The following is a 144179-nucleotide window of genomic DNA, read 5'->3' on the forward strand; positions in this document are numbered from 1 at the left end:
CACAGGGCTCTTGTAGAGAGAAACATGGAACACTCATGAAACAATTGCTTAAAGGAGGTAATTTTCTTCCTGTAACAATTACCTACAGAGTGGTCTCTGTTTTGATATATATTTGGCACCACTAGTGGGAAGTTTGGGGATGAATATCTGCAAAGTGTTGCTGTCTCCATAGGTAGAGCGTGTACTTTCGTCCTTAGCAAAGGGGCATATCAAATTGTTTTGGGGAAAGAATGTGAGATTCCCAAGAAATAGAAGAGCACATTGTCATCATCATGGGAGAAATCAGAGCTTTGTGGACTTCTTTTAACTTTTATTTTACAGAATGTTTGTATTTTGAATACCTTTTGGGGTGAGTAAGGATCTTGACCTGCTCAGTGCTTAGCCCCTAGGACGGTCTTAATTGGGCCTCAGAGCAACACTGAGACTTAAGCCTCAACTGAGAAAACTGACTCTTAGAACTAGTAACTTGACAAATGCTACTTTAGCTTGTGAGGAGCAAAGCTAGTATGATTCTCAACTGGGGAGACTAGACAACCTCTGGGAAAACGGCATCCAGTGTTACCGAGCAGGTAAAACAAGAATATGAAAGTCAGGTCTATTGCAGAGACGGTACTCAACATCCACCGTCACGAGTCTTGTCCTCATGCAGCAGTGCAGTTTATTTCCTCTGGTTGCCTGACTGTTGCAACCAGCAGGCACATGTGCTTTCTTTGGGGTGGGGCAAGGAGTGGGGTTACAAGGGAATTGACCTCGCAGAAGAGGAAATAAACTGCACTGGTGCGTGAGGGCAAGACTCCTTAGGATGGATGTTCCTGCCTTTCAGCCTGACCTTTGTTCTGGTTACCAGATTCAAAGGGGGCTAAGATTTCTATTTGGCCTAGAGCAGAGATTGGCTGCTAGAGATGGTTGCTTTAGAGCTGAGGTTCTTCCCCAAGTGTGAGCTGATCAAGACCGGGGGTGTGATGGAGCTAAGGATCTGATAAGGCTGTTGCTAAAACCAGAAACCACTTTAGGGCCAGAAAATATGAACATTTTCCTACTTGTTTTCCTGACTATCAGTTGTGTGACCCAAGGATGAAAGAGCAGATAAAACCAAGGAGGGTCTTGAAATGCAGGGATGGGAAAACCAGACCCTTATTGTCCTTCCCTCCCCCATGTTGTAACTATTAATGGAACAGTATAACCTGTCTGCCCTCCTACCCGGTAGGGAGAAGGTATTTGCCCTGCTCTTCCCCCATCTAGTATACATGCCTCATCCAATCAGCAAATGACCCGCAAGGCCTGATCCCACTCCTTGTACCCTGGGTATAAAAGTGGACTAAGGACCCCTGTTCAACGCTGGTTCTCCCTGAGCTGGCCTGCTGTTCTAACAAACAGCAGAGCCCTGAGGCTCTTCTCACTCTAATAAACTTTACTTCCCTCTCATTCTGTCTCATGTCTGGAAATTGTTTTCCAACCTGTGCCTGGACCACGACATAACTCTCAGGCAGAGGTCCCCCAGGAAAGAGACTGTACCTAGAAGAGGAGAGGTTAAAAGAATAGCCTTATTTTTAATGATGGAGATATCAAATAGACACTCTGGGAATTCAAGGGAGATACACAGTGGGGAAGTGAGCTTGACTTTCCTCTCCCATCCCTGGATCTTGCTTAGGAGTCTGTCTGTAAGGATAATGTGTAGAAAAGAGGCCATAAAAATATGTAAACAAAATAGAAAAAGGACTTCCTCAATTTACAAAGTGAAAACTCAGATGCTCTGTTTTAGGTCGATTTTGTGTATCAAATTCAATAACTATTCAATCCAGACAACGGCCACATCCAAATTGGACCCGTGGAACACAAAGCGTGACCCTCTAGGCTTTGGTTAGGGAGGTTCATGTTTGTGTTCTGCTCCCTTAGGTCTCTTCCAGTCTACAGACGCAGACAATTTCCACCTGGCCTTTCCCTTGATCCTTACCCTGCTAGCCCTTCATGTCCGCTCTCTTAACCACAAACATCGTAGATTAGTTTATGCTCGCTGCCAGAAATTGTTGCAGAGGAGAAGCCAATTCTGACTCCATGCTTCTTTGACTTGCTTTTCGTTACTTTTGTTATTACAATCGTACAGGATGGCTCGCCTCAGAGAATCCTGCCCCTCTGCCCGCCTGTTGCACTAAAGTGCCTTTGTCAGAAGCCTGTCCAGCTGTAGAAGGCAGGAAGGGTGAAATTAACACATCCCCTGCCTGAGGCTTCCATTCTAGATGCTTGCAAAGTTAAAGGCCTTTTTACTTTGCTTCCTCACCTCCCCCCATCTCTGATCTATAAAAGAACCTGGCATCCAGACCCCCAGAAGATGGTTATTTCAAGGCGCTAGCCTGCCATCTTCTGGGTCAGCCAGCTCACCTATTAAAGTCTCTTCTTGCCTCAACCCCTTGTCTGTCGGATTCATTGGCTTGTTGTGTGGTGAGCAGAGCAAGCTTGGACCCGGTAACAAAAATCTCACATCTGCTAGGCCAGCTTTTGTGGTCTCTCCTCTCTCCCAAACCACTTTATTGAGCTATTCTCAGATATCACCCTTCCTTGATTTTCTTCCCCTGGGACCCCAATGAAGCACTGGACACTGTCGAACGCTGATTCTTCTTTTCTTGAAACCTCTTCTTGCCTTGACAGCACTCATGGGTTTTGACGTTGTCCCTTCTCCTCTGTAAGTCTCTCCTCTGCAACATTCTCTTCCAAGCCTACTTCTCCCCTCTCCCTTGCCCTTCCCCTTGACACACTCATTCAAAGGCGTAGCCTTCACCATCACCTCCGTTAGCAGCATCCAAAACTTTACCTTCAGATTAACTGATATCAAGTCTGTATCTACAAAATTCTCATATTCTTGGATATCACTCAAACTCCACAGGCTGGAAACTTGAATTAATTACCTTCCTGGCAAAGCAATGACTTCTCCTTATCCAATTTGAACATTACTGTGCTCCTCAGCATTTAAGCATGAAACTACAAATTCCTTATCCGTCATCACTTCTACCATAAACTTGATCATTTGCTCTACTTTAACAATTCCACCTCTTGTAATCTTTCATTTCTAAAATCCCAGACTTCTCAAAATTGCAATTGTATAATTGGACACCCAAACAACTCTTGCAGTTTTGTGGGAGCCTGCCCGCCTCTGTACACAGAGGGGAAGGAGACAGCAAAGGAAGAGGCAGGCCACTCCGGACAGGTGGGTGGCAAGTTTACTAAGTAAAGAAACTTACATAGAAGGCTTGTCTTGGGTGGCTGCAATACAAGTGAATCTCTGCACCCGTCCACCAGGACCTTCAAAGGTTTTTTTTTTTTTTTTTTTGGCCATGCAGCTTGTGTGATCTTAGTTCCCTGACCAGGGAATGACTCTGGAACCATGGCAGCGAAAGCACTGAGTCCTAACCACTAGATCACCACGGAATTCCCTTAAAAGGTTAGATAGAGGCTTTAATTGGGTTCATTAATGCACTGTCCAGATGATCTCAACACCATCTTGCTCTCTCAAGGCTGTATTCTTGAAAACAGCCCCCACTGTGGGAAGAATGGGCAGAATGTATCTTCCAAGGACAGGTGAGGGGGTGAGGGGCCTCTGATTCCCCTAGTCCACCTCTCTGGTCAACTAGTTGTTATGACCTCTCCACAACCTCCTCCAACACCTACATACACTACAAACAGGATGGGCCACCATTCCTGCAAACTTATCTCCTGCTTTCCCATCCCTGTGCTGCGGCCCCTACTACTTCCTCCTTGTAGGTCACTCTCATCCAGGACAGGAGCTGTAATTCCCAGGGCTCACTGCAAAGTGAAAATGTCCTTTCTTCAAGAGCAAGGGAAAAGTGCCTCTCAAGCTACTACAATTCAAACTTGCCACGTTCGTCTCTGCGAATCGCCTCTGCTCACACCCATGCTCTATCGTCCTAAATGACTTCACCTACAAAACTGAAAGATTATCAAGATGGTGACTGCAGAGCATGAAGCAAAGTGGAGGGCCACGTGTGACTGCAGAGGTCTTGGGCCCACAAAGCCGCCCTGTCCTCCTCCATCCGGGCCTTTCTCCACCCTACCCACCCACCCTACCCATTTTTTATTTGTCTTTTAATCTATTAGGTTCTAAGTTTATTAAGAGCAAGAGCTAATCTTCATTCATCCTGGAATCTACCACATGAGTTACATGTGTGCTGTGCTGTGCTGAGTCGTTCCAGTTGAGCCTGACTCTATGCAATCCAATGGACTGTAGCCTGCCAGGCTCCTTCTGTCCACTTAATTTCCCGGGCAAGAATACCAGAGTGGGTTGCCATGCCCTCCTCCAGCGGATCGTCCCAACTCAGGAATTGAATCTGTGGTCTCCTGTATCTCCTGCGCTGCGAACAGGTTCTTCACCCAGGTGAGCCCCGTGGGAAGCCCCAGATTACATATTAATAGTTGCTTAATAGATGTTTGCTGACAATGGATGAAGAGAACACAGAGAAAACGCACTGCGATTCTGAACTCATGGGCAGCCTTTCTGCAAGAGGTGTTCTTTTTTCTCATCAGAGCAAGAACCACGACTAATGCAAAAGTCCAGTTCTCAAGTTGGCTGGCCAGTGCCTCCCTGACTTCCTTTTCAGTTCCTAAATTAATCTCTATGTTGATCTAAGGACATTTCCTGTAGAAATTATAATTAAGATGTGCCAATGGAGATACCTTATGGTTTCTAAAAATGGATGGATCCACTAATTCTCTCAAATACTGAGATAGATGCCTATGTTTCAACTGCTTTTGGTTAAAAACCCTATTCTGATGAAGAAAAATAAGTCTGGAAGCGCTTTAAACATGGGGTTGCCTTGCACAGTGACTTTTGGAAAAGTCTGTGTATTGAAATAATTTATCAAAGATCTTCATGGAACTGATTTGATAACGAGTTGAATCACTTGATGAGAAACCCGAACTCCCCACACTAGCTGTATACCTACATAACCCGAAGAGCAGAGATCCAATTCACATTCTCCCTCCCCGCAAAATACAAATACCCTGGCTTTTGAGTATTTTGAGTTGAAGACAAGAAAGCTCACTTGCGCTTGTGGGAAAAGCTGCTTTAAGAAAACAAGAGAAAGTGGAATACATTTCAACAGCAAAACATTAAAAAAAAATGCACCACAGACGCTGCATCACTAAGAAAGCCAGTAACTTTACTGAATTGTCTGCAAAATACAAATTATACCTTATTTCCAGCAGGAGAAACTTTTGAAAATTCCCCACTTTTATTCACTACAGACAGCTGAATTAAGTCCCTTGAGATACACAGATGTAGTTTAACTTAGTTATAACATCTTGTCATCTAGTGGCGACAAAGTCCAGCTTATGCCGCTGTGAGCCTCTATTTGAGTATTTGTTGCAAATGCTTGTATGCCCTCATTTACAAGCTATTTTAATCACTGTCATTTAATGGAAACAAGTCCCCAGAAAAAGAAAAAGAAGAAAAATGATACAGCAAACCATCTGAAGCAATCCAAGTCCTATGCCTACAGTGACCCAGGGCGGCTTCGTTCAAAGAGAACACTGGTTCTGCATTCAAACCACAACGGGATCCGTCTCTTAGCTGACCTCTCTGAATTAAACTGAGGTATGGATCAATTTGAGGTATGAACAGGGAAGGCAAAATGCAATACTCGATTATGGAAATAACCAAAATGGACAAATTTAATGTAGAAGATATGTGGCCTGGATTGCTCCACATCTTTGGTTAAAACATATTAAGGAAAGCCTTTAATTACATCTTGTAGTCTGAAGCATTCTAACAGACACCAGTATTCCATCAATCTTCAAAAGATCTGGAGTGGCAGGAAATTAACGCCATATAAGTGACGACATCACAGCAGATGGCACGAACGGGAACAGATGAAGTATGCCATGCTTAGGCAACAGCCTTTATTGAGGGTTCAAGTGGCTGCTTCTTTAAAAAGAAAAAAACACCCTTTTTTTTTGAAAGAAAGAAATACAAAGCATTTACTCTCTGGAAAAACAAACACAAGGATAAAGCGGGTGAAAAAAATGCTATCTCTAAATTAAAAGATGGGTATGTAGGAAAAATAAATACATAAAAGTGTGAGAGGGCAGACATTCTTTTAAAAAGTGTATTGGAATTTTTAAAAATCTTCACTTTAGTTAACTTTAAAATGATCTGAGGATGACAGGTATTTTTATATTCATTATAAAATGCTAAATTCCACCTTTGGGAAAAAATAAGCCATTTTACTAAAAAACACAATTTTAAAAAAGGTTGAAATGAACAGCCCTCCATGCACCAATGCATACAGGTTGTGCAGCTCGCAGATATTGCGTCAGTGTTACCAGTATTTCCGCTTAATATTACCAAAAAATCTGCTAAAATAGGATTAGATATAACAATACTTGTAAGCTGTGTAAAATGCCACTTAGGGTTCTTTTACTTGCAGTGAAGAATGTTGCCTAAAACGTTGCTCTAGGATGGGTTATGTAAAATAATACTCCCTCAGGGCTCTGCCCTAAACTCCTGAATACAAAGGATTTACCATGATAAAAACCCAAAACCATACTAGCTTTGCAAATACAACAAATGGTAAATTACAGATAAGGTATAAGGGCAGAGATAGTGATGTTTACACAAAGTGACTCATCACAATCAAAATTGTGCTTCTTCTCATTCAATCACCTTTAAAATATTCTCAGATTATCCCTTTGCTGTCTTTCCACCACTTTCTATGAATTCAGTGGTGGGAACAAGAGATGACTGGCATCCATTCTCCAGTGATTCTGTTCTTTCCATGTTCTTATAAAACTATTGTCAGACCTGCTATGACTAGCCAAGGCTTCTGCTGGTCCTTTAGCTTACTTTATCTTCAGCATTTAGAAAATCACTTTTTCTTTGTTGCTGAGGCAAATTGCAGGTAAAAAAGATTAATATGGCTATTTTTTCATATTTTCACATAATGACCCTTTCCCACCCAGTGGTAAGTTATTGATAAAGTGTTCTGAAATGACAAAGAACATTTGTGACGTTTGCATATTTGATACACATCAAGCTGTAAGGATAGATTGTTAAGAATGGGGTCAAGTCTATGGTGAGGAAAATGATTTTCCTTAGTTTTTCCCCTGTGTGTGAATGTGTGTGTTTTTAGGGATGACTTTCTGTTTTTCCCCTGCATAAATGCTTTTCTCTTGTGTTTCATGGATACCTTGAGGAGTGGGATAGATGAAATGGTTGATCGAGTTTTTCTTGTTTGATTTAGTACATAAAAACGTTAGTACAAGGCAGGCTAGCATCCTATATGGATACAACCAAAGGTGCATTGCAGTCTAATTGTGGATTTCAGATCAAGTTAAGAAAAATATAGCCTCGTTAGTAAGGTCTCTTGGCTTTTGCCACCCAGTGGCAGCCTCTTACAAGGAGAAACACATAGCAACTATGCAAGAAAAAGAAAAAACTGGATCAGAAATGTCCTACACCTGATACAGCAGTGTCGATCTTACTGTCTTATCTTCTTTGCTGTGTATGTCAATGTGTACGATTGGAAATGAATCGACAGATCTTCACATTCCAAGAGAAGGAAAAATCATTCCTAGACTGAAATCTCTTTTAAACAATATATATCAACTTTTTTTTTTAATGGCACTCACTTTTTAAAGGGTCTGAAAATTAATCCCTTATAGACGAGTATTAGACAAGAGTCATCATTATTTTTTTTAAAAAAAAGGGACATAGAGAGGTTCTTTAATGGGATTTCTTGAAATGGCTATTAAATCTCTTTATTGAAGAAAAAATAGATGACATACATGCTTTATGCAGAAGTGACATTTGGGGGTCCTGACACATCGGGATTGTTCAACAGTCCTATATTGCTGACAAGATTATGGAGGGTCAGTTAAAATAATTAAAAACGGATGACGAAGCAACTATCCCTTTTCCTGCTTCCTTCTTATCTAGCACCCAGTCCTTCACATTTTTCTTCTGTGGGAATTTATAACTCATGCATCAAGCAAACTCCATATCACTTGTTTCTAGGGCTATACTGGCAGGACATGTGCCCCAACACAGCTCTCTATTCTGGGCATATTTCTTAAAAGCATTATCAAATTCTAGGCTGAAAACCAACCAGAAAATTTAGGATATGGGCAAGTTTAGGGTATTTATTCACTTACTGAATTCCAAGATGCTTGGTGAAATGGTGAGATCAGAAAGGGGCCCTGCATTTGATAAAAATGCAAAAACAAAAACAAAAAATAGCATGAAAGAAACTAATTAGTATATACAATGGAAGTCAGTTGACCCAATAGATTGCTAATGGATTAAAAACAATTTAGGGTGTTGCAATGTGATATGTTCTAATCCCACAGGTTATCCTTTTGACAGCTGACCTTGAACTTATAAAATGTATGCAGAGTCAAAGAAAACAGAAAGAAAATAGTTACTCAAATGTGCAACTGCACAAATATACCCCCCTCCCGCTATTAAGATAACAAAACTTCTGCTATTACCATAATATTATATATATTAGAAAGCTATACACAAGCATGTTAATTTCACAGATTTTTTAAAAGATTCTTAATATTTTATATAATTAGAAATACACATTTCAAAAACAAAACTTCTACAAAGAGAAAACAGTTATCTTGGTTAGCAAAGCATGGAGTTCCTCATGGCTTGGGTAGGGTAGTGCTTTCTATACAAAAAGTCCTTTTTGGTTTTTTTACAGGACTGTTTAAAATATTAGCGAAGCTATCAAGGGGGAAAAAAACACATTTTGGCTTAAGTAAACTACAAAAAGCCACAAATGCTTTGCAAACTCTGTCTTACCTTTTATATGAAAATAAGCAAAATGTAATGTACATATTTTTATATTTTTATTTAATAAGAGATGCAGACCCAGATTTATTTATTTATTTAATTAAATACGTTAGCCCTCAAACTCCACATTTTTTAAAAATAGGTATGGTCCTCTTTTAATGGTCATCGATCCTTTTTTCATGAGTGCCATACATCAAGGATGTGCCTGCAGGTTTGTGAGCGTTCTCGGGGTGGGTATTAGGTGACCTGGTGTGTTCCTAACGTTTAACCGTGGCCACCCTTTGCCGGGTCTGTCCAAAAACATCTATACACTTTTCTATATGTTGCATAACAGCTGCTCTCTCTTTCAGTAAAGATCTGCCGCTTTTGGCAAATGTTTCCTTTTGTCTATTTACATGTAAATAACGTTGAACCTGCAACATGACACTATCTATTGTAACATACATTTTGCAAAGGAGCACAACAGTGAAAAGAAGTTAGCCTTAAAATCTATTTTGTACAAGTGTTCTGTTGTACAACTCAAGTGCTAAGCTTATCTCAGCATTTCTGTTTATCTTTATACTGTATCACTGAGGCAATTTAAAAGTACTTTTACAAAACAGAGTACCTGACTTTTTTTTTTTCCACACACAGCACATATAATGCATATCGACCCCCCTTCCCCATTAAGGTATAGCACACACACACACTGCAAGAAAAAAAAAAAAACTATTAAGTAATAATCTGATCATGTTGCCCATCCTTCAGAGAGTCGCATGCGCTTGACTGAGGGACTTTCCCTTTCGTCCGGCGAAGGTCTGGTGAGTCCAATGGGGGAGTGGAATTCGTTCCGGTGATCCTCTCGGTCGCTGCCGTCGTAGGAACTGCTACAGCTGCTCAAGCTGTCAACAGGAGATCTCCCCGCCTCGTGGCGCGTGTGTTGTGGGTATCTCGAAGGGGTGGTGGTACGGTCTCTAGGAGGAGAAACAGGTTCTGACTTGATGTTGAGGCTTTGAGTAGAAGGCAGGGAGAGATTTGAACTCTGAGATAAATGAGTGCTAGTGCAAGCTCTGTAGGAGGAAAGGAAACCCAGTTACAGATTGAGGAGGCCTGGAGCCCCCAGGAACTCACAATTACATAAAACATCAGCTTAAAGATTTGCAGCGACATCAGAGCATGCCCAGGGGAGGAGAGCCAGCGTGCTTGAAAGCACTTGGGGGCATCGCCTTCTCCGAGCGATTGGGATGCTTCTGTTGATTTGCCCGGTGATAATGACCACGTTTAACTGGTCCAGGCCTCTGAATGATACCTCTAGTCTCCCTATATGTACAGGTTACAGCTTCAGGAAGCTTTTAACAAGACACCTTGGAAAAAGCATTTTCTATGTCCCTGGAATTTCTCCCCAGACTAGTTCCAAAATATCATCCAAGAGTTAACGATACAGCGTTTAGGTTCTGAATTAAGACTTCTTTGATTTACTAATGCCTGTGTTTGAAAATTACTGTAAATTGCTTACTAGGGATATAAATGTTTCCCTCATTTTAATACATACATTAAGTTGCCTAGTCTTCAGAAAACGTAAAGAGAATCCAAATTTCAAATAAATAGAACCCATAAAATGCTACCCATAACCATTTCTGATGAAAAGCTTGGGAGGGGGAAAAATGGGGAAGGAAATTTTCAGTACTGGCTTAAAAACACTCAAGACTTCCTACCCCACTAAAACTGGTAAGAGAATCTGACTTTCCTCATGTTTTCTCAGTTACATGGGATGAAAATACCACACACAACTACCTGAATAAAACTACTGCTAGTCTCTCCCTGCTAAAGATGCTAAGGAGACCACGCCTCAATTTATTATTGTCATTAGTTGATGCACGTTGTAAAGAAGGATTTACTGTGGTTTTATTGTGTTTATAACCCTCAATCCCCATTAATTTCAGGACAGCATAACTTGCTCTTATTCCAAAACGTGGGAGAATTTGATACTTGAGGTTGTGAAGGGAAAAGCATTAAGCCTTTAGGTATAGACTAGCAATCACAATGGCTTTGCTCAGTATAAACCATAGTACTATTGCTGACATCAATTTTAAGATGCTTGTATTGTTCTTATGTTCTAAGTGGACTGACATTCACAGCTAGAGTCAGTGTTAGTAGCCCATGTTGTCAACAGGGAGCAGAAATCTCTTTTTCTGAGGTGAGTTGAGGTAAAAAATAATCCATACTGACACACCTATTTAAAACAAAGGAGAGCAAACCCACCTATGCACGCAGGTGACTATGTCACTTCCCAATGAACAGAATCAGATGGTACTCAATACTAAAACTGTCATTGTAAGCAGGGAGAACATGGGTATATATTTCAGAGGAAAAAGAGGAATAACTTGGGGCTTGGTTTTTCGGAGATGCAATTCAGATTCAAGATATAAAGAGATACAAAATTAGAAAGGAATTTATCTTTGAGTGATGTTTTATACAAAAGCACCACCTACTGGCAAAGAATTACTTTCCTTCTCTTATTAATAGATGAGCTAATGTTGAGAATAACATAAAGGAGAATTGTTTGTTTCCTTAATAAGGCTTGCTTTCCTTTGCTTTTATAATATTACAGAATCAAAGCAGTCTTAGCATTTGTATCAAGATACCACATGGAGTGTCATTTTCAATCACCTGTTTATACTTTTATTTATTTATTGCTTTTATTTTATAGTGTCTTTTTTTTCTTTTTATTTATTTTTAATTGAAGGATAATTGCTTTACAGTATCAACTGCCTTCTATTAAAGCAGATAGTGAAGTAGTATACTAATTCTCTAAGGGTTTTAATTAAATAATCTTTAAATAAAGAAGATATTGAAATGAGGGGGGGGGAAGCACCTGTATTTCAAAAGGATCCATAATGGTGGACTATTTTATCTTGGTTCAGAGTTACTTAATGATTCATTTTGATGTGAGAGGAAATCATCTTTTGATTTCTGGAATAAAGAATTTTATTGGCTCTGGATGAGAAAGACTATTTCACTAAAATTTAATTAAATGCTTCTACTATGAGTCACACACCTGTTTAATGATGAATGTCAATTAAGTGTCTGAAAATAAAGTGGCATATCAATAAATACTTTTGTCTGCCCTCTGACATTTAGATTGTGTCTTCACAAGCAGGGTGACATGAAAAATTAGAAAACAATATTTGGTAAGTTGAACCAGTATAAGCAGTTAATCTCAATAAACTGAGCAAAACATAATTGAAATGATATTTCTTTAATACAGCTTTTGGAAGCTGCTTTTTCTACTTATTCACTCTTCTCCTAAAGTCAGCTGGCTTGTAGAGATTTTGCTATTTCTCTTCCTCATAAAAGATACAATACTTATTGTTTATCCTTTCCTTCAAACAAACAGGCTAGTTCCCAAGATAAGATAAACTTAGTTGGTGGCATTTCATTTGACACTGAAAGCATTTATGAAGCATTTTGAGTAGTTCTGGGGACACTGAATTCACAGTAATGAATTCTAAGTGATATCTTAGGTTCAGCTTCATTATACTGTGCAATGGGATTTAGAACAGAATGATTTTTAATTGCCTAGTCTCCATTATCAAAGAAGTATGTTCTTGAAAAGAAAAAGGAACATTAACACTACTTAATGAGTACATCAAGGCTGTATATTGTCACCTTGCTTATTTAACTTATATGCAGAGTACATCATGTGAAATGCCAGGCTGGATGAAGCACAAGCTGGAATCAAGATTGCTTGGAGAAATGTCAATAACCTCAGATATGCAGATGACACCACCCTTATGGCAGAAAGTGAAGAGGAACTAAAGAGCCTCTTAATAAAGGTGAAAGAGGAGAGTGAAAATGTTGGCTTAAAACTCAACATTCAGAAAACTAAGATCATGGCATGTGGTCCCATCACTTCATGGCAAATAGATGCGGAAATAATGGAAACAGTGAGAGACTTTATTTTTTGGGGCTCCAAAATCACTGCAGATGGTGATTGCAGCCATGAAATTAAAAGATGCTTGTTCCTTGGAAGAAAAGCTATGACCAACCTAGACAGCATATTAAAAAGCAGAGACATTACTTTGTCAACAAAAGTCCATCTAGTCAAAGCTATGGCTTTTCCAGTAGTCATGTATGGATGTGAGAGTTGGACTATAAAGAAAGCTGAGCACCAAAGAATTGATGCTTTTGGACTGTGGTGTTGGAGAAGACTCTTGAGAGTCCCCAACCAGTCCATCCTAAAGGAAATCAGTCCTGAATATTCACTGGAAGGATTGATGCTGAAGCTGAAACTCCAATACTTTGGCCACCTGATGCGAAGAACTGACTCACTGGAAAAGACCCTGATGCTGGGAAAGACTGAAGGTGAGAGGAGAAGGAGATGACAGAGGATGAGATGGTTGGATGGCATCACTGACTTGATGGACATGAGTCCGGGAGTTGGTGATGGACAGGGAAGCCTGGAGTGCTACAGTCCATGGGGTCACAAAGAGTCGGACACGACCGAGTGAGTGAACTGAATTGAACATCACTTAGCTATACTAGACTCAGAGATAAGCATGTTGGTCTACTTGTTCTTGAGAATGCAGTTTTGATAGATATAGATAACTGTGAGATACTTCCTATGTGTGGGTGATGAGGAGGTGCGTGGGAGACAGAAGCCAGATACGCAAGTTCCCACATCCCACATCCCCTGCTGTAGGATTCCAGCTACTGCAGAGGCCTTCCTTCCAGCTGGGAAAACACCTACCTTCCCCATGGTGTTCAGAAATGAAACATGACTGGAGAGCTTTGTTCAAATTTCTTACTGCCTCCGCCTGGAAATTAGACTATCCAACTGTATTTAACCTAACCTTTTAAAAATCATCTTAAAGTCATCTCTCAGTGTGTACTGAATACCCACATTGTTAAGCATGATGATGGACATGCTTCTAGAAGATAGGTTGTCTTTTTTTTAGATGGTAGGAGAAAAACACCAAAACATTTGAGGGTCACTTTCTCAAATATTAGTATGCGAATGACTTGTGCTAACCCTTGATGGCAAGTTCCTTCTAGTCTGCTCTATCCCCTGTATCTGGTCAGTTTATGCTGTTTTTCTAACTTGCTTAGATAAAATCAGATACTAGAGAGTGCTAACAGTATAGTTTTGAGGATTTAAAGGTATTTCCATGAGCGAAATATGAAGATCTCTTTCATAGTTTAATTCTGAGAAAGAACCATGGTGACCCTCTTGGCTATGGGGAATATTTGCTTTGGTGGGCTGAAAGATATTTTACTCTGCTTTGAACACTGTATCTACTGGAAAGAATGTGAATCCACCATACAAGTACTTGAGACTAGTTTGGCTTGGGAAAATATCAATTTTTCAACAAGTGACTGACATTGTAAGGAATAAAGATAGATCATATAATTTATTTTACATAAGTATTATAACGTGATTTTTTTGTTCTTGAGTTTAAGATTTAATCGTGTGAGCATAGGCTAATCCATCTGAAGGAATCTCCTTCTGAAAACTACTGTGTGTGTGTGTGTGTGTGTGTGTGTGTGTGCGTGCGTGCGTGTGTGTGTGTGTGTGTGTGTGGTGGGGGGTTTGAGGAAGGAAGGAAGGAAGGAAGGAAGGGAGGAGAGAAGAAAGGCAGGCAGGCCAAAATTAGAAGGCCTGGAAGGGGTATCTATTTGAGGGATAAGGGAAGTGATTAAGTGCAATAAAAACACATAGACTAAATTCAGAGTCAACTCGTGCACCATGAGGACTGGTGTTGAAAGCAACCGGAACTAAACAAAATGCTTCATCCTCGACTGTTGCAATTCAGTTCCTCACTAGTCCAGGGCTGTCCCCTCTTTCTCATTTACTGAAGCTGCTGTTAAGGGCAGCAGAGAATTAGATTCTTCCCATATAGAATAAAATAAAATTCTCTTCCCAGAAGCGAATTAAAAAATTGTAGGGTAGTTAAAATACATAAATCCATGTATTTTCTATGTAAAAATGCAAATTGTCAGGTGTTACTGCAAACAAAAGAAAGCCATATCAGAGAAAATAATATGACTTTTGACACTGATCATCTCTAAGGAGAGCTAGTCCTATAATGGATGAATTTTGGGAAAAGTCAGAACGGGGACCCTTACTTTTGACAAAAAGCAATAAACGGTGGATTTACTGCTGAACCACGGAAGTACAATGCCGTGTGTATGATTTTAAGAATGCCTGTGGGTACAATGTACTTAGTGGTAACTACCTGAAAAAGGTATTGCAATACACGTCTATTTGGATAGTTAAACATTTCTAGCAAAATTTAAATGTTATCCTAAAAAGAGATATTGTGTTGCTGATCAATATGTGCTATATCTTCAAAGTTAATCTTTCAAGGAAGCAGAGCAACAGTGTCAAGAGAATTTATTTTATTTTTAGGTTAGAGTTTCAACAATAGTGATTAGTGAGGAAAATGCACGTAAGCAAATAGTAGCTGGGTATAAACTCCACAACCAGAGCACTAATCTATGTGAACTCAATTCCACGTGAAAGCTAGTGGGGCTGGAGAGGGGTAAGAGAAGCTCTGATATCAATCAGTAATTTTTATTCTAATTAGGATTTTATTCTCATTGTCTCCTTAGAATATGAACATAGAGCTAGCTAACTATTTTAACCAAATGGCTCAGCAGAAGGGTAAAAGCGGAGTAAACAAATAGCATTTTTCTAACATATAAAAATGGGTTATCTTTAAATATTTTATATCCTCCTTGCATTTTCTTTTGAAGATTAACTGAAGTTTTGGAGTTCTTAAACTGAAAGTCAAGTCTTTGGTTCATGTTTTAAACTTAAAAATAAAACTAATGGTTTTACAAGCAGTATTATTTGTGAATTTAGGGCTTTTTAAGATTTGAACCTTTCCATTGAGAAATGACAGGAGTTATTTCTATAATATAGACATATCTCAAAAGTACCACAAGGGGGCGGAAAACAGACACCTTCTGACTTCAGAAAACAACCCAAACTATTTTTATACCCAAATTTAAATAATTAGTGTGTGTGTACATATACATATATGTATATTCATACAATATCTACAAATACACAACTATATTATGAGTATATTATAAATATATGAGGTCTGTATATCAGTGGAATAGGTGACCCTCTGAGTAACAGGCTAACTATGCTAATCACATTAAGAACTATGCGGTTTATGCGAAGCGAAAAAGACTCTGAAATAGTGCAAAAATTCAAAGAACTAATAACTGTAAATGTTTTCTTCTGTCCCATGTTAACTATGTGAAAGCTTAACTGAAGAGAACTTAATCACTGAGAGCAGTGGAAACAAATACAGCCTAAAACAACAGGAGAATAAAATGCCCTATTATCACAGAGCTCCCCGTCCTCATAAAGAAGGAAAGTGATATTTCAGCCACGTGAAAGATATTAACCTGATAATTACTTTCAGATTTTGATCCGGCAGAAACTCACATCCTCTAAAGGGACATCAGAGCACAAACTCAGAGGTTGCCATCTGTCACTTTAAAAACGCGTTTACGGAAGTGTGTTATGGAAGAAGTAACACTGCTTACCCCAGCTGGCTGAGGGCGGACGGTGGCATGCTGTGCAGGTGCTGCTGTTGCCAGCCAGTTACTGACCCAAGATGAAGAGCGCTGGCGGTGTTAAAGCCAGAGAGAGATGACAGGTCTGCACTACTCAGAGAGTACTCTAGAGCAAAGACGAGAGAAGAAGGCAAAAGATTTACTTTGGAAATTACCAAATGGAGAACAGGATAATCATTTTCAATTTTTAAAATATTCTGTTATTGAATGATATGCTTAAAAAAATTTGGGCAGGGAGGGAGATAAAACATTAGGGACAATTTTAATTCAAAAGAGATATATATACTATGCACCAAAAATTAAGTATTCCATGAAAACTTCAACATAGTACAGCAAGCAATTTCAGTTTATTAGAACTACAATCTGGCATCACAGGCAGGTATCTAGTATTTGATGATCTAGAAACGTTTTTTAAACAATCCTGAGAAAGTGAGCTTTCTATTGTTCAGTCAGTAAGTTGTGTCTGACTCTGTGATCCCATGGATTGAAACATGCCAGGCTTCCCTGTCCTTCACTATCTACTGTAGTTTGCTCAAACTCATGTCCATTGAATTGGTGATGCCATCCAATCATCTCATCCTCTGTTCCCCCTTTCTCCTCCAAGCCCTCCATCTTTCCCAGCATCAGGGTCTTTTCCAATGAGTTTAGCTCTGGCCGAAGTATTGGAGCTTCAGCTTCAGTATTACATCAAAAAAAAAAAATTAACAGCTCATTTTCCTTGAAATTGTTCTTCTATGTTGAATTCAGGTTGGGTTAACAAAACTTTTGGTCACTAAGAAAGAATCATGTGGATATTCACTTTGTCTTAGTAATGAATAGGTAATGGTATAATGATCTGAACACCACAGGTATTAAATAAAGCTTCCTAACAGACTAATAGGTAATATCATTTTCATTTTGCTTTTTAATAGAAAGTATTTAATATATTATTTGAACATGGCAAAACTACTCACCGGTACCATATGTTGTTGAAATGGCTGATGGATATCCTCCCATCCCTTGTCCTGGTAAAGTAGGAGTTGCTACGGAAACCACTGGGGTAGCCAATGACTGAGCAGACTGGGAGTTATTTATCCTTTGATTCTTTTAAAGTAAATAAAAAGATATTATGGAATAGATTTTTTTTAAACTTAAAAACACTAGATTTCAGTATTAGTTTTGCACATAAAGCGATAACTTGGTACAAATCTCATGAAATTAATCATTTAACATGTGTCTCTATGAACTCTGCCAACCCTATCATTTACAATCCTTCAAGAGACCAGCTGTTGCCATAGTAACCCATTACATCAGTATCTCCTAGGCAACTGAACTAGTAACAAGTACCATAGCTTTATTATGGGTAAAAACAGACTATGTTGAAAACTGATGAAATATGTATACTGTACTTCCATTGTTTCAGTTTTTATTCAAATGCAAATTGAAAAAAAATTAAAATCAACCACGGTGGTTTTTATGTTCAGTTGTATATATAGCAAAGCAGATGGGTAGAGGGTTCATGCCATGTTTTGACCAGCAGGTGGTGCTCTGACCACTTTTTTTCAGATTCTTCTAAAACTTCCCTCAAACTAGATGGTAAAACAGCTAATGTGTATATTTAATTCCTTAGAGCAAGGAGATTAAAAATTCATATACACTTAAATATCGTGAGAATTTAATTCTTAGAAAAATAAGTATCTTTGTGGCTTTAAATAACTGAGGACATTTGTTTGTTACAATTGTACTATAAATTAAATCCAAAAATACACTGAAAACATGGGCCTTCACTTACAGAGGGTAAAACAGAAAAATAGATAACCTGGTATTTCACCTGTAAGTGATACTTGAAATGATTTCTAAATAATCAGTGTTGACACACACTAACTCCCCAAATCTCTCCATGTTACTGCTGCCACCTCTCGCCTAACGGCGGCTTTGGGTTTTTCCTGGCACGTAGCACTGAAGGGATGTGCCCTCACCACTTACCAAGAGCAGGTCGACATCCTCAGACTGAGAGCATGGGGAAGGAGTTTTATTAATTAGTGTCTGTAAATATTTATACTTGGGCAAAATCTTTTCAACAAAAGGAAAAGCATCTTCTGACAGGCATGACAGTTTAAACAGCTTTAAAACCCAGACTCTAAAGACAACTCCTTACAAAGATATTCTTTGTTTCCTTTAATGAGCGGTTTGTCTCCAACCTGAAGACAATCTATCCAGTTTTCAGCACAGGTCAGGGTTTCAACCTTCATTATTTCACCACCACATTTTGAGAAAAAAAAAAAAAAAAAAAGATGGTACTTTGAAAGTGCACTTGCTGGAGGAAGGGGCAACTGCACGTAGCTAGCACTGACAGAGACCTGACCCACAGCTCATGGGATCCCTGGGAAAGCATCAGTTTTAAGGCACTTGGAATCAATCTGCTGATAGAGACAGCCTGCCATGCGTGGCCCAAACTGCTTGGTGATGGCCTGTGGGAGGTTTTATTTATTAGCCCCAGCCTTTTCCAAAGAGAATGTTGCATATTATGTGAATTTTGGGGGGTTGATATTCAAAATTAATCTGCACTGTGCCATAATAAACTAATCAGCTTGCAGGACCGTTTTACCCTGAAGCTTGCCACAGAGCAGAGAAAGAAAAAAAAAATGTGTTTGCAGAATGATCTAAATTTGTCTACTGAATCTTGGTTTTAAATGTTCTCTCGCTCTTAAGCAAAGCTAATTTGGAGAACATGGATGTGAGTCTCTTTGTTGTTGAATTTGGGCCCACAGATTTATCTTCACCTTAGTCCTTCAGACCCAGGAGAAGGAAAAATGATAGCTTCCAGGGATATTATTTATATTTCATATTTATTCTTATAAGTGTCACAACTTTTTTTTTTGATGGAAAATATAACCTTTGTTCTCAATTGCCTAGAATTTTAAGACAATTTGTTTTTGAGAGGTAATTACTGGCATTAAACACATATTTGGAAAGGAGAACTGAGGCACTGCACAGGCATGTGATGTATTATATCACTGCAATATACCTAAGAGAAGAAATGCCAATTAACGGGAGAGAGTTCATTTAGAAATTATGAAAAAGATTTTTCACTGTCAGCACCTTAAGAACATACTTATTTAGTTCATTCCTGTAAAAATCTTATGAAATACCTCACTCTGTGAGTTTGGTTCTACCATTGGTCAAATCATACATCCCATAAGCAGAGTACTAGGTAATGATTTTTTTTCTAATTATAAATTGGGGGCCTTAAAAGGAAATGTTTTCTTTGCCCCAGAACACCAGCCCGATAATGGAGTTTATTAGATGTTGGTTCTTTTTTTTTTTTTTCCCATGGAAAAGGGAAATGCAAACCAGTTACCAGAAATAAGAGCTAAATCCAAACAGGGCTGCAGCAACAGCACTGACATGTTGATTTTCTGGGAACATGCAAGTAACCCATCAAGTCAGACAAATACAAAAACAGCAAAACGTATACAAAACATTATCAACATTTATTTAACATGGAATTTCACATTACCACGGATGGCATTGTATTCTTGCTGCCTGGTGGAATAAGAACTCGGAGGTCTGGTTTACGGTTATTCATCCCTAAATTCATGGGGGGAGGAGATTTCGCTTGCATATTCTTGTTCAAGTTACCAGGTGAGACCAGCAGACCTGGTGAGTTTCGGGGATTGCCATACCCGTTCCCTGTTAAAAGAAAACAATGAGAGCACTCAGGAAAAAAAAAATCCGGACTCACGAAATGTTTCTAGAGCATACACTACATGAGACGATGAAGAAAGCATTAACAGGGTGAGACAATAACGTACATGCAAAGTTCACAGGATGACTGACAACCTCCTCAGGAGTAACCCAATCAGTTCTTTAAAATGCCGCTGAAGGAAGATTAAAAACTCCTAATGAGAAGAAACCTAAGAGACATCAACTTGTCCGGAAGCCAGCATATACTTTTATTTATTTTTTTTCTATTAGAAAAAAGTTGGGACGAAAGTCAAGACAGTCTTTCAGGGCCTAAGAAAAGCACCGAATTGGTCTTGAACTTTAATTGACTAGCTCAGCGGAGGCCTGGCTGGCATGACTCACTCTTTCGGTTCAACGATTTGGGTTTTATTTTGTGTGTCTGTGTGTCCTTAAGTAAAGAAAGGACACACCAGCGAGGCTATAGTTTCTAGGACATGCGGGAGGCGTAGCAGCCTCTCACACCCTTTGCTCTTCAGTTCCCCTTTTCTCTGAGCGATTTCTCCCTATGGCTTTTTTCTCTCTGGTCTGCTTCCCTCACGAGGCTCAGTGGACGAACCTGAAGCCCTGCTCTCTTGCTCACGGAGAACTTCAGAAAGCAGGCCTCCTCCTCAGGAGCTGAAAGGAGGGAGTGAGGCCTCCACTAAAGGGCTGATGCCCCGGGCACAGGAGTAGCCAGCGAGTTGGGAACTGTCCTGAAAGGTTTTTCTTGGGTCTCTGATGTTTAGTTCTTCCCCTCCCATTAGCAGACAAACGGCTATCTGAAGGTGTCCATTTCTCAGAACTCAAAATACACTGGCCCGTGACCGGCAGAGGTGCAGAGGCAGCTGATGCAACCTGAGCTGAACCGGAAGTCCCTGTTTCCTCCACCGTCTCTGACTGGAGAATCGGAGAAACCACCCAGGCCAATTCAACAACCCTTGCTGGAAACCCAGACAGCTGTTTTCTGGGGCTCTCTAAAGGAGACAGTCAAACCTCATCGTTGCTGTCATCATTATCATTACGGCAAAACCCCAGCACCTATGACCCCAGGACGAATGATAACTGTGTGCTACTCTGTGGGGCAGCAGAGACAAGGCCCCGGGCCTCCAAGGCCCTTGCAGTCCTTTGTGGCAATCCGATACGGACGTGTACGGTACGTACACACCAAGATGGGGCAGCCTGGGGTGAGGTGCCACAGAGGAATCCAGATTAAGGGCCACTCGTTTCCCAGCAGGGAAGAGATTATCCGAACGAGATTCACGGAAGAGGCAAGAACTGATGTGGGTCCTGAAAAAACAGAGGAGACAAAAAGATCTCTGGTCTTGTGACCGGGCACTAGGAAAGGGCCACTGTGGCGATTTACAGAGGACGGCCAGAGACTCTGTGAGGATCCCGGTGAGAAGGGAACCCATGAGAGAAGAGGCAGAGATTCTGAAGGAATATGGAGGGCTGGGCTGTGGAGCCCACTGGAGGTTAGCCTGTGAATTCCAGGCTTGTGTGTCTTGGTTTTAAATGGTGGAAATGCAGACCCCTGAAGGCTGCAGAGCAGAGGGAACACAGGCCCTTAAGGGGACAGAGAGTTCTACTAGCATTGGAATATTTCAGGAAGGCCTGATAGTGTGATCCAGTCTGGAAATTTCTGTGATGACCCGAGATACAGTGAGGAATTAGGAAGGCAAAGCCCCAGTATATTTCAGGAGATATTTTGGGGCACATCTTTTGAATTAGAATCTATTTGAGGTACACTGTTTTGGCTTCCCAAGTAGCGCAGTGGTAAAGAATCTGCCCGCCAATGTAGGAGATGCAGGAGAGGTTTCAATCCCTGGGTCAGGAAGATCCCCTGGAGGAGGGCATGGCACCCCACTCCAGTATTCTTGCTTGGGAAATCCTATGGACAGAGGAGCCTGGCAGGCTACAGTTCATGGGGTTGCCAAGAGTCAGACATGACTGAGCATGCACACACACAACTTTAATAATGTTTAGAGCATACTGATTCTTCATATCCCTTTCATTTTACTTGTCTTATTTTATGCATGAATAAACAGGCTGAATGTATAAAAAATAACTACAAGATTAAATCTGTCAATTGGATTATGCATAACATTCTCCACCTTACTGGAGGAAAAAACCCACAAAATAAAACAAACAATCCCCTCCTGGCAAAACGTATCAAGTATAAAGTAGCTGCTTAAGAAATGTTGGTTGAATTTGTATATAAGCTGCTCTTCTGTAATAAAACTTCCAGAAAATTAGCTATATTCTCTGAAGCCAACTAATGATGCCAAAAGCCGAGAAGAAATTTGCACAGTTAATTTGGACAGTTTTCTGTGGCAAAAGTGATTACAAGGAACAAACACATTTACCTTTTTTGGCTAGAAATACAGAGGGTATGTTCATGTAGAAAGACACTTGATAAGACAGAATGCTCAGAGGACTTTTATATTTAATGTGTCTTACTGAATCATTATTGTGACTATGCTAGGGCTTTCGCTTTAATTAATAGATTCCATGGGATAAAAACAGAGTGAGAAAACCGAGACAAAGTTTGCACTCTTCTTTCCTGTCAGCCGAAGCTCAGACTGACAGATATGCTGAATGCCTATGTCACTTATCTATTAAGCCTGTGTGAGATCTGGTTTAAATAAACAATCAAATGGAAAATTAGCTGGGTAATTTCAAAAGAAAGGGGGGAAAAAAAAGTCAGTTAAGCAGTGCAATGAAGCTTGAACAGATCAGAAGAAACTAAAACCCAGGCTTGGTAGATGCCGATACTGGTTTGCATGGAGGAGTTATTTTGCTAAAAGGAAGTAAAACCACTTTATGAAATGTGTTGTCCTGTGATATGACGAGCACTGGGCCAGTGTGCGAAAATGGAAATGCTGCATGAAGGCTCTGAGAAAAGCTTTTTTTTTATTAAGAAAAAAAATTTTTTTTCTAGAGTGAGTTCTGAGAAATTCCAACAAAGCCTTTTGCCCACATTTTAAACAATGATTTGGGGCAGCAGTAGGTGGGGGGAGGGGGGAGTAGATAAAAAGCAAACATATATTTTAGGTTTTCACCTAATAAATGCCTTAAAACTTAAAAAAAAAAAGATTTGAAAAGCATTCTATTTTTCCTCTTGGAATATTTCCTCTTGTTTGGAAATTATGCCATTTTAGAAGATTAGTCACATATTTTAAGGTGTTTACATACTGAAGGTAAAATATTTTGAACCACGATGACACTTCTTAAATTCATATTTTTAGAGCATAAAAGTTATTTTTGAGAACAAATAAATTCTGCCTTTTACCGGTGAATTTCTGCTGTTTTTAGCATATTGTGCCAGCTAGCATTTTGGAGCCATATAATAACCATTTCTGTTTCCAGCCACCAAGTTGTTATTCTTTTGGCATAATATAGATTCAGGAATGCGAGGCTGTGGATCCTAAACCAGTGATATAGAAACCTATCATTTGAAAATCAATGATGAATACATTCGTGCGGTTTACTGCTAAGAAGAGCCTGCATTTAAACCGGCTCGGAAACTGTGGCCTCCTCCTCACTCCGGGCGCTGTGGCCTTCTGTTGAGGCTGCTGTCTTACCTTAAGATAAATTCACCCAACGGAATGGTCTCTTTCAAAGTCAGGGTCGGGAGGTGGGAAATGCTACCCTTCAATAAACTTCTGAGATATAGATTCCACCTCTCTTCATGCTACGTTTGAAAATTACCCTCTGCCTGGGACGATGATCAATTTGGATGGGGCTGCATGCAGATGTCACATTCCCCTGACCACTTAAAAGCACAAAAATTATAAAGCACGAGTGAATGGATTTCCTGATTACAGATTATAAGAAAATGAAGAGCAGACCAACTTTAGAGTTCGCCTGTTTTATAGTTTCATTTGATGAAAAATATTGTTTCACATAAAACAATTTGAGCATTCACAATGTAATCTATATCAAGGATAATAGAAGCCACCTCGCTGGGTTACAAATTTCTAAACACTCATATTAAAACTAGTGTAAATATACAGAACTTCAAATGTAGTGTTAGCAGAAAAATTTTTTTTTCTGTCCAGTTAACTTGAAAACACTTGCTCTACTTATTTTTTTTTTTTTAATTGACTCCTATTTTAAGAAGTTGTAAATTCAAAGAACATATTTCTGGCTGATGATGTTGCGAGGAGGACACTTTGCCTTGTTTCAAAGAGCTCAGCTGAATGTGGAGCTCTCTTTGAGCCCGAAGTTCTGAAACTTTCTATTTGGATGTTTAGACATTATGAGTCTTTTCACTTCATTTTTTTCCTCCTAGACTTTAAATTATAAATACAAGCATATAAAACTAATCAGCACAAAACAGAAACTAGTTCCAATGGACCAAGGTTAACCTTTTTCATCGGCACCATTTTTTCTGTAGTCTCTCAAGTTGTCATCTTTTGACTGTTCCCCCCTGCCTCTTTCAACTCCATATCTAATTAGTTACCAAATCTTGTCAATTTTTCTTCAAAAAGGCCTCTTTCCATTTTCACTGCCACCATCCTACATTAAGGTTTCACTGCCATCTGCCTCGGTCTTTCCATAACCTGCTGTTTGGGTTCCTGGTCTCTAGTTGAAGGGTTTTTCAGCAGGCCTTACAATGATGGGCTGCAGGAAGATTGCTCCTTGAAGCTGTATGCAAACTTCCGTGCATATGTGTGATAATAAAGCTAATGTACACTCCCAAGATGTTCTATATAAAAAAATCTTTCTCCAATGCTGCTTCTCTCATGTTCCTTTTTATTTTATTTTTTATTTTTAAAAAAATTTTATTTTTAAACTTTACAATATTGTATTGGTTTTGCCAAATATCAAAATGAATCCGCCACAGGTATACATGTGTTCCCCTCATGTTCCTTTTTCAGATCATACTTAACTCTAGTGGGTCAGTGCCCTGGCTTGGCTCTCAGAGCTGGACACAGTTTGACCTGCTCTGTGTATCTAACCTAACTTCCAATGGCCATGGCCAAACTCACTATCCTCTGAATACATCTGAGTCTTTGCTCTAGCAGGTCAGTAACTGGCAGTGTATGACTTCCTGTTCAACTCAAAATTCATTTTTAAGGATCAGCTAAGGCCCAGGGCTCTCATGATACCTTTCAGACAACCTTAATCCACCTTGAACTCACTCTCCCCCCAAATGCTGCGCAATTAGAGGCTAATACTACACAGAGCACTCATCTATTACGTGTTTCAAATGCTCACAAAACACATAGACGATTATGCTGGAAAAATTAAAATTATTCAGAAATGGCACTACAAGTCATGAGGGAACATGGGATAAGAACTGAAAATGTAATGTGTAACTCGGTAATTTCAAACATCAAGGTGATGACCAAGTATACCGCTGAGACAAACTGCTTACCAACCACATAAGATAAAAATCAGAAAATCATGCAAGTGCCCACCTACTAAATTTGTTAATAGAGAGCTAACTGAAGCTTCTTTTTTCATCTGCTGCACCTGTTAATCATTTCCTAGCACATTACCTTAGTTAAATGTAAGCAGCAGAATCAAATAAAGTAGAACTTCCCCCTAATGAAGAAGAAAACTCGGAGATGCTGGATCTTTTCTTCCACACTGACAAATGTCTACTGCCATGGGTTGTCTCTATGTCAAGATGAATTTCAGTAACAATTTACTCACACAGAACTTTCTACCAAAAGTTGGGCTGCATGCTTTCCTAGGAAAAAGAATGGTAGAAGGGTGGCAATTAAGAGTGCACTGGATTTTACTAGATGGTTCGGAGGGAGGCTTCCTGGAGGGAGGGAATTCATGATAGATCTCAGAGTCATGACTGTGTTTGAGAAGGATGAGGATTCCTGTGAAGGCGAAATATAGGTCATTTCAGGGGATGCAGTTTTCAGAAGCTGGGGAAGTAGGCTTGGCTAACACAAGCCTCTTGGGTCATGTTAACTTTAATACTGGAGACTTGATACTAAACTTTTACTAAACTTTATACCATAGATAAAGAACAGCCAAAGTTGTTTGTGAGTAGGAAGCGGCATCGTTAGCTGTGTGTCGAAAGAAAAGAGTGGCAGCAGAAAGGAGGCATTAAAGGGTGAGACTGTTGTGAGGGAGCTAGTTAGGACGCATCTGCCAGGGAGCACATGAGGAATGAGGTCTGAGTGAAGCGGCAGCCTTGCAAGATTTACAAGGCAGATGGGCGATGAGGACAAAGGCGGATTAAGCAGATAAATGCAGTTCCTCGTCATGAGGTCTCCATTAGAGTTTCTTCAACTATACTGCACCTTGGTTTTTCACACGCTAAGCAATGATTTCATTAGTGTGAGAGAAGCATAAAAGTCATCTGAATCAGAGACTCCCACGTACTCTCCCGAGGCAGCCATCACCAACACGACCACGCAGTATTAACAACGGCAAGCATTTTATATCGTATGAATGACCAAGCGCATTAACATCATGCAGCCACAGTACGTACCCAGAACAGTACATGCGCCTATGCAGTGTGCTGGCTATTACACACGGATATAAAGCACCTTTCATCCTCACAACAACAACCCGGTGAGGTGCTAAGAGTATCCTTGGGTTACATAAATAGAAAGCTGAAGAACAGAAAGATCCCGTAACTTGCCCAACGGCAAACAGCTATCAATTGGTTAAGCCATGGTTTGAACCCAGCAGTATGTCCAGAGCCCACGCTCTGAAGCACAGCACAGACCTGCTCCTCCGAATGGGGGTGTATTCAGAGACTCTGAAAACCCTTCTCTATCCAATCTCATCCTAAAATTCCAGGAACACGAAGAGAGGAAACAAAGTGGGAGACCAGGGACGTGAGACTCAAAGGGGCCCCTAAGGGTCTTCCCTGCTGGTCCAGAGGTTAACATGTCATGCTCCCAACGCAGGGGGCCCGGGTCCGATCCCTGGTTGGAGAACTCGATCCCACACGCTGGAACCAAGAGTTCGCCCGCCGAAACAAAGATTCTGCGGGCCACAACGAAGACCCGGCAGAGTCAAAATAAAACAAATATTTTTAAAAAAGGGGCCTCCTAAGTCAGAGGTAATGTGGAACATGGTCAATTTGGGCGTCAAAAATAGCAATTCTGGTTCAAAAGACACTGGACTTACATAAGGGGCAACGTTCCAAACCATGTTTCTAGTCTCCTTCTGGATAAATAAATATTTACAAATAGGAAATATTGGGTTTAGCTACACTAAATGCCAGAGAAGCTGTTTAACTTTCAGTGTGCTATTTTGAGCGGATGATTAAGTATGCTTTTAAAGGTAGATTCTGAAATATTTTAGTCAATAATCTTTTCCCCTGTAATACAGGGTAAAGATGTTTACCTACCGACCATCTATTTCAGAGACCAACTTCATCATCAAAACCACTCAACATGATAGGAAAATGCCCAGTATCTTATAGTATCCACTATTAGGTATCTAAAAAAGAATTTCTAACATATAGCTTATAGAAATTACTTTGTTTAGTACTTTGTTAATGGTATTTTATTTTTGGGAATTTGGAGCAAATTGCCACAGGAAAACATTAAGTTGAACATAGAGCTAAACCTCTGATGTATTGATTTTCTGTTTTTACTTCAGCCAAATGTTTTTCCCACTTAGGTTTTTTTTTTTTTTTTTTTCTTTCAACAGAACAATTCTGAAAACATTTACAGCATACAATCTTGTTAAACTAAAGATGTTACATATATAATAATGTTCACTGAAGTGAAAGTTGCTCAGTCGTGTCTGACTCTTTGTGACCCCATGGAATTATCCACGCCAGAATACTGCAGTGGGTAGCCTTTCCCTTCTTCAGGGGATCTTCTCAACCCAAGAATCGAACCCAGGTCTCCTGCATTGCAGCTGGATTCTTTACCAGCTGAGTCACAAGGGAAGCCCAAGAATACTGGAGTGGGTAGCCTATCCCTTCTCCAGCAGATCTTCCTGACCCAGAAATCAAACTGGGGTCTCCTGCATTGCAGGCGGATTCTTTACTAACTGGGCTATTAGGGAAGCCCAATAATGTTCACTACTATCAATTACTTTTACATTTGACTTTTAAAAAGTTTTAAGTTAGTTTCCAATGTCAGGACATTGTTTTGTGTCGCAAATAAACCTACATCTTTTCATGAAATTTTAATTGTAAACAGTAAACTGGCTCATATAACCCACTGCTCTACTGTAAGAAAGACACCTAAAATAGTTTTTAGTGGAAAAAATTATGACCTTCTAGTCTTCAGTCTTACATTCACTTTGCCCTGAATGCTTGAAACGCTGTTAAAAGCAACAGCAACTCTAAGTTATCCAGCTGTTGTAAATCACAATCAGGTTTTTTTTTCTTTTTTTGGAGGGGAAAGGAGATCTTTTTCATGGGATGGCTCTAAGGGAAAAGGCAACCACAAAACATTTAGAGGTCAGAAATCTGGGAATAATGAAAATTTCAATATGCCTACTGCAGAATGGGGGCAAATCAGATTTCTGATTCTTATCCAGCTAAAGACTCCCGATTACAGATTCTTAAAAGTAAAAATCAAGTCTCCACTCTATCTGGGGGTTTCTTAGGGAAACAATATAATAATGCATAATGTCAGACTGAGAATAAACTCCTGTGAAACCTCAGTGTCTTTTGTGGTGTATTCTTAGAAAAATACCCCAAGAATACACCCAAGCCAAGACTATTCTTGGTTGTACCAGTTGGAGGGCAGCAGACATTCTAAAAAGAGACTAGTCTCTTTAGCTTGACTAGGTCACCCTGATGATGAACCAGACCTTCATGAATTTGCTATTGACCCTACTCGTCCTTGATGTTTCTTGGTTCTGTTTAGAATCTTTTGAGAAATTAACAGTCTATCTGCCAACTAGAACTTTAAACATTCAGCACATACAGTAGCCTCTGGATTGTGAGGCAGAGGTAAAGAAATTTTACTGGGTACTAAGTTATTCTTCCAAAGACTGGAGTCTGTGTCATAAAACAGGTTTGTGTTGGCAGACCACTCTCATTTCTTTCCTGAGAGTCATGTGGGTCAGGCATTCTCATCCCGATTTTTGACAGATGAGGAAACTGAGGTTCCGGGAGTTTCTAAGGCTTGTCAGTAAGTGGGAGAGCTTTGATTTGAATCCAAAGCACAAGCTGCTTGAACTACATTATTACCAAAGCCAGATGTTTCAGATTTAGAATGCATCCATGAATCTTCCCTTCTCTTAGAATAAAGGCTCCATTTGCAAATAAGAAAAAAGTTGACAATCTGATGTTTCCAGGGCACAAAGACACACAAAATATCGTTCTGTTCTGAGGATTGTCTTACTGAAGGGATAGTTTTTCATTGCACCATAAAAATGAGATGGAACCTTGCTATCTTAAAAAAAAAGTTCCATTTAACAATGAATGATAGATAGATTTATGACTCACTTAATTGTTCACTTCTTGCGATTTGGGGGCTGTCTCTTTGCTAAAAAATGAGGGGGTGTCTTCATTATTGACACAATTGCTCATTCTTTCAGTCATTTTTCTAAACAAAAATATTGAGACAGTTCAAATTAGAGAGAACGTGACAGAAGAGAAAGAATAATTACTTGTGGTTTTAACATTTACACAACTGCTGCAAACACATCAGAAGATGATAATGTTTGAGCGAAACGTGTTGCACTGCACTGCACTGCGCTCCCTTTCTGTCTGGGATTTATTAATATCTCCTCTCTACTCCCACCGTCTAGGGTAGGGGCTGTGGCAGGCATCTGTCTTGGTGAAGCCTAGTAGAGCACTACTCACACCCTGCACATTTCATAAATATTACTGGGACTAGATTAAACCAAGCTTTATTTTTTGCTTAGGAAGTCAAGAATATAGATAATTGTAATACTAACAAGAGCCAACGTTTTTTAACAAGCACTTACTCTGGGGCAGAAAGCGTGCTCAATGCTGCCTTGTATCGAAGATCTCATTTAATTTTCACCACAATCCTGCAATGTGGGGATTCACTGACTTTCCAAGGACAACATCTTCCCTAAAGTAACTCGAACATCATGTATTTTTCTTGGTTATTTTATTATTCTGAATATCTGCCTCTAAAGTATTTTTTCCAAATTACTGCATGAGCAAAACTTTTGCTCCATGATTTTACAGTTTTCTCCGAGCTGCTTAATACCAAAGGTTTCCTTTACATGATTGCTATGTAAATTAATGTTATCATGTTTGAATAGGGAAATTGACCACATATTTAGATTTACTATTATTACCATGGGTTGCCCAGGTGGCTCAGTGGTAAAGAATTTGCCTGCCAATGCATGAGATGCAGGAGACTTAGGTTCGATTGATCCCTGGGACAGGAAGATCCCCTGGAGGAGGAAATGGCAACCCACTCCAGTATTCTTGCCTGGAAAATCCCACAGACAGAGGAGCCTGGTGGGCTACAGTCCATGGGATCACAAAGAGTAGGATATGACTGATAATATAATATTATTATATCATCATAACCTAATACAGCAGGGATTTTTTTCCCCATGTTACAGTACAAATACAGCAAACTAGTTCTTTGTCATAACTAGAGATTGTACGTGGAGTCTAAGGTCAAAAAATTGTGAAAGGAAGGCATAGTGTTTAGTAAGACAGTTTACCAAGTAGATATTATGTTCAGTTACTATAGCTGAAATGGAGCAATAATGAATGAACTGAGTGAATCCTTAATGAACACATCTGCAGATGACAAATTGAACCTATTTATACAGGTTTTGGTACAATAGCTTCCTTTGTGTGCTGCTCAGTTGCTTCCGTCATGTACAACTCTCTGCAACTCTATGGACGATAGCCCGCCAGGCTCCTCTGTCCATGGATTCTCCAGGAAAGAATACTGGACTGCATTGCCATTCCCTTCTTCAGGGGATCCTCCCGATCCAGGGATCGAACCTGGGTCCCCTGCATCACAGGCAGATTCTTTACCTCTGAGCCACGAGGGAAGCCCCTGAGTTTCCTTTCACATAAACTAAAGGAATATATTTGATCTTTCAAATATGAGACTTTCATGACTGTACACTTAGAACTGAAATTCAAGTGAAACATACTATATAAGCCTAACTAAAATGTAAGACTGGCAAAGGTTTTTCTAAAAACAGCACATTATACTCTTGGCCGAAAGCCTTGAAGCCTCAAAAAGTCCCCGGTAGGTAAAACATTGATTTCCAAGAGGGGTTTTTTAACCACATCCCTCCGTCAGGATCTGCTGTCTATTGATGCAGTTTCATATCACTAATGATTTTGAAAAGAGCTTCTGTATTATCTCCAAATAAAATCTTATGGTGATGCCAAAAGCGGGAAAGAGAGAAACCAACACTGTGCGAGGAAAAAAAAATGCTGAGAGAAAAAAGGCAAACTTTGACTAAAACTAATAATTTAGGGAGGAAATGTTAACTGCGTGAATCAATATTAAAAAAGACCAAAATTTTATTATTAATCACACTCTTAGGTTAAATCAGTGGGATATGAGTGAAGAGACCAATTTTCACATTGCTTTACTGAATACAATAGAAAGGGGATAAAAAGGATCCAATTTGTGAGGTCAGAAATCACTGATATACAAAAGGCTCTAAAATCTGCTGAAACACTCTCTGGGGAAGTTACAATTTGAAATTTTGTTTTTCCTTCTGGAAATCAAAGTCCTTAAGAATTAATTCAAACCAAAGGGGCTGAAAGTAGATGGTGTCCTGACTTAGCCTATAACATCCACTTGTCTTCTCTCACCTGCCTCTCTCATTTCAACATGGCCTCTACAGAATGGTGTCAAGGTATCACTTGATCTACAACCTGCCAGGGCTTGTATTTGGGAAGTGGACACTGATTTTCTTGGCAGTGGCTGATTATCACGTGCTGTAGGTTATCCAACTAGAGGACAGTATTTTTTTTTTTTCTTTTAATAAATCTAGATAACCTTGGTTTGGGTTAAAAATATCACTGTCACTGAATTGCATAGATAGTAATAAAGCAATGCTGTTGGATCTTTATTTATGTTTTGGGTGAACTCCCAAGGTAAAATTGAAAATGCGCTCAGAATTTTTATTGAGAACAACTGAAACTAACATAATACTGCAAAAGAATCCAACTGTTAACTTAGCTTTTATTCATAGGCTGCTTAACAAATTTTTAAAAAGTAATATAAAACTATATTTTTATACTAACAAAAAAGTTTTGTTTGAGAGTAACTAAATGGTAATCTCCTTTTCTTGAATATTGATTCTGAAGTTGTGTTTTGTTAGGCCAAAAAAAGGGAAACTTGTCAAAGCCAAATCTTTTAAACTGAATTTTTAACCACTTCTCATCGATATTTTAAATCATTGAGTAAGAACTGCAGAGTAGTCTACTTGGTAGATAAGAAAGTCAGCCAAGAAAATTTTGATAAGTATTTTCAAAAACAAATAGTTGTAAAGCAATGGTATTGGTATAGAATAATTAAACATTGTTATGAACTTTTCCTCTTCTCATTTAGTTCTATTTTATGATATGCTAAATTTTTCTTTTCCAATGCTAAATGAATTACAAAAATGTCATGTCGGTGAAAACTTTTATGATTATATGATCATAAAACATTACATGTAAATGGACCCTAAAGACTTTTGTGTCTTATCCCTAATGTGAGTACTACGTTCAGAAGTCCAAAGTCATGGCCCAAAGTATCGCCGGGTGGAGTCTTTTCAGAGTCTGGAAGCCAGGTCTCTTTCCTTAGCCACTGCTCAGTGTTTTATCCACAGCAGCACACTGCCGCTACCAAGTCTCCATGTATTTAGCTGATACAAATTAAGCATTCCAGAAGTGACAATGCTTGACAACCAAATGCATAAAATAGTAAACAATTAACAATCAAAATAAGGAAACAGCTGTTAGTTTCTTTTTATATAAAATTATCTCTAATTTACAATAAATGCCAATTAAAATTATTAACCAATATACATAAATATCCTTTGCCTTATTGTCAAATAGCTATGTAGACTGTACAATTCTCCTGACTTTTCAAAGAGATTCCTAAAGGATTTTCTTTCTGGTCCTCGACCACCCCCCTTTTTTAAAAACATCTCAATCAGGAAACAGTACCTCCTTGAGCATACTGGTACTTTCCACTCAATAAAAAAGCAATCATGTCATGAAAACAAAGGGCACCAATAAGAAAATGAATAATCCAACATAAGGCACTGCTGTGCTAACGATTAAACCTGATGAATACAGAAACTCAACTGAACGTGATCGTACAATCATCTGTAAGCACTAAGAGCAGCATGTTAAAAGCTGAAATGTACAGAGATATGACAAAATGTAATTTTAAAAGCAATGACTTTCAAGTTTGGCTCTTGAAAGTAAAGGATTAAACCGTGGATGAATAACTGTCAACTGAAACCTACAAATGTCACTATTACTAACGTATTACAATGACTTGGTGTATATTTCCTTTACATCAAGAGTTCAACCCCATCCTGTTTCTTCTTTATCACCTCTCACCTTCATGTATGAAAGGACTTCAACTTAAGCAATAAGATGTTCATTATTTCAAGAAGAAACTTGTGATGGTCAGAGGTACCCGCCTATGTTTTACTTAGTGATATATATCAGCCCTTCAGGTTTTCCATTAGGTAAGTTAAAGTTTGTTTAAAACTTTATTGGTTAATAGTGCTCAGCTATTTAATCAAATAATGAATTCATTATTCATTATCTACAGTATCAGAAGATTATGTTATTTCTGTGAATTACAGATCAAGGGTATATCTTTTTATATGTAAAATTACATTATTTCTTTGAAGTATTTTTTCTTTTTTTCACATAAACAGTATAAAAAATTTATGTCTAGAAGATCAAATTTTCCTTTATTCGGCTAACACAGATTTACTGAATATCTGCCATGTCCTCGAGCTGGGAATACAAACTGAAGAAGACAGTTTGCCCCCAGAGGGAAGTGTCCAGGAGACAGATGTATGACCAGATAATGCAATTACAATGCAAGGAGATAAACAATGTAGGCAAGAAAGGTGCCTAATTCCTTCTGGAAGAGTCAGGAAAGGATTTCCTGAATGGTTGAACTGAATTCTGCAGGAAGATAAGTAGTGCTCAGGAGCATGAAGTAGGAGAATGCTAAGAATGCTCACACAAAGGCAAGAAGCTGTGATGCTGCTTAGAAAGTGGAAGCACAATGCATTTAAGAACACGCACTCTGGAGACAGACTGCCTTGGGCCATTACTTAATTGCTCTGTGCCTTAGGTCCCCTGACTATAGAAAGGGCATAATATGAATATCTACATGAAAGGGCTGCTATGTAAATAAAAGGTTTTTTTGTAAATCACATAGTAAGAGTAATTTAGATGTTTGCTATTATTAGAGCTTGAGTGCAGGGTTCTTGATGCCAGTGGCAGAAAGTAAGAAGGTTGAAGACCAGAGAGTAGGGATGGGCCAGAGATAAGAGCATGCAAGCATGCTGTTGCTTCAGTAGTGTCTGACTCTTTGTGACCCTATGGACTGTTGCTGCCAGGCCCCTCTGTCCATGGGATTCTCCAGGCAAGAATACTGGAGTGGGTTGCCATGACCTCCTCCAGAGGATCTTCCCGACCCAGGGATCGAACCCCCAACCTTTTATGTCTCCTGCATTGCAGGCAGATTCTTTACCGCAGAGCCACGGGGAAAGGCCATAGAGATAAGAGGCTCATGGTTAATTCTGAAAGAGCTGGGAAATCATTGCTGGAATTTAAGCATCTGAATGAGGACCTACAATGAGTTTAAGGCTTTGATAAAGACTAATGGGGAGTCTGGAGTGGGATGCAATGTGAGGTCGGGAGATGAATTAGGGATCTTTGGAAATAGTTCTGGAGTGTTGCTATGAGCCTGAACCAGGGCAGTGAGATAGGAATGGAGAGAAATGGGGTAGATTTAGGAAATACCTTGGAGACATTTGGTAAGTTGGTAAGATCTGATGACTCAGTGGACGGTGGGATGAGGGAGAGGTATAGTGCAGGGAGTGAGTGGATGCAAAGATGCTATACTTTATGATTGAGCTGAGAGGGAAGGATGCTTACTTCTTTGGTCTCTTGGTTTTAAAGAAATACAATAAATATTGAATTTACTTCCTTCCCTCGTGAGACTATACTCTTTTTGCAAGTTGAGATGAGTGGATACTGAAGAAAATTGGACTGAAATGGGTTTCCCAGGTGGAGGCTAAATGTGGTAAAGAACCCATCTGCCAATGCAGGAGACATACAAGATACGGGTTCAATCCCTGGAAGAAGACATAGCAACCCACTCCAGTATTCTTGCCTGGAAAATCCCCATGGACAGAGGAGCTTGACCGGCTACAGCCCATGAGGTTGCAGAGTCGGACACGACTGAAGCAACTGAGCACGCACAGACTGAAAAATATTTTAACTTAATTGGAGAGTCCTGCCACTTGACCTCAGAGTTTCTAACTTTATCTGAGACCTTGAATTTCAATGACAATATTCAAAATTTGGAAGGTATCTTTTGGCCGTTTTGCTTTAGTTTTCTTTTCTGAAAATGCAGAGACATTCTGACTGGCCTTGTTTCCTTGGGTCTTATGTGATTCTCTGACATCAGCACCAATATATTCACTCTGACATTTGATACAGGCTGGTGTGAGCAAGAAGGGGCAGACGGCTGAGTCTGTGGGCAGGACATAGCAGCTAAGCTTAAGACTCAGTGGCATCTGCAACAGGTGTTCTGTGGAACCAGAGTTAGAAAGGGCTTCTTCCTCTATTTTTAAAAAGTGGGGAAGTAACTCATAACTATACAGAAACTGACTGTTATATGCTCCTCACTAAAAGATACAATCATCAAGATACAGTATTTATCATCATCAAGGTGGACCAACGAAGTGTTGTTTTTTTAACTTTCTTCCATTTTTGAAGTAAAAGATTCTTGAGTTATGGCAGAGGTCCTGAAGTTGGGGAATGAATTTGCTAAGCCTACAAGATTTTTTTTTTTTTTAGTTCAATGACACTATAGCCTATATATGGCTAACTTTTATGTTTACAAGATTGAGTGTCTTCTTTCTCCCTGGACGGCCATTTAACTTAGTGGACTGTCAGGGAATTGACAATGACAGCATAATTGAACAACGCTTATTTTCAATATAGAATTCTAAAGCATTTTAGCTATTAGGCAGTAACAAGAGGCCACGTCATCAAAGATGAGTACCCGTTCCCCAACTCCACATGTTTTTCCTATTAACTTTCATCACTGTTATTAGCTGTTCTCATACAAGCAAGCAAACTGATGCATCAAGATACTGGATAAAATATCGTAATATCTAAACTACTCTTATTTACCTTTTTATTGGACTTTGAGAAAAACCAGTTTTCAGCCCCACCACTCCCTCTAGCCATAGTGTCTGGCAGAGACTTGAATCCAAGACACAGTGGTCTAGTTTTGGTCTATAATTTTCAGGCTACAAATCCTGAGGTTTTTTGTTTTTTTTTTTTTGAGGGGAAAAAAAAGAGCCCTTTGTTTCAATATCCAGCAAAATAGTATATTCAGTCTAGTCACTAATCTGACTACCTAATCCTTAACAGCTAGATAAAACAGGAAGTCAGGACCATTGATTCTGTTTGTTAATCCACTAGTTCCTACATTTTTTCTTCATTACTTACTGCATTAGTGAAGAGCCAATATCAGAAATAAGAAACATGACTCCCAAATGGACATATTTATAAACATGTTTCTATATGCAATTTTTAATCTTCTTTCTTATAATTAACAGCCTATTATAGTTGAACCTGGCAAAATATTTTAATTTGGCTGTCAATAGATAGTTCAATAAACTTGAATTTTTTTGATATTTAAAACATAACCTTGTGTTATCATGCCTGCCTCCTGCTATTTTAAATGTACAGTATGTTCTACTGCAGGAATTACCATGGTTACTTGTTATGCCAATAGTGAACTGCAGTGAGCATTAGAAAGTATTGTGCTGTCTTACCTCTGCATTGGAAATGACATTGACATCTCAGTAATCACAATAATATGAATTAACATGGGACCCTGGAGAAATGTGACTATGAGACCAATTGGCCATAATGCAAGAAGTTCTTAAAGAGCTGACCTGTATTTAATGTGCTTTTATGAGAGGTACACTGTGTTTATATTCTCCAAGAACTCATTTTAATCCCAAATGTGGTTTTATTTTATTAACAGTTTTGTTGAATGGTTATAATCTCACTCCTTCCTTTTCTTTACATATTCTCCTTTAGAAGTAAACAGGCGTTCAGTACTTTGTGTAGAAAGTGATTCACATTTAATGTGAAATAGTCTACAAAGGACGTGACTTGCAAGGTTTGCTAAAGGTACTCTGGCGGCCACCAGAGATGGTACCTAGGATTAAACTGATTTGATCAGAACTCCCAATTCTGATTATGTTGACTAGCTGAAGCTGTATTATGGAAAGGTCTACTTAATAAACAGTCATCTCTGAGTTACTATCCAAGCACTCCTGCTTCATCAAAATGCTTTAGAAATTCTTGGGGCCATTTTGCCATGAGTCTCCCTGATCTCTCAGCTTTATTGAAAAGACTTACTTCTGCAGATCACCAAGTACAGGACTGCTCAAGAATGACACGCACTCCAGTCCTGGGGCCTCCACTCACCTGCACTGGTGCCTGCACCGGACGTGAGGTCTCCACCCATCAGACCACCTGTGGACGAAAGAGGAAGATCAAAAGGAGGACGGCTAACGGCCCACGGGACAGCACGCTGTACCTCTAGCAACTGTGGTATTCTTAGGATTCTCCCAAGAGTCCTACATTTGTCAAGTGTTACCCAGGTCAGATGGCTGACATTTGTTTTACTGTGACATGCTGTGCTCAAACACTAAAAATACATTCCACCACTGATATTTTGCAGCATCTTTTTACCTAAGAAAGATTATCTTTAAAAAAAATCTAGTCAAAAAATCTAGTCTTTGAATGGTCTCTAAATGTTTACTGTATTTTTACATTTAGTTTTCCTAAGATTGCATTTTCTAGAAAGTGAAGAGTAAAGTTTATTATACGCTCAAATAACCATATATCTGATGCTTAATTTTTTGTAAATATATTTTATACAATTAATTCTGTGCAATGCTAATTGCCTAGCACTTTGGTCGTTTCATGAATATTCTAAAAGTGAATGACCTCCTTTACTACCTGAATCTTACTAATACAATAAGACAGGCTTTACTGGCCACAAATTTAGAGACATATGTTTATTCACTGGCACTGGCAACCCACTCCAGTACTCTTGCCTGGAAACTCCCATGGACAGAGGAGCCTGGTAGGCTGCAGTCCATGGGGTCACAAAGAGTTGGACGCGACTGAGTGACTTCACTTTCCCTTTTCACTTTCATGCACTGGAGAAGGAAATGGCAACCCACTCCAGTGTTCTTGCCTGGAGAATCCCAGGGACGGGGGAGCCTGGTGGGCTGCCGTCTATGGGGTCGCACAGAGTCAGACATGACTGACGTGACTTAGCAGCAGCAGCAGCTTAAGAAAGCAGGTTAAAATTTGGCAATCTTTATTTATGGGAGTTGGGATGTTTCAAAAAGATACTGAATATAATAATTAGTTTTACTTTTTAAGAAACAAAATTTAGCTAAAAGAATACAATATCAGCGAGATTATTTTCTAATTGCTATTATTATTATTTGGTACTGGGTTTGGAATTAGAAGAAAATGTTCATTACATTTTAGGAAAGAGTTTATTATTTCCAACCAAATAAATATTTTGGAAATAAACCACAAGATTTTTTTAAAAAATAAATGAGCGTGAGTTCATCAAATAGGAAATTCAACAGCATTTGAGTATGATCTAAAAGGAAATGCTTATGAAAAATTTCAACATATTCAGAAGTAGGGATAACAGCATAAGTCCTTTATACATATCTCTCAGATTTAAGATTTATGAAGATTTTTTTTTAACGTGGCTGATTGTATCCTGTACATGAAGTTTCTGTACTAAAAAGTAATACACATTTAATTCTAAGGCAGATATAAGTATTCTGAAGGAAAAATTCTTCTGTGGATAAATTACTTTTAATAAAAAGTATGTCTAAGACATATTAAAATTCCCTATTAAGTGCTTTTTAAGAAATAAAATGTAAATGTATAACGATTGGCTGTATACAATTTAGAAATTCAATTTTGGTGCTTATTTTAGAAATATGAAGGATTTATTCAGTATTTACTGAGTTCCTACCGTGACCCTGACAAGCAAGAGGACATTCTTTCCTTCAAGGTCGTGTAAGACCAGTGGGGAAATGGACCCACACTCAATACAGTGAATCATACCGTGTATCGCTTGATCTGAGTTCTAAGAATGGCCAGACTTTTCCTGAGCAAAGATTTCTTTTCTCTGAGACACTGTGAATTGTATAACCATAAGAATCTCCTGGAAGTATAGACACAAATTTATGGCAGTTGTGTATGTCCTTGTGATATGCTCTTATCTTCATTTCTGACTTAGTTTTGTTTTTAATTCACAGTTCTTATAAATTATGCTATATCATCACATTTATTCTCTGCCTTAAGTCCTCTGTGCTATAAGTTACTGGATTGATAAATTAAAAAATGACCAAAATAATAAATAACTAAAGGAGATAAATGCTATCAAGGGACACAAGAGAAAGTTTCATAGAAAAGGTGATATCTGGCTAGAGGTAAGAGAGAAAATGGCATTTTAGGCCAGAGAAGAGGAGAAACAAAAGCATGGAGACAAGTGTTCTCTTTGAGAAAGTATGCGGTTAAAATATAGCCACCTGAGGAGATGGGTGATGGGCTAAACATATAAACATAAGCAGATCATGAAAGATTTTGAAAGACAGGCTAACAGGGTTAGGTTTTTATCATGTGCAAGACCTAGATGGGGATGGGTATTAAGCGATGAAGGAACGTAACAAGTGGAAAGCTGGAACGCTCAGTGTCTTGTAGGTAAAACAGCCTTCTTTGCCAAGGGTGCTCCTTCCAATGATTTGCCACTGTTGCGTTATTATGAGGACATACCTGTGTTACCTGCACTTGGAGGTCGATGTGTTACACCAGGAGACATACTATTCCTCTGCAGAGAAGGGTGGGCCAGTGGCAAAAGGTTGGGGTTTCCCAGTGAGCTGACGGGGTTGCTGTATACCAAACTGTTGTGGCTGGACACTGGGATGGAGACTGGCATCTCAAAGTTGGGAGGTGGAACAGCCTGTAGGAGCAAGAAAAACAAGCATGGGTAAAAGAAATGAAGAGAAACACAGTCCAGTACAGAGAGCCTTACTTCCCCAAGGAAAGTTTCAAATTCCAGATTGCTTGGTGTCTAGAAGATCATTGGGAAGAGCTCTCAAGATGTTCAGATCGTAAACTGATTTCTTTAATGTGCTTAGAACTGTTTCTTTGCAACTATTAGAAAACGTTTCACTTTTGTTTAAAACAAAGCCCCATTTCATTAGACTCCATTGTCTTTGAATTGCATTCTATTAAGTGGTAATTGTTCATTTCTGATATCTGAATCTGGGGCCAGAAATGACTGCAAGATCAAAGGTACATGACTGTGATGACTTCACAGAGAAAAAGGATTAAAATGCACACTTGAGCCTGTGGTTTAATTGCTTATTGAAGCATATTTATGCAGACATTTAATGATATAAAATCATCTCCGGGTGTGTGAATAGCATATATATTTTAATTATTATATTAAAAGTCTGTCTTTTGAAAGTAACTCTAAAGATAATCGACATTTTAAGACACAGGGTTCAACAGAGCATGTATCATTCAATAATTCATATTTTAAAATGATAGTTCAGAATATACATCATACTTCACCTTTTGGGATATACTGACATTGACAAATGGCAAGACCTGTATCTCCAATGAGAGAGTTGCAAACATTTAGTGACCTGTGTGGATGTCTAATTAGAGTACTTCAGGCCCCAATTATTGATTTTTTGGTATTATTTTGTAATATAACCCACACATGCTTATTTTTCTGCTTGCATTTGCTAGATAACCATAGTTGAAATATCCTCCCCTCCTCCTTCTTTTTCATTTTTAACATTATAAATGAAAATACTGTTTGAATATATTGCCAGAGGACTCATGGTGTCAGAGTATGCAGCATTCTTAATATAAAATGGATATATGTGTGTATGTGTATATGTGTGGATCTAGTATGTATTGTTAGGGTTTACATAGAAGATTCCCTCAGGGAGTCTCTAATAACCCACTGTACAAATTTAAATGCATATGTGCCTGTGGCTCAAAGTCTTCTCTTTTTACTATTTTTTTCTGTAATCCTAACATCAAGTTTTTTTTCTTTTTCTTTATTTCTTGTTGATTGGCTGGCCTGCATCACATGTTGTACTCTGCAGCAGTTCTCTGTTTATCCTGGTGATAATTACAACACTGTCCTCTTTCTCTGCTTCTGCTCCCTTATTCTTTACTTTTCCTATTTTTCTTTTCTTCCCTGATCTGGACATGGCAATACAGATAAGAACAAATGTGTCATTAACTCTTTTCATTTACATATCTTTGATCCGTTATTGATTTGGGTGAAATAAAGTATACAAGTATTATACTAACACAGATTTTATTAAGCTTTATCTGTTATAAACAGGGTAACAAGAATAATTTTGGATAAACACCATGATATGATTGAATATGAATGTTTGATAAGACATCAAAGAATGATTATGTTCCCCGACTCCCAAAGCCCTTAAACAACAAAAAAATATTGGTGTATGCTGTAAAATAAATGTCTATAGAGTTAATAAAATAATGCATTCCCTTATTAAAAGGCCAAATGAGAATTACTCTAGCATACTTGAGAAAACAAAGTAAGCTTCCAGGACTTCTCCATTTACCCCGACCCCCTCTCCACTGCTCTGGGCCCAGGAGGCTGATGTCCCAGACTGCATCCAGCACAATCCCCTGGCCCTCCGGCTTCACCTGGGCCAACGAAGGCACCGGCAGAAGTACAGACAGTCAGAGAAGAGAGGTCCGGATATATCTGCCCTCTTGCCGGGCCAGGGGACGGCAGAGGCTGCCTTCCCCTAGTGAATAGCACACCTCCTTTTTGGTCCTCTTTCCAGTGACATAGATCTTACTGTGCTCTGATAAATTCTCCCTCCTCTTGCTCGTTCAGACCTACGTATGGTAACAGCTTCCAGGTTGGAAGCCCTACTGTCCTTCACTATTTCTTGAGTTTACCTGATCTCTCAGTTCGGTTCAGTCGCTCAGTCGTGTCTGACTCCTTGCGACCCCATGGACTGCAGCATGCCTGATCTCTACTCATCTGTAAATAGACCCTTTACTAAACTCTCTTCCATTACCCTTCTGAGTTTGCCATCTGTTTTCCAACTAGATCCACAGTAGTAACTCTAGATCTAGAACTGTGGTACATTTTGCAGGCGGACTATCTCCTTAGGGGGCATTCTGGAAACTTGTGGGTGTCAATGATTGAGCTGGTATTTTCCTGGTTGGTAGATATGCTGTGGTGGTGGTTTAGTTGCTCAGTTGGGTCCGACTCTTGCGACCCCGTGGACTGTAGAACCCACCAGGCTTCTCTGTCCACGGGATTTTCCAGGCAAGAATACTGGAGTGGGTTGCCATTTCCTTCTCCAGGGGATCTTCCTGACCCTGGGATTGAACCCAGGTCTCCTGCCCTGCAGGCAGATTCTTTACTGACTGAGTTACCAGGGAAACCCCAATATGATATGCTGTATATCCTATTATATGTGGGGCAGTTGTACACAACAAAGAATTGTCTTTTATCCCATCCTACCTTCAAATGCTCCACTGGACATTCATGTGTATGAAAAACCTTTTAATAATCATCTGAGTCAGAACTAACTTTGTTCTGCAAACACAAGGTATTTTTAATACACTGAAACACAGATTTTTTAATGCACTGAAATTCCCAGAAATGCAACTACTGTGTATGGAGAGGGAATGTACCACTTTGGTGGGGACTTTGGAAAATCATGTCACCAGTGACAGTTCTGCTCTTGTGGCCTGGGTTGGAAATCTGGCACACTGCTTTCTCTCAACTCACTCCATTAAAAAAAGTTCTCCTCGCCACTTCACTAAAAATGCTCTTGTCATTGTCATGAATAACTTTCAGATTGCTAAATCCAACGGTAACTTCTTAGTTCTCAACAGGGACGCAGTTGATCACTGCTTCTTGATAAACTTCCTCCCCTTCCACATCCCTGGACTTTCCCTCCTATTTCGATAGCTGCTCCTTCTCAGCTTTGGTTTCTGGTTCATCCTCTTCTCCCTGCTCTGCGAATTTAAGAGTGCGTGCTCAGTCATGTATGACTCTCCGTGACCTGATGGACCATAGTCTCCCAGGCTCTTCTGTCCATGGGATTTTCCAGGCAAGAATACTGGAGTGGGTTACCATGCCCTCCTCTAGGGGGGGTCTTTCTGACCCAGGGATAGAACCCTACTGCTAGCATCACCTGGGAAACTCGCATGAAAGAGTACCATGGTCCTTTTTCTAGTTCTAGCTCGGATCTCTCTCCTGATTCCAAACTTGCATATTCAGCTACATTCTCAATATTTCTATTTAAGTGTCTGATAAGCATCTCAAAACTAGCCCCAATCTAGCTCTTCCCATCTTCAGCTGATGGCAGCTCAATGCTTTCCTTTGCACAGAATAAAGTTCTGGAGTCACCGCTGAATCTTCTCTTTCTCCCATACCCTACTCTCAGTCTACCCGGAAACACTATTGGCTTAACTTTCACATATAACCTCCAACCACCTCTCACCTTCCAATGGCTGCTTCTAGTACCATCATCTCTTGCCTTGATCACTGCAGTCACCTGCTCATAGCTACCTGCTTCTATCCTTGCCCTCCCTTTTATTTTCAACCCTGCAATCAGATAGATCCTTTAGAAACATAAATCAGGTGATGGCACTTCTCTATTCCAAACCTTGTGTGAATTCTCATCCTAGTTGGAGCAAAGCCCAACTTCTCCCAATGTTTCACAGGTCCTAATTCCAGTTTTCACCTGGCTCCATTACTGATTTCCTGCCATCCTCTTCTCACCTCCCTGATTCTTATTTCTCTGGTTAACTCCATCACTTTCTTCAAATTTCTGCTCAAAATCTGGTCTTTTCCAGATTTTGAAGGAGGAGAGGGGAAAAGGGAGGGAAGAATTGGGAGTTTGGGATTAGCTGATGCAAAAAAATCATATATACGATGGATAAACAGCAAGGTTCACTGTATAGCATGGGCAACTACATTCAACATCCCGTGATAAACCATAATGGAAAAGAATATGAAAAAGAAATAGATATATAACTGAGTCACTCTCCTGTACAGCAGAGGTTAACACAACATTGTAAATTAACTACCCTTGAAAAAAATAAAATTTTAAAAAAAGCTAGTCTTCTCAAAGAAGCCCACCCTGACCACTCTGTTTAACCCTGCTCCTGCTCCCACCCATCTCCTGATCGCTTTCTCTTCTTTTACAAGATCAATTAAGATATTGGCCACTTAATGTCCCCTTTCATCAGATGCTAAAGCTCATTTGCTACGAGGTAATACAAAGCCTAGCCCACTTTTTATTGTATTAATTGAATATTTTCATTCAAAGAATTTTTAGGAAGATACTGCTGCTGCTGCCAAGTCACTTAAGTCGTGTCCGACTCTGTGCGACCCCATAGACGGCAACCCACCAGGCTCCCCCGTCCCTGGGATTCTCCAGGCAAGAACACTGGAGTGGGTTTAGGAAGGTACTATATGAATGTAAAAGTAAGGTTACAACAACTTACTGTGTATTATTTATTGAGCAGACACTATACCATAAATCACATACACAATATGACTGAAGCTTCCAACATCCCTTCGCTACAGATATAAACCTTCCTTTTTAAATTGGTGAGATTAAGTAAGTGATCCAAGGTCAGGTAACAAGTGACGGAGCCTGTTGGTTCTGCTACTAAATGACTGTGCAACACAGTATACATTTTTGGATAGAAATAAAATATTTTGGTCAGAAATCATACTGTGAAGTGAGTATGGGCTGCATGTGAGAAGCTTATTATTTATGAACCAGGAAGTAACAGACTAAATGGGTTCTTACGGGACATGGCTGAATGTCACGTGAGGGTGTGTGCTTATGCCTACTGATGCCAGGGTGGGACGAGGGCTTGGGAAAAAATATACCTTAAAGCCTCCTCTGGTTCAAATTTACTCAGATTTCATATTTTAAAGCTCTCTTTTGCTTAAAAATGTTTTACTCTGTATTCATTATTACTACTTATAAATGTTTAACTGGATACCTAAGAACCCCACTATAAGACTACTTCTCCCCTGAATATTCTGCAGAATATTGACTGTGTCTCAGTAGAGAACAAAGCCAATACCTTCCCCCACCCCGTGATTATTTGCATATCCAAAATAAAGAGGATGGTTAGTAATCAATTAATGAATTCTGAACTACTCTACTAACCAATTTGGTAAAAGTCTCTCTACTCCTTTCTACCTCTGACCATCATCCCCATATCATTCAGTTTCCAGGATTCTGGGCTATAAACAATTTGATAAGAGTTATTATAAAACTCTCTTGTGATTGGCTAGACAGAAGTCAGATATAATTCTGATAATTAGCATGCATGAATGCTAAGTTTATTCAGTTGTGTCCAACTCTTTGTGACTCCATGGACTGTAGCCCGCCAAGCTCCTCTGTCCATGGGATTCTCCAGGCAAGAATAATGGAGTGGGTTGCCACGCCTTCCTCCAGGGGATCATCCCAAACCTAGGGATCGAACCTGCATCTCTTATGAATCCTGCATTGGCAGGTGGGTTCTTTATCACTAGCATCATCTTTCAGGAAGTCAAGCATACTTCAGAAATTCACAATTCATAAAACATGGTAACATCCATTGCAGTTCAGCTTTTGCTTTGTTTCTTTATCTGCACCAGGAACTGGCTAAATAATTTTGAAATAACATTATAAGCTTAAATTTGACCACAGGGAGAAGCTGTCTCAGAGAATCAGAAGGAACATCAGCCTTTGTATCAGGAATCTTAGTTCAGTCCAGGTAGTGTAATACACTGCAACTTAAGCAAGCAAGTCATTTAATCTCCCTTGACCCTATGTGGGACCTGAAGCAGCTGCATCCAGAAGAGACCCATCAACTCTAGATGCCTTAGGAAATGCTTATGACAATGTGCCCATGTTTATAAGAAACTGGCATTTTTTCTTTTTCTTCTCAACTTTTCAAAATTAAGGAACTTAAAAGCGTCTAGGTACTTCCCTGGTGGTCCAGTGGCTAGGACTCCACACTCCCAGTGCAGGGGGCCCAGGTTTGATCCCTGATTGGTGAAGTAGAGCCCACATGCCATAACTAAATATCCTGTGTGCTGCTAGGATGACCCGGCACAGCCAAAACAAACAAACAAACAGCATCTAAATTTAAAAAATTTTTGTTGAAAAAACGAAAGCCAAAAAGTCATTAACGACTCCAAACTTGCAAAGATTTCAGGGGCAGGCTCCAAATTTTAGAATCCCCCAAGAAAGGAAAGAAGAGAGAATTTTGGGTGATTAAATAAGATGATATAAGTAGGACTGGCTGTATAATTTGCAGGGCTCTGGGCAAAATGAAAATGGGGGGCCCTTGTTAAAAAACTGCTAAGAATTTCAAGATGGGGACAGTGCAGCACTTAACCAGGCGTGGACCAGGGGAGCAGGGCCCTGTGCAACTGTACAGGTCACACACCCACGCCACGGGCTTTAGGGCTACGGGCATGAGAGCTAAAAAGTTTTTAGTTTCTATCCCTGAACAAATGGATCATGGTTACTAAAGTGAGTCACTGCGGTCAGAAAGGTATCTGAACTCTTATCCAAAACCCATGATTTCCCAAACTTACCGCAAGGAAAAGTCCAATAAAATATTTTTAATAAAATATTTTTAGTTAATAGGCCCTCTTTCATTTAATGGGAATGACTGAACGGAGTTCTTTTCTGGGGCCACAGCTGACACTCTCACTTGTGAACATCCATGACCAGCCTGCTGAGAACTAGCAGAGAAAGGAATCACACAACGCTGATGACTAGTGACTACACCTGGTGGGCGTGTGTGCTCAGTCGCTTCAGTTGTGTCTGACTCTTGGCGACCCCCTGGACTGCACCCCATGGACTGCAGCCCGCCAAGCTCTTCTGTCCATGGGATTCTCCAGGCAAGAATACTGGAGTGAGTTGCCATGCCCTCCTCCAGGGTATATTCCTGACCCAGGGATCGAACCCCAGTCTCCTGCATTGAAGGCGGATTCTTTTCCCACTGAACCACCAGGGAAGCCGAGCAACCTCGCTTGCTGGTATCCAAACCCCCTCCAGGCCGCCCCACGACTGTGGCCAGTGCTCACCACCCCCTGTGCCTGCAGCTCCTCACAATGTCTACACCCACGGGTGTTCCTGTGGTCCTCTCTCAAGCACCTGCTTCCCCACCTCAAAGCTACGGAATCTGAATTCAGTATAAAAACAGAGGTCATCAGGTGGCCAACCTCTCAACTTCCCTCTCTCGGCTGCTACTCTGACTACATCTGCGAATCCTTCTGGCTCCCAGCCCATCCCCCTTCCTTGAGAGGCTTCACCATTTTATCCCCATTTTTATCTACACGTCCAATCTTTTCCTTCTTTAAGTAAGTGTTCCTCCTCGGCATATAAATCACCTCAAGTACTTTTTCTACCCCCCTCCTCGATCCTAGTTCCAGTCTTCTTTCTCGCTCTTCACAGTTCATTATTTGAAAAAAATACATCCACACTCTCCCATTTCCACTTCCTCTCTTCCTGGTCCCTCTCAACCAGACTTGCACTTGCCCTCTCCTCCCTTCAGCCCATTTCCTAATTCCTGGTTCCTCAAATGGAGCTGTTTTTTTTTTTTTTTTCTTCTCGCTGTGAAGCCCAGCATGAACCATGGCAAACCCCACACGAGGAAATGCTGGTCAACAGGATTCCAAATCAGCCATGAATGATTTCATGTCATTGAGGAATACGGGCAAAAATGAGATGGTACCAACAGGTGACTGTGATATTAAATTCTCGATTTGAGAAGGGAAAACTCTTCCACCTGGGTCTCTGAAATAGCAAAACACCCTTGTAATGTTTTTAGAGAGGCAGAGACACTCTCTCCATACAAAGGGCAGAGTGTCCTTGCCCTGCTGTAAATGTTTTAGCAGCTGTGGAAACTTTCAACAAAATTTACTTCCAGCAACTAGACGCGATGTGCGAAAACTGGGCTTTTCATCGTGGAGACTGAAGCACTTACTAAAGCAGCGGGGCCTTGGAGGCACAGCCCGGAGCTGTGTGGCTCCTTCTCACGGCTCTGCCTGTGAGCTCTAATGTGGTTTTCCATCCCCTGCCGCACGCCACTGCACCTCTTAAGAAAGCATGTATCCTGATTTTGAACTCTTTGCATGACAGGATGAAATACGGTGAGGGAACCCAGGTATGCATTACACCTCCTTCCCCTTGGAGCACAGGGGAAATGATCCGACGTGCAAACACGGGCATCCTCCCAGATCTTTGGGGGTTAAAGCTCCACACACACATGGAGAGTGACTGCCAGGTCTACACACACGCCCCTTTCCTCACCATGCTGGGCATCCCTCCTGAGACACCTAAACATGCTTCACCTTAAAATCTTAACATTCACAAACGCGCCCAGCAGCTCTCAACTAGTGTATTAAATAGTGAGAGAAACTCAGGCCATAGGAGCTAAAACTTGGCCCAAAGGAGCTCCTTCTTTCCTTCTGCTGGGCAATAAAATCCTAGGAGATTTCACGTAAGAATTCTGGCTGCAGCAAGTGTGCACTGCTGCCTCTGATAGGAAATGTTTCATTTGACCAAGCGCCCACTGTGGAAACGCTGTATGCGCTCGGTCTCATGAAACCTTTAAGAGTTTACAGCAGTTAGCTTTCCTTCATGATAGAATTAATAATTCTGATTCAACAAAAGATTTCCTGTGGACATTATTTAACAAAAGCAGCAGATGTCTATTTATGAGGACATGAAGTTTAACGTGCATACATTTTATAAAGAAGTTTTAAGGGTTCAGTTTAATCCAACACGGGCTGATCGTGCACCTACTATATGTAAAGTGTTAACTTATCTTGTGAGTGTCATTGTGGGTTTGGCCTGGAGCTTTTGTCCTCAGATATCTGAGGACAAATATCTTTAATTGCTGAAGCCTGTTTTCAGTACAGCCTCTCTCAATCCTCAGGTTTCAGATGTTTCCCTAACTTAGAGAAAGTGTACTTTTTTGAGAAAGGAATTAATTACCTACTGAAGAGCTTGTATACAGTGAAGGTTCAGACACGAACATTCATTATTCAGAAAGTATGTGAACCTCAAGTTGTAACACTTTATGTCACAAAATGAACATCACTTGATTGATGACAGAATAAAAGGTATGTACTTTCCCCCTCTATAATATGTGGGCAAACAAAATAATACATGCAGAGTTATTTCTCTTAAATATCTGGCAAGGCATATGATTGATTGTTAGGAATTTTTTGACTTGGTTAAGACAAAATTTAGCCAAATGTTAAAGCATGGAAAATGTTGATGTAGGCAAAGCGAATATTCTGATAAAGCTGTAACATCACCCCAGCACACAAACATGTTGAAATCTTACCGTTAGGTTGTCATGCACTCTGCTTCCCTGCAGCGAGCATTAGCTTTAACCCTTCAGTGCTGCTGCTGAGTTTCATGTTTAGGGAGAGGGTGGAAGCTTCACTCAGGAACAAGCTTTTACTTGGGTGATGAGCTGATGAGCGGCAGTTTACGCGAGAGAATGGCCGTCTCACCTGTGTATCTGATCTCAGTTAAAATATATCTATTTTATAGTCAATCCTCGTTCAGAAGGAGACTCTCGTATTCGCGAATGTCTGGTGATTTGTGTGGACTGTGTGTTTAAGAGATTGTGTAAATTCTGGGTGGATCATGAAGATCTTTCTCTTCCTCCTGTGAACTTGCTACCTCCTAATGAACTTCTGAATGGCACATCGTTTCGATGACATAACTTCAGCAACCCTGAGGGTTTGCTTTCCAAGTGAACGACCCTTGGAATGAGATGGCTATTTTCTGGGTTTGCCTTGCAGTGTTGGTGAGAGAAAGCCCTCACTGAAAGGGTTAAGGGATGTTACTGCAGCAGTTATCAGCAGACCAGCCATCTACCTTTGGTACTTACAGGAATTTTATGGCTCTTGATCATATTATCAAATTCTTCATTAATTTTTTTGTATTTTTCTTCAGTGCGTGGGGTGAGTGCATAAGAGGAGTCAGGGTCGGGGCTTTCACAGCCTTTGTTCTCTTTCTTGTTCAAGGCCTGCCAGGTTCAGAGAAATATCAAGAGTAAAAAAAATGAAGGGTGTTTTGAGTACTTACACACAATCTTTGCCTGCTGATCATTAGATCAATATCTTCGTTAATTTTCCTGTACTTGTCCTCAGACTCAGGGCTGTGACCTACTGAATCGTCTGCATCAGGATCTGGGCTGTCACAGCCATTAAGGCCCTTCTTTCTCAACGTCTGAAATACATAATTTGGAAAGTTCAAACCTAGACAAAGGCTGTAAAAGACATTCAGGGGTGTCATAGACGTTTAAGCTTGCCAGTATTTTAGGTTATTACATGGGCTATATTACATGAGGGTAAAGAAACTGTAGAGAGAAACAGTGAGTCATTTCAACAGTGCACTCATTACTACTCAAGAAAAAAAAGTAAAAGGGAAATATTCATTCTGAAACCAAATTAAACGAACAAAAGATGGGATGAGGGTCGAAGTTCCATGATCTGGAATGCATACGTGCTTCCAATATCTAGTGAGAGACAATCACAAGAATACAAGGGCGCAAATTGCAACACTATTTTCCCACAGAAAAATTAGAAGTCAGGGCATTACACAATGATTTCTGAAAATGTGATCATGACAAAAGCAGAAATGGTGGAAAGAGATCCCCAGTTGGAGTTGAAAATAATGATTGGCACTAAAAGCGTCCTGCACCCCACCTTTGGATATGTGCTTGACAGCGAAAGGTGGTAAGAGAATCCAGCTAACGTTCTCCCGAAGTACCCATTATGAATGTTTAGACACTGTGATCAAAAGGAGAATCACCTTCGTTTACTCTGGTTAGAGTTCTGTATGTGAAAATTTGTACTAAAATGGATAATACTGAGAAGTTGTTTGCCTGAACAGAGGCTGAAAGAAAAGTCAACACAGCTGAGCGGAGAGCTTCATTAGGAAGGAAGAAGTGTGTGTTAGTCGCTCAGTCGTGTCCAACTCTTTGCGACCCCGTGGACCATAGTCCGCCAGGCTTCGCTCTCCATGGGATTCTCCAGGCAAGAATACTGGAGTGGGTGGCCATCTCCTTCTCCAGAGGATCTTTCTGACCCAGGGATTGAACCCAGGGATCAAACTCAGGTCTCCTGCATTGCAGGCAGATTTTTTACCATCTGAGCCACCGGGGAAGCCCTAGGGTTTCATTATCATGAGCTAAGTAAGGAAGTCAAAGAACACTGCAGAGAGGTAACCAAGTCAATAACTACCAAACTAGCACAAGTTCCTCCTGGCTGCAGCTCAGGAGGATTACCCTGCGACTGCCTCCTGACACACGAGAGTGAAAACTCAGTGCCTCATCTGCAACCTCCTGAACGTACATCTGCTCTAGTCTCAGCTGTCACAGAAGGATAAATACTCATATGACGCTGTAACAGGAAAAGTATGAGTCAGGAGTCCTGAGTTTTTACTTTTCTTTTTTAAAAATTGATGGTTGTCAACTTAATTGGACACAATCCGAATTTACAGACAGAGTTACGTTTTTAGAGATTATAAAACTTCTGATTAATCAATCACACAGCTTGCCATGTACACTATTAACAGACTAGCAACTTTTCTGAATTTTCCCAGTACTACCAAATCATTTCTAAAAAGCTGTGTACCTAAGTGTCTCTCATTCATGGAAAGTTCAGCAGAGCTCATCTTTATTAAAGATCAAATTCACATACAAATAAAGCGAAAGCTGTGACATCAAGCTAAGGAATTCAAAACTGAGATAACACTCCATTTTTAATTCATGCAATTGGGGAAAACAAATAAGACAACATGAGTTAAAAAGGGGGTGTCAGTCTTAAAAATTTAAACTCCTTGGCTCTTATTGATGTGTAATACAAATGTAATGCTTTAGAAATTAGTTTGATGCACTAAAGATATTCACTTAAAATCAAACTGAGAGCTACCATTTTGAATACATCTATGATACACTGTGGCTCTGTAAATATTTATTAATGTTACAGTGATATAATATAACAAATAAACATATGGTTACAGCTTATTATGTGGTAAAATGTTTGAATATTAAAATGAATATTTTGACACACGATGATAAAATGTACATTTACAATCTTGGGGAATTTATAATTGGTGGGGCCACCTGTCCCCCTATCATGGATCTATAGCTATCATTTTTCACCCAGAGTAAGTACTTCCAGAGGGTTCCTACAATAATACTATTGAGGATGTCACAATATATTAGAATAATAACCTCATTTCTAACTTAACTTCCTATATTTTAAACTCTTTCATTGGCATTATCTCAATTGCAAAAACATTCTTCCCTGTGATGACTATTTGTATTATGATGTGGTTCCACTTTGATCTTTACATGTCCTTGAGCTTTTAAGAATAATTTCTGATTGTCTTGCATCACATTCCATGGATTTTTCATAAAAATTCTCTTACACAGAAAAAATATGTAAGATCAAGTACATATTATCTGATTTTTAAAAAATTTATCTACTGATATTTCTTTAAGGCATGTTAAAAATATTCTTATATAAACCCCTAATTTAAAGTCTTATCTTTTATAACATTAATTTGTAGTCCTATCTAGATGGTAGAATTTTCCATGTGCACCCGAATCTTTTACCCAATAAATCCTCTTATGAAAACTATAGTTGTTTTGATGTGCAGATTTTTGACAACAGAACGCAAGGGTTAGGAGAGGCCTATCAACTGTCATTACAATCCATCTGGCAAGTACATGTGTGCTAAATATTCTTACAAAGCTTTCAGGGGTAGATATTCTGTTTGGTTTATGAAAATTCAAACATCAATTACACTTTATTGAAAGATCTTCACAAATATTAACTCATTATCTCTCACAAATCTTCCATGAAGATTTTAGGGAAACCTGATGCCAGGTCTCAGGCCAGCAGAGCCCAGCATGACGACCCCCCAACGCCTCCTGCCAGGGCACCAAGGGGTCACCGTGCCTCTTCGAGGCTTTCCCACACTCGTGAAGTGTAAAGTGAGAGACGTGGAATAGATCTCCCCCACTCACATAGAGCCGCAGCAGTGGACTGGACACTGAAAAAACCAGGTAGAATTTTTAAAAATTAGGCTGTGGGAAATATTAAAGTATAAAAACATGGCTAAAATATTGATACTTCTTAGATGTCAAATTTTAGACCAAGTGGGAATGCTTGTTGTTCAACAAAACACTTCTCAGTTTATAGATTAAAAAATGAATTAGATCAATAGCTCCTTTATACCTGAAGAATTAACAAAGCAAGTGGCATGAAGTCACATAGGAAATGGAAGTGATGGGAGTGAGGCAGAAGCAGCGGCTCCTTTCTCCCTGTAAATGCTTCTTGTATCTGACTATCTCGTCCTACAATGAATATCACCACTATTAAAGTAACAAAATATCTCTACCATTTACTTTGTATTTTTAAAATTTTATATTTTATTTATAATGGTACGTTAGTTTCAGGTGTACAGCAAAGTGGGTTAGTTATACATATACAAACATCTATTCCTTTTCAGGTTTGTCTCTACCATTTAAAAGCACTTATAGTCTTATTTCAAGTTAAATTGTGTTATTTTTTTAAAAAGTGCATTTTGAGATATACAAACACAAAACCCAAGAGCATATTAATATTGAGTTCCAAATTCCCATAACCACATAACCAGAACATTGAAAAAATTGTTCAAAAATATTATTCTCGGCTGAGAGCTTGTAAAACACATTTCTGCCAAGAACAAATGATTACAGTGGAATTATAAAGCTCTGAAAATGGAAGAAATGGCACAAACTTTACCATAGTTTGGATGTGAAACCTTAAGAGTAGTCTTATCCTTAGTATATCAAAAATCTACAGCTGCTTAATGATGACAAAAGAATTGCTATTAGATTCAGCCAAATCTGTTTTTATCATAGTAATGAATTGTTGCTATTAACTAAAGGGATTACTAAATGGATAAATAAGCATTATTCCTTATGGCCTTCTTCTAGTAAGATCAAAATTTCTGTTGCTGGCCTTTGAAAGCGTCTCTGATCTTTTATAAATGTGACTGGTCAGGTAAGGCACTTATATCTCTATTCTTTCACAGGGGCTAGAAGTCCTGTATGTATTAGTACATACTGTAAGTGCCTCTTGGCTGACTATGTTTTGAAAAGATTTATTCCGTATGTCAAGAGAAGGCAAGATATCTATGGAAACCACCAGCATCTCTTGCTACGCATCTGAAGAAACTTCCCTCAGAGAACTCTGTAAATCTGGAGTCAGCCTTCCATGTGAGAGTGGCATTTGTAGGGTAGATCAAGTGACTGCAGAGGCTTCTGGGATGTCTCCACAAGGCAGCGATTGTCATGCAGGGAGCTGAGAAAAGCCTTTTCTTAGAGAAGTAATCAGATTGACAGAAGGTGACACACTCCAAACAATAAACGGAAAAAGGAGTGCAGACAGGTAATCCAAAACCACGTGGACTCTCCCCTCCCAGATAGGTGGACATATGGACCCTGCATTCTTCCATTTGTTCGCTGGGAAACCTTGAAATACATAAAACTGACGGTGATAGGTGACAGGTGCTTCAACAATTCTAATGAAAGAGATGTAGGGAACAGATTCTATTTCATTACTGAAAGGAATATAAATGAAAAAGAATGCCACACGGAGCTCTCATTTCTTGTCTTAGGCATTATATTATCAACTAGAAATATTCCTGTGTATACAATGGTTAAAACCGGCTCCCCTTTCTTAATTATTTCTTGTTAGTAGAAAAGAAATAACTAAACTATTGGCCTTTTTCGATTATATGCAAACAGTATATTTCATGTTGATGCTATTTAAGCAAAATTCAGCTTCTGTCAGAGACCCACCATCACAGATTAAAAGCTTCCAATCATTCAATTTCTTTCCACGTCTGCAGTTTCAGTCCTCAAGAATGTGTATTTCCATCATCTTTCTTTTTCTGTGCCTCCCCATTTCAGAGCAGAAATTTCACATCTCCTTGTTAAAAACCCCAAACCTCCCAAATTATTAATTTTTGCTAAAATTCAAACAATCACCCTTGCTTGCACAGCTAACTTTACCCTTCAAAGGGCTGATGTGTCAAGAACACACGCAGGAACTGGTACCATGAGTTCAGTGAACGTCTTGTTCACACGATAGTCAAGGGAAAAAAAACACATCAACTTCGGAAAAATAGCTTCCGTTTCTCTGATAGTAAATCATCTGTGTGCTTGTCTGTCACAGTTTTATGAAGACAAGCGTCTGCTCTTCACAAGCTGAAAAATCTTTAGAAGGCAGTGAGTCCATACAGGCACAGGAGGTGCCGTTGAAACGGAGACTGCCCACCGGTGAAGGTTCTGAGTGCGGTTCACAAATACCCTTTCCACCCTGGCGCTGATGCTTATGACACTGCTACTTCCAGGCCCTTCAGTACCCGTGGAGTGGGTGCTGCCCTAAGGACTATGCTCTGTGACTCACTTCATTTAAAAAACATTCAGCGAATAATTCCTGAGAACCTTCCAAATGCCAGATACTGTTTTGTACACTTGTGTTTTTTTTTTTTTTTTTTTTTTTTTTTAGAGAAGTAGGCAATACAAATTCAAACCGAAAAGCTCTGACTCCACCTATAATATTCTGTTTTTTGGTGATTTCTAGCACAAATCACTTAGGCTGGGGGAAGATCAAGTGCCAAGAAATTCCTCCACAGGTTTTAATAATCAAAACTGTAAGCATTGTCTCTACTCTCGCTCTTGTTCCACAGTTCTTCTTTGTTCTTAATATAGAAATGAAAAGGCACATTAAAATACTGTGAATTCAGTACAATCGGTAGGTAGACTTTAATTAGACAAGCAAATCATAGCTAGTATAGAGTATGAAAAAATTAAATTTTACCCCAAATTATCCATTTGTGGTAAAAATTTTCATGAAAAATCAAAAAATATAAACCTTAATAACAGTACATTTCTCTAGGTTATTAACGCTGATTCTAACCAGATATTAACGCCTACTGGGGAAAGGCTGGGGAGAGATGGGGCATTTTATTGTTTTTGCTTTTATTCCTTCCCTCAAAAGATAATCTTAATATCAGACTGGAAATTTTTTTCACTGAATACTTTTCCATCTTTAAATAGTGGAAGTAAAAGACTGATTGAAGATATGAAGATTTTTAATGTACAGAACATAAAGAAATATCCACCTACTTCTCCTAATGGCCACAAGTGATTTCATATAAATATGTTGAGGGTGATAGTTCCTAGTACTGATACTCTAATGCTGACTGAGACTACCAAGGAGTCCCTGGCCCTTTCTCATGCCTTCTAGAAGGGAGGATAATGCTGTATAAACACTGGCCTTTCACATTTCTTGTCTTGGCTCAGCTGGGCTCACCAACTGGAATGACCCCAGGGAGTATCTGCTTCCTGCATGCAGACAGTCCTCCTCCAAGGCAGAGCTGACATAATCTTTTCCTCTCTGCAGACTTCTCTGATCACTAGGGCTGAATTAGTTTCTCCCTAATTCATGCACTCATTTATTGTATACATTTTTTTCTACATGCTTTTATCACAAGTTATTATTTATGTGTTTGTCTCCTTTGCTAAATTGCTTGGTCATTATAGCACCTTTCTTTACTTACTTTGGAAGCTGCAATATAGAGCAGAGTCTGATACACTGGAGGTGCTCAATAAATGCTCGCAGAATGAACAGAACACATATTTCCACTTCAGTGTTAACGTGTGCAGAGGTTTCATGGCTGGACAGAGGCTACTGTTTTGGTTGAAGGTAAAGACGGCAGAGCGATCCAGACCTCCTGACACATATTACTAAGTGCCGTTATGTTCGGTGTTATCTATGGTCCTCTGGATGCAAGGATGCTTTTTCCGAATATATGACTAAGACAATCTGTTTATATGTTTTATTTACATGTTTTTCTTCCCAAGAGTGAACTCCTGGAGGTCAGGGATCATTTACTAGTCATCTTGTAACACTAGGACTTAGCACAAGGTCTGCCGTGCAGAAGCTGAATAAATGTTTGCAGCATTGACAGACTGGATGGATGGATGGACAGAACAGGAAAAAATGTTCACAAGCTCAGTGTAGGATTTTTGCAGCTGCAGTTTCTTCCTTCACATTTTATATCATTATTTCACACTGTTAAAACTCAGTTATTATTTCAGTCTTTTCAAGTAACTGTTATGAAGTGACTATTTTCTTAAATGTTCCGCTTTTAACTTAGAAAGCAATGCAGTACAGGCATAATTTGTACTGGGAATGAAACTGGTTATAAGTCATGAGGAGATTTATATCATTAAACACTTACAGCATGGTGTATTGGTCTACATATGGAACGTCAGAAAAACGAAGCATTTGTGAAATCTTTAAGGGCAAAAAGCCATAAGTATGTAATCTCAGTGATGAAATGAATAGGAGGGAAAAAGAGAATTCAGCACACAAGAAACAAGGGAGTAGTATTTTAGGCAGCGTGTATAAGGTTAGAAAGGGAAAAGCAGAAAGCTTAAAGAACACAGTGAACTTCTGGGAATGTGAGTCAGATCCTATAAATCTGAAGTGAGCATGTTTCAAAATTCTTGGGCAAAGTTCATCTTTTCCCTATTCCTGGACGCTGTTCCATGTTCTCCCTGGCTCTGACATTGGTCTTACTCTGGGCCAATCTCAGCCTGGAGGATTCATGGAAAATCAGGGTGATTCTAGGGCCAAATGATTCAGGCTTCCTCAGGACTGGTCAATGGTTTCAAGTTTCTAATGAACATTTCTTCCACCACACCTCCTTTGGAACCTGGCTAGGCATGGGTCAGGAGGCTGGCCTAGAACACGATGGAGATGAGGAAGTTTGGCAGGAAATGTCTCCTGATATCTGAATCCAGGAGCGATCTGAAGTGAAATATGAAACCGGGAGCACTTTAATATATAGTGATTAAAATGCATGCTAAAATGTGCAGTTAATCCTAATAATCTCTTATAAAGCAAGTTTAGAAAATACAGGCTGGAATACAAAATAAAAAAGCTGAAATACAAAGGATCAAATTGTAGGTGAGTTTGAAAAATGGAGGATGCTAGTCATTTCTTAAATAAGGAAGGAAAAGATAAGGCAGAATTATAAATTAAACAAAGGTTGAGAAAGAGAGGAGAAGAGCACAGGAACAAAGATCAGGAAGCAGGATTTTCGAAAGTATGAAATATGAATGCAACTCATCTACTAACCTTTTTGGACTATGGCATTTTACTTGCAAATAGGTTACAGGGGCATAAAAGCAGATACTGAGGGCATTGATTCTTTAAAAATAACATGTTGAAGCATCATTTATAAACCATTAATGACTTATTTTAACAAAAGAAGATGTATATATTATCTTGAGTAATGACAGTAAGGTCAAATCATTATTTTTGTTTCTCTGTAGGCTCTTATCTAGTAAATGCCTTTTTATTCAAGTTGGGCCAAGGCATGATTAGTCATTTGAAATGGGAGTAGTCTTCACTGCCTTATTTATCAGTCAGCTCAGGATTGTACTTAGTCATCATACTTCCTCATTTCTGTAGAGTTCCCATGCTCTCTGCTACATCATTTATTTTCCCACTTACATTTTTGCTTCCAACACCTCCTTTCATCCATTCCCCTCCCAACTTTCCTTTTCTAGCAAACATCACACTTAGTTGTTCAAGCTGGAGACCCAGAAATCACCCTGCTGCTGCTGCTGCTGCTGCTAAGTCTCTTCAGTCGTGTCCGACTCTGTGCGACCCCATAGACGGCAGCCCACCAGGCTCCCCTGTCCCTGGGATTCTCCAGGCAAGAACACTGGAGTGGGTTGCCATTTTCTTCTTCAATGCATGAAAGTGAAAAGTGAAAGTGAAGTTGCTCGTCGTGTCCAACTCTTAGCGACCCCATGGACTGCAGCTTACCAGGCTTCTCTGTCCATGGGATTTTCCAGGCAAGAGTACTGGAGTGGGGTGCCATTGCCTTCTCTGAGAAATCACCCTAGATTCCACCATCTCTTGCCTCAACTATCGTTTTTTTCTATTTGGTCTCCCATCCTGCGTGTGTTTGTTCCCTGACCCACTTTCCGGTCAGTCATTCTTCCTTCTTTTGGCAAGGTCTGATTACAAGGCAAGCCTACCTGTTCTTATAAACCATGGAAGCTCCTACAATGTTCAAGCTGGAGACCCAGAAATCACCCTAGATTCCACCATCTCTTGACTCAACTATTGTTTTTTTTCCTACTTGGTCTCCCATCCTGAGTCTGTTTGTTGCCTGACCCACTTTCTGGTCAATCATTTTTCCTTCTTTTGGCAAGGTCTTCTTACCAGGCAAGTCCACTTGTTCTCATAAACCATGGCCGTTCCCACCAGCCTGACCTACGAGTTTTCTCTGCAAGCCCTCCACCTGCCTCTCCGGCACTATCTCCTCTCTTCTCCCGCAGCACTCCGGGTTTTGCCAAGGGGGAACTTCTCACCATTTCCCAAGCTGGGTAGGCCTCTTAATAATACTGTTTCGATATGTGTCATTCTTTCTTGTCTGGAATAGCCTTGTTTACTCCTCCCCTCTGCTACACAAACCACAGTCATCTCAGGACATCTACTGCCTAAGGCACCCCATGTTCGGTGAGGCTTCTTCCTAACTCTCCTGGGCCCTTAGAGATTCCCATCTCTGTACCTCTAGTCCCTTGGGCAGCAAGGGGATCAAATGGGTCAATCCGAAAGGAAATCAACCCTGAATATTCATTCGAAGGACTGATGCTGAACTCCAGTGCTTTGGCCACCTGATGCGAAGAGCTCACTCACTGAAAAGACCTTGATGCTGGGAAAGACTGAGGGCAGGAGGAGAAGGGGACGACAGAGGATGAGACTGGTTGGATGGCATCACTGACTCAGTGGACGTGAATTTGAGCAAACGCCAGGAGATAGTGAAGGACAGGGAAGGCTGGTGTTCTGCAGTCCGTGGGGTCACAAAGAGTTGGACACCACTGAGTGACCTAACGGCAACAAAGCCCCTAGGACCCTTAATTTTTTGCATTTTCTTATAATACATGGTGTTTCAGATTGTAATCTATCTTTTGCCACATCAGCTTCAATACTTGATAGTGAGTCTATTAGGGCTGAATATTTCTGATGCCTGACAGAGGCTCTGATTAATATACGTGGGGTCAATATATGTTCTCAGCAACTGTTCATCGGATGAATGAATAAGCAAACAAACTTGACGGTCATCCTTTCTAACAGTGACAGACTAATTGAAATGAGTTGGGTGGTCTCCTGAGGTGATGGTGTTATTTATTTGTTTTAATAAGATCAGTAAGTCAAAATTCAAGGTGCACGAGTCTGGTTGGTTAAAGCAATCTCTGTAATTACTTCACGACTGTAGCACAGCACATCCCATGGGAAGCAGAGGGAACAGTGGAAGTAACATAAAATACTGTAAACGGGACCCAAAGGCTTAGGCTCCTTTGTGGTTAGAACTGCTGAGTCCGAAGCATCACGGGCTGATCCTTTTCACAAAAGACGCTTTTGCATCTTCTGGCTGTTGGTGCTTTAAGTTACCACCAATGGGACACAAATGCATTGAAAACCAAAAATACTGCAAGAGGTGCTTTTGTGCACTCCCTTCTCTTCTTCCCCTCAGAAACAAGGCATTGCATTTGAAGTAAGCTGAAAAATCGCTGGCAGTTGGGATCTACGGTTTAGCACTAGCTTATCAGAAACGCAGAAAGTTCTGGAACACATAAAAGGCAACACAAAATAACACAAGATAAAGCGACTTGAGGTTGACATCTGATCAACTCAAGTTCTGACGATTTTGATTACACCTAAGAATGGTACCTGAGGCAGCCAAACCTCACTTCTGAGACAGTCAGGCACTCCTAGATGAAGGGTAATGTTGCTTCTTTCCCTCACATCATCCTCGCACCATGAGCCTCTGCCAGGCTGCACAGAGGAAAGCGCTCCAGTGGGCTTGGCCCTGCCCCACTCTCTCTTCGGCTGGCCTTTGGCTAGATGGGGAAACCCTCTCTTTGCCATTCAATCTCACTGCTGTATTAACACTTGCCATGTCTTTGGTCACAGGCTGGCCCAACACCCACCAATAACAGACTTTTCAGTCTGCGGTATCACTGAAAATACTAGGTTTTTTTTTGTCTTCTATTCCTCAATTTATTAAATTGTGGGGAGAGAGATTTTCAAGGACCAATTCTGGATTGTGAATATAGATTTTATTTATTGATGGTATCCTTACCTTCTTCCTGTGATACCTGACATTCAAACTTACTTTCCTAATTAATTTCTCTCTCTTCCCAGTGTCTCCAATGAGTGACAATAAGCCATTCTCTACTGAAACCTCTCAATCGGAAAGTTTTGATTTTGGTTATTCTATAGAGTTTGGACAGCCATCCTAGGAAAGGGCCTCTTACTCTCCACCTTCCCAGTTAGCATACCCTGGGAGGAAGAATCCAAGTACTATGAGAGTTTTGCCTGGATCGGTGGTATGCCATCCGAGAGACTAGTATTAATCACTGTGTTAGCACACGTGGCTCAAGACATGTACTGGTCTGACTTGACAAAATGAGGTAGAGCATTACAGGGACTGTAATACATGAGGCCCAGCAACTGTGACTGCCAGGCGAGGGGAGAGTCTCAGTGTGTTCGAACAAACCTCCATGAGAGCAGAAACTTTTTTTTTTAATCTCGGTATCCACAGCAACTTGAATGTGCCCAGCACATGGATAACACCCAGTAAATATTGTTGTTAAAAGAATAACAGAATCCAAGGCTGCAGTGCCAGAGGTTCTTATTTAAGATGGAATCACAGTGGGATCTGAAAACACACAAGCAGCAGCTGCGAGGTCTGTGTTCAGGGCATGGGTTGCTTTCATTCCTACCAACCACTCTCTCTAATGCCACACACGAATTTAAATTATAAAAGGGAAGAATCATGAACTACAGGGATAATGGCATTAATATGTCTCTCTTTTATGCGTCCTCAGAACTCTGTAACTAACATTTACTTTATAATGTTCTTGTCTGTATTTTTGTTTTATTTTCTAGACTGTAAGATTCTTGTAGACAGGAAGCGTCTCTTGAGAGCTTTTCTTCTCTACCAACCAATTCGCGTGGTAGATAGCACAAAGTTTCAAGAAGTTCATTAGCTCTTCTGGATGGGGGTCATATATGAGAATACCTCTAAGGAGAGCCTGGTCACTTATAATAAGAAGGTTCAGAAAGATTGGGTTTCCCTGGTGGCTCAGATGGTAAAGAATCTGCCTGCAATGCAGGAGACCTGGTTCAATCCCTGGGTCTCATTCTGGAGAAGGGAATGGCTACCCACTCCAGTATTCTTGCCTGGAGAATTCCATGGACAGAGGAGTCTGCCAGGTTTCTCTATGGGTTGCAAAGAGTTGGACATGACTGAGTGACTAACACTTCTACTTTCAGAAAGATTAAGCAAAAGCTAGTGAGGATCCAAGTTTTCTACTTCCATTTCCTTTAACACTAACCCTTCTCTCTCTCCTTTCAACAATAGTAATGTGTGTGAGGTCTGTCCAAGGCTAGCAACCTTGGTCTCTAGCCTTACGCTTGTGGCTTGCCTTTTTCAACGTAGAATCCTCTGGATCTTGGTTAACACAGTATTAATCTTTTCCTGTTATTAGGTTGATCTACTTTCTGCTTAACAAAATATAAAGGATGGGATGGTCACTGGCCAGGGACTGGGCTGCTTAAACCAGTGGTGGGAGGACGCCATGGACTTGTTAGTCCTGGTGTGTGGCCAGGAAAGCAGGGTGTATTCCCAAGTGATTGACAGGCCAGCACTGGTGGCTGGGAATTTAAACGCTCCTTATATGTTTCCAAGGGTCGTCCTGCAAGCAGACTTGGCTTCACTGAATGTTAGGTTTACAGGATGCTGTCAAATGGTCAGGGAACAAATCTCTACCCGCACGCACAGCAGGCATGAAGCAAGTCCCGCAGACCAAACCTCCAACGCGCAGCAGCACACTTTCCATGCCCCTTCCTTTCTTTTCTGCACATGAGTTTATTTTGGTTTATACCTCTGATCTCTCTCACCACATTAAAAAGTGCTTGTGGGGAAGGGAAGAGTCTAATCTATTCATCTTCTACAGCTGTTATGTCATTACCACAAACCGAATATGTGGATCGGTAATAAGTGGTGGATTTTACATTCAATTACCCTGAGTAGGTGTCTCATGGAAGAAAGTTTGGTAAAACTGTTATTCTCAGTAATTAAGGAGCTTCAGGTAAATAAAAGGTGCTTAAAAATGAAAGCACTTCAAAATCCTCAGGCAGTTGCTCCATCCTAGCCCTTTCAAGGCTTTTGCTGGATTTATAAAATACACGAACACCATTCGGTGTGCTCAGTCTGACTCTTTGCGACCCTGTGGACTATCGCCCACCATGCTCCTCTGTCCTTGGGGTTCTCCAGGCAAGAATACTGGAGTGGGTTGCCATTCCCTCCTCCAAGGGATCTTTCAGATCCAGGGATCGAACTCATGTCTCCTGTGTCTCCTACACTGCAGGCAGATTCTTTACCGCTGAGCCGCTGGCAAACCCTCTGACACCATTCTAGTCTCTTTAACTCGCCCACCCGGCAGCCCCATCATGGTTCTGTCTGCCAGGCCACTGCAAGCCCACCTCAGCGTCCACACAAGACTGGATTCCCAGAGGGCAGGACTGTGCCTGTTTTCTGGGAATCCCTAGGACCAAGCAGAGTACATGGCACCTAGAAATTATAAATTAATATGAATTTTAAATTCATTAATCAAAGGGTCTCTATTTGCTTTCCTAAAAATATAATTATTTCCAGGTGGTGCCAGCAAAATAATCAGAGTATCTACAGAACAGACATCAAAAATGCCAGTAGCATTTCAGAGATTGGACCCTTTGTTCAACTTTCCGCAGGGACATGCCCTCTAGTTTCCTGGCTCATTTGTTACTGGGGGTTGCTATCTCCTGGACCCATACTGTAGTTCCTGCTATTCAATGGTTTTGACATGAAGGGTCCTTCTCATTAGTGTAGACTATTATGAATTGAAGGTAATGATTAGAAATAAATAGGCCGTAGGGCATCTACAAATGGATTCTGAAAATACCTAATACACAATCCATTGTGGCAAACTGGGATCTTTTCTTCTGGATTGAACATTTACAAATAAAATATACTTCATGAGAAACGTTTTAGAAAGTCTAGCATTATTATCAAGGGCCGATAAAAGCCTACATAGGATGCCACCTTATCATTTTATGTGCAGATTAAAATTGCTGTAAATTTATGTGACCAAGTTAAATTCATGAAAATTAAACTCATTTCAGTTCACTTTTCTTATGCTATGACTACTATCTATGTACGAACCTATGTCCCCATAACCTTGGACCAACCTGTAGTTTATAAAAATCCCATTTCTTATGATGTCATATATGACACAGATAAGTAACATTCTTAGGTTTTGTATTCAGTCACCGTGGATTTCACATGATGCTACAAAAACTGGAGAGACAGTATTGAGAAATGATTACCAGAAAGGCACGGAGAGTTAAGTATTTAATGGAAATAATGACAACAATGAGCGAGTATGAATAGGTGACAGAAAATATTGATACATACTGGGAGAAGAGGGAGGGAAGGGCATGAAAATATGTGAAAGACACAAGCTGAAGGTGTTGTGAAAGAGACAGGGAAAAAATAATCAAGTGAGCACATCAAGTGATCCCTTGGTATGTGAGCTGGCCTCTCCCAGTGTGTGGGCTCAGCACTTCGTGATCTAACATAAAGCTCGATCATGGGCCATCAGCACTTTGACTCATCCTGATACCCAACCCTGGCAGCAGCTCAGCACCTGTTGTCTAATTTGGAGAAGCCAACTGGCAGCTGCCAGCCCTGCAGACAGCTCTGTCCTCTGGCCCCAGACGGCCTTCTCTGGCCAGTCTGTGTGGCCTTGGGCTCCAGGCCCCCGTGGTGGGAGCTGCCTGCTTTTGCAGCCAGGATGGTTTTAATAATTTCAGCCATTATCCCTGGAAATGTACTGTAACCTGATTTTTACGTTTGGTGTTTCAACTTCTGTAACTGACGATTTCTCAGTGATTCTGTTGGTTGAGTGGTGAACTACGATTTTTCATTTGTGCAATAGTTTCTTCCATATTATTCATTAGGTAATTATAAAAACAACATTTCCCCTTCTATGGCATGAAGAGGAAATTAAACCAGTCTTCCCACACTATCAAAATATTAACCTTCCCCTTAGTTGAATCTGTTCCTCACCAATAACACCTACCATTTACTGAGCATATGCTGTGTGCCAGGGACTGAGCCTGTAGCTTGGCGTGGATCTGTTTTTTAATCCTCACAGCCACTCTTCCACTACGACTGTCATTCTACAGATGAAGAAAAAAGAAGGGCCAGGCGGTCCAAGAACTTGCCGAAGTCCACCAAGCGAGTTAGTGGCAGAACCAAGTTAACCAACTCAGTCAGGCGCAAGCTCCAGAATTAGCTTTCTTAGCTCTCTCAGGATGCTGCCTCTGCAAACCTGTCCCCTTAATAAAGGCTACCTAAATTATGCCTATGTTTTCTTTTTTTATTCTTTTTCTTTCTGGATGTGCTGTCTTCTTTGGTGCATGTGGGTTTTCTCTAGTTGCCGTGAGTGGGGGGCTTCTCTCTAACTGTGGTACTTGGGTTTCTCATTGCAGTGGCTTCTCCTATTGTGAAGCACAGGCTCTAGACACAGGCTTCAGGAGTTGAAGCACGTGGGCTCAGGAGCTTTGGCCCATGGGCTCAGTTGCCCAGCAGCACGTGGAGTCTTCACGGACCAGGGATTGAACCTGTGTCCCCTGCACTGGCAGGCAGATTCTTAACTACTGGCCCACCGGGGATGTCTGCCTATGTCTTCTTTGAACACTTATTCTCAGGTGAAAGTAAGTTCATGACAAATCTCATTTTTCCATAAAGGGATATATTTGCAATAGAATTCATTTTCTTATGAATGATAACTAAAATGCTTTCCCTGTGGTTCTGTTGTACTATCCACTGAAGAGAGGGGAACTTCTCAATAATATCAATATTTTGTGGAAGCTCTCAATAATATCCATATTTTGGATGCAGCTACACAGTTAAAATCAAGGGGAGATTATTGAAAACCTAAGGAAAGAAAGGTGGATTAATTTTTTTGAGCTCTACACTTTTAAGATGAGGAAGGAAGTCCTTTGCAATAACATTTTGACTGTATCTACCTGGGTAAAACAAAGTGTAGGTTTGCTACAATTATTAAAATAATATTTTGCAAGAAATTTATGTCTCTGTTCTTAAGGAAAAAAGGTTGCTTTATAAATTTTGGTGCCTATATGACTTAGATTCACAATCTAACCACTCAGCTCTTCACTTTAATTTGCTTGAGTAGGTAAGTGATGCCAAGTCTGGTACCTACAAGATGACATTTTTGCTGTGTTTCAGGAGAGGAGGGTAGGGAAAAGAAAAGAAATGTATGCTTTTTATGGAGACAACTATTGTTTCTCTCTGGGCAAAGCTATAGGATCAAGGAGAAATCTTTCATGCGTTATAAAAACTTCTTCTTTTAAAATGGGTACATAAGCTCTTTCCTTGCCTTTGTTTTCAAAACGATACTGATAACACTGTTACTTTACAGGCCGGATGGGAGGAAAAGTAAAAGGAATGACGGTAAAGCTTCCCATTTTTTTTCCAGCAGTTAGGAAGACAGAGCAAGAAGTGAGATCTTCTTAAGTGAAAATTTCCCAAAGTCCCAAGGAAAAGGGGAAAACTACAGGAGAGTTTCAAGAACCACAAGACTTGGGCTTTGCATCTTGTCAGAAAATCCGCAGTGTTAGTAAAAGCCTGGGGAAAGGCTGGCACGGACCTGACTCAGCAGAGAAATGCCACCCACAGTCACCGACGCTGCTTCCGCAGTGGCTTAGCTGCCCTGTTTTCTCTGGAGGGTTCCCCAGCCCGGCCAACCCACACACGTCTCTCGATGGGAAACTGGACTTTTTGAAAAGTGAAATTAAACAAAGTTGTATAACATTTAAAAGAAGTTTACAATTATGATACTTGGCTTTTTACACGGGCTTAAAGTCAATTTTCTGTTGAATAAATAATATTAACCACACAGTAACCACCTAATCGTTTAAAAATGCCTCAAACAGCCATCACCATCATTCTGAATAGACTCCCACTTCTTTTTAAAGTCCACTGTGAAAAAGATGAGGGGAAACAGTACCATTAAAAGAGGAAGCAAAACAGAGTCCGTGTCTGTTTCCATGAGGTCATGCACACAATTGACTACTGGTCAGAGGAATCCAGTCTATACCGAGATGGGGTGTGAAGTCAAAGCAGGTGGCTGGGAGAAGTGAGAACCCTCTCCCACTTCAACCTTTTATATTACTTTATTGCTGCAGCCAGAGGGACAGATAGAAATCAGTGAAAATTCTGTTGATCAGACACAGGAAACAGGACGCAGGAAGATGCAAGTTATATAACCAAGTTCACCTGCTGGAAAACTTACCAGTTTCATGTGAACTGCGTGTGCATGTGTATGTATCCGTGTGTGTGTGTGCATGTGCGTGCGTGCACACGCATACTATACCATGAAGCTAAGCATTTCGAAAGGATCTTCAGAATTATTTCTGGGTAGATGTATTTCTGCATAGCTGTTTTCATCTTTTTGCCCCCAGAAGGAAATACTTCACTTTCAGAATTTAGGTTCCACAATTTTTTTTTGGTTGTTTTATTTTAGGACATTTGCAAACTGAATGATGGTGTCTAGTGGAAAAGCAATTTATTTCCCTACTCATAATATAGCAAATCATTTGCTGTCATATAATTTACTAAATTTTTCTCTAATATTTTCTCTCATATTTGTAGGAACTCAATCATGGAAAGCAATGAAATATTTCTCCTTTTTTTCTAATATTGATCAGCAAGTGCTTTGATCTCAGTAACTGGATGTCAGGTGTAGAGTCCAGAACTATAACATTTGTTGCACCTCCTATAGGAAATATTAGGGCTCTGATGGTTGTCTGTCCTTAAATCACAATTCATCTTTGCTAGGTCTTCAGAGTGCAAAATAGGTGCGGTTCAGAGGAGTGTCAAAGGAACATCAGTGGTTCAGAAGCGAATACCCTTTCCCCAGTAGCGATATACATTGCGGGTATGTGACTGGAATATTTAAAACACCTGTTCACTTGGAGCTAAGCCAAATGTGTAATGTGTTAGCGTGCTTGGCTCACTTCCAAGAACATGTATCATTACTGCCATCAAAATACTGAGGGAGTCAGGGCAAAGGTACAAAGCTAGAAGCCATGTAAGAAAGATATATTTTATTGTTAACAATACTATCACATTAGACACTGCTGGCTAGCTAGTATTTTAATGAAATCAATTATTTGTTTTTGCGTCAGAAAAGAAACCAGCAGTGTATGGAACTTCTTGTCTTAGATTTGCTAATTACTTTCCTTGCCTTAAAATCTTAATCAAGCTCTCTCCCACTCTCCCTCCCTCCCCCACCCTCTCTCTTTTCACTGCGTTCTTCCCTGGATACATGGTAGTTTGACCCCCATGGACTACACAGTCTGCCAATCTTCTCTGTCCATGGAATTCTCCAGGCAAAATACTGGAGTGGGTAAGCATTCCCTTCTCCAGGGGATCTTCCCAACCCAGGATCAAACCGGGGTCTCCTGCATTGCAGGTGGATTCTTCACCAAGTGAGCTACCATGGAAGCCCTCAAAAGGAACACCAGAGAACAAATTCTATCCTAACTCTATTTGCCAGAGTTCACCAACAAAACTTGGGTAAGCTCCTCCACGTGACAGGGTTCAACCTATTTTTTTTACTTCTGTTTTGACCTTCATTAATAGAGTTATTTGTGACTTCTAGTTTTTAACCTTTCTCTATCTTTTCCTTAGTTTCAAATCTGTATAGTAAATATTTTATCTCTGAAGAATTTCATGACTTCATGACACAAGAAATATTTATGCATGTATTATATGTAACAATTTATAAAATACTATATTTTGTTTGAACATAATCACAAAATATACTGAAGATTTCAATGTCCAAGGTGTGAATGTGTCTGTGTGTATGTGTGTGAGCAAGAGAGAGAGAGAGAAGAAAGTTAGAAAACATTGTCTGTGTTTACACATACAGGAGGAAGGAGCAGAAGGAAAGGAATTAACATGTTTAGGGCATCATGTGCCCAACACGTGCTAATGGCTATATATGTACATTGTACAAGCTAATGTGCACAAAAAGACCAAAAGAGAGACTTACCATCCCAACTTTACTACTTATGAAGCTAAGCATCAGCAGAGATTAAGACACTTGCCAAAGAGCATGGAGTTTATGAAAGTGGAAGAAACCAGATTTGTCTGACTCTCTAGAACTTGCTTCTGCCCCTTCTCCCATACCACCTGCGGCCTTACAAACCATAATGGAAAAGAATCTATCTATCTATATATTATATATATAAATAATGTCTATATGTCTAATATACCGTACATCATAAATTGGCACATTGTAAGTCAATTATACTTCAATTAAAATAATATCCAAAAAATGGCTGAGTTTTTAGATTATAGGTGTGGAAGTCTAAGGGTAAAGTTTTTACATTTGGCAGTATTGTATCCAGAATCTTGGCCTGTTCATGTGGTCATTTAAAGTGCACACACTTCATTGTGTGTGTTTGTTAGTCGTCCTGTGGTGTCCAACTCTTTGGGACTCCCTGGACTGTAGCCCTCCAGGCACCTCTGTCCACAGAATTCTCCAGGCAAGAATACTGGAGTGGGTAGCCATTCCCTTCTCCAGGGGATCTCCCTGACCCAGGGGTTGAACCTGGGTCTCCTGTATTGCAGGCAGATTCTTTACCATCTGAGTCACTGGGGAAGTCCATATACGTCATTAAGAACATCAAAATTTACAGATTTTGATTTCTTCAATTTAATCTAGAGAAGCTTATATAGTTTAAATATGCTTGCTGAAGTCTTTATAATTTGCTTCTTTAAGATACTACATCTGACATTTCGTCTTTAGTCAGAGAAATAAATCCATGTGCATATCATCAGTGCAAACTGAAATTACATGCATATTTCAAAAACAACTTTTTATGTTATAATCATAGCTGTTCACAGTATGGCATAAATGGCTTAAAATATATAAGTATAATGAAAGGTTTTAGGCTTTACAGGATGTACACATATACATGTTACTTGTAAAAATTAAAATGTTTTGGCACATTTACATTTTACAATTATATTACTTCTATCTGGTTGTCATTTTGTTATTTTCTGCTTGAGACCATACAGTGTCGTTCTCATACCTTCCGTATTGTATCTAATTCTGCACCAAACATTTGCTGCTGCTGCTGCTGCTGCTGCTGCTAAGTTGCTTCAGTTGTGTCCGACTCTGTGCAACCCCAAAGACAGCAGCCCACCAGGCTCCCCCGTCCCTGGGATTCTCTAGGCAAGAACACTGGAGTGGGTTGCCATTTCCTTCTCCAATGCATCAAAGTGAAAAGTGAGTATGAAGTCGCTCAGTCGTGTCCGTCTCTTCGCGACCCCATGGAGTGCAGCCTACTAGGCTCCTTCATCCATGGGATTTTCCAGGCAAGAGTACTGGAGTGGGTTGTTAGAACTCTTCATTTGTCTGTTTCCTCCTCTTCCTCATTGCCCTTGCCATTTTTCCCACCGCTCCTTCTCTCTGTGAACTTTCAATTCTTAAAACTAATTCTTAAACTAGTACTTTTCAGGCCCTTGCTCCTTTCTTCTTGTGAATCTTTGCATAACTAGTCTTTTGAAAGGTTCGTCTCCATCCGCTTCATCAATTCACAACCATCTTTCTGCATTTCAATTGTTTGAGCTAAAAAGATATCACCAATCATGGCTACCATTTCTAACTTTTAAAATATTCTTTCTATAGTTGTAACTCAATTACAAGGTATCATCATCATAAACCTTATTATGTGCCAGACCCTGTTCTATGCATTTAAAAAATATTCAATCATTTAACTGTCATAATAGCTATATACTAGGTACTATTATTAAACCCCATTTAGAAAGCGGAAAAATAAAGAGGAAGAACACTTAAGGGATTTGTCCAGGGACATACAACTGGTAAGCAGTAGGAAGGGACACAAACTTGGGTAGTTTAGCTCCACTTTGGGAACTGGGGCTCCCAAACACTGTTACGCTGCCTCCGCCAAAATCTCATAATCCCTGTTAGGCCATTTTGTCCTGTTGATTCACATATGTATTTTCTACCTTAGCTAGACTGTAAGTTTTGTGAGGTCACAGATGGAAGCTTCCCAACTTGTATCTTTCCTGTCATCACTATAAAGTTCTATATATTCTAGAAATTCAATAATCACTGCTAGAATAAAAATATCTACAGATAAAAGTGGGAACACATGTATACCTGTGGCGGATTCATTTTGATATTTGGCAAAACTAATACAATTATGTAAAGTTTAAAAATAAAATAAAATTAGAAAAAAAAAGTGGGAGTAAACATCTAAAATACACATATTGGAAGCCCACTTGTAAAGTTGGAGGTAAAAATGGAATTAAAACCTTGCACATATTTGATAACAATATACATCTAATGTCATTGCTTATCACTAATGAAATGGCCATATTAACTTCTTTGCTACATTTAAGAGCTTTTGATGCACAGAATAAACACACCTCGTGTTTAAACCATTCTGCTTGGGTTATTTGGCCTTCTATTATAAATAATGCTGTAGACATTTCAAATCTCTAACAGTAGAAGGTAGTCAAATCAATATTGGCTACATAATACATAAAGAATGGATGCAAATTTTATAGCAAAGAAATTAATTATTAATTTATATCTGCTTACTACTGTAACAAAAATTCATTGTTAGCTTTTTCTGAAGTTTAACAATGCTTCAGCCAAGATGGATAAATTATATATGAAAATAACATTATTTAAAGTAAAAATGCTAATAAAACAATTATTTAATATTTATGAATGTTATACAATCTGTTACATGTAGTAATTCATGCACTGTCTTTTCATACGATACTCTAGCATGGCTATTATAGCTCATATCACTATTATTTAGCAATATTAAAATGATTTTTTAGCAATTAAAATAGCAATATTTTCTATATTACAAAGGCTTTGCTGAAAAGTCAGAAGTGAATATATTATTAGAGGTTAATTATTTCCAAAACAGAACGTATCCTGCATAGCACAAATGACTCAACAATGAAAATTTTGTTCAAAAAGTGTGCATATAAAAGGCTTTGTCCCTGGAATGCAGCTCTAAGTGGCTCACTATCTAGGTTGAAAATGGCTATGCAGGGTTGTATGTCCTATTTTTCCATGCCTGCACTAAAGATACAATATGGGAATTCAGCTTGGTAATTACTAATACACCACACAGACACAATTACACCCTGTATGCGGCATGAAGGAATCACTTGTGGTCTGCATCCATTACAAAGAGCAGTAGGGGGCCACCACGCAGGACGACAAAATGCTTTACAAGACGGAAGGAGACCAGAGGAGCTGATGGACACAGATACAAGGACCTTGATTCTTCTAGCAATGATTTAAGTCTCTTTCCATCAATTATCGTCCTTTGTCTCAAGAGTCTTATCACCAGCAGCACTACAGGAACTGGGCATAACAATGCTCAGACCCGTATAACCCCATGAACTGTGCTGACATTTCCACACCCTGTTGCTATGTTTGACCTGGTTATTCAGATTACTTAAGCAAAACAAAAAGAGAGCGAGCGAGAAAAAAAGCGTTACCATTGCAAAACTGGTGTATGTAATTTTTTTTTTAAGGCTTACTCAGAATTCCGTTTCTCTAAACTGAAAGCCATCCTACCTTCAAAATGTTCCTTTTCAAAGTAGTTTCTACTCCCTTTATAAAATTAAAAGTGAAAATACGCTTGGATGCAAAGTATAGTTGTAAGAAAAGAGACTAAATACTGGTATATCAAGGGGTTACATACGTAACAAGAGAATTCTATGTCCAAGAGAGCTAAACTAAAATAAGTCAGCCGCTCTTTTTAGCTACAATGAGTCACAGGAATAATTTTCTTTCTGCGAAACTCTTTAAAGTTTCGAGTTTAATTGCAAGCAGTAAGCGGTTTTTATTATAACAGTTTCCTCCTGATTATTACATGATGTACATTATTTTACAATACTTTCATTTAAGATGCGTTTTTGAAATACATGTTATAATTATGGATTTTTAAGACCTTAGGAAAGTTAGTTATGGCAGTTGGTCAGATTTCTGTGAAACAAAGCCTTGTCTTTTAGAAAATGTTTACAACCTATGAGAAAAAAATGTGTCCTGGGGCTAAAATGTTTATTGGCACCTAGAAGTCTGAAGGGAGACTCAGGCCTGCGGTTTTTGGAGGGTACTTTATCATCGCTGCATTCTCAAAGGTTTCTCTGAATGAATAGAACTGGATTACTCAGCCTTCTATTCCACGCCTATTCCTCTCCATTTTCCTTGGCACGAACTAGAGCCAGGCTATTTTTAGTTAGGCAGTTTTCTATTTTTAGACAACTACCAGTTAGAAGACATTTGTTCGGAAAAAATTTAAACACACACACACACACACACACACACACAAAAGGAGGAGGGAAAGAAGCTTCTCTTCACATATTGTAAAGCAGCCTTCAACCTGTAACTCCAGGCATTTCAGCTGCTTTCAATCTTGGAAAAATAAAGAAAAATTCAGAGTTCAGGGTTTTAAAAATAAACCTTCCCTCCGGCAAACAGACCAAAATACAACAAGCTGTTACTATGTGAAACAGCGGACTACAAAAACAAAGAACATTCTCCAATGATTGAACTGCGAGAAAGGTTGTAGAACTATTAGGTTATAGGAATGTTACACAGGCATGTAACAATTTTCCAGCCTCTCAGCCAGATGGAGGGTGTTTTAGAAATTAGGGAGAGGGTAGAGGGATCCTCATCTGTAAGGTAAGATGAGGATGTCCGGTACAAACTGAAAGTTTCCCTTCTCAACACCAGAGACCCTTGTGTCAAACTTAAAGGTAATTATATTCACTGCATTTTTCAAACATTTGTATTCTATAGAATTTCCCTAAAAATTATAACCACATGTTTACAGAGAAAGGACATATTAAAAAAAAAAAACCCAGTGCCAATGGGAAACAAAATTAAAGCCTGCTACATATACACATAGATGTGTGTGTGTGTGTATGCATTTGTATATCTCTAAATCATTACCTTTATTAGTCTTGCTTTTACTTTACATGGGGAAAAATGACTTGCAGACTGGCTCAGCCTATCAACTTACTCTACTTATCTTTCAAAGTTGTGTTTTCCCCTCTAACCCACCATGAGATGGACGTTTTCATGGGCTCACAATTGAAATTACTTTCTTTTCCTTCAGTTATCCTGCTGTGCCCTAAGTCTTTTCAAGGTTCAGACTGGTGGATAGGATAGTCAGCGGCGCATCACCAGTAACTACCACAAACTTTAGCACCTGATCTTCATGTTCATGTATATCTGCTGAATGAGGGAACAAATACTGAGCATGCTGTGTCCACAACGGCGTATCGACCCGGAGGACCATGGACTCCTCATGATCACTGTCACGTTTCCTATGTGCTCAGCACAATGCCTTGCACGTAGAGAACACCCCACAAATGCTTGTGGAAAAAACATCAATTCACTAGCCTTTATTAGTGGCAACCCATTCCAGTACTCTTGCCTGGAAAATCCCATGGACAGAGAAGCCTGGTAGACTACAGTCCATGGGATCGCAAAGAGTCAGACATGACTGAGCGACTTCACTTTCACTTTAATTTATATAAGTGCTATCATTATTTATATAAGAATCTGATATTTATTAAGGCACTCCCCGATGGCTCAGTGGGTCAAGAATCTGCCTGCCATGCGGGAGACACAATTTCGATCCCTGGGTCCGGAAGATCCCCAGGATAAGGAAATGGCTATCCACTCCAGGATCCTTGCCTGGGAAACCCACGGACAGAGGAGTCTGGTGGGCTACTTGTTTAAGGGGTCAAAACTGAGCGACTAACCCACACATAACGATGAACAGAAAATGCTGTATAATTATTCTCAATATAAAAAACTGCTGCTTCTCTGTCCTTTGGTAAAACAGCTTAAATTTCCTGAACTTTTCCCTTGATGTTGAAAATAAAAACATCTTATCTAACTTAAGGGCTTCCCTCGTAGCTAAGTGGGTAAAGAATCTGCCTGCAATGCAGGGTTCGACCCCTGGGTCAGGAAGATCCTCTGGAGAAGGAAATGGTTACCCACTCCATTGTTCTTGCCTGGACAATCCCATGGACAGAGGAACCTGGCAGGCTGCAGTCCATGGGGGTCACACAGAGTCGGACACCACTTAGCACCTAAACCACCACCTAACTTAACAGTTGACAGTGGGCTCTGACATCTTTTACAGCCATGATCATCCCATCAGCCCTGTGAGCCAGGATGGATCAGGGTGGACCAACTCAGAACGTTGAACAAGTCAGCCCAGGTTATAGAACTAATGTGTGGTGTTTCCATAACCAGAACTAATCTCTCTCCAAATCTGTGGGGCTTTAAAAGTTCTTTCCTACAAGTACAATTTAAAGGAGAACTCTCACGGTAACGCTTCCAACAACATTCTTTAGGAAAATCGCTCTGCAGCTTTCTTTTCCCCCATGTGAAATTAATTCAGAACCACCACCTTTAAGGAGAACCTAGTCACGAAGCCTGGGGAGAAGATAAAATTCCCCGCATACCTAATTAGGAAACATGAGCCTGCGTACGCATGCGCATTCCCTTTCTGGTGGAAAAGCTTAGAGTTGACCTGGTTTGTTTCTGCTCCCCTAGGACTGTCCTTTCCTGTCCTTCCTCCGTTTCTCTTTCGTCCTCAGGGTAATTTCAACTTCAGTGTTCCCTCCATCCTCTCACCTTGATCCACAGAATCCCACTTACTTTAACAAATATTCCTGGGAGTAAATGATGCAGCTTTCCTGATTGATTCTCCCTGCCCTGGCACAGACCCTAACACCCAGTAGGGATGCAACCAATGCCTGCCGTGGGAATGAAAGATGGAATGGCCGCTGCAACCTCTCCAGCTCACAGGTCCTTTATTATGTTGTAGCCATCATCCATCATGCTAGTTACTCATCAACAAGAGTGCTGGGTGTGCCAGTTTCATTCTTACACCAGGGCTGCTGAGTAGGTTTCTGGAGTGACGAACATTTTTGGACCCATCTTGACCAACGGAAGCCACTAGTCACATGTTGCTATGGGGCACTTGAGATGTGGCCAGTTAGACTGAAGAACTAAACTTTTGAGTTTATTAATTTCGATTAATTAAAATGTAAATAGCCACCTGTAGCCATTAGGGCAGATCTGTTTCATTTCATCTGAAACCTGGCTGTATTATCCAAAGAGGATTCACATGACAGAAATGACTGTGTCAGATCATAGGCGCTAAATGTATTACTTATTTACAAATGTGTACAGGTATTAAAAGACGCTTACTCCTTGGAAGGAAAGTTATGACCAACCTAGATAGCATATTCAAAAGCAGAGACATTACTTTGCCAACAAAGGTCTGTCTAGTCAAGACTATGGTTTTTCCAGTGGTCATGTATGGATGTGAGAGTTGGACTGTGAAGAAAGCTGAGCGCCGAAGAATTGATGCTTTTGAACTGTGGTGTTGGAGAAGACTCTTGAGAGTCCCTTGGACTGCAAGGAGATCCAACCAGAACATTCTAAAGGAGATCAGTCCTGGGTGTTCTTTGGAAGGACTGATGCTGAAGCTGAAACTCCAATACTTTGGCCACCTCATGCGAAGAGTTGACTCATTGGAAAAGACTCTGACGCTGGGAAGGATTGGGGGCGGGAGGAGAAGGGGATGACAGAGGATGAGATGGCTGGATGGCATCACTGACTCGATGGATGTGAGTTTGAGTAAACTCTGGGAGTTGGTGATGGACAGGGAGGCCTGGCGTGCTGCGATTCATGGGGTCGCAAAGAATTGGACACGACTGAGCAACTGAACTGACTGACTGACTGACAGGTAACCTTGAAAAGGGTTTGGTTGCTGGAACTAAAGGGAACAGAGACTGGGGTTGGTTTTAGATTGGAGCTCATTCTCAGGGCAACTTTGACCTGAGTTTTTCTCTCCTAAATGGTTTTCTTGAGGCCACAGTGATGGCATTTGTTTATGACTAAAGAGGGATTTAGAACTGGACCTGGAACAACAGACTGGTTCCAAATAGGAAAAGGAGTATGTCAAGGCTGTATATTGTCACCCTGCTTATTCAACTTATATGCAGAGTACATCATGAGAAATGCTGGGCTGGAAGAAGCACAAGCTGGAATCAAGATTGCCAGGAGAAATATCAATAACCTCAGATATGCAGATGACACCACCCTTATGGCAGAAAGTGAAGAGGAACTCAAAAGCCTCTTGATGAAAGTGAAAGAGGAGAGTGAAAAAGTTGGCTTAAAGCTCAATATTCAGAAAACTAAGATCATGGCATCTGGTCCTATCACTTCATGGGAAATAGATGGGGAAACAGTGGAAACAGTGTCAGATTTTATTTTTATGGGCTCTAAAGTCACTGCAGATGGTGACTGCAGCCATGAAATTAAAAGACGCTTACTCCTTGGAAGGAAAGTTATGACCAACCTAGATAGCATATTCAAAAGCAGAGACATTACTTTGCCAACAAAGGTCTGTCTAGTCAAGGCTATGGTTTTTCCAGTAGTCATGTATGGATGTGAGAGTTGGACTGTGAAGAAAGCTGAGTGCCGAAGAATTGATGCTTTTGAACTGTGGTGTTGGAGAAGACTCTTGAGAGTCCCTTGGACTGCAAGGAGATCCAACCAGAACATTCTAAAGGAGATCAGTCCTGGATTTCTTTGGAAGGACTGATGCTAAAGCTGAAACTCCAGTACTTTGGCCATCTCATGGGAAGAACTGACTCATTAGAAAAGACTCTGATGCTGGGAGGGATTGGGGGCAGGAGGAGAGGGGGACGACAGAGGATGAGATGGCTGGATGGCATCACTGACTCGATGGACGTGAGTCTGAGTGAACTCCGGGACTTGGTGATGGACAGGGAGGCCTGGCATCCTGCAGTTCATGGGGTCGCAAAGAGTCGGACACGACTGAGCAACTGAACTGAAAGAGGCATTTGTATGGTATATCAAAAAATAAAGTTTTAAATCCAGAAATTCTTGAATAAGAGTTACTATTATTCATTTGTATATAAGTTTTTTGTAATAATATTTTATCAGATGTGAGGGAAAAAACCAAATACTCATTGTAGAGTTTACTGTTTACAGTGTTTCTTATCCTAAAACAGTAGCTCTAAATAGTTACTGAGTTTATTTACTAAAACATAAAGATAAGAGATTTAATTGATATGAAGAGGCTTTCAGAATCTAATTAACCTCCCAGCTAGTCATTAACTCTATGACCTTTAGAAATAATTGACAGGGATTTTTTTTTTTTTTCCCTTATTGAAAACTTCCATTAGGTGGCTAAACTTCGGGATAACACAGAATACGCTAAATGCCGTTGAGACGTGACTGGATAACATGCCAAACAGCTATTAGTAAAATGAGATATATTCCCAATAAGATAATCTATCCACCCAATCTGTTGCATCCATATGCAACATTTGCCTAATTACAGTGCTTTTAATGATGGAGTCTGGAGTCTTTTTCCAGAATGTCCTATGAATTATTTTGATCATGAGGGTAATGAGGAATGTATAGCTGCCACCACTCTGTACCCACTGCTAACCACCAACATCATACTTGCCTGCCGAGTCTGGTCTTGAACTCAGAATCTTCCTTGACACGTGCTCTTGGGAGCCACTAGCAACTGATGGGTACGCACAGGGAGGGCCCGGAGATGCAGTGCTCACTTCACTGTGTGATAACAGGCCTTTTATATTGTGCTTCCAAAAATGTAACGTGCTTGCTTTCAAGAGTTAGTTTAACCATATATCAGTTAAAAAAAATTTTTTTTATGGTATGAAAAATGTTCGCAAATGTACTTTTCAAACTCCACGCTGGAGAAAATAGATATCTGGAAAGGCTCTGGCTCCTTGCTACTCAGTTTGGTTCACAGACTAGCAGCATCAGTTATCACCTGGGAGCTTGTCGGAAATACAGACTCTTGGGCCCTGCCCTGTGCTCACTGAATCAGAATCAGCCTTTGAGCAAGATCCCCCCAGTGATTCAGACTGGGCCAGAGGCATTTTGTCTGAGACTCTCTGATCTCTCTTGTTAGATCCTGGCCAAAGTACCACCATCGCTTCTCTTTTTCCCAGGAATCTACATATGTTGGTCTGAAAGTCTTTTACTTTCCACTAGGACTACAAGAAATATCTCTACATTGTCCCCATGCCTTTTTTTTTTCCCTTATATAAAGTGATGAAAGTGAAAGTCGCTCAGTCATGTCCAACTCTTTGTGATCCCAGAGACTACATAGTCCATGGAATTCTCCAGGCCAGAATACTGGAGTGGGTAGCCTTTCCCTTCTCCAGGGGATCGTCCCAACCCAGGGATCGAACCCAGGTCTCCTGCATTGCAGGCGGATTCTTTACCAGCTGAGCCACAAGGGAAGCCCAAGAATACTGGAGTGGGTAGCCTTTCCCTTCTCCAGGGGATTGTCCCAACCCAGGGATCGAACCCAGGTCTTCTGCATTACAGGTGGATTCTTTACCAGCTGAGCCACAAGGGAAGCCCAAGAATACTGGAGTGGATAGCCTATCCCTTCTCCAGTGGATCTTCCTGACCCAGGAATCGAACTGGGGTCTCCTGCATTGCAGGCAGATTCTTTACCAACTGAGCGATGAGGGAAGCAACAGCCTTTATCTATCTCTGGTTCTCTTGAAAAAGTCTCACCTTTTATTATTATTAGAACATATCTGACTTCAATGAAGAAAATTTGGTAACTTTTAATATCTATACCATAATGATCATCAGTAAGTTGTTTATATATATATATTTTATATATATACATAAGTATATATACACAGGTATAGATGTATCTGTATATATGCATATATATATATATATATATATATCTGTGCATACATGCTCAGTCGCTCAGTTGTGGCCCACTCTTTGTGACCCTATGGACTGTAGCCCACCAGGCTCCTTTGTCAATGGAATTTTCCAGACAAAAATACTGGAGCGATGTGCCATTTCCTTCTCCAGGGGATCTTCCTGACCTAGGGATTAAACCCATGTCTCCTGCATCTCCTGTATTGACAGGCAGATTCTTTAACACTGAGCCACCCAGAAAGCCTCATATATATGTACATATATATAATATTTATTAAATGTCTACAATATGCCATACATTGAGCTGGCAGTTGAAGTTATAAATAAAACATCATCATGTCCTTCACAGAGAGGAAGTAGGTTTATAATAATTCTTAAAAATGCAGTGAGGCAGTTGAAATAATAAACATCCTTTGATTAAAGACTCATCATCTTTTATTCTGACTCTAGGCAGGACTCTGAAATTGTTCCTAAAGCTTCACTTTTGAGTATTTCATAGCCATATACTTAGTACCAACCCTAAGGAAATAAGGATATTCCACTCTTTGATATCTTATTTGATATGTTTTAAAACCAAATAATGTTACCTTTACCTAAGGACTGTCAATGGCTAGAATGCAACATTTGGTTCAAATGTGCAGTCCAACACCAAGTTGTAGGTGTCGTGAACTCTGTAAATGTCATTAAATATTGATAATGATGATTCAGGCTAAATATGTTTCCCCTTTCACTTTCAGATATTGAAGGAAAAAAACCACGAGGCCTTTGGTTTGTTCCAATTCAAGATGATTCATGTAAAATAATAACGATAAAATGGTGATGGTTAATAATTATAAAGCAGTTTCACTACTGACAAAAGGGCTGTATTTTGAAACCTATTGTCTTTTCTGCTCCTACTATTATTAAATACTTTTCTGTTGACTCTGTTAGTACTAAGCCATTAGAGCTGTGTAACGAGAGAGATGAGAGGTAATGTGTTATTGCTTCGTGCATATAACTTGAGTAATCTAACATGCACTTTATTTGTTCAACAGTGATTTTCTTAATAAATGACATGTGAAGCAGCTTTTCATGTTTATAAATTATATGCAAATTAAGCAAGTGCATTATTTTTAAAAAGGAATGGATTTTCAAATTTGACATACAGAAATTCATTGTGGATTGATGAGAAATATGAATATATTTTAGACCTGTTTCTTTTAGACTTTGGGGAACAAATATAAATTTGATTTACAGAGACAAACAAAAGTCTTTTAAAGATATATAAACAAAAACAAACATTACAACTTAGGAGAAATATGCAAAACCTTTTCTTTTACTGTTTTTAACAAAATAACTTTTTTCTTGTTTTCCTTAGAAGCCTCAACACTGAAGGTTTAAATCTTTATGGAATATACTAATCCTTCAATTTTCAATACTATCTATCTAAAAGCAATTATATATTTAGTTTAACAGAGGACAAGGCAGAATTACTGAGCTACTCGCAATAAGAACTATTTTAATTATAATTCACAGTAATCTAAGAAGAATTTTTAATGTAGCTCAAGAATATTACTTCTCTAAGTTTCTGGGAAAAAACTGCTTTTCTGAAGAAATTAATTACTAATTATAAAGTTAAATACTAGCCTTTGCTGCTTCAAGTAAGTTTAAAATAGTAACAAGGAAGACCTACCATCCTTCCGTTCACAAGCTTCACATTTAAAAAAACAGCACACGTTACCTCGTTCACGTGGCTAGTGCTCCCTGTCAGCCTGGACAACTCAAAAGAACTTTCGAACCAGACGGTAAGCTTACTGATTGACTCTGTGGTTACTGGTGTGGGGGCAAAATGTGCTTTCAGTTTTACAATGAGTGTGTAATTCCAGACTGGTGTCTCTCAAAGTGAACATTTATGCTTTGGATTCTAAAATCTCAAGGCTACACAGTTCTTCACCTCTGAAATGCACTGTTCTAATTTCACACTGAAGAATTAATCCTGGTGTTGATTTGAAAACACAATTAGTTGAAATGCCTCCTTTTTCAGATTTCAGTCTAGACCAGTGCTGTCTCACGAACTTTTTGGATATCCACGTAGTCTCCATCTTCCCTTGTCCCATCTGCCAGTCACTAGCCACATGTGGCCGGTAGCTACTGTATTAGATGGTACAACCTAGATCACTGTAGTTTTTGATAGTGCTTTGATGAAATTTATAAAATTTTAGTGAACTGTTTCATTGGAGCTATAAAAACATTTTTATACTTTAAACGAGTAACATTATGCTATATGACAATCCCATGGCTATATCTTATTATAACTGTTCCCCTGTTTATTTTTTCTACAGATGTATTCTGATGGCCTAACACTCTCTCAACCTCACATTAAGCCCTGGAGATGTGATGGAAAACAAAATGTGCACTGGCCCTGCCTTCCAGAAGTTAAAAAATCTAGTGTGGAACAAGAAATTGGACAATAGCTTCAACAGTGCTTTGATGATAGAGAAAACAGAACATATTAGAGTCCTATATTATAATATAGGAAAGACAATAAACATAAGTTACAGAGCATCTCCAGGATATTTCCAAAAGTATAAACTGGGGCCTGACTTGAATGAGGGATTAATAAAAGCCAAGCAAAGGCTGAGTAAGGAATGTTGAAGACAAAACAAACAGGGGCTTGGAGAAGCTGAAGGATGTAAGCATCTTTAGATGGCTTGAGTATAGGATGGGAACTGGGTGAGGGGGTGGCTGAGGGAAATAACAAAAGGTGAGGCTAGAGAAGAAGAGAATTACAGAGGCTAGATCACACATGACCTTGTGAGCAATCTTGACCAAGAGACCTTGAGGGACCTTGGTTACGTTCGTATCTCCATGCATTCCATGGCACATAGCACATGGCAGGAATTCAGCCAATCTTTGTTCAGTGAATGCATGAAAGAATGAAAATTAAGCAAATGATCAAACATATAAGTGAATGTTCTTTTTCTTTTAGAAAAAGTATGTGTAACATACACATATAAAGCATATATTTTCATGTATCTATATTTTTATAAGCATAAAATTGAAACCTATTTGGGTTATATAAGGAAAACTCATGTAAAACAGACATATTTTGATATTTTATATCTACTCCTGACTTTTGTAATACAGAATTTGTAAAGTCCAGTTCCACTATTGGCTGAATTTGCTTTTCAACAAAAATTGTTCTTAATTTTTACCAACTATGTAAAGGAAGTTAACTTACTGATAACCTCCAGGAGCACTGAGGAATACTAAAGCGTATTAGCTATTTTAAGGCCTTTGCAGACCCAATTCAGGCCTTAATTATTACTGTGCAAGGAGACATTTTGCTAGAACAGTCTTTAAATCCAAAAACAGGAATCAGGTAACAGAAAATAAAATTTCATGTAAATATCACCTCTCATTCTCCCCTTTCTTTTTGCCCACCTCACTCACATGCTCCCTCTCTCACCCACACACACTCTCTTCTTTTCATCCTTGCACCTCAAAAAGAAAAGCCAGTAATCTTCTCCTGAGACAGCTGTGAATCAGAGGTTCTTTCTGCAGGGGTTACATCCATCTTTTTGATTTCCCAGAGAGCGGCACGGGTTCTTATGTTTTATCCCATGGCCACACAGAGTCACTTAGTCACCAGCCCAGACTAGATGAGCAGCTCAAACAGAATTACTGAGTCACTGAGGGGTGAGAGGTTCCCTCCTGGCCAGGTGCTAAGTGATGCTCCCAAGTGGGTTTTGTGGTTAGAAAACATGCGCTGGATATGAGGTAACCTGTCTGGACTTCTGTCTCTCCAAGGATCACCTGGAATGATCTGGTGATCAACGACCTGTCTGAAGTTTTGTTGAACTGTTTAGCTGAAGCCTTCCTTTCAGCAGTTTGTATTACTTTAATGAGATTATTGCTCCTTTGCCCTCTGACTGTTCCCAAGCTAATTTTTGTCTGTTTCATATCCTTAACACGAATGCCTGTCTCCTGGTTCAGAAGTCCTTGAGCGGTGCTGAACGTAAGCCGGTGCCTGCTAAATCCTTGTTGAGTGAAGAAATGGCTCTACAGGCTTACAGCATGTCCCCTGGGACCTGAGATCTTCAGTTCATCCTGAAGTGCTCAGCCCCACGTCTCCTTCCCCAGCATCAACTGTGGGAGTCGGAAGGCAGCCAAGAGAACTCGGAGTGCGCTAGACAGGCACATGAGGATGAAGGAAGCCGTTTCTGAATACCATCAGAGCCTCCACTGAATTTCCACAGCCTCACAAGCTACCATTTTGGGCAAATACCTAGTGTACTTACCATAGAGTTAAATAAGATGGGCTTTCTTCAAAGGAGGCATTTTTAATACAATGATTGTTTTTTTTCCCTAACCAGTGGATTAAAAACTTAACACATTTACAAAATCTGGCATATTTATATATTGTATCTAAACAGATATTCAAGCTGCATTATAATATAATAATAAAAAAACCCAGATCCCAGTCTGTCTATTAAGTCTTTGTAAGTCTTTGTGTCATTGTAACTGTAGTGCTAATTATCAAGCAAAGACATGATAATTACAAAGAGCTTTTTTGCTAAAAGAAGGAATCTCTTTCAACACCCACGCGCTGCACAATTTCCTATGACCCTGTAACACTACTCTGGTATGGCCCAGAAATTTGTATTTCAGGCTGAATACTGGGAATCGTGTTATTCCTCTCTCTTCACCAATCTTTTTTTTTCTTGTGAGTAAACTGTTTTCAGAGGGTTAAGGGAGAGGGGTAATGGTCCAAATGGGAAATATAAAACTAATGACCCTTCATGAAACATATTATGCTCCTCATTAAACTTTCTCAGTTAAGTGTATTCCATTAATTTAAAATAAATAGGATTTAAAATTTTACCCAGGAGTAGTAAACTATCCTAACTTTCAACTTTGTGTTAGATCTATTCTAAGAATAGATTTCTCAAGTCCCTGATGCATCACAGGTTCTTAGCCTGCAACACAATTTATGTCTTCGTCTTGCAGAGGTCTTCAAACTTCGTGTGTGTAAGAGTTACTTTGGGAAACTTATTACAAACACAGCTTCCCACCGAGATCCCTTCTTCTTCACCAAGGATCTCAGGCACACTGACTTCAGTGAAATGCACTTTGAAAAGTACTCTCTGTATTTTTCTGGCACAAACTTTGTCAAGCTTAGGGATCCAACTTTCTCCATCATCTCAGTTATTACTGCAGTGTGGGAAAGCCAAATGGTGAAGCCTGTTGTGATTAAGGTAGTAGAGCAGGCCAGTCTCGAATCATGATAGACTTATATGTGATTTTCAGAGAATCAAAGCATCTCTAGTTTTGATCTAGGAGCCTCAGAATGTCTTTTTGAGAGATTCAGAACTTTAATCTATTGATGTTAAGGGCAACATAATGATGGAATTGCTACTCTATTTTTGCTTTTTAAAGAATTACATTGTACAAAACTTGCAAATTCACTGTCCTCTTTTTTGAGAAGAGAAAACTTCAGACCTGAGAAGTAGCCAGTCTGTCACCCAGGAAGACTGTGCAAGGCACGGGCTCCAGTGCAAGCCCTTTGACTTTCAACTCAGTGTTCTTCTTATGACCATGAAGAAGTCTGGGTGAGACCCCCATCTGTCCCAGAATATGAAAATCTCTAGAGTATGTGAAGTTTTAACTCTCCTTTAAACCACAGAGTATATTCCTGAGCAAAGCCCATAGAAGATAATTTTATAGATTTTTAAACTCCTAAGAAAACAAATCTAAAAAGTCAAATTTTCACCTAGATTAATACAGTTCAACTCATTTCCCACCATATGAAGGACAGGAGCCGTTCAAGTTTGATGACAAATTCCAATTCAATTTTTTGTTGTTGCTCTGCAATGTTCATTGTAATGATTTTGGTAATGAAGTGGAGTTTTGAGTATAGAGTTCTGTCTTCAGAACTCACGTTTACTGTGTGTGAATGTATACAAGCATGCCTGTGAAAGCACTTTCACATGTGAAAACACTTATGAGGTTTGACAACTGTTAATATTTATGTATTTTCACATTTATATCTGTGCATGAATAAAATGCTATCTGAAATACATACTAGGTAAATTTTATAAATGATCTTAAATTTCAAGATCAAGGCAAGCCCACAATTAAAATCATTGGTCAGTGAAACACTAAATGTGTAGTAATGCAAATCTGAAAGTATCTTAAAATACACATATTAGGTCTACTTATCATCTACTTTTGTTTCTCTGAAATTATTTGCTTAGTCTTATTAGGCAAAAAATCAAAAAAATATTTAAAAACTTTCAAGTAAAAGTAAAGAAATGAGAATTAATCTTAGACAATTATAACAGGTAAAGAGAAGATGGATGTAAGAGGCAGATTAATTTGATCAGGATTAGAACTACATTTTTTCATAATATAGAACCACTTATAGCAATGGCAAGAATAACTTGTATTCTGGTAGACTGATTCTGAATACATACTTCTGAAACATTTATTTTCTCTTAATTGTGGAAAAGCAGTCATAATCAAGGAAACCATGAGGAGAAAGACAGGTGGATAAAATAGATGGGGACATCTTATCTCCGAATAATGGGGATACATACTTCATTATACCTCTTCCCTTTTGATTTAGTATTCATTGCTTACAAAGGGTACTATAAGGCAATAACATTTAAATAGGATACATGTGGGAAACACTTAAAATTGTATGGCAATGTTACTTATGGTAAGAGATAAAAAATATTTTTGAGTTTCAACATGGTGCTTACTTATTTTTGGCACAATGGAACCATGTTTTAAATCTAACTTTGATAAAACACCAAGTGACATTTAGAAATTCATTTTCATCAGATTTCTGATTCCACGTGTATCAATAGCGCTATATTAAATTATATGATTTGGGGGAAAAAACACTTCTGGGAGAATAACTGTCTTTACTCTTTCAGCAAGAATACATTAGGACGAATGAATTAGAAGAGACATAAAGTGAAAAACAAATGAAAAGTTACGGTGAGCTCACTTTAATTTTTTTCTTTGACTATGCTGCCAAAGCATATACTTAAAAGAAACCATGAGTACTATATACTTCAGTATATACTTCAAAGAGATCATGAGAAGTCACCTAAAATGTGGGTGAGCTGTCCCCGTAGCCACACGTCCCATTTCTGGTGGCCTGACACTGGGGTGGACAAGGACGGCTCAAGAAGGATGAGATTAATAATTTGACAAGATGCCTGATTCCTAGCAAGGAGCAGATTCACGGAGTCCCTACTACCAGGCCACGCTCACTTCGCATTTTGAGATAGAGAGAGAGAGGGTGGAGTAATAACCGGGGCAATAACTCTGGGGACACCTGCGGGCATATAAACATTTTAGGAAAAGGAAGTTGTGCTTGTGTGGAGGCAGGGAAGAGAGGAGGGAAGGGCTGAACCAAGCGGCTCTGCCTAAGTTTGGGGGTTCATCAGGCACGCATGCGCGCTCACCTCCACGATGTCTGAGTTCGTCCGGCTCTCGTGCGGCTCGTTGTACTCGGTGTACTTGAGCAGCACCTTGTCCATGTCCGTGCTGGCGTACTGGAACAGCTTGTTGGTGCTGTTGAAAATGATCAGCGCAATCTCACAGTCACACAGCACGCTCAGCTCGTATGCCTTCTTCATCAACCCAAATTTCCTCTTTGTAAACGTCACCTGGAAGAAAGCAAGCAGGCGGGTTTTTTAAAACAGAGAGAAAAAGCGCGCCTTGAAAAACAAAACAGTACTTTTTTCCCTTTGTAACACCAAGTGTGTCGTGATCAGAGCCCTTGGCACGAACGCATTTGGAAAGAAAGCAAAGAGATCTAAAACCAATTTCTGCTTAGAATTGTGATTTCTAGCTTGCTGCTGCAGAGAAGGCAATGGCAACCCACTCCAGTACTCTTGCCTGGAAAATCCCGTGGATGGGGGAGCCTGGTAGGCTGCAGTCCATGGGGTCGCAAAGAGTCGGGCACAACTGAGTGACTTCACTTTCACTCTTCACTTTCGTGCACTGGAGAAGGAAATGGTAACCCACTCCAGTATTCTTGCCTGGAGAATCCCAGGGACGGGGGAGCCTGGTGGGCTGCCATCTATGGTGTTGCACAGAGTTGGACACGACTGAAGCGACTTAGCAGCAGCAGCAACTTGCTGCTGAATACAGAAACTGTAAATGCCAGATTTTGTGTAAGGCGTTATAATGATGGTGACCTGGGAGCTGTTTTGTTGAGCAATGTTAGCATACTTCTTAATTATAAATCTGGAGCTTGTATTTTGGCTACTCGAAGACTGGACATGACATTATGGACATAGTATTTTAGATCTGTGTTTAAAACTTCTCAAAATTGTTTAGTCTCATGCCATTTAACTGAAAACACTTGAAGGGATCCTACTGTACTTTCCGACAGAGTAATATTCTGTTTTCTAGAAATCCAGCAGGGAGTTGGGAAGAGCTTTAGCCATAACACTGTTAGGGTCTTGGTTTCATTCTTCTGTGTCCCTTTCTTGCTCTCCCAAGCCAGAAATTCTATTGTTATCTTTGCCCTTCCCTTCTTTTACTCCAATCTATTACCAAACCCCATAATTCCTTTCCTCAAAATGTTTCTCAGGTTCACGCTTCCTCGTCTTATTTCCCAGGCGTCTTTATCATTCCCGTCTTTATCAGCTTCCTGTCCTAGGCAATCTTCCTGTCTGAAACCATTCCCTCATTTCATCCTAATCTTCAAAACCTCACTCTTGTCACTGCCTCTTCTTCCTGATGAGTCGGCTACAAGAGCTCCTCTGGCTTGAAACACTTCTACCTGCCAATGCTACCAACTACAAACGTGCATTTCACTGTTCCCAGTTTCAGTCTTCAGTAAACTCCGCTTTGCCCACCCAAAACCATGAACTTTCTTAAGCATAAGCCTGCACACTTTGTGGTCCAGTGCTTCTCAGCAGGTTTTTGTAGAACAGTATTTCTATAAAATTCTCCTTAAGACCAAAGTTCAATGGCTCAATACATGTAGGAAATGAGGCACAGTGGTATCTTAAGGGCTGAGCAACTTTTAAAAACTTCAACCTGCTTTCCAAACTTATTGTTGACAGAATGTTTACTTCTTTGCTTATTTATTTATTTTGAGGAGCACTTGCTGTCATTCTTCAAAACAAGGTCTCTGAAGTATCTACCAAGGGAAATTCTGACTGACTGAATTATTATTATCAAAGGTGAGGCTTTAAAATTTCCCCCCTCATCTTCAAATCCAACTTATCCTGCAGAGGTCAGTTCAGTTTTATCTACTACCTTAGTTCAGTTCAGTTCAGTCGCTCAGTCATGTCTGACTCTTTGCAACCCCATGAACTGCAGGACGCCAGGCCTCCCTGTCCATCACCAAGTCCCGGAGTTCACTCAGACTCACGTCCATCGAGTCAGTGATGCCATCCAGCCATCTCATCCTGTCGTCCCCTTCTCCTCCTGCCCCCAATCCCTCCCAGCATCTGAGTCTTTTCCAATGAGTCAACTCTTCGCATGAGGTGGCCAAAGGACTGGAGTTTCAGCTTTAGCATCAGTCCTTCCAAAGAACACCCAGGATTGATCTCCTTTAGAATGGACTGGTTGGATCTCCTTGCAGTCCAAGGGACTCTCAAGAGTCTTCTCCAACACCACAGTTCAAAAGCATCAATTCTTTGGCGCTCAGCTTTCTTCACAGTCCAACTCTCACATCCATACATGACCACAGGAAAAACCATAGCCTTGACTAGACAGACCTTTGTTGGCAAAGTAATGTCTCTGCTTTTGAATATGCTATCTAGATTGGTCATAACTTTCCTTCCAAGGAGTAAGCGTCTTTTAATTTCATGGCTGCAATCACCATCTGCAGTGATTCTGGAGCCCCCAAAATAAAGTCTGGCACTGTTTCCACTGTTTCCCCATCTATTTCCCATGAAGTGATGGGACCAGATGCCATGATCTTCGTTTTCTGAATATTGAGCTTTAAGCCAACTTTTTCACTCTCCTCTTTCACTTTCATCAAGAGGCTTTTGAGTTCCTCTTCACTTTCTGCCATAAGGGTGGTGTCATCTGCATATCTGAGGTTATTGATATTTCTCCTGGCAATCTTGATTCCAGCTTGTGTTTCTTCCAGTCCAGCGTTTCTCATGATGTACTCTGCATAGAAGTTAAATAAGCAGGGTGACAATATATAGCCTTGACGTACTCCTTTTCCTATCTGGAAACAGTCTGTTGTTCCATGTCCAGTTCTAACTGTTGCTTCCTGACCTGCATATAGGTTTCTCAAGAGGCAGGTCAGGTGGTCTGGTATTCCCATCTCTTTCAGAATTTTCCACAGTTTATTGTGATCCACACAGTCAAAGGCTTTGGCATAGTCAATAAAGCAGAAATAGATGTTTTTCTGGAACACTCTTGCTTTTTCCATGATCCAGTGGATGTTGGCAATTTGATCTCTGGTTCCTCTGCCTTTTCTAAAACCAGCTTGAACATCTGGAAGTTCGCGGTTCACGTATTGCTGAAGCCTGGCTTGGAGAATATTGAGCATTATTTTACTAGCATGTGAGATGAGTGCAATTGTGCAGTAGTTTGAGCATTCTTTGGCATTGCCTTTCTTTGGGATTGGAAGGAAAACCGACCTTTTCCAGTCCTGTGGCCACTGCTGAGTTTTCCAAATTTGCTGGCATATTGAGTGCAGCAATTTCACAGCCTCATCTTTACCTGCTGCTGCTGCTAAGTCGCTTCAGTTGTGTCCAACTCTGTGCGACCCCATAGACAGCAGCTCACTAGGCTCCCCTGTCCCTGGGATTCTCCAGACAAGAACACTGGAGTGGGTTGCCATTTCCTTCTCCAGTGCATGAAAGTGAAAAGTGAAAGTGAGGTCGCTCAGTCGTGCCCGACTCTTAGCGACCCCATGGACTGCAGCCTACCAGGCTCCTCTGTCTATGGGATTTTCCAGGCAAGAGTACTGGAGTGGGATGCCATTGCCTTCTCCCATCTTTACCTACTTGCTTGTAATTCCTAAATCTAGAGTCCTACTCCTTATCTGTCTCCAGAAACCCAATGGATGTCCTCCACTCCTGTGTCTATCTACAAGTCTTAGGAATGTCGTACTCCCAAAGCCCAAATTTCATCTTCAACCTCAAATCTGCTCCCCTTCCTGGGTCCCCGATCTCATTGTAAACTCAGCCACCCAAACTACAGACCACCGAGTTGACTGTGAACACCCCCTATCCCACACTCCTAAATAAATGTGTTGACAGGAAGTGTGGACTAGCAGACAGAAAATCTGACTTCCTGGTCTCCTCACTCCCCGCTCCCCCTTTTGTTAATACTTGTTTTACCTATCACCTTTTATTTTTTGTTATAGTTCTGACCTTTTATAACTTGCATGACTTTCCGGGTGATAACTGGCTTAATGTCTGTCTTCCACTACGCTGCACATTCCACAAGAGCATGTACCATTTTTATTTTGTCCACTACTGTACCCCAGTGCCCAGACAGCAGACATGTGGGCAATTGTCTAAAAAGGAAAAACTATTTTGCTGTTTTTTAGAAATATCAAAGTGATATATGTTACATAAAACTGTGGAGACTTCCCTGGCTGGCTGCCCAGTCATTAAGACTTTGCCATTCAATGCGGGGGGTGTGGGTTTGATCCCCAGTCAGGGAGGTAAGATCCCACATGTCACGGGGCCAAAAAACCCAAACATAAGACAGAAGCAATACTGTAACACATTCAGTAAAGACTTTAAAAATAGTCCACATCAAAAAATAAAAAAAAAACCAAAAATCTTTAAAAAAGTTTGAAAAAAAAATACTGTGATAGCTTTCCCCACCAAATTTTCATTAAGCAACTCATAAATGGAACTTTAAAAAGATAAACCTATACTTTAATAATGATTATATTCTGATATCACATCTGCATGGAAGGCAGCATGACAGAAAGAGAAGAACATGGGGTATGGATTCAAGGGATCCTAGATTTTAAGGCAGATCTGCTATTTACTAGTCATGAGAAATTAACTTCTTCAAATTTGATTTTTCTCCGAGTTTGACTTTTCATTTATAAAATGGTGATAGCGCCTACTCTTGGGGTTGCTGAGAGGATTATATAATATAACATATGTACAATATTCAGTTCAGTAAGCTTTGCATTTAAAGTAGAAGCTCAATAAATCTGTTTTTATCCCTTTCTTGGTTGACTTATAGGAAATGAACTTACAAATATACCTGTCTTAGTGGCTCAGAGTCTACTGATCAAGGTTATTTGAAGATCTTACTACAGTCTTCCTGATAGAAAGATAAAACTGAACTATGGAATCTCCACTGATCATTCTTTGGAAAATACAGCATTTAGGTATTTACCAGCTGACATCAGCTAGTCAAAATCTACTAATATACGTTATTTATGCTTCAACTTGGATAATTTTTCTTTGTAATATCTGCCAATGTCTCACCTTCTATTTTATGTTTATTGATTGGCTTACTAAAAAGTACTTCAAATAAAATACAGCTAGTGTTTTCATATCTGATTATCATACTACTTTAGAAGCTTTTTTTATTCTGGTTCATTCAGATGAGTCATGATTAGGGATGAGCTAAATTAAGACTATCTTTTGGAATGGATAAAAATCATTACTATTAATTAGATTTATACAAAATGTCTTTTAATAATTCTCTAGATGTTTAGTTATGCAGACATACCTGCACATTGGTATTTGTTTAGTGAAATAGGTTACAGAGGCGTTCAGTGCAGAAGGCACTGACCCAAAATACTTTCATATATCTAAAACCACTTTTAATCAGACTTTCATGACCACAAACTGTAGGTGGAATGTCTCAATACAGTATGGTTTCTGTTGTACTCAAACCTCAGAATTTAGCACGTTACAACACTCACCATCAAAGTACATTTCAGCACAGAAATATCATTAAAGCCACTATTTGTGTTTACTTTTAGGTGCTCCTCAACATTTGTGTAACCAAATAGGCTGCTGGATAATGCATACTTATTTAATAATACCTGTCAAAAAAGTCAGTGCATATAGCTTCTTTTCATTAAAACTGCAGACTGAAATGATGATAACTGCATTAAAGCATTCAAGAAAATATCTTCAAAATCTACTCTTAATTGTGCTAAATTTAATTCTGTATTATGTTCATATTCTTCATAGCATACTCAAAATGTATTTTATAATGCTTTTTCTCATTGTTCACAGTTAGATAAAATTGTTTTTCAGCATTAAGCTTTCTTAAGAGAACTGGGATATTACTCTTCATTTAAAATATGCCACTCAATGACAAAGATTGCAATTCAGAGCTTTTACACTTAAATATAATAATGTATTGTAATGATTACATTTTTCATAAGTTAAGAATAGTTCGTAATGGGGACAAGTCCATTTCTACTTCAAAAACATATTCGAACCTTAGGTGACATGGAAAACTGTTTTTACAGTAGTTAGGCAAAGAGATGCTCTTTTCTAGTGTGACATCAATCAAGGTGCAGCAAGAAGAGAATAAAACCAATACTGTTTAAGTGGGCACTGAATTTACATTCAGTTTTCAAAATCAAAGAGACTTCACATGTAACATATATATGGAAAGCAAGACGACTCTGTAAACATTGAGCATTTTATGTTTTTTTCTTTACCTCTTGAAACAGTCCCAAATGTAATACTGATGATGTTTTATTAAGACATTTCAGTATTAAGTTGTATGTTAGCCTTGGGTTTTAAATCCTAGCGTAAGGGCAGGGATCACACATCTCATGCTGACAATTACTCTAGAACTTATTAGGTATGAATCAGGGCTTGAAATTAGAATTTTAAATTGAGAAAAGGCACATTAATTAATTATAGAAGTTTTGACAAACCTTTATTATGAGACTTATTCTAATATTGCAGAGTTGACTGGTTGTCTGAGTTTGCCTCTCTCTGAAGACCCCATGTCTGGCCTCACAAGACTGACCAATAGATACTCAATGAACGAATGGATTTTAGAATGGTGTTTTAAACTCTGAATGTCTCAATGAAATTTTCCACTAAAAGTAGATACTTTAAAAAACTTGTGTTTTTAATATATTATTTTTTCCTGAGGTAAGAAAAAAATAATTCAAAAAGTTCAGAAAAAAGTGGACTTTATTCCTTGCCCTGATGACTCACCATGAAAGACAAATGTGAAGGCAAAAACTAAATTTTACAATCACAGGAAACAAAAGTAAAGGGGGAGGATCTAAGAGTTCAAATGACTGCATTCAATTGAGCAAAAATTTATTGAACTTTCTAATGAGTTCAGATTTTTAAAGAACATGCGTTTGGCAAAGTATTTGATGAAATCCTCATCACAATACTATAGATTTGAGATTAGATGGTAGCAATTTAGATGGTTTAAATATGAATTAATCAACCAGTGTTAAGTTTAAAGACAGTCTCTTGCAATGGCTATGGAGTTCAGTAACTTTCCTGTCCGAGGCACCATTTTTACCATTGGTATAGAGGAAGATGTACCTGGCATGTTTATCAAATCTGCATACAAGACAAGCCCAGGTGATAACCCAATAGGTGGCAGAGTCTCTGTCCATATATAGCTCCCTCTACCCACTGGAAAGCTGGGTCACAAATAAGATAACAGAGATAATGTTAAAGACTTCACTTGTATTAAAAAAAAATAGAATCATGTAATCTCAGGTTGGAGGAAAACTAACGTGATAGCTGATTATGGGAAAAGGTTCTAAAGTTATAGTGTTTCACAGTGGGAATTAATTATCCTAATGATCTCTGTTAGTCAGCACTAACTAATCTTTGGTACTATATTCAGCTCTGAGAATTTTAAGAAGACATTAACGATACCGACAAAATTAGAGCGTCTATAGGATGGCAAACAAGTCGACATATGGTCTGAGAATAATTTTGCAGGAGAAATCATTGAAGGAATCTGGAATGTTTAAGCCAGAAATGCCAAACACTTTCCAAGAAGATCTGCAGACTTTGTGGCCATGTGAAGAGGCAGATGAGTTATTCTGTCTTATTCTATAGAGCAGAGTTAGCAAGCACTGCTGAAACTCATCGAGGTTCAACATACAGGGAAACCTAGTGATGAGAACTGTCTAACAGAGGACCTAGCCTCATGAAGTTAAGAAGCAGTTCTTCCCTGAATATGTTCAAGTAGGGCTGCATATCAAGGAAGGTGTAGAAGGCGTTCCTGAATTAAACAAGAAGCTGGACTAGAGATCTTTAAAATATTTATTCCAGATTTTAGATGTTCAGATTCTATGCCTAGGTAGCACAGACCTTCAGGTGAAGGGGAAGTTTAGAGTGAATGAAATATGATTTCCAACAGAATCTATTTCTGCAATTTCATTCTGCAGAATGCTTTATATTTTGGTTACTCAGTCTCGTCAATACATTACCATAATCACTTCTAATTTTCATATTCCAAGAAATAAAACTACATCACTTTCTTTTTGCAGTTAGAAGAGATATAAAAAAGACTCTAAATAAGTGTAGTGGACAGTATTAAATTATGTATAGCACAGAAAAACAACTGTCCAGATTGATAAAATAACAAATTCACATTGTTAAAATATTTCGAAAGAAGCAGTATCTATACATTGTTACTGAAGCTCTGTGGTGTGGAAGCAAAAACATGGGAACTGAAAATCAAGTCTAAGCTCTGCCATGTACGATCCGTGTGCCCTTGGCCTTGGGGAAATTGTTTAACTTATCAGTCCCCCAGTATCCTCATCTGTAAAATGAAGGTAATAACAGGCATCCTACAGAGTAATGATGAGAGTTAAACTAAGGAACACACAGTGTCAGTGACGTGTTGACTGTGCAACATGATACAAGGTAGATAATATTTTTTTTCTGAAGTGTGAGGCTCAGTCCCTTCTTGTTATAAACTGTAAAAGACTGCTCTCCTAAGATCTGCTAGCTTGTTTCACCATCATCATGTTTAAGAGTTTCTCTCTCAACTAAACCTCAAGCTTCACTTGAAGGCTGGAACATCTCCAGTCTGCTCTTGTAAACTGAAGTCCCAGAACAACGCTTCACTCAATATTTGTTGAATGAATGAATGGATAGATGGATGGAATAATTACTCATTTTTTTTTGTAATTCAAACTGAATCTCTATGCAAGCCCAAACTATGCTAATAGGAAGTTTGCCACTGAGGGAGAAAATTTCACGTAGTTATTTTTCTTTCTTTTTGTCACATTAGCTTACAGTTTACTGTAAGTATGTTTTTAAACATACATTTGGTAAAAATGAATAGGAGAAAAACTGGATTGGGTCCAGTTTGTGTGGGGGCTTGTTGTGAAATTGGAGCATATATTTTTTATAACTGTTTTTAGATAAGAGTGTTGACTTTGGTGACTTTTTTCTAAGAAGTTCAAAGACTTTATAAGCTATCTTGCTACATCTGACAGCATCTCTTTGAAGTTATTATGTGGCATAGTTTATCATCCCCATTTCTCAGATGATACTGCAAACAAAGGCATGGATTGCCTTATTCCAGGGTCACAAAACTAGTCCTTGATGAACCAGAAATAGAGCCCTCTTCACACAACATCCATCTTTCTTCCCATTAGTTGGCGTTTCTTCCCTCTTTTAGATAACAGTGTGTTTTAGGGGCTGAAAGTCAGCACAGCATGGACCTCGACAGCCACTCATCAAGCATTGTACAACAAGAACTGTCAGCAATTCTGAGCAGCAGAAGAAACAGAGTACTGGCACAACTTATTAATTAGTATAAGGATAGCTTTCTAGGCTAAAGTGGAAAAAAAAAAAAAAAACTAAACTAGAATACTAACACTGAGAAGTTGGTTTCTAGGTTCTGACAATAAACCAAAGCTCCTTTTGTGTGGACTCTACAGTCACCTCTGTCCTCAGACCCCCAGACAGGACCGCCAAAGCCAGTGAGAACCACACGTATGCACTAGCGGGCACACACTCGTTCTATATTTATGGATGTTTATTTAAATTTCACAAAATGAGAAGCATTTTGGTTGGTAGCAAATACAAGCCTGTTTACAGCCGGAATAAAAGAGGTGGGTCTCTGATTTACTCACAGTCGATGTAAATAACAAGTTCTAAAACAGAGGACAAGTCCTGTGTCATTTCCTACAGGGCAGGGAAATTAGTTAGACGACTGGGTAACAGAAAGGGCATTTAATAATGAGTCTCCACGCCACACGCAGGCCTCTGTTCACCCTCCCAATCCTGGCTCCATTCATAAAGTCACCTCAGGAGAACTTTTCTGCCACATTTTAACGGTGGGAGTCCTTGCACCTTATAGGCAAGAATAAATGAAAGGAAAAAGACCTTCGGAAACAGCAGCTATTCACATTTATGAGAATAATGGAGACCTAACTCTAAATGACTTCAGATGTATTACCAAGGGGAGTAAGGGTGACTTTATCTATGGATCTCCGGTGTTTCTTCCCACCAATCAGAATTTTTCATCCTGATCTTAATTGAACTGCTCAATGAGTGGAGGACTTTTTACTCATTTCAACTCATAAAGTAACAGTAGTTTCATAGTTTGGGACTAATAAACCCAGCTACTTTTATTTTCAAAGTTTTGAGGTTTTATCAGGTTTTGTTTTGTTTTTCCCAAAGAGAGTCACGATGAATACTACTGTCATCTTACGAAAATATTTTAGATCCACCCCTCCTCACCCACAGCCTAGAGAATCTCTCTGCTTCCTCCCAGTTAAGGAAATGGAGTGACTAATGAGGAATGAGATGGGCAGTTGGCGGATACAATGCGCTCTCTAATCCAGAGAGCATCTAGGTCTTCCTCTGTGTTTAAAGGGTTAGCGATGGAGTCAAGAGTCTGCCACGACAATCTTTAATTGAAAAAAAAAAAAGGGAAATGCCCTCTTAAATGCTCTTTTTCTTCCCCCGGCTTGTTCCTGACAGTAAGTAATGGTGTGACTGTTCTAAAGTCTTCCTCTTCAATTTTATTTTGTTTAATTCAGTCTGTCATTAGAAAGGCTTGCGAGCTTTAGGCCTGATGATTACTTTCGGTGGGAGGAAGTAGGGCCACTGCAGACTTGTGTTCTAGACAAGCGCTCCTTTATACAATGACGGGGCCTGCCACCATAAATGAAAGGCTCTTTAAAGAGCAGAGAGGGACTCTTTTAAGCAGAGTGCTACCATGTGCTTGTAACCCTCCAGCATAACTTGCGAGGATGAGACAGCAGTGTGTTCTGCTGCAAAGAGGACTATTGTCCTCGTTAGCCTCCAGCAAATTGAGCCCCGTTTCGCTGCAATGCAGTAGGATTTCCAAAGGGTTGCAGGCAATCCTAAAATTCTGAACACCACAAAAGGATTAAAATAGGGGGGCTCAGCGTATGGAATTTAGAACTCTACAGACCCCCTCACCCTAAGTCAACACCCCAACCCTCAGAACGGGCCTTTAAATCTTGTGCCTTGCACGCTATTTTGAGGAAGTGTAATAAAAGCATGGGGTTAAAATTGAGTATCTATTAGCAAATGCAGAGTCTGAGTTTTAAAACTTGTCATGGCTGATTTCTGATATATTTATATACATGGGGACAAGGAAGATGATAAGCTATAATGATTACACTTAGGATTTAAAAGATTTCATTGTGGTCCACTTTCAAGCTTAAGAATGTTTTGGATTTTAAAAAGAGACTAGATATAATGCAATATGTTTTACATTTTTTAATACATGCTCTTGAGGTCTGCTTCGTTTCTTAAGAGGATGATTTACATTCTAAATTCAATCTGCAGATGCAGTCATGAAACAAATACTTATTTCTCTTTATCTTGTATACATGAAATACATCATTTGAGTCTGAAAAGAATCAAATAAACCAGATTAATATTTTGGGGTCAAAAACATGTTTACTAGTTTAACAAAGCCAGAATGTACCTAAGGTAAAGGTCAAAGACTACTTCATTCCCTGCTGAGCAAATGCTCAGGAAGCACATTTGTCTATGTTTCCTGTCATAACAGGAAGAGTGTAACTTCTTCCTTTCCACAATGGCTTCAGTTTTACCTCCCAACTCCAATATTTTCTCCCTCAGGGCCTTCCAAATCAATCCTTGGAAGACAGAAGGCAGGAGGCTGTCTCCCTTGTAGTTTCCAAACAGTTACATTTGTTGAAATGTTATTTAAATGTTAGTGATTTCTTAAGCTAAGCTGTTCCAACTTAAAATTAAAAGTCAAATATCCAAACATTTAGAGCGGTTCTCTTATTCCTATTAGTGGTCCAACATATTTCAAAAGAAACACAAATACATATTCCATATTATGGGATTTCATTTACTTTAACTATGTTGTTATTTTTTTTTCCCCCTTCCAAACAAAGTCATTATTCTTGGTGGGGGCGGGGGTTCCACCTGTCTTCAATAAGACTATCTGGGATGTAAGCTTTAAAAATATTTTTACTATAATAATTTTTGAAGGAGCTCATTTTAAATGAATAAATTACAATCTTAAAGGAAGTCTAGACTGCAAAGTACAAGGCTTTTGAAACAATTAGCAACATGTTCTTTAATCTACAGTTCGGAAGAAACTTCTTGGTTTATGACGTATATACGGTCTATTTATAATGTTAATATTTTTGGTGCTGGTTTCTCAGTAATACAATGTCAGAAAGTTTGTGCATTTGCAGAGCACAAGGGCATCTGCAGCACGCAGAATGATGTGTGCATGCACTCAGAGGTGGAAGGTGCTATTTGGTGCCAACTTGCACCCAGAGTGAGACACGATAAATATAAGCTTTGAAATTTTTCTAAGTTACAGTTTTACATGGAAATTGTATGAGATACACAAATTAGAACTGAAACAACAGAAGTCTCGAAGCCCTCAAGTTCAGAGCTTAGTTTTTAAATCAGAGACAGAATTCAAGAGTAGACAGTTACCCTTTGCCTTATGAACATTTTGGGCTCTCCTGGACTTCTCACTAAAGTAAAAACTAATGCATAGTTACATGGCAGTTCAGATAATATCTTGTTGGCAATAAAGAAACAGATCTAGCTATAAAGTGTAAAATGGCCCACACCACATGGAATGTACAGAAAATGTGCTGTGTCCTATCTCTATGATTCGTCTACAGAGCTGGGCGATCATTTGTGAATTGTTTTCAAACTGACAGGAACAGAACAGAAAGGAATGGCTTGATGTCACAGCTGTTAAACATACATCTGAGCTCTTTGGTTATACTTTCTTTGATTTGGAATCTTGCAGAAGTAGTTTGTCACTTTTCCCTTCTGGCTTTCTTTTTCAGTTAATTTCAACTCTCGAATAAAAACTTTTCCTCTTGGTGATTTTATGAATAACAAAAGAGTGACTTAATTTATATGCAGAGGTAACCTCTGAACAGGCACGCACAGGCTGCGTCAAAATACCTTGCGATCGAATTCTGAGGTGCACTGCTGTGTCCTAATGCATTGCCATGATATATCCTACTTTTATTTACTGATTCATTTTCTAAAATTAGTTTAATGAAAAAATTTAATATGAATTTAGCAGTGACCTGTTAAATGGTATTGAGGGAAAAGTGGTATCATCATCACCATCATGAGTTATTTCCAGGTTTATTCTGGATTTAGAGATTTAAAAAAACCCAACACTTTGGCACTGATTGAACTTTTTAATCACTTAATTTTAAAAAAAGGTCCCAGATATTCACCGTCTAACATGGATAATGCTTCTATTGTATTTAAAGCATAGTTTCCTCTCAAATAATTTGTATTTGCTTGACATGCATACAAGCAACTGGCAAGTCTGGAAGTTCTGTTTGTGAAGATGACAGAAGAAAAGTGTGCTCGGATGACTCTCTTCTAACTCTTGGCTTAGAATTTATCCAAAAAATATTTTCTTGAAGTAATTTATTTGTCTTTCTATGTTATCCAATTCCTCACATTTAAACATTGAATCTATCTCAACTTCAATAAATTTTATACTAGGTTAGTAGGCTGCAACTCTCAAGTTTAGCACCGTAAGTAGCCCTTTTATTCCCTAATATTCTGGATATTACCTTGAAGGAACATTACAGTAAAAATTCCATTGAAAATTTTAGTTAAAATTCTAAAAACCTAAAATAGAGAAAAACTAGGAAAATTAAGGAGTAAAACTTTGTTTTTTAAAAAAGAGTCATTTGAGAAAATCAACGCACCTCTTTTTTTTACAGTTTAGTTTAGAAAATATCAGGTTTAGTTTAAAAACCTCAGTACGTAGAAGTTGTCGGAGATTGCATCTATACTGAACATATTTCTCTAGTTTTCTTTTTTTTTTTCTGAGCCCACTTAAAATAATCATAAGTCATGTAAGGAAATGGAGATAGGGACATAAGAAAAGGGAAAAAGTTACAAAATGTAACAGCTATGACTAATCCCCTTTAGTCATAAGGGGATTCTCCTATTCTATTAGCAGGAGAATGTTGCTAATTGTCTTTAATTTGTGCTCCAGATACTGCACTGATAATTACATGAAATTTTGTTTGCTGGCAAAAACTGTTATTGTGCCAGGTCTGATGGAAGAAAAGAATTTAAGACATTTAATAATCTTTATGCCTTAACTTACTATATTAGGTCGTAATTGGGTTCTTTGGCAAATATTTCTCCCTGGTAGTCACTCAAATATGTAAATATCTTTTTTAGAGCAAGTCATACAAATAAATTTGGGTGTGTGTCTCTCCTATCCTCTCAAAGTGGAAAACTGAAATTTTTAAATACAAACACATTAAGTAAACAGGTTTAGGTTAAGCATGCCTGATTTTCATATATCTTTTTTCTTGATGTAACAGATATAACAGATTTCTAAGTATATTCTGTTTGCAGAAAGAGTCATATGAGGACAAAACTCATTTAAAAATCTGGCTGTTTCAGAAGCACAGTAACAACTGGTACCATATGAAGGAGGCTAAGATTATTGCCTAATTGATGAAGGTAACTCACAGGTAAGAACAAAAAATGCAGGTGGAGAGACTTGAAATTGTAGTGTGAGAATAAGCTGCAAGCTAGAAGTGATAAAAATGGTGACAAGTAGTTCAGAATAATTTGGTCAGGAACATACATTTGAAAGTCAGTCCCACAAGCATGAGAAATTGGGAAATTACTTCTCCCCATCCTTGGCACGAGCCCGGCCCTACAAATGTTCTGTGTGATTTTTTTCCCTGTTCACTAGCCATTCTCTGTCATCCTGGCTCTTGCTTAGAAATGATTCTCTTGCCCCTTGTTAGCTTCCAAAGGTTCCTTTGTGCCCCAACTCTACTCTGTTTCGGGCTCCCCTGCTGGCACAGTGGTAAAAGAATCTGCCTGTCCATGCAGGAGAAGCAAGAGACTCGGGTTTGATCCCTGGGTTGGAAAGGACCAACCCACTCTAGTATTCATGCCTGGAAAATTCCATGGACAGAGGAGCTTGGTGGGCCATGGGATCACAAAGAGTCGTAAGCATGCATACAGGCTCTACTGTGTTCCACTTTTCCTTCCACCTCCCTGATACCCTTTCAAGCGGGTAACAATGCACTGGAAATGAAGGTTCAGGTACCATTCTTTAGGGTGCTTAGTTGTTTTGACAGAAATCACATTAACTATAATAACTAATGTTTCAAAGACCTCGAGTCTTAACAGGGATAACTAACAGGTAAATTTCTCGGGCACTCATCACGTGCTAGGTACTTTACAGTTATCCCCCAGTTTAATTATTTCAATGACCCAATGAAGCAGGTACTATTTTTCAATCTTCCCCTCTACTGATGAGGGAAGCAAGGCTCAGAGGGGTCAAGTTACTTGCTGGAGAGTCACACAGCTAGTAGCAGGCAGAACTCAGGCCAGAACAAGTTTTGTGTGTCTCTAAAACCTATGCTCTTCACCATGATATGCTGGATGCAGGATGATGTATGTAATGGGAGAAAGTAATGACATAAAGCCATTATCTTATACAGAACGCAGCATGAGGTAACTGAAAAACAGCTTACTTTGTTTTTGGATCTGAAAGATTTGGGCTCAAATCCTGGCCACCTCCCAGTGTTAACTCTCTGACTTCAAAGCTCTGCATGATCTGGGCCCTGCCTAGCATCTAAACCTTTTCTCTCGTCTCTCTGAAGTTACACACAGGAGGCTCAAGTAAGTTCCTTGGGGCATTCCTTCGACTCCTCAGCCAGCTCTTCCCTTTCTCAAGGAGCTTTGAAAACACTGTTCCCTCTGGAATGCTGTCTCCTGCCGAACTCTGAAACACCTCTTTGCTCCCATCTTTCAGCATTTCCTCAGGGAAGCCTTTCTCCCACCCCCAATCTAAATAAAGCACCTCCTGTTATTCTTTCATAGCATTTGGGTAGTTTCATTCATAACACATGTGAACCAAATTTTTGTTATATATTTGCATATCTCACGTCTGGTTCATCTGACTAGGCCCACAGGCCAATCCTGTCTGCCTCCTGTTTTTGCCAGTAAAGTTTTATTCAAACACAGACACGTTAAAATTCATGTACGTGTTGTCCTTTGCTGCTTTCACTCAAGGGTAGAACTGAGCATCTGAGACAGAGATTGCATGGTTCACAAGGTCAAAAATATTTGTTATCTGGTCCTTTACAGAACCAGGCTCCTGACTTCTACAGCGGACAATAAGCTGAATAAGATTCAATTGGCTTATCGCTGAGCACTTCATGTTAGGCAGGTTGCAAACAAATGATATTTGCTGACTTAATAAATAAATGAATTATTCAGCTGTTAATGGAATTAATGAGGATTAAATGGAATAATAAATATGTAGTTCTTGGTACATGTAGCTACTTTAAAATTATTTGAAAACTTCTGGGAGACAAATTGACAATTCATGATTTTAGTTTTATATAGTAGCTTAAGAAATCACCTTGTTTAGGTTAGAGATTGAGAAATTAGTGCTTTTCATAAACTTGGAGACTCTGGAAAATTAAAAAAAAAACAAGCTGTTACTTTTTCCCTCCCCTAAACTATTTTATGTATATAATCAGAGTTCCTGAAGTTTAGCTGTTGCCTACTGCCATAATGAAAAATAAAGTAAGGGCAAAATTCAATTTAAACAGTCGGCCGCTCTGTTTTCCCACAGTTTTATTTCTTAATGATATACAACTTATCACATCAGCTCTGTAATATTTCATTTCACACTTTAAGTCAGTATTTCTTATTCTGTAAAAACACACCCTGTTCTGTATAGCCAAATAAACACCTGTGATGGCAGGGCAAGCTTTTACTGCTTCTGAGAAAAGATGACAGTGAGCTATTGTATGAGGTTCTATTAAGGAGTCTACAGTGGGGGGAAGCTTCCAAAAGGGCAAAGCAGTGAATGCTTTTCTTTTCAACATCTGAACATGCACTTTAAAGGGAGCCTATGTTAGGGGTGTCTCCTCACTTTGGACAACACGCGGTTGCAGATTTGCTGGTGCTGATTATTAGAAGTGACCTACATCTTCTAGGCTCTCTCCCAAATGGCTCTTGTGATCACTCTTGCAGTAGATGAGAGGCACGCAGATGACTATTTTTAAGTAAGATGGCTGTTTAAGACTGTCAATAGCCATTTACAATAATCACTGAAATATATACTAAAACATGGAAGTTTTCAATTTTACTAATTCTATTTAAGAGTACTGAATCACAAGGCCAACTGAACCTAAAGACTGAAGAAAAGACGATGTATGTATGTGCTAATGTGCTTAGTCATGTCTGGCTCTTTGCCACCCCATGGACTGCAGTCTACCAGGCTCCTTGTCCATGGAATTGTCCAGGCAAGAAGACTGGAGTGGGTTGCCATTTCCTTCTCCAGGGGATCTTCCCAACCCAGGGATCAAACCCATGTCTCCTTGCATTGCAGATGGATTCCTGACCTTCTGAGCCATCAGGGAAGTCCTAAGTAAAGACTACCCAGATCCTACATTCTATAGAATAAAACCAAGGAATTCGTCTTCAGGATTAAAAAAGATAAGGCTAATTAAACTGAATTTAAATAAATTTTATTCTCTTAAAAGTTATTATGACTTCTAATATTGGTGAGAGTGGTAGCAACTGTAGATGCAGCTATATTTAAATTATGAAGAAATGGTCACTTGTAGCTCAAAAGTTAGTGTTTTAACATTCTTGCATGCTTATATGAGCTTCGTATTTCTTTATAAAGCATAATGGAAGCTCATGACTTCAACCTGCAAAAACTTTCTTTTGTCTTTGTAAGCAAAAAGAAGATACAATAAATCTCATGAACCCCCATATTACCTGGTATTATTAATAAAGTGTAGATGCTAATTCATATATATTTTTGACTCTACCCCAAACAGGTGCTAGCCCAAACAGTAAGGTCTAAACAGTTAGTGGTATATGATGTTCAATATTTCAGTCTTAATTTCAATTTCAAGCTATAAATCAATTAAAAATACTGTGGGTTTTTTTAATATTGACAGAATTATTGCTTTTTGGCTTGACCCATAGCAATAAACAATGTTTAGGAAACACTGAAGGAATCCATCATAAATCTTAGCATTATTCATCCTTTAGCTCAATTTTCGCCAAAAATAGTTCAAGTCATATGTACCTTAAACACAGTAATTTAAAGGAATATAAACCTGAAAATCTCAAAAGTTTCTTTATCACTTAATGGCATATTGGCTTTGATGGCATAAATAACAACTTGCATTCATTATAATTTACACAAGTAGCAATAAAAAGTTTTAAAGCACAAATAAGTTCTAGTCTCACTTGAAGGTCCAAGAAGACAGAAAGGCACAGAAGGGAAGAAAGAACATTTTTATCTGCGGGAAATTACAATCTAGCGGGGCTTCCCGAAGGCTGTTCTCTTAGCTTTCAATGGGCAACAGGCAAGACACTATCCTCTCCCAGGGTCAAGGAACGTCTGTTCTGTAGGTTCCATTATCTATTGCAATGGTTGGAATCTGGCAGTACTGTCTCTTAGAACTGGTATCTGTTATTGGTTGCATCCATCCTAATATTACAGGGAGGCCTGGGCGTGCTGCAATTTCATGGGGTTGCAAAGAGTCGAACACAACTGAGTGACTGAACTGAACTGAATGTTAATTTAACATTAACAAACCACCCAACTATTCTTTTTTTGAAGAAAAACAAAAAATTTATTAATATTTCTGTATTCACAGGGGGCTTCCCTGGTGGCACAAACAGTAATGCAATGCAGGAGACCCAGGTTCTATCCCTGGGTTAGGAAGATCCCCTGGAGAAGGGAATGGCTACCCACTCCAGTGTTCTTGTCTGAATTCCATGGACAGAGGAGCCTGGTGGGCTGTAGTCCACGGGGTCGCAAGGAGTCGGACACGACTGAGCCAATGACTTATACATTGACACTAATTCACAAGAGCTCACAGAAAAGAAATGAAACTCAAAGAAGCAGTTAGACACTGGAGCTTATATACTCTTTTTAACAAAGGAAAGATGGTTTGAGCTTTAAGGGATGATAAATCATGGGGAAGTGATTAGGAGATACATGGAAAACCAATGGAAAATACAGGTCACTTTAGTAAAAGCTTTTTAAATGCAGCTCCATCTTGGTCACACAGCTAGTCTTACTTCACCTAACTAAATCTGCTCTCCCCAAGCATGAAGAAAAATAGGGTCAAATCACAAATATTCATAATATACAAGTCTTTGCTGAATAGAGCACTTGGATGCGTAAAGTCTTTAGAATAGATTAATTGTACCATAAAGGTATCACTGGAGTTCTAAAAGCAAATAATAACATCAGGTACCTCTAGGTTTATAAAACTCAAGGGTTTAAAGAAATGGTATGGATTAACTGGTGGTTCTTGCCTGTATGTTTGAAGCTGCTAATACTTTGTGGGGGTATCTTCTTTGTTGTTGTGAGCACAATGGTAAATATTTTGAATGTATTTCAAAGTCTCTTTCACTGTGAACAGAATGAAAACTATTTTTATACAGGATATTTAGCCCATATTATAAACCTGTAGGTGGAGGACCACAAAAGGCCTCATACCCACAAATCTAAGAATATCTTTATTTGGTGATGTGCGCAGTAGAGCAATATTATACTTATTAACTCAATTATTAAACTATTTATGTTACACAAATGCAGCTTCCATTTAAAATTAATGTTGAAGCAAAAGGTGAATCATCATGAATGTGTAAAGTATAATTTTTACCCACAGGATGATTTTTACCCTGTACCTATAAGAGAATACTAGCACTTAAACAGACCGCATTTAACTCACTAAATCTTTTCTCAATGGATAAGCTCGAAATGCTTTCAATACCCTTAATGTATCTGGGAGGAAATGTAATAAACGGTCCATGTAAATAATAATTCCAAAAAGTTTACCCCACTCACCTGTCTGTTACGTTCATCCATAATCCTCGTAATCTGAATCTTTTTTCTCCCCATAGTCCCCGTCTTTCTTCTCTCTCTCGTCCCTGAAATTATGTATTTTTTCCTTCCTTTTCTTTCTCTTTCCTGTTTCCTCCAAACAAATCTCCTTTTTCAGCACTTGCGCTGCTCAGTTCCCAAATTCCTGCATTCGTTCCTGCTGAACAAAAAACAAAGATCAAGCACGACTTTAATAGCAAGCCACTTTCATAAGAACTATCACATTCTATTTTTTTTTAATTCTGTGGAACTAAACAAATCAAATGAACAGAAAGTAAGTATTTATTAAAAGTACATGATATATCACATGCAGGAGCGTATCAAGTAGAAATGGTTTGTTTTTATAATTAAAAGACTCTTGTAAGTAATTTAACAAGTCATTTAAATGATGAAAACTATTCTTTAAAGCCCAACACTTGAAATATATCTTTTGCAAAGAGTTTCTTAGTATTTTTTTTAATGAAATTAGGTGACTATTTTTACCCTTCTGTTATGAAAAATTACCTAAATCAGAGAGTTAATGAACCTTTATGTACCTGTGTATGCTAAGTAGGGCAGCTAATTCATTTCTGAAGGGAAAACAATCTCATGTTTTGACAGCAGAGGTGATAACGTCCCTCGTTATGCAAATAGGATGGACTATTATGAAAGCGCTATTTGATATATGCAAATGTCAACTAATTTAAATCTAAATCCTTTAATCTTACTTTTAAAAAGTCACTGTTATGGGAACACTGTAAAAATAATGTGGGATATTTAATCTTACATAACAAGCAGCTATCAGCTGTGAGATCTCCTTTTCCTTTTGAAAGCCCTTAAGCTATATCTTGAATACAAGAATCAAAAAAGATAATCATTCACAGAAAAGAAAGAAATGGTGCAAAAATTAGAGTATTATTCCATTTATGACTATAAGCTGTCAGTCCCCTATTTTAAAATATTTTAAGAAGATCTATCATATCTTTTTGGGTAGTAAAATACAAAATTATATACTGGATATCTTAGGCCATGAAATAAAATGAGAGAAGTGATCATTGACAATGTAAGATAAATCCAGAGAATCCAGGGTATTGAAAGTATTCTTCTTTGTTTAAATTATATCTGAAAATATTTGAGTGAAAGTGAATTGCTGTGAAATGTGGAAGTTAAAAAAAAAGGCATTCCACAAATGGCTTCTTAATTTGCAAGCAACAGCTTCAATCATTTTATCCCTTTTCCCTCAAAGAATGCAAATACTTAACATGTTGCTCAGAGTTTCCCTGTTTATTTTAGTTGGTGTCTGACAACCGACCTGATAAATTCCCACATGTATTATGTAACATTAAGCCCATGTCCTGGCTATTTAATAGATTATCTGGCTCCAATTCAAAGTTATTGGAACAGGAATTGGAACTGTTGCACACTTGGTCTGATCACATTAGCTGTCTTTTGATTTCTTTAATTTAATTTCTAAATTCTTTATCACCTTGAATAAATTTTTTAAAAGTTTTCTGTGATTATCTAATTGCAGAAACTATTATGATATAATTAGTTCTGGTGGATTAAGTTCTGCTTAAATACTAAGACTATCCATTCTCTTTTTCCCAATGCCTTCTATGAAACTACAGCTCAGTTCTGCCTCTGAGAATATATATATATATATGTTGAGTAATTTCACGACCACACAGGGCTCATCAAAATGATTACTCCAGCGGTAATTTTGAATGTTGGAAGTAGTTCAAAGTTTTAGACTTATATAAATAACACACATTTGGACAGACAGGAAAAAATTAGCTACAAGATAACATTAAAAATTACATTAAAACACGAAAAATCTGCAAAGCACAACTGCATATTCACTATTGCCAAACATTGTCCATCTATCTATTTTTAGAGTCAGTCTAAAATATCACTCAACTGGACAATTTTCCTGTGTTTCCTATAGTCTTACCTTAGAAGCAAGCAGCACGTTAGAATGGTATTTCCCATGCATGTGCAAGACCCCAAAGAGACAAGCAGGCTTCCTCGGTCACAGAAAAGCCAACCCATGAATCCACAGCAAATGCATAAGGGACAATTTCCTTTCTTTCATTGAGCTGAGGCCGGTGGCACTATCGGCTTACAGGACTATGCCTGCCTAAGCGCTTATTCACTTTAAGGTGGAAGGTCAGGGTGAACAGATTAGAGAGTGGAATGAGGCGGGGAAGAGGAGAACCTCTGCAGATCCTGATTTCAAAATACAAATAACCAAACGAGTAGAGAAACATCCCTGGAGAAGAGTCTTCTCGGAAGGACAGAGTTCCTGATGAATCAAACTTAGAAGAGTTCTTCCATCTCACCACCCCATATTTCACAACTTTGAAACAAGGGACATTTCTTAAAAAGAGCAGAGCAAGGATTTTTTTTTTTTTTAATTCTTAAAACATAATGGGACATATTTGCCAGAAAGAAATGGTTTGTATCAATATGTATAAATATATATCTGATTAAAGATGACATTAAATATATTTTCCTTTGTGAAATATACAAGGTAGAGAGAATGCAAGGTTAAATTTTAATAGCATTCAAATATCTTACTTCCTATAAAAATGAATGTGTCTTGAAGGGTGCTGCTTTTTGAACATTTCTGAAATGCAAAATCTGATATGATTAAGTACATATGCAGAAGAAGATGTGGTGATGATGAGATTGTTTTCATGAAGTAAAATGTGCTTTGGACTATTGGGCTTAAAGACTATTTGATTATGGGTCACCATGTTTCAAGGTTGTCAGTAAAAATTCAAAGAGTTAGGAAGGTCAGTAACAGCTCAGTAGCTGTTTTCTTAGCATAACTATTTTTTCAACCTGATTTTTACACAAAAATTATACTGCAAAGTTGGTTTCAAGAATTAGTTTCTAGAAGGCCTAGAGAGGCTGAAGAAGAGATTACATAATCTCATTAATCTGAAAAATTGCTTTGTATGTATATGAAGAAAAGGATATAACAGCTGAACGACATGTAGTAGTATTCGAGTTACACTGAGAACTTTCATTATGTACAATCAACCATAAGCTTAAAATAATTCCAGCAGCCTTGCCGCTACTTCTTTCCACATAAAAGAAGAATTCTTGGAAAATGACAGAGCTACAGAGAAACAATCAGTAATTAAAAAAAAAAACAACAGTCTACCATAGTTACACTCTATACTACAGTCTTCTGCATTTTTTTTTCTTTTGCCAACCTAAATATAAGAAAAATAAAATCAGGCTGCTTACTAAAAAAAAGGGGAACTTCATTATGGCAGGCTTCTGTTCACTTTGAGTTTGGCATAAGCAGACAGATGAAGGCAAAGTGGTTTGAGACCCAAGGAGAGAAGGATTCTTGTGGACAGATGCTAAAAGCTCCTTCTCCCACCCGGGACTCTCTCATTTACAAACCAGTTCCCTTGAGTGACACACACCTCCTCCCCTCTTACCCCCCTCTTTCTTGCTCTCTTCCTCTCTCCCTCCCTCCCACAAATCCCTCCCAGTAACACAGAAGAATCTTGACAGAATGGCAGGAAACACGCACAGGCTGGTCAGGGAAGGATATGATGTCAGCAACCACGAACAATAAAAGGTGTAAAGGTGCTTCCTTCCCTAAACTGTTCCAGAAGTGTAAAATGGGAACCAAAACTCTTCACTTCCTTCTCTGAGCAGAACTGTCTGAGGGTGCTGGGCTGCACACCCCACACAGGGAGGCCTTTGAGAGGTTCAGATAAGGGACAAGCAGAGAACTCCAGACATGGGACAACATTTCTGACTCCTATTTTTAAGACACCTGAGGGAAAAAAAAAATCCATTTCAGCTCTAGGTTAGTATTCTGTCTGACTGCTGGAAGAAATAAAAATAAGAAGATAAATAAGTTCATTTTGGTGAAGTAGGAGATACACAGCAATGACCATTTACCACGCCTCACCAAAATCATCTTAACACAGCTCATGCAGCCATATAACCTTAATTCACTCCCTCGAGGCACATGAAGGATTCTATATAGGCAAAGAGCCAAATGGATACTTTATTTATTTATTTTTTTGGTAATTGTGAAAAAAATCAGTGTTTGTTGGAAAATACAAAATACACAGATTACTTCTTTGCCTCCATTAAAAAAAAAAAGATATAGTGAGGTGGGGAGAGGAGAGATACCTAAGTTATTGAAATTTTCAAAGTTCTTAACAAGAATTCAGATTAAGAATCAAAGTAACTAACATAAACTTTCAGTTATAGTGAAACTATTTATTTTAATCTCATCACTATTAGGTTATTTCTAACATGGAAATGGCAGTCTACCATAAGATTTCTGTAGGAAGAAAACCACATATCAAGTGGATCTGAGTCATCTTCAGATTTCAATCATCTTCCCACAACACTTTGATTTAGAAATTAAACATAACCTTCAGTTTTATGTTTTGATCTTAGAGTGAGACTGCCATGCCACATTAAAAGATGTGGGAAGAAATTAATTCTCTGCTGCTAAACTTATCTTTGCAAAGCATGTATTTTGCTACAATAAGCACAGTGCAATCACTTAAATAAAAACAGCCTATGAATAATGATAAAACATTAAAAAATGTGATGTCAGTTTGCAATGAAGAATTCTGTTTTTCTTTTACTCACATTAGCAAATAACTTTTTCACTGACTCACATTTTCACTGACATTAGCATCTTCATAAAACGTTTTGAAAACATTCAGGGCTGAAAACCAAGCATGCTACATCATACAAGAAATTATATGGTTAAATAAATACAAGCTGGTTACTTAGCAAAGGACAAAAATGAACATAAGCCTAGTTGCTTCAAGCCTCGTATTACTAATTCAAACAATTAAATGATACATTATTATTTTAAGTGGAAAACGTTGCTCATTATGCTGCATCTAGATACATTTAACTTTCTGCTTTATGATGTATTTGAAAGACATATGAGGCCTTTAATTATATTCTGGTTAAAAGGAACAAGTAGAACTTTCACTTTTTTCTCTTAAGTATTCTGAACTTCAAAAGTGTTAGTCACTCTGTTGTGTTCAACTCTCTGCAACTCCATGGACTGTAGACTGGCAGGCTCCTCTGCCCATGGAATTCTCCAGGCAAGAATACTGGAGTGGGTAGCCATTTCCTCCTCCAGGGGATCTTCCTGATAGAGGAACTTCCAAAGATATTACAATAATTATTAATCTTATTGTTAGTCAACTGTGTGATGTCTTATGAGCTAAGGAATATTCCCTTGGTCTTGAAAGTTATTCCATTTCTCTCTAAGTTTACCATGTATTATATAGAATGCTATATTACCCTAGGTATGAATGCAAGCTGAGCTCATTCTGACGACACATAGCTAAGACATCCTCTTAAGGATAACAAATTTACCCATTCTTCTCCACCGGCTAAGTACCATCATGCCAAACTAAAGTTATTTTTTTTATTTATTCCAAGTTAATATGATTAATTTTGAGTCATTTTCAAAACAGTAACATAATGTCACACATACAGATAGTAAATAATGTCAACTGTCTTTCAGCTCCTCACACCCGCCATGCTCCTTCCTACCACAGGGCCTTTGCATATGCAATTCCTTCTTCCTGGAATGTTCCTCCCTCTCCTCTGTGCCTCCTTAACTTCTTCCCTTCCTTTCTGACTCAGCGCCCGTTTCACCTCCCAGAAAGCACTCCACACTCCTGATCACATCAAATGCTCCCGTGAGGGCTCAGAGCACCATGCCTTCCTTTGTGGCATGTCATAATAGAAATTCTGTCTGCTGACTTCCACAACATCTGTGGGCCAAGTCTGGCTTGCCCAACTTTTGCATTCTCAGTTTCTAGCCCAGTGCCAAGCATACAGTGGGAGCTAATAACTATTGGTTGATTAATGAATTAATTCATTAAGATTTTTATCTCTCAGGTCTTTATCACTATTTTGAATGACTACTAAGAACATTTTTCATTTATACATGAAGACGACTCACTTAATCTTTCATTGTATTTATATAGCATCTCATATATGGAATAAGAGATTCTGAGAAGTGAGGCTGATTACAGACTAATAATTTAATCACTTAGAACCACTGTTTGTTCCCCTGCCTTACAAAACAGCTGGGAAAGACGTCTTCATCTTTAGGACAGTGTAATCATTAAATGTAGTACTGTAGGTGAAGGCTAGGTCCAAAGTAGGACTGAGAACGTGGCTTACTACTTTTAAGACTGCTTCAGCTTTGAGGCAAATTGAAAGTTCTGTACAATGAGGTTATCAAGTGAACCATGTCGTCTTTACTTATACCATGAAGACCTCACTTTGCAGAGATGATGATGGGCAACTTCTGAAGGTAATACCTCATTTATCCACTAGCAATAATCATTATATGAAGAAAAATTTACAGTGTTATAAAAATTAAGAAGCTTCTCATAAGTATCAGTCATGGAAGAGCTTCAGGCTGCAAAAGTGGAAATAACTAGGGAAATATATCAATTTTCCCAATGACCACGGCTGCTGAAAACTCTACATTAATGTTTCTAGTCCTACTTTAATATCTTTCCCCAAGGACAAAAGGAGATGAAATGTATGTCAGAAATATAATAAGGCTAAAAAAGAACTCATTTTGAAAACCCCTGCAATTAATTTAGTAAGTGGGCCTAACCTGCCATTATCACTGATATAAATCATTTTATTTACACAAAACTAGAATTTAAGAGACAGAAATCTTTAAACAACTGTATTTCATTATAAACAATTTAATAAACACAAGGGAAGCACAGCTTCCCTGTCATGATCATCCATGGTATATTTTGCCTTGGACATATTTTTCACAGTGGAGCTTAAACAGTATTCTCCAATCCCATGCTAAAATAAACTCCGAATGGTCTAAAGATGTCAGAAGCCTTGTGCTATCCAACCACACCACAGTTTTTAGTCTTTCCGCATTGTACTGAGTAATTAAGTCAGGGTTCCATCAAGTCTTTGGTTTCCTGATGTTTCACAACAGCATGTCCACCTTGCTTTCTTCTACAGGCTATTTAGTGATGGGGCAGGGCTCACCACCAACGCAGATCCAGCCCTGTCCTCATCACAAAGCAAGAGCTACCACGCATCACAGAGTGTGCTCTGTTCCCCAGCTGTAACCGCTCCAAAAGCACATGCATCTGGATGTTCTGTTGCTGTTATTGAACACAGCAAGTTAAGCACTATATGACACCAATATTAGCGAAACAAAAGTGTCAGCCTTCACAGCATACTAGGCTTGAAATGGGGGATGTGCTATTGTAAATTTTCATCTTGTTAGGATAAAAATATGAATTCCTTTTGAAAAACTTATTATTTTCTTAATCTTTAATACACCATATTTCATTATTAAAATGTAAATATTCAACAATTTTTTTTCTCAAAAGCCTGTGTGTATTAGACACAGTTTTCACCCTTACTAATCCATTTGCATGTGTGTGTGTGTGTTTGTGCAGAGGGAATATTTTCCCACAAAATTGCAACAAATAGAAAAAACACATTTTAGTTTTTCATAAGATGTGGGTAAACAACAAGAGTGCATTTTAAGACACCTGAGTACTCCTGAGTATTATCACCAATAAATGATCATAATACTATTAGGATTGTGATATAAATGGTTAAAAGGACATTCTACGTAAAGGCTAAGTAATAAAATAATAATCTGTATTCAAATGTTACATTACATGATTGAAAATTATGTTCTTGAAAATGATTTGCCTCTGCTGTTATTTACTTTACCAATTTATTAACATTTTAAAAATGACCTTGGAATGAGAAGAAATACTACTGTCTTCCTGCCAATGTTTTTGTTCTACATTAAGAAGAGTATGCTTGATAAATCATCTGCTATTTACATTCACTGAATGTCATTTACTTTTGTCTCTAGCTAAACTTTAGAAATGTAGTGTTTACACAGAAACCTTCTATGATAATTTACATAATATTCAAAATGCCATAATCATATCTCAAATCAAAATACAGATATTTGATATTACTATTATATATGGCTCAACATGGAAGCTCGTGATTCATCAATTTTTCTATTTCTCTTCATCTCCTTTACAGCATCCTAATCAACCTAATTAAGGCTTTGTTCATCTGAAACCTCTGATGACAATTTGTTTAACTCTGTCCCACTGTGGTCTTCTTATAAGGAGAATTAAATCTGATCTTCTGACAGCAATCATTAAATGATCCCAACTGGCCCCAATTAAGCCACATGGCTCACGGGCTTCCATACAGTCAAGTGTCAAGTTCCCTGTTTCATTTACACATCATTCTTTACCTTGGTTTATTTTCTTAAAGCCAATTAAGTATATGTGTCTTATCAAGTGGAACTACAATAAATTTCCTTGTGTCCACTAGCTCAAGACAGGGCACCTCCTGACTCCAGAGTCACACTGAAACATCATGCATGACTCCAACATCATGCATGACTCCTGAAGACTTTCTCTCTAGCTGTAGTGCTATTAATGGAAAAAAAAAACAAAAAACTTTATATTTATTTACTCAGGATGAAATTGGTGCATGTGTACCTTCTCAAAGTAATACACATGTTTAAATGGTTCTGGTGAACATAAATCAATAGTAATTTTTCATTTGGCTTATTTACAAGGCTCTTTTAATAGAGTAGTACCTGCATTTAGTTAAGTTTAATATTCCTTTAAAAAAAAAAAAACATTTGAAATGATCTCTTTAAGACCCTCTAAAACAGCAGTACCAAAGTAAGACTTCTGAAGTTAACCTTTCTTACCCTTAATTTCTGCTCTAATTTTTCCACATATGCTCAAATGTAAGTTCTGTAATGATGTTCCCAGGCCTTCCTACGTGCGCAGGTAGCCTCAGGATTTAGAGCTCATTGACTGTGTGCTACTCCTGGGAAACGGCTGATTAAAAACAGCCTCTTGAGGAGTAGCTCCTATTCACATCTGGCTCATCTTATTCTAAACTCTAATACCTATGTGGAAATTTGACCCCAAGCTTTGGCTTTGGAGAACCTCAGTTTACAGACCCTTTACCTTAGGTGGCAAGGCAGAAACATAGAGAAATTAATCCCAGTATGACTGGCGTTTGACACAGTTTCTGAAGGCCTTAATCACTGACCTGACTACTTTCCTCTGAATACAAACAAATGCACTGCATTTTTGTATCTAGTCTAACACTAGCTATCAGTGATCATCTGCTGGTTTCTGATGCAGGCTGTCACAGTTCTCAGAGTAGATGGATTAGAACATATCTGCGCATCCTAATCATATATAAAAACTGACATTAGGACAGACGACTGGAATGGATGTTATGCATCCCATAGGACATTAACCTTGATGGAACATGTAATTCTTTTTATCACTGACCAACAGATGTGACTACAAAGAAAAAGGAAAATACAATGGAATCTTTAGCATATTGATGTTTGGCAACACCTAGAAAAAACAAAAAAAGTATGTGCATTTTCTTTATGATAGTTAAATATACACTTGGTCAGCTACTCAATAAATCACTGTTCTTTTCCTCAAAAGAGCAAAATTCAAAATACACATTACAAAACGCTGACGAATTAGAAAACATTTACCAACCTCACAACTAACTGACTCTTCTACAAAATGTCTAACAAATGTATTAAAATGTTAGTAAAGCAAAACAGACGCTGGGTGCTGTATTATGAAATATTTCTCACTGTATTATAGTAATCTCCAATAAGATTTGATGTTAATTTTAGAGCATGCTTCTGCTAAAAAGGGCAAACCCTGCAACAGATTTAGTACAAAGAAGCTGAAAATATCCTGTGGAAAAAAAAATCTGTAGCAAAATCAGCCAGCCCAAATCCTGCCATTACTCAGCACTGCAGTGACGTGCGGATGTTTGTAGTGGTTTGAGGAGCTAGCAGGGGTGGAAACTCTACATACTCGACTCCAACATGATTGCAATTGAACCTCATCAAAGTAAGAGCTCATAATTTGTCACAGAAAACAGCCAATTAACATATGTTAGAAAAAGGCTTCATAAAGATAATATATGATTAAAGCCCCAGTGCAGCTGTTGAAAATCAAAAGTATGCATTTAAAAAAGAAATCCCAGCCTGAGCTTCCGTATGGTTAAACTGATAATGGCTACTATGATTTTTTTTTAAGTTGAAAAATATAATTACAGTGCTTCTCTTAAGTCTGGGGTTATGGCAAGGGAGAACTGGGTACTGCAGCCCTATTTACTATGCCTTACTTAGTTCTATAAATAGTTGAAGCTCTTGCCAAAACTCTGTAGTTACTTTGTTATAGTGCTATTTTAAACACAGACCTTCATTGTGAGCTAAATGGCCTTCAGGATGCACTTTGTAGTTAGAGCATTCCTCTCAAAACTATATCCTCCCTTTATCTGTGTAAAACTCCAGGACAAGAGGACTCGACATGACTGCCCTGCTGACTACAAAACACACCAGGACTGTGTAACACACAAGTTTTAATACTTCGGAACTTTTGTCAGGGCTGGTGGTCAGGAAGGGTGACAGTTAAATGTCAGAAATGAGATTAAGGTGCACGAACGCAGTGCAGATCCTTTTACGGGACACAAGGCAGGCGATCTGAGCCAGCTTTGGAGCAGATAAACTATACGAAACTGTATGTGGTGTATGCTCATCACAGAATTTAAACTAAACTCTAGCTTGGACCACACGGCCAATCAAATCCTGGCTAAGCTGATGTCACTGGAGGCCGTGAGCCAAAATCATGCTGTTTAATATTACACATATCAATGAACAAAGTCTGATCAACAGTCACAGATATATAAATACGTCACGCATTATACTTGGTGCCAGAGACGCCACGGTGAACAAAACAAAAGTACTGGTCATCATGAAACTGAGACTTTAAGGGACACAGGGGATTTGTATAACAATTGCAGATAGAAAAATGATACAGAGAAACCACCACAGCAGAACAGGCTAGGTAGGGGGTGACGACATAGGAAAGGGGCCCAGGTGGTTAGTGCTGTCAGGGAAAGGTTATTTGAAAAGATGACATCCGAGGCGAGCTGTAAACAACGGATGGAGCAAGGCAGTGTTTGGAGGGTGAACATTTTGGCACCCCACCCATCACTGGGGGTACAAATTTGGCCAATTCACAGTTTCATAAACCTCAGCTGCCTTAGCTAGAGAATGGGAATAATAACGCATACATTCTGTAAAGAGGTTATGAGGCTCAGGAAGAAAAATAGATCCACATTCATTTGCAAAAATTCAGTTAGATGCAATTCAATTTCTTGACTACCCTGTGTAAACTTGTTTTCTTCACTTTAACATGATTTAATTTTATGGAAATTATAAATACTTTGAAACAGGGAGAATACAGTATAATGCAAAACGTTTCTAAATTTGTATTAGTTGAATCCAACAGTGTATCTTCCCTTGAGATGTGGCTGTTTCATTTAAGTAATGCCCACTGGTTGAAATATCAGTAGGTCTTGGGGATATAAGTTCACTTTGCATTGCTAAATATAGATAATACCATGGGCAGTCTGACAAATACAACACAAAATTTCTGCAAATATAAGAATTATATTTTTTAAACTGTATTTTTAAAACTCTTTTAGAAATAAACAATCTTACAGCATTACTAATGTAACCGAGTCACTGTTTTAGGTTGACTTATTTCCTCTCTCATAGGGCCCAACTCCTAAGCAATCAGCACAGTTTTGATTAAGATCTCAGAGATAATGCCAGTGTCTCACTGTATGGGAAATATTCACACATCTTTGGACACAAGCATCCAATGAGATTAAGCTACGTAGCCTCATCAAGCCAAAGAGATTAATTTCCTACTTAGAAGGAATAGACAAACTGAACCATCTAAAACTTTTTAAAGCATTTTTAAGAGGAAAAATACAAAATTTAAGGATTGCAAATTTTAATAAATAGGAAATTAGAGTGAAGGACAATAGACACTTTGATTTTAAAAGCTGTAAAATATAAATGTCCATCAAAAGAGTACAGAATTTTAAGTCGGGGAAGGGTCAAAATTTCCTATTTAAGGAAATTTTATTTAAGGAAAAGTGGGCATACATTTTAAATTCTCTCTCCCCTGTCATTTTTTTTTGGGGGGGGGAAGTGGTATAAATTTGATCCTTTATTCCATCATTTTGCTCTTACGTCCTGTTTGGCGAACATAATTTATGTTAAAGTTGTATAATTTACCAAGAAGCCTAAATGAACACTCATCTGTTTTCATATTGATCAAATACCCTGAAAATCTGGAAGTTTTTTTTTTTAAGTCAGGCTGCCTTTTTTCTTTCCTAAATGAATCACAGTATAGACACTTTTTTTTTTTTTAATAAAAACTAGCACAGCATCTTCTTTTATGCCCGGTGCCAACCAATACTTCACATTGCACACTCGCGTCCCTCCCTATCTTGTCCAGTGATCTGTGGAGGACGCTTCTCTCCCTTCAAAACTCAAGTCATAACTGCACACAAAGCAGGCACATAAATACTAATTTCTCCCCTCTATGTGAAGCATGCCCCACTTGATTTTTCATTTCATTGCCTTTCTTTATCTCTCTTTCTACATGCTTAGAACTGAGGGGATATGGAAAGTGAAACTGTCAAAGAGCTAGGAATAGAGGTGTTTTCAGACGAACAGAACGTTTCCTCCCTAAGATGCAGGCAGGACAGGCAAGCAGGCTGCACAGGGCTGGGGGCTGCCGGCCAGGGAGAGCGGAGTCGGGTCCCAGGCCTAAAGCCTGGCGGGTGGCTCCTTATCTCAGCACGTCTACACATTCCGTCCCAGGCTCTTCTCAAGGAAAGCCCAAGTCATCCTTGGCAGATAATACTACATGGAAAGTATTACAGTACTTCCCCTGTAACAAAGACCATGCTATGACACGAGAAGTTACTGACACAGGCAGCTTTTCGTCCTGATTCTCTAAACCTTAGGGTCTGTTAAGAAAAGCACCCAAGGGTGGAAGCAAGCTCATGAGTCTTCTTAGAAATCCCAAAGTGTATTCCAAAGATCACTGGTTTCTGGGGATGCCAACAAGTGATTCCCCACCCTACAGCACCACCCCCCCGCAAGTTAGAAGATGAAAAAAATCAGGAAAATAAGATTTCTCTGCTACAGGACTTTTCATATTCTTTAATGTGTGTGACATCAGAATCTGGAGTATTCCCAAATTTATCAGGAATATCCCTTGGGAAATGCTAGCTTTAAAGAAAGGGACAGGCTCCTTTCCTGTCTACTGAACACAAATGCTCTAAAACAACACTTAGCTCAGTGACTGGCTCAAAGAAAAACCTACCAGTACTGTTGAATAATAATTGATAGGAACAAACTATTCTTTTAGCTCGACAAAGGAACACAAACATAACATCAGGTGCAGGAACCTTTTTTAAAGTAAAAATATTAATAGAATATTTGGTAATTAGTGTAATTTGTGTCCAAAGTCCAAAGCACTGAAGGGCAGTAAAGTGCATTGTGGAGAAAGCTCTATTTGGAATTGGACTCTAACGCGGGTTCTGTTACCCACAAGTTGCAAGTCTTTGGGTCGGTCATCTCTGTTGAGTCTCATTTTCCTCAGACATATAAAGGGAGCTGGGTTCAGTTTCTAAAGCTCCCTTTGCAGTTCCTAAATGGTATAAATTCAATAAAGGTGTAAGACAAAATGAAGTCAGAATGCTTTAGAGAAACAATTAAGCTGACAAAAATGTTTAGTTGCCTGGTAAATATAATTGCTTTTTTTTTTTGCCTTGAAAAGTTGGTTCACCTCAGTCTCAAGCAAAATAAGCAGTTAAGATCAAGGTTACATTACGTATTTTGGACTGCTAACTATGTTTAGAAATTTACTAAATAATTAGCTGTAAGTTATAAAATATCATAGCACTAAAAACATTACATCTATTGACTCTAACCCTCACAGCAGCCTACGAGGCAGGAACTATTACCATTTCCCTTTGACAGAAAAAAAAAAAAAAAGAAGACTGGAGGACAGACAAGTTAAATTACTTGCCCAGGGTCACAGAGCTGGTGTTAGAGCTATAATTTGAATCCCTGCAAACCTAGTCCTAGACTTAGTAATCGAACCACACCCTCTGCTACTCCTCTACGATGCAAGGTAATATTCAAAAAAGGAGTACCTTAAATTTAAAACTATACACAGAAAACAAGATGTTTAGAGGGATTTAGTGGAATCTAAGAAACACTTTTAAACTCAATGTTCTTTTATGTATCTAACATTTTCTTACCCTTGATGGCAAAAGGAGAGTTTACTTCACTGCTCCCAGGGGAACAGAATGAAACTTGAGCTAGATACTTTCCATTAAAATGTCAGTATTTACTGGCTGATCAGCACCAACGGTTTTCTCCCCCTTCCTTTCTGCAAATGAATGTGGTTGCTCACAAGAGAAAGCAGGTGAGTGTATATGAATCAGCATATATTCATCTCGACTCCTGGTAAAAACCATCAAAACAGGTGTCTTCCTGAGGATGGGTCAGGGGATCAACCTCATTTATGGTAAGATAAGAATTGCAGAGAAGTATTATAGACATCTTATTTCCAGGCTTAGGGTACTCATCTTGCAGTCCTTCAAAGTATCTCGAGTAGGTTTCTAACCTGGATCTAACTAAGCCTGGAAAAACCCTGTCATTATCTTTTCCCCACCCTCTTTCTATTCCTCCTCTTTCTCTTCCTTCTTCTCCTCCAGTTATGGTCTACTACAATATCCCTCTATAGGCAGAAGAGTCTCCACTTTAGGATTTTATACATTTCCCTACTGATTTAGAATTGTGTTGGAGACCTCTGGATATAACTGCAATGCAAACTCTTGGAATATATTCTTTTTAGAAGTAATTTTATGGCTATCAACTTTATAATACACAAATTAATACAAATACACAATATAATACACAAATACACTAATATAATACACAAATTAACCTCACAAAAACAGTTGACAGTATTGGCAATCTATTTACGAGAGCTGGAAGAAAAATCACACACTGGTGTGTTAAACAAGTTCACATCATTTTTCCCCTCAAAGTATCACATAGCTTGCTCTATCAGAGCTACAGTGCATGACAACACATGACGATATGTAGTGAATTTGTATATTTTCGGCATGTATCAGCCTTTCCTCCTCCTTTCATAGGTAGAAATCTGTGGTATAGATAAAAGCACAGAGGTCTTCCCTTATGTACTTATACACGTTTACTGTACCAGCTGATGAGTACCGTGGGTCAGAGCCACTCAAAAACTCCTCAAGCGACAAGGGCACATTATATCCAAGTCTGAATTCAGTTTAAGATGCTGGGCAGGTGACTGTAAAGTGAAAGCTCAAAATGGCTACCCACGTATCCCCGGCGCTTTGAGAGAGCTTGTGGTAAACAGGAAACCTCTGAGATTTCTAACTTAGCAAGAAAGGACCTGTTGGCATGTACTGCCTTTCACAGTGAAGACACCTCTGGGATAACTTCTCCGTTGGTGTCATCATGCCCGTGGGTGGATCCAATACTAAGAGATTTGAGGGGTGGTGGGGGAGCACATCCCTTCTAGGTGCTAGGAAAGGGGACACGGTTATCAAGAAACTCCTGAACAGACCAAGTCCTTATCTGGGCACATTCCTGAGGATTCCAAAATTCAAAGGTATAGGTAAGTGTTCATCTTTTATATCTTAATGAACTGGAAAACAAAGAAAAATGGCACAGACTCTCCCCAGTTCCTTTGACAAAATATAGTTAAGATGAATATTTAATTAACTGCTTCTCTAAATTTAATATGGAGAATTTCAGGATGGGCTTGGACATTTCACTTGCCTTAAAATGCCTCTTTATGAGACAGACAAATTTTGCTACGTTACAAAAGAGCAAAAAATGTCTTTTTTTTTTCTTTTGGTATAAACACATATCTACATTTCCATTCAGCCAAGGTAAGAGTAGAAATGCCGGATATTAATAGCAGCAGGGGCCATGCAAGGTCATATCATTTTTCCCTCCTTCAGATAATACTATACCCAAATTATTTCATAAAGATTCCACCTCTCCTATTTTTAAGGCCTTCCGGAAAAAGGAGCAACATAACCTTCCTCAGTAACCTATTTTGATATCTCACAACTCTCACTCTCAGGAAATTCTTACTTATAGCTAATCCCTCACGGAATACTTTATGTCCAGGCCTGCTGTTCTACCTCTGTACAGAGAACAACACTGGATGAGCACGTCTTTGTGTCGTGGGCTTTAAGACTGTGGACTGAATTGCACCTATTTCTCCTGTTCTTTTTCACCCATCCTTGTGGCTCTTCATTTCAAGTCATACCTTAGTTCTGGAGTCCAAAAATACACACAGTACTAAAAAAAGGCTCTTGTATACTTCTATCAGATACATATTTTTAATTATCCACACACTGCATGAATTTTAAAGTAAATGTTTACCTTTTCATTTATTCCAATTTTGCATTTTTTTCCCTTGCCAGATTTGCTTCCAGCCAACTCTTCCACATTTTACATTTAAAGAATTTATTTTCTTTCTCCTGGTATTCATGATTTCTGACCACTTCTCCAGTTTACCAAGGTCATGCTGGGTTCTGATCTCATCTTTCAAGGATCAGACCTCAAAAAGTCTCTTTACACAAGACTCTATAAATTAAATGAACAATTTATTTATTTCAGTATTCCTTCAGCTACCATTCAAATCTGTGTGGTTTTGAGAATATCTTCTCAATTTAAGGACAAGGATGTCATCCAGAACAAAATCAAAGGCCTTGGAAAGTTGAGATTATACCTATCCTTCTCCTTCACACTCAGACAGTTAAAATATACTGACATGACCAGTTTTAATACTGACACCCAGGGTGTTACAGGATATATAACAAATCATTGTGATGTTTTTCCTTGTATATTTTTAAGTCTGCAAAGCGAGTAAGGATGGTTCTCTGGTTCATCCTTTTTTTTAATGTCCTCACTGTAATGGTTATCTTCTAGTCTTTATTTAAAAATCCTTAAGAATAGTAGCTTGTGGCCCTGCAATGGCATTATGTTACAAGAATTCCTGCTACTAAGATTATCTTAGGCTTTAGTGAGACTTGCCCAGTAGTTTCATGAAATTTGCTTTGTTATTTAATATCACTTTATTGCTTAGGTCATACGTACATGTTACATTTCACGTATGTGGCTAAAAGCATGAGGTCATTTTACTGCTTAATAAAGGTAAAAAATAAAGCAAAGAAACATTTACTTCATTCAACATTTTTTTTTTTGCAGTAACTATTATGTTCCAAGCACTATTCTAAGAGGTCTATCAAGGGGTAAAACAGACAAAAATTCATGCCTTCATGGAACTTAAAATATTTCTGATATTATCTATATTTACTTTCCCCTCCACATGAAATATGGCCTTTTTATCCTTTGTTGTTGTTTTTGGTTACAGTGAATAAATTTGTAAATATCATATCTTAATTTTGACTCCCCTTATTAAAGTTTAAGCTTTCACTATACCTTAGAACTTTCACTTCCATATTATTAAAATTTTTTTTCTCATAATACTTCTTTATTCCCATGCCTCATAAGGTTTTTCTTTAGCCAACCAGACATTATTCTCCCTTTTTAAATGTTTGTCATACAAGATGAAGTAGTCTTTGACTACTTGGGCAATCCTCTATCCTATATACTAAATTTTCTAAAAATACCTTTTAAACAGTTCCATGTCCTCTGAAGATCTGTTTTATTAAATTCATCTTTATTGTTGATTTCTTTAGTTCTTTAATTCCTGCTTATGACTGGACCTTAAATTAGTATGAATCTTTGGTCAATCAGCCAAGTTTGATTGACCTAAACTAATTAATGAATAATATTGTCTTTGCTTTACTGAAAGAAAAATAAATTCTAATACATTAAGAAAGCCAACTCATTTTCATATTTCCTGATTATACGTCTGGTTAAGGTTTGACTGAAATATTTGGATATTTCTATTATACTAGGAGAGTCTCTTGGACTGAAAGATCAAACCAGTCAATTCTAAAGGAAATCAACCCTGATTTCATTGGAACAACTGATGCTGAAGCTCCAATACTTTGGCCATTGGATGTGAAGGGCTGACCCATTGGAAAAGACCCTGATGCTGAACAGATTGAAGGCAGGAGAAGGGGACAACAGAAAATGAGATGGTTGGATGGCATAACCAAGTTTGAGCCAACTCCAAGAGATGGTAAAGGACAGGGAAGATCTTTACTGGCATGCTGAAGTCCATGGGGTTGCAAAGAGTCGAACATCACTAAGTGACTGCACAACAATAAATTGTACTAGGATAAGGACAAGTGACTCCCTACTGTATAATAAAAGATAGTAGATTAGGAATGAAGTACAACTACAGACATCAACTGTACGGAAAAAATAAAAGATACACAGTAAGAAAAATTCTTCCCTGAAAGTTCATGGATACAGTTCAGTTCAGTCGCTCAGTCATATCTGACTCTTAGCTACCCCCTGGACTGTAGTACTCCAGGCTTCCTTGTCCATCACCAACTCCCAGAGCTTACTCAAACTCATGCCCATCGAGTTGGTGATGCCATCCAACCATCTCATCCTCTGTCATCCCCTTCTCCTCCCGCCTTCAATCATCCCAGCATCAAGGTCTTTTCCAGTGAGTTGGTTCTTTGCACCAGGTGGCCGAAGTATTGGAGCTTCAGCATCAGTCCTTCCAATGAATATTCAGGACTGATTTCCTTTAGGATGGACTGGTTGGATCTCCTTGCAGTCCAAGGGACTCTCAAGCATCTTCTCCAGCACCACAGTTCAAAAGCATCAATTCTTCTGTGCTCAGCTTTCATTATGGTCCAACTCTCACATCCATACATGACTACTGGAAAAACCAAAGCTTTAACTAGACGGACCTTTGTTGGCAAAGTAATGTCTCTGCTTTTTAATATGCTGTCTAGGTGGGTCATAACTTTTCTTCCATGGATACAGTATCAGCAATCAAAATGACAGTAAACAAAGAGTGGGAGATCCTGTGAAGATTCTTTGCCAAAATTTTAGTTTTCATTAAGTATGTTGAAAAGATTCTCAGGAAAACAGTCAGATAAGGGAGTACACATCTCTTCTGTGTGGTTAGATGTATGCAATATGCCAGCTTCATAGGTAAGTTTTTCATATATTTGTGAGCCTAAATAATAACCGTTTTTAAAAGATGTTAATCTACATTCGGTTTTCAAAGGCTTTTGAAGGAAAGCAACTCTTCTTTGCTAGAAGCCTTGAAATCAGGATGGACACCATCCTATATATATTTTTTCTTAAGTTAAATAAACAGTGTTAATGCAAACACTCCATAGGGTAGCCGCCCCACTCTGAACTGGAGAGGGCACCTGATGCTCACCACAGCCACCACAGAAACTTCTGCCTCTCCTCCAATTCTGTTCTAGGAGGAGAAGAGTGTGCAGTACAATACAGAGATGGGCACACCACTGACAGACAGCTGGGAGATACAACAGACTGAGTTACTCTGAAAGATCCTAATATCTGGCCTGGTGTTGCCTTGTCTCTCTCAACGCTTTCCCTAATTCATTTTTTTTTAAATGCAAGGCTTTGTAAAATGTCTCTTTTGATTTCTTCTGTGTTTTGTTTCTTTTTTAAAATCACATCATAAAAAGCATTTCTATTTAGGTCTATTTTTCCATTAGCCGTTTGCCTTTCCCTAAAACTTTAACAGCCAACTCAATGGACATGAGTTTGAGTGAACTCCGGGAGTTGGTGATGGACAGGGAGGCCTGGCGTTCTGCAGTCCATGGGGCCATAAAGAGTCGGACATGACTGAGCGACTGAACGGAACTGAAAACTTTAACTGTATTCTATGCTTAAATTACCCAAGCACAGACACGTTCCATCACTTAAAATATTTTCAAATATTTTGTGTGTATGTGCTATTTAAGTTTTATTTTTAAAAATCAATGGTAAAACAATAAATTGTGGGAATTAAGTTTTAAAAAACCCCAAATCTATCTCTAAAATTCTATTGAGACATTGTGCAAAAGTCAGACACACCAATTACTAAGTAGACAATGTATGCTACACAATCACATTTAAATTACGTTTTTAATATTTCTGAAATTCAATTTTTGCATTTCATTTTTCCTAATACAAAGTTTCTCTACAAGAAAGTGAGAGGCACTGTCTGGATGATACACATGTCTCTTTCATTTTTAATGAAAGATTTTATGATCTATTGAAACTAATATCTATGGCTTTCTTTAATCCAGAACATTATCATGTTAGGAGATTCTATTTCAGATTGGAAATATGGAAGGAAAATAAAGATCTAAACAGTAAAATTTGAAGTTTGGGCAATAGAATTTTAATTAGTGTTGACAGTTTATTCCTGTGAAACAATTTTTAATCATCCTAATAATAGTGATAGTTCATTGACTGAACATGTTCCAGGAATATTATTTCTATTATTTCAACTGAACCTTATACTAGATAAGTGTATACTATCATGATCATGCTTCATATTACATTTCTGATTCAGAAAAAAAATCAAGGCACTGAAAAAATATAAAACCTGCCCAACTTTACCCCATAAGTAAGTAGCAAAACTGGGTTAAGGTAAGAGAGCCAAACTCCAAATTCCAAGCTTGTATTCCTCTGCCATATGCCTCATGTGTTAGGCGGCCTTACAAAATTCTAATGACATATCTTAATCATCTAGTTTTAAAATTTTATATATGAAGGGCCTAAATCAGTTGACAGTAAAATAAAATCCAGTATATTCATGATCTGAGCTTTTACCTAAAAACAAACCTCAAAGTTTGATTCCCCCAGAATAGAGAAGGGTGTTTCATTTTCTCTTTGACTTTGCCACGTCATCCTTTGAAACTAGATTAACATATTTGTACCTTAAATATAATACACCAAAAACACTAAGTAACTTTAACTTTTTTACTGCTTGAAATTATGCTTCTTTTGTCTTTGAACTTAATGTACTTCTATTGCAATATTTCAAGAACAACTCTTTTTCCCCATGGTTAAGATTTTAAATAATGTTACAATGCCAGCAACCATTTACTTATAAATTATAGCCAGAGATAAGATACCTCTAATTTTCCATTTGGTGGATTCCTGGGTAACATAAACATAATAAGGAATTCTGATTATATAGATCAACTTGACAGGAAATTGGAAATAGGTGCTAAAGGTTAAATTTATAGGTACACTGATGAGAAATACAGGATACTATAATCTGTTGAACATGCCTTACCTAATAAATTTCCATGTCCTTCTTATCAAATGATTCTTAACGGTTCTCTGTATGAAAATAATTCACCTTTTGCACTGTAAATGCCTCACTGATTGAAAACAGCTTTCTAATACTGTACATATATGTGAAACTCAAAAATAAAAATGACCAATGAATTTGCTTTAATTCCAGAAATTAACTAATTTGCTTTCAAAAGTTAAGCTGGAATCAAAATTATGAATAATGAACACCAAACAGAAACTGTCAGATCCTCCACTGTCAATGGGCCCTTCAGCGCTGTTGTCAACAGCTGGTTCAAATGGCCAAAAGACCCCAGAAACAATTCAGGAAGGAATCGTTCTTAAATGGATCCATTCCTTTACAGTCACTGCTCATTTCCTGTACTGAAATGTGACATAGGAGTAAATGTAAGAAATTATAACCTGCCTAGAGGCTTTTTACCAAGCCCAAACTCCATTTTGTGAAGCTTCTTATATGTTATAGGCATTTTAGTACAGATAATTACTAAATATGAGATTACAGTGGCAGCAGGACGTTTTAATAAGATTACAACTTTAGTATTTGCCGTGACATTTTCCATTAACTTACCTGAATCTTTTATGTACCACAGTTCCCTTCTTATGTGACCACCTACCCTGAAGTAGGAAGAAATAAGTAGTGATATACTCGGAATTTCTTTTGCAAACTCTAAGAAGTTATGATAAAAATACATGCTTTATATTACATAATTCAAATATTTCCAACATGGTAATAACAATGGTGCTGAGTCTTTTTATAAAGTACAAAGAAATTTTTTCAACAGTGAGTTTTCAACCTATATCTTCTCTATGGGTTTTCTGCTTTTTAGAACTTTGGTTATGAGTGGTATAATAAAATTTGACTATAGATTTACACTTATAATAAAAATAAAAGTGCTACCAATATATAATAGTTCCCTATAATGATGGGAAAATGACAGCAACAATGTTTTAGATAAACTGTCATTTCAGAGAGCAAAGGGATAAAGAAAATCATTGAGAGATCATTTAAAAAATGTATTTGTTAGGATAAAAGAAAACTAAAGCGTAAAATTCCAAAGGGTCTTCTCTTTGTGCTTAACATGGTAGAAATATCATTCAAATAGTTGATCCCTGCAAGGAGATTACCTGTAATTCTGCCAAGGTCACTGCCAAGTTGTATTAATGGCTATGTTCAGTACATGTCAGTCACATGAGTTAGAGCTGCCTTCTTCTTCTTTTTCTCCTGCATAATGACCTCCCTCTTAATGTACACTGACAAATTGAGGTGAGTGAATATGTTTTTCCAAAATATAGACGGAGGAGTTCCATTCCTCCAACTCTCCTTTTTTAATTGTACCAAACATGTGAAGTGTAAAGTCTGGCAGGAAAGAGGTTTTAAATATTCTATTGTAAAAATTGAACCATTTTTGAAAATGGCACTCTGAGTCTTAAAGGGAATTATTTGTGAATTTTCTTTCAAATGCACATTTGCTTACATCACAGCAAAAGTGTACAATATTTTTTAAGTGTAGGAATGACATTTTTTTTAATCTAAAAAATGTCACTGGAACACAGAGTTAGTAACAGAATGATTTAGTGTTCAATAGTTAAGCTCTATTGCAGATTTGTAATTTTCATGTATCAATATTCTTCATCATTTACAGAAGAAATGTGAGAGTGCAGGCATAGTGGCTTCTGAATACATCTACTGACTAGAGTGCAGCAGCAGACATATTTATGTACTTAGAGTAAAAATAGATGAACACATCTCCTTTACAGGGCTTACATTTAAATAGAAGAAATCACACCCTCAAATAATAAATGATATTCTAGTATGTTATAATAAGACCTGCTTGTAAGAGACATCTCTATTAAAAATTTACCACTTCAGTCCTGGAATACCAATTTAGTCCTGGTCTTGAGATTAGCAATATATTAAAAATATCTGGGGAATTAGCAATTTCACTTCTCAATTTAATATGAGAACTTGGCACTGATTTCTTTGTTTCACTTACATACTTTAATTCATCAAAACATTATTGAAATGATTGGGAAAGAAAGGAGTCATGAAGAAGCACTCCCCTGCTTACATCAGCTGACCTGAACAATATTTTAAAACTATATTTAGAAAAAGATAAAAAGAGCTGAGTACAGCAAGAATTCTCCATGCCAACTTCCTCTATTACCACTTTTCTTTTTTTCATTTAGTAACTCATCTATAAAACAATGACTTTTAAAAAGAAGAGAATAATTTCAGGACCTCTGGAAAGAATTTTAAGTCTGATAAGATACAAAATTAGTTACAAGACTAGATAAGACACCAATCTATAAGCTTTCATATAAGATTACTATTTCCAATTTGTTTATCTCATTTATATTTGCACAATTTTTGGTAATGACTTGGGTCACAAATGTGTTACAAAGAAGTTTCTCAAATTTGAAGCTGAATACAAACAACTATTAAGTTATAAAAATTGGATTTAAATCTATAGCTTTTATAAAGTACCTGAGTAAAAACTGGCAATATATAGAGTGCAAATAAATTCCATTCTGCAAACTTACAATTATAACCAGTAATTGGGCACAGGGTAATGTAACTAAAATTCATACACAATATTTTAGCTGAAATTTATAATCCTACACAATAACTTTTACAAAGATGATGCAGAATAATTTCCTATTAAAAAAAATTCTGCAAAGGCACATTGCAGAGGAGGCAGTAGAGAGAATCTACATGATTTAACAACCTACTGATAATCTGTATCTGAAAGTCCAACGCTATAGAGGCTGAAAACTGTTTAGTAGAAAATAACAAACCTACTTCCAGCAGTTTGTCTGAGGGTTTAACTCTCTAGTTACACAACATCTCTAACTTTGTAGAGTAGTGGTAAACCTTTTATATGGATAAAACCCCCATCTCCTTTAAGAAAAAAATTCACATTTTTCACACATTGATGTCTTTCTACACAGAAATAATAGCAGGTAATATGGTAAGTGTTTTATATATAATATTTCTTTTGTAATTATTTTAGACACACTAAGGTAATAAACTGAGACACATTTCAAAAACTTTTTAAGTAGTGGAATTTGACACTGCACAATGTTAACTAGCTATTTTCGACTTTGGTAAGCATATAAAAAAAAAAGTCATGAATTTATCCCCAGTGATGAGTGGGGCGCAATGATGAAAAAGAATACAATTTAGATTTTGGTCAAAAATGGACATACTTGAGGATAAAATTGTTTACTAATGACACTCTTCTCCGTGAAAGAGTTGGTTAGAAGATTCCCTCTGTCCATGGACTGATTATTTAGAGTTATACTGGGCCTGTATGGCACTATTTTGGTTTCTCAGACAGAAACAAAAATTCTTCAGTATTTCTGAAAAGAATATGGTGGTGCTAAGCACTTTAAAGTATTTTTAATTTACTTGTTTCTAGTTAATTTGAAAATAAATGACATTCATAAATTCACAAGCTTCAACTGTCTAAATCTTAAGAAATCACATATCTAAACGCAAGCCCCACATGATTTTGGTTATTCTATTGAATGCTATGGTAAATCTTTCTTGTTTACAAGTACTGAGAAATCGGTTTCTTTTTTTAAAAAAAGTCACACAGACATAATAAAATAAACTGAAAATGTGTGGTATATGGCTAATACAAAATGTCATCCAAAGCTTAATTTAATATCTACAATAAAGGTTTCAATACATTTATCCATTCGATCTGTGTCTAAACATTCAACTTCGTTTCAAAGGGATTAATGTTTGAACCTATTAAAGTTCAGTTTTCTCTGATGTTTCAGGGAAATGAATCTGAAAATTCCTTCAGGAAATTATCGGTTGTTAATCAATATTTCAAAACTCATAAACTTCCAGCAGTTGGTAAACCTGGTATTCCCCAGGTCTATTTCAAATTTAATAATATGAATTGAAACCGTTAACATTTCACTACAAGAATTAAAAAAACTTTGTAAAGGTAAATCAAGTAGTAAATCTGCCTTTAATGACTTTAACTTGTAGGATGATGTAGGTAATTATAAAATCTATGTCCTAGACCAGCTTCTGCAAAAAGCAAAACCTAAAAATCTTTCGACGAAAAATTTCTTGAATATAAAAATTTAAAAAGGATAATGATCACTGATTCTTGTGTCCTGAATTGTTCTACTTACATGTATTAATTCATTTAATCCTCAAAACTATCTTACAGTAGTGCATTATTGCATCGACTTCACACATGAAGAAACTTGGACAAAGCAGACTTCTCTTGCACAAGGTGAGCGGCGGGTCTGGGGTTGGAGCCCCATACACAATATGACTCCAGCATCCACCCTTTATGTCATGCTACAAAGAATTCAATATTTTAATAAAATTTGGTGTCTTACTTTGATTGCTTTAAGAGCACGTGGATGGTAACTGCCAAAGAAGACAAGAGAATGGAAGAATATAGAGTTGGAGTAGATGCTAGAAGGTCATTGCTCTTTAGCACTGTCATGATGTTCAGAACACCCTTCATTTTAAAATGGAGCCGAGAGAAACTTCTAGTCTCATGTACTGACTTTGACTTTGGCAATTCCTTTGACATACATTCCTACATAGATATGTACATATGTGTTTCTGTATAACAGATATCATTAAGAACTTATACATAATGAGTTTTTAAACGAAGAATATGTATCTTTTCAATTTAAACCTTGTTCTGCTTAATTATTAGAATAATGGTAAGTCTTTGCTTTATCTTCCAGTAAATAACCACACATTTTGATATCAATCAACCTGTCTTACAAGTACTGGATATAGATTTAATGAATTTACTCAGTGAACACCTATCTGCTAAAATTTGACAGATTTTTTTCTACTAACTTTAAGCTTCTACATGCTAACATCTATAAACTATCAATGTAAATTTCACATTCTGTCTGACCAGCTAGCTAACTTAAGGTGCAAAAAGTCAATATTTTGTGATGTATACTTCTATTTTTAAATTAAAATAACTTATTCATTTATATAGCTGTGTGCATAGACTATAATTATTTATCCTAGGTATCTGAAATTATGAAATCTATTTTCAGCATCTCAAAAAGAGTAAAGGATTCTAACTACACTAAAATGTACTGGGGTAATTATTACTTGCGTGTGTGTGTGTGTGTGTGTGTGTGCGCGCTCAATCTTGTACAACTCTTTGTGACACCAAGGACTGGGGTCTGCCAGGCTCCTTCGTCCATAGAATTTTTCAGGCAAGAAAACGAGTGGGTTGCCATTTCCTACTCCAGGGGATCTTTCCAACCCAGGGATCGAAATCACATCTCCAGAATCACTGCTCAGGCAGGAGGATTCTTCATCACTGAGACACCTGGCAAGCCAACTCTTACTTGAAGATTTATAATGCAACCAATACAATCAAGACTCAATCTGTAGGGGCTTTATATATCTAGAATGCAAACTATCAAACTGTATTTATATTTTAGGTTACAACATCTCCAAAATGACAAATGGAAACTTAAATGACTAAAAGTAACTGCACATGGAAATAATTCATGCAGAATCCTTTATATTCCTTAGTAGTACAGTTGCTAATAAAAGGTTATTAGTATCTACTCAGATATTATAGTATGATTAAAGAATTTTAGAACTATATATTGAAGTACATATTCAATATTCATTACCAACAGAATCAAACTTTATATTTAAAAAAATTACATCCTTTTACTATACATCTTGTACCAATTTTATACAACTAAAACATTAATTTTAAAGCTAGTTCTACGAACAAATATCAGGAAAAATATATATCTAAAAGTACCAGTGGGAGAGATGCAAGTTGGGATGAAGACAGTACATGAAACAAAAACAACGAGAGAAGAATCAGAAGAGTCAGAATCATACTCTGAAGTCAATTTCTGTAAAAGAACATTCAAGACAATGTTCAACTTATGTAAAGACGGCTTTCTGGCTGCATTAACCATCATTTGAAGTAAGTGACTATACAATAAGAAAACAATTTTAATAACGATTTTATCATAATTATTCTATTTTCCAAGTGATCATGAAAATGATACATATGCAGCTCTTAAGAATGCAGTGTTAAAAAAAAAAAAAGAATGCAGTGTTAAAATGTGGCTCTAGCTAGGGTGGGTACTTAATGGATAATGAGGTCTAGACTGGACTTGAACACCCTTGAACAAAAGTCACTTATCAAACAGCTGTGTACACCTGTTAGCCAAATACCTTCCATTAGGACAACTGAGAAGAAATGTTCTGTAGCTACACAATGCCTAGACATTCAATAAACTTAAAACAATGGTTAGTCTCTACACTTAAATGAATACAGGCAATTAGAAATTGTCTGAATAGATGAAAACCACGCAAAATATCACTTCTGGATAAAAATATCACTGAAACAAATGTATCATGAGATTGCTGATGAAGAGTAAAACTCCGTGATTTGACAATCATTTTGTTTTTCTTATTCCCTTCATATAGTGACGCTAAGTAACTAGCAGTGGAATAAGTAAAACGTTTGAATCAGCTTTTATTAAGTGTTGACTTAATGCGTTTACAAAAAATACAAAACCCTTTCCAAAGTACTTGGCTCTTCATATATTTATGGAATAAGAGATCAACCTAGGCAGCTATGTATCACAAAACAAAAAAATTCCAACTTACGTGAATCAGTTGGATAAAACGTAAACTCCAAACAGAACCAGTAAGATGCGCTACGTGAGTGGAGTGACCCATTGTAGCGTGGTTTACGCTCTGAAGTGGCTCTACGTGTAGGAAGGAAGATAAGCAGCAGACTGGGAGGCAAGCTGGAAGGCTGTCAGTCCCAGTGCCGTCCTTGCTAACAAACCTGAAAGTGTGCTGTTCCTTGCGCAGTCCTGTCCGACTCTTTGCGACCCCGTGGACTGCAGCCCATCAGGCTCCTCTGTCCACGCAATTCTCCAGGCAAGAATACTGGAGTGGGTAGCTATTCCCTTCTCCAGGGAATCTTCCTGACCCAGGGTCTGAACTCACATCTCCTGCATTGCGGGCAGGTTCTTTCCAGTCTGAGCCACCAGGGAGGCAACAAACCTGAAGAACTGACACAAATTTATAAAAGAGCTTGGAATTCTTTCTCAGTATTATATATTTTTTAATCACCGTTATTAACTCTTGAGACCCTCTGAGACTGAAAAAGTCTTGATAAATGCTACAGAGAATATGTCAAGAAACATTTAAAAATATATTTCACATTCCAGCTTATTTTCTTGAGTAATCTGAAAATATTTTTATCTCCCCAAACTACTTTACTTTTTAGAAAAGAATCATTGAAGTTTTCAGGACAGTACTACATAAAGTAATAGGGGTGATACTTTTCTTTTTAATAATTTTGGATACTTTTCCTTTATTTTTCACAGTTTCTTTTTCCAATTCAGAAGAATAAAATATCTAGTTGAATTGATAAGCAGAGTAATTTAAAAGGCAGCGAATAAAATAATGTATTTCATGTTGCATGAATTCTTTTCTCTTCCTTCATATTCCTGCAACTTGAATTATGCACAAATTATGGTCCAACTCTAGATGGTTCGGAGAAAAATCTGAAAGGATTTTAAAAGCCATGAAGTTAATAAACACCACGAACAAAAACTTTTGAGTTAAATATATGGAGTACTGTTTTTAGACTCATAAAATTATGCAGCAAGGTACTCTCTACTGAGTTAACAAATTTAGGCATTTTCTGATCATGAAATCCATTCTGCAAAATGTCTAATTCAAATAAACCCAATGCATAATCTCCACTTTGCTTCAGGTACAAATCACCTCATGACCAGGACTTAGAAGAGATTCTAAATTCAAGTCCCACCAAATTTTTCCTCAATTTAAGTCAATTCAAGTAGACTACCTATCTACAATATGTTTGCGGAACCTTCTCAGTCATATCAGGGGAGCCCAAATGAACAAGACTCCACAAACATTCTGAAGGAAGTGAGTGGAAGAATTCATTTGCTCATTTAATAAGTATCTATTAACCATAAGGGATTTCTTTGGAAGGAATGATGCTGAAACTCCAGTACTTTGGCCACCTCATGCGAAGAGTTGACTCACTGGAAAAGACTAATGCTGGGAGGGATTGGGGGCAGGAGGAGAAGGGGACGACAGAGGATGAGATGGCTGGATGGCATCACTGACTCGATGGACGTGAGTCTGGGTGAACTCCGGGAGTTGGTGATGGACAGGGAGACCTGGCGTGCTGCGATTTATGGGGTTGCAAAGAGTCGGACACGACTGAGCGACTGAATTGAACTGAACTGAACCATATGCCTGGCAGGGTCTAGATTTTGGGCACATGGGTGATAAAACTCAAATCTGGCCTTGGACATTCCTGGAGGAGGCAATCCAATAAGTTTATTAGGGGTTATGGAAAGCAGCAGAATACAGCTGATAAGGTACAGAGTTGCTGGTAGCTCAGAGGGTAAAGAATCTGCCTGCAATGCAACAGACCTGGGTTTGATGCCTGTGTTGGGAAGATCTCCTGGAGAAGGGAATGGCCACCCACTCCAGTATTCTTGCCTGGAGAATCCCATGGACAGGGAAGCCTGGTGGGCTACAGCCCACGGGGTCACAAAGAGTCAGACATAACTGAGCAATGTTCGCTTTTCACACACTGGAGCCCAAATGCCAGGGTCCTAATGTGAGGCTAGTCAAATCCTTGACACTCTCATCCAGGTGCATATGCTTGCTACTTGCCTTCAGTCTTCTTGTTCAGATACCTCTTGGGAAGTTCTTACTTGTATATTCCACATTGTTAGCTAAAGATAACTAATAAACATTTGAGAGTGATGCTTATTATATATCTGAACAGAAAAAGCTATTCTAAAAAGCTATAAACTAAGAATACTTGTAAAGGTCTCCTGAGGAAGGTGGTGGTGGGAATTCTGCACTTTAAAGGAACATTGTATATGATTCTGAGGTACTGCATTGTGAAACGTAGAAATTATTTTCATTATTTTCACAAAAATTCCATCTGCCTCATCAGGGAAAGACTGAAGGCAAAAGAAGAGTGGCAGAGGATGAGATGGTTAGACAGCCTCACTGACTCAACACACATGAATCTGATCAAACTCTGTGAGATAGTGGAAGACAGGGAAGCTTGGTGAGCTGCAGTCCATGGGGTCGCAAAGAGTCAGACATGACTCAGTGACTGAACAACATCAGAGACTGCTTTGGCTAAGCATTGCTGGTGAAGGAAAGTTTGCACAGTCCAATTCAGCTATTTGTATTACAACACCTGTACGGCGTTAAAAAATTTTCTGTAAGTGTACAATGGGTTTCTGCGGGCTCATGTGAGAAGTTAACCATGTAAAGACTGTTTCCAGGAAAAATAAAGTATCTGTTTCCAATTATAAAAATTATTGGGGGACCAAATTATTCATAAGTGGGGGATTTGACTGTATCATTGGGTGCATAGTGGCACACTAGAGTGTACACTCAAAAGGCATGCATACAATGACAAGATACTTTCAAGATCTTCCTTTAAGATCAAGTTCAACAGTTTTCTCCTCTGTGAAATATTTCTAGAATCCTCATGCAGTACCCATTGGGCCTTTTATTCCCTGTGTTATCAGAGACAATAGAACCAGCACGCCATAAAAATCAAAGGGAATGTAATGTCACATGTGAAAGTTCCTACATTAATTCAAGAATGTAAGAATTCTATATTAGAAGGAGAATATTTCTTTTTTCAATCTCCTGCATAATATCCCAGTTTGTAACTCTGTGTGTGTGTGTGTGTGTGTGTGTGTGTGTGTGTGTGTGCACGCACGAGCATTCTCAGTTGTGTCTGTCTCTTTGCTGCTCCATGGACTGTAGCCCGCCAGGCTCCTCTGTCCATGGAATTTTCCAGGCAAGAATACCAGAGTTGGTGGCCATGCCCTCCTCCAAGAGGATCTTCCCAGCCCAGAGAGCCCAGATCTTCCTGAACCTGCATCTCTTGTGTCTCCTGCATTGGCCGGTGGATTCTTTACCACTGGGCCACCAATTAACCAGTTCATAATAGAATATTAAATATTCACTGCTAGCTCATCCTAGGAGATGTCAATAATTTGGAAACTATACTGATACAACTAATTGTACACATTGTTCTGGAAGAGAAAAACTTCTTTTCACAGCTATGACTTACATGTAAAGCTAATGGCAGCAAAGACCGCAGCTGCTAATATACTTGTTCATTTAGGAACAACTCCAAAACTCCTGAGGTTTTGTTTTTTTTGGGGGGGGGAATGAATTCATTAGTGTTCAACAAAAGGCAGACCTTAGTTTTTTTTCTTTGAGAACATAACAGACACATGGGATACTATAACAGACATTCATACGTTCCTTATACAACTCAATAAAGTTCTCTAGTGCATTCCACAATAAAAAATTTTAAATCTTAGAGGCCTTATCACTTTATTAAATACTTGCTCTGAGTAGGAAAGAGTATAAATTTCCTTTATGTAATGGAAATAAGCTATATTTTTATGGCCAGTTCAACATTCAAATAATGAATAGAAACACCCATGAAGTGCTATGTTCTGCAGGTAGGAAAAAAGCAGCAGTTTCTTTTACATAATGGAAATATATTGCATTTTACCGCAGATTCAACATTCTAATAATGATAAGTGCCAATGAAATGAATGAAGTGCCTTCTAATTTTCTTCCATGTCCCTCAAGGCTGGAAAAAGAACAATCCTGCCACTTCTGTGAACAGGTGAATACATGAATGAAACTATTACTTTGTAGGTTTCTTTTTTTTTTTAATGGCAAGGTAGTTCTTTGGCACACTATTCCTAATTACCAGGAAGCTGTGCCTGCAGGCCACAATGCTGGGTTTGTCCATTCCCTGTTGCCTTTAACATTTTCCCCTTCTAGAATCATAAAACAAAATGAACTGAGTTTTGTTGCTTTGTTGGTTTTTTTTTTTTTTGAAACTGTAAATTTTTTCACCTTAATAAATGCCGTATTCCAGAGCCTACCTTTCAGACACAATCTTAGGTCATGTCTGTGTGCCAACTGCAGCCACTGGGTTTGGTCAGACTCTGTCTGCAGGGCTGCCCTGCCCAGCAGAGCCCCGCAGCCACAATCTGGAAGCATCAGCCCCACCACGTGCGTGACATTAAGATGATCCACAGCAATCCTGCAAGACTACATTTTAAGGAGAGCTTCCAATTTGCTGTGGTTGGCATGACCTAATTTTGGCTCGAAAGGTACATTTTTTCCCCTCTGGGTTTTACTGACTACACATTGGAGAGAGAAAAAAAATTATGTTCTTAAAGGGATTCTTACTCTTCCTTAAGGAAATTTAGGGCATTTAACAACTGTTGGCCTCTGGCTAACATGCGAACTAAAGTCTTTTTCCAGCTTCGCCTACATCTTGACCCCTCGTGCCAAATATTTCACGCAGTCTATTTATAAAGTTCATCACTTCCCCTGTTACTTCATCTTTAGAAATGCCAATAATTTAGAAACTGGAATGATGCAGCTGGTCTTACAAACTGGTAAAAGGAAGATTCTACGGAAGAGATAATTTCCCTTTGTATAACTTCAGCAATCAATTTATTTTCTTCTCAATTTTATAGCTAGAAGGGAGGTAATGCTAATATTCCTATTACTTAGCTCACCATAGATTTACAGACGATTCAAAGTTCTTAAGATTTTCAATGTTGACAGTAGTTTTTAACCCTGTCTGCACATCTGAATTACTTGAGATACTTTCAAAAATGACTGATCTCTAGACCCATCCCAGACCAATGAAACTGGAAATGTTGGAGCTGATTCCACAGCACTGTTATTTTTTAAAAGCTCTCCAGGAATTTGAATGTAAAGTCAGATCTGAAGTCTATTCCATTAAAATCTCTTAGAAATATAGCATCTCATTACAGGTATGTTGTAGCATTATTTAATTTGGGTATATATGTTCCTGAAATTTACTAGTCTATTTATGAGCTGACTGCCATGAAAACACTTCTCAGTTATTGAATGATGTGAGAAAAAAAGCTCATCTGGATAACCTCACTGACTCTCAACAGATTTGTAAGTTGCAATCATAGAAAGCTCTGCCTTCCTGAGATAAAACAGCACTGATAAGTATGTCGCTCTTCTGGAAAACCAGCATCAAGAGCTTCGAGGACTTAAAAGTCGCTTGTTTTCATTTGGATCATACTGATTTTTTGGAGAGTTTCCAGTTGCATTAAAAAAATAAACTCACCTTATGATATTTACTGACTTGTAAATCTCTAATAATATGCTAATTGAATTCAATGCTGTGTATTTAATTTACTCAAAGTGAAAATTTTCTAACTGTATTTGTGGTATTAATGCGTTATCTAAGACCAAATCCAGTTCATTTTATGACTTCCAGAAAAATCAATCCATTGGATCAAAGTACCTGGTCTTTCATAACTAATTTAATTTTCTAGTCACTGCGATGTGATTAACAAAGCAGTGCAGTTCAGTTTCCCCTCTTTCCTCCCGATATGAAGCTGGACTTAGAAGGGATCTGGTTTGTAGAAATAACATGGTCTAGGAGCTGAAATGAAAAGTTTGTTTACAGACTTGGAAGTTTATTCCACTATATAATTAAGACCACCGTCTAACCCCCTTTATATAAAATTGGATGCGGCTCATTTTACAGTAAAGCTTTCTATGAAAAAACGCAACATTTTCCTATGTACCTTGTGGAACCAATACATTTATTTCCTCTGCATGTCCTGCCTTTTCTGTCTTCTGAAGCTGAGTGTGTGTTGTATGTTTGTTTGGCTATATAGAAAGAACAAGTCCAGTTTCTTGGATTCCATGTATCTTATAAAGTCATGGCTTGCAATGTCTTACAAATTTATTCTCTTCTTTTAGAGTACCCTTAATACAGTAATTTTAAAGTATACAATAGGCTTCCCTGGTGGCTCAGTTGGTAAAGAATCTGCCTGCAATGCAGGAGACCTGGGTTCTATCTCTGGGTCAGGAAGATGCCCTGGAGAAGGAAAGGGCAACCCACTCCAGTATTCTTGCCTGGAGAATCCCATGGACAGAGGAGCCTGGAGGGCTACAGTCCATGGGAGTTGCAAGAGTCGAACATGACTTAGTGACTAAACCACCACCACCATCACCACCAAAGTACATGATGTTTTTTTGTAAGGTTATGACATCTAAAGTCCTTTTATTTATTTTTAATTTTTTTTAGAACAAGGGAAAAAAAAGAGAGAAATACCATGTGAAGTTTTTTTCTAAAATTATTTTTTGTAGCAGATAAAAATTGCATCTCCAATATGAAGTATTCCTGGTAGCATCTCACTGTTGGTACTCTTCTCCCTCATTCATACCCTGTTCTACATCCCTGTCCAAACAGTGAATTGCAGAGGAGGACTTGGATCAGGCTGTCCTTCCTTTCAGCTGTGTCTAGGAAACAGGGCCTGAGTGGGAACAGAGGAAGAGCAAACCCCCAAGTCACCTCGAGGTCTGTAACAGGGAGGTTTTCTGTCATGCCAGAGAATGGAAAGGGGATTAGCTGGACTCTTCCCACTTCAAGGAGCATCCTCGCAGCTTCACTGAAAGAAAGTCAAAGTGAAGTCGCTCAGTCCTGTTCGACTCTTTGCGACCCCATGGACTGTAGCCTGCCAGGCTCCTCCTTCCATGGGATTTCCCAGGCAAGAGTACGGAAGTGGGTTGCCATTTCCTTTTCCAGGGGATCTTCCTGACCCAGGGATCGAACCGCACTGCGGGCAGACGCTTTACCCTCTGAGCCACCAGCAAAGCTTCATTAGCTGTTACCAATTTCAGAAGAGACTAAAGTCTTGGGCAAGGCCTGGGCAACCTCTCCCAAAGGGCAGCAAGTTTGAGAACATGGCAGGCCGTAAAAAAAAAAAGAAAACTTCTAAAAGTCTGTGACATTTTTGGTGATGAACTGCCTTTTCCAGAATACTGCCAGGATTTGACTCATCATTTACCACTCACTTTAGGTGTCCTTTCTTCTACTGAAGACTGACCTGACCAGTCATCTCCCAAAAAAGTTGAACATTAACCATTTTACCTTCAACACACCCGTAGGACACTGGTGATCATATGACATTCACAATTGCACCTGAAGTTCATGTCCCTCGCCAGACTGAATTCCTCGGGGACAGAGAAGACTCCATCTTTCATTTTTGTATCCTTAACACCTTGCAAGTCATTTCCCTTTAAACACTTAGTGAATGAGCTGACTGATTAATAAATTCTGAGTTCATGTCCAAGAGGAAGTGTTAGGGAATAGCAGTAGACATTTTACGGACAGAACCAAAGACAGTTTTCAAATTATACGCTTATTCATTTAAATTTCAGAATGCATGGAGTTGTATGACTAAGTTCAAAATTCACATGTTTCTTCTAAACAGTGGTTCTCACCCAGACTTCACATTAAAATCACCCAGGCAGCTTTGAGAAATAGCAATGCCAAAAGAGCAGGCTGATTTAATCCAAATCTGGAAGTGGATGGGCATGAGCAGTTTTTTAAAGCTCTCATACAGTCACGATTGAGAACTACTGCTCTAAACTAACTGTATGCAGGACAACCAAAGTTTCATACCTCTGACCTTGTCACTTCACATATACCCAAGATCAATTACAGCTCACAAATTTGTATGGAGTCTGTGTGAAACTGGTAGTTGATTTTAGTCCTTCAATGATCACAGCTTTTAAAAAAAGGCTTTCAAAATGCAATATTAACTACATCATAATCCTCTTTCAGAAACATTACTAATAACTTTATCATTTATAGAATTAGCCAGTAGCTATGATTCCTCCCCAGCCTTTGAGTAACCCAGGCCTGCTTAGTGAATTCTTACTTCCTCTACATTTAGAATACTTGTTGTTATGTATGGACATTCAATATAAATCTGGTATTTTATGGAGTCTTAGAGCGTGCTCTACAATTGGAAAGCTCCAAGAAAGGAATTCAAACAACTATAGTCAAAATCACATTAGGAAGTATACTAACTAGTTGTTTTGTGTGAAAGATAAGGATGCACATAACATTACCAGTACACTTACTATTGTGTAAAGCACACAAAACTGCCCAGGCCAGTGGGCACCTCAAAGTGACATGGAGGCCACTTACCACTGTGGCCAATTAATTCCAAACTACATATCTAATTCCCAAATCTTCAAGTCATATTTCTAATAAAAGCATTGTTAAATACAGAGAACAAAG

At 38.7% G+C, this 144179-nt stretch overlaps 1 protein-coding gene across 8 annotated transcripts; it reads right to left on the reverse strand.

The window, feature by feature from the left end:
- Positions 1–5150: 5150 nt before the first annotated feature.
- On the reverse strand, positions 5151–107864 carry MEF2C (myocyte enhancer factor 2C). 8 transcript variants are annotated; one of them, XM_070794027.1, is made up of 10 exons: positions 107733–107864; positions 87899–88102; positions 50537–50596; positions 50256–50393; positions 40077–40263; positions 37689–37736; positions 19878–20050; positions 17332–17461; positions 16349–16484; positions 5151–9759 (listed from the first exon to the last, which is right to left on the reverse strand). In XM_070794027.1, the coding sequence occupies exons 1-10, from the start codon at positions 107784–107786 to the stop codon at positions 9534–9536; spliced, it is 1356 nt and encodes a 451-aa protein (XP_070650128.1). In that variant the 5' UTR covers positions 107787–107864; the 3' UTR covers positions 5151–9533. The 8 variants fall into 8 exon arrangements, with proteins under 8 accessions (XP_070650128.1, XP_070650124.1, XP_070650123.1 ...); XM_070794023.1 differs by lacking the exon at positions 50256–50393 and adding an exon at positions 18344–18367 and having other exon boundaries at positions 50453–50596; XM_070794022.1 differs by lacking the exon at positions 50256–50393 and adding an exon at positions 18344–18367 and having other exon boundaries at positions 5151–9855; positions 50453–50596.
- Between the last annotated feature and the right edge of the window lie 36315 nt (positions 107865–144179).

Source organism: Bos indicus, chromosome 7 (genome assembly GCF_029378745.1).
Source record: "Bos indicus isolate NIAB-ARS_2022 breed Sahiwal x Tharparkar chromosome 7, NIAB-ARS_B.indTharparkar_mat_pri_1.0, whole genome shotgun sequence".
Classification (NCBI taxonomy): domain Eukaryota; kingdom Metazoa; phylum Chordata; class Mammalia; order Artiodactyla; family Bovidae; genus Bos; species Bos indicus.

Bases quoted from the DNA above. Each gene is read 5' to 3' on its own strand.
- MEF2C (XM_070794026.1), bottom strand. From the start codon at position 107,786: ATGGGGAGAAAAAAGATTCAGATTACGAGGATTATGGATGAACGTAAC. The intron at 50,394-50,452 runs GTAAGTACTCAA...TGAACCTGGCAG, and splicing joins TCAGCAGGCAAAGATTGTGT to GCCTTGAACAAGAAAGAGAA. The intron at 20,051-37,688 runs GTGAGTGGAGGC...TTCTTTTAACAG, and splicing joins CGGTGCAGGCACCAGTGCAG to GGAACGGGTATGGCAATCCC.